The sequence below is a fragment of the Siphateles boraxobius genome, unplaced genomic scaffold (genome assembly GCF_051911475.1).
Source record: "Siphateles boraxobius isolate OS27281-9 unplaced genomic scaffold, OSU_SipBor_1 65, whole genome shotgun sequence".
Lineage (NCBI taxonomy): Eukaryota > Metazoa > Chordata > Actinopteri > Cypriniformes > Leuciscidae > Siphateles > Siphateles boraxobius.
This window is the reverse complement of record NW_027509192.1, coordinates 11158989-11266084: the sequence shown is the minus strand read 5'-3', so window position 1 is coordinate 11266084 and position 107096 is coordinate 11158989. Positions and strand designations below refer to the sequence as shown.

The 107096-nt window shown below is 39.6% G+C and overlaps 5 protein-coding genes, 1 long non-coding RNA gene and 1 pseudogene across 15 annotated transcripts; 2 read left to right on the top strand and 5 right to left on the bottom strand.

Annotated features, from left to right (window-relative positions):
- Window positions 1–3171: 3171 nt before the first annotated feature.
- On the bottom strand, window positions 3172–29186 carry nptna (neuroplastin a). Of its 3 annotated transcripts, none has more exons than XR_013196660.1 (9): window positions 28887–29177; window positions 24358–24705; window positions 22659–22833; window positions 21397–21491; window positions 15762–15895; window positions 14559–14846; window positions 5535–5556; window positions 5258–5333; window positions 3172–4098 (listed from the first exon to the last, which is right to left on the bottom strand). XR_013196660.1 is itself a non-coding variant. In XM_077210958.1 (9 exons), exons 1-8 carry the CDS (start codon window positions 28957–28959, stop codon window positions 5273–5275), a joined length of 1182 nt encoding a protein of 393 aa, XP_077067073.1. In that variant the 5' UTR covers window positions 28960–29177; the 3' UTR covers window positions 3172–4098; window positions 5258–5272. The 3 variants fall into 3 exon arrangements, 2 of the variants coding, with proteins under 2 accessions (XP_077067073.1, XP_077067074.1); XM_077210958.1 differs by having other exon boundaries at window positions 14573–14846; XM_077210959.1 differs by lacking the exon at window positions 24358–24705 and having other exon boundaries at window positions 14573–14846; window positions 28887–29186.
- A 2707-nt stretch (window positions 29187–31893) lies between these two features.
- Window positions 31894–45339, bottom strand: ugt5a5 (UDP glucuronosyltransferase 5 family, polypeptide A5). Of its 2 annotated transcripts, XM_077210957.1 has the most exons (3): window positions 45282–45339; window positions 38563–38660; window positions 31950–34108 (listed from the first exon to the last, which is right to left on the bottom strand). In XM_077210957.1, exons 2-3 carry the CDS (start codon window positions 38651–38653, stop codon window positions 32613–32615), a joined length of 1587 nt encoding a protein of 528 aa, XP_077067072.1. In that variant the 5' UTR covers window positions 38654–38660; window positions 45282–45339; the 3' UTR covers window positions 31950–32612. The 2 variants fall into 2 exon arrangements, with proteins under 2 accessions (XP_077067071.1, XP_077067072.1); XM_077210956.1 differs by lacking the exons at window positions 38563–38660; window positions 45282–45339 and adding an exon at window positions 34292–34398 and having other exon boundaries at window positions 31894–34203.
- LOC143720961 (uncharacterized) lies at window positions 33628–38897 on the top strand. Its single transcript, XR_013196659.1, has 3 exons — window positions 33628–34181; window positions 35915–36046; window positions 36143–38897. It is a non-coding gene; the product is annotated as an uncharacterized LOC143720961 (long non-coding RNA).
- Window positions 39616–45360, bottom strand: LOC143720959 (UDP-glucuronosyltransferase 2C1 pseudogene; annotated as a pseudogene). Its single transcript, XR_013196658.1, has 2 exons — window positions 45282–45360; window positions 39616–41312 (listed from the first exon to the last, which is right to left on the bottom strand). The product of XR_013196658.1 is annotated as a UDP-glucuronosyltransferase 2C1 pseudogene (transcript).
- ugt5a1 (UDP glucuronosyltransferase 5 family, polypeptide A1) lies at window positions 41550–45361 on the bottom strand. The gene is made up of 2 exons (XM_077210955.1): window positions 45282–45361; window positions 41550–43446 (listed from the first exon to the last, which is right to left on the bottom strand). Exon 2 carries the CDS (start codon window positions 43431–43433, stop codon window positions 41856–41858), a length of 1578 nt encoding a protein of 525 aa, XP_077067070.1. The 5' UTR covers window positions 43434–43446; window positions 45282–45361; the 3' UTR covers window positions 41550–41855.
- Window positions 45362–50855: 5494 nt separating this feature from the next.
- On the bottom strand, window positions 50856–64878 carry ube2q2 (ubiquitin-conjugating enzyme E2Q family member 2). 4 transcript variants are annotated; one of them, XM_077210950.1, is made up of 13 exons: window positions 64720–64878; window positions 63262–63366; window positions 58264–58386; window positions 58098–58154; window positions 57842–57997; window positions 54993–55077; window positions 54616–54676; window positions 54443–54533; window positions 54272–54330; window positions 53954–54002; window positions 53781–53876; window positions 53632–53698; window positions 50856–53542 (listed from the first exon to the last, which is right to left on the bottom strand). In XM_077210950.1, exons 1-13 carry the CDS (start codon window positions 64876–64878, stop codon window positions 53511–53513), a joined length of 1140 nt encoding a protein of 379 aa, XP_077067065.1. In that variant the 3' UTR covers window positions 50856–53510. The 4 variants fall into 4 exon arrangements, with proteins under 4 accessions (XP_077067065.1, XP_077067067.1, XP_077067066.1 ...); XM_077210952.1 differs by having other exon boundaries at window positions 57857–57997; XM_077210951.1 differs by having other exon boundaries at window positions 57842–57994.
- On the top strand, window positions 63438–77165 carry il17rel (interleukin 17 receptor E-like). 3 transcript variants are annotated; one of them, XM_077210947.1, is made up of 19 exons: window positions 63438–63610; window positions 66523–66585; window positions 67353–67380; window positions 67548–67688; window positions 68315–68421; window positions 68554–68668; window positions 68805–68849; window positions 69032–69174; window positions 69263–69334; window positions 69416–69470; window positions 71883–72043; window positions 72153–72197; window positions 72788–72845; window positions 73087–73238; window positions 73543–73608; window positions 73709–73766; window positions 74902–75024; window positions 75394–75443; window positions 75617–77165. In XM_077210947.1, exons 1-19 carry the CDS (start codon window positions 63506–63508, stop codon window positions 75623–75625), a joined length of 1596 nt encoding a protein of 531 aa, XP_077067062.1. In that variant the 5' UTR covers window positions 63438–63505; the 3' UTR covers window positions 75626–77165. The 3 variants fall into 3 exon arrangements, with proteins under 3 accessions (XP_077067062.1, XP_077067064.1, XP_077067063.1); XM_077210949.1 differs by lacking the exon at window positions 63438–63610 and adding an exon at window positions 64672–65099; XM_077210948.1 differs by lacking the exon at window positions 63438–63610 and having other exon boundaries at window positions 66380–66585; window positions 75391–75443; window positions 75617–75811.
- Window positions 77166–107096: the final 29931 nt, after the last annotated feature.

The following is a 107096-nucleotide window of genomic DNA, read 5'->3' as shown; positions in this document are numbered from 1 at the left end:
CTTGAGGATAATCTATTACGTTGCCATAGAAGCGCAGACAGCAAATAAGCACGCACCACCGAAACAGACTGTTAGGGGTGTTGCAAAAAAAAAAAAAAAAAAAAAAAAAAACATGGCATTACATTGCCTGTCTTCAGCAAATGATTTGCTGATGTGTATTTTCGCCAAACAATAACATAAAAAAATATGAATGGTAAAAGTAACGTTTTACGTCTTTCAGTGTAATACATCATGAAGCCTTTTGGAAAAGAATTAGGTATTGTTCCTTGCTAACAGTAGGTATTGTTTATCAGATTTCTTAAAGAGTACAAAAAAAGTATGTATTCGTTTTACATAATTATTCACGCAATTCAGCAGCTTTTTCAAACGTTTAAGTGTGTAGATTATTCACACAACACAGCAATATCATAAAATTGTTTTTTAATTGAATATTGCACTAGCCTATTTATTATAAAAAAAATATTCATGCACTGATGCACATAATTATTTTTTTGAATTCCCATGCCCTTGTAACCATTAATCAGAATAACTTCCTCTCCCTCTTGCAACATCTGTTCTCTGATGACGTGTTTACTGGCACGAGGGCGGGACAATTCAACAATTCTGTCATTCAACTAGTAGCAAACAACAACCATCAATTTCCGATGAGGACTATCTCAGACTCCGTTTCAAGCCGACTTAAAGGTAGGCTAGTTGATGGTTACTTGGGATGCCAGAATACAATTCTGGGTTGCACGACAAACCTGAAACGATTGCACCCTGTAAATTACTAACAGAAATTCCTCTGAAGGTCACTGAATAATTCGCACACTGTTTATTTATTATTCAGGTACTTAGTTTGTAGAGTTTTATGAAGAAGATGCGATGAGACAGTATTGCGCTCATCAGGTTAGGCCATATAGGGTGTAGCATTTGCTGTCAAATCGATTAATAAAAGTTTTATATTGATTAAAGTTGTATTAATAAAACCATCGAACATAAAAGTTTTTGTTTATATAATAGCCTATATGTGACACACACACATTTATTATATAAACAAAAACTTTTCGATGCGATTAATCGCGATTAATCGTTTTTACAGCAGTTATGTATGTGTGTGTGTATGTATATATATATATATATATATGAAAATGAAGGAAAACATTTTTTTTTTTTCAAAAAAACTTTCAGGTTTCGTTTATTCAGGTTTGGTGTAGCTGATGGACAAGTAAAGTAAAGCTGCCTGAATAGTTGCTGATTATACTAATGAAGCTATATACTATTATGTTATATAATATATAGGCCTAGTTGTTATACTAACAGCAGTTATATTATTTGATGGGTCTTGTTTAGATGTATATGACACATCAGTGTAATGAATAAACAATGAGGACAAGGCCATCACAGCCACGACATGTAACAGTCAATACATATAATTATTCTTATGAGTAATACAATTATCTGAACTGACATATTCAAGCCATTGATTATGTTAAATATATCCATGTTATGGCATGTTCCATGTTCAAAAATGACAGCAGAAAGCCCTTGTTTCAAAACAGCTGTGCTTCAGCCAATGTCCTTGTTTTTCCTGTGCACTCCAGATACAACATAACATGTCAGATGGTGAAGTCAGGGCACCAAGTGATATGATGAAACTAGATACTGAGAGAATAATGGCACTATAATCTGTAAGCGCCTGGGCAAAGAGAGCTTTCTGCCTTTTGAGCAGAAAATGCATTGTGACAAACACTGCCTTTCCAGGAATCATCCGTCCTTATGGCTATGGCGGAGAAACGGCTGTGAGATTATTCTGTTTGGATGTGATTTGTGTGTGTGTGTGTGTCATATGGTAGCCTGCTGTGAATATAACCCAGTCAACTAATTTCCCTGTATAGATTTATAATGTATAGGTCACATTTATTAGCTATTTAATGAGATTTTAAAAAGTGCCTCTCACATTTCAGTGTTGTATTTTATACACTGTAAACATTATTATTGGTTTAACTTAAAAGAGTAAGTTACTTGGTTGCCTTAATTTTAAGTTCATTGAAATATTTTTTTTTTAATGTATGTGTTAATACAATGTAGGAGATTGGTTTAATCAACAGAAACACAAAATGTTATGTTATCTGAACCACATGAATTATCTAAGTTGTGATGACAAATAGAGAAAATATTTTTAGTGTAGTAATGTGCTAAATAAAACGCATATGCAAATAAAATGCATATTTACACCATGCACAGGCATATGGTTTGAATTGAAAAGCTAATAATGAGAGTAGATGATAAAACTTATGTAAATGGTATCTCCAAATACAGTTGCACAGCTCATTGTTAAGTGGAAACACACATTCGTTTGAAGGGTCTGAAGTTTCAGCCTTGGTCAGCAATGCCCCCCTCTGGTGCACAGACATATTTGTTTTAGGACTGTAGGCGTAACAGTGTCAGGGCTATGCTAGGGTGATTCAAAAATTAATTAAATAGCAAAAACGTCTGTTACAAAAACTTGAAATACATAAACACCCACACAAAGATGTTAATATTGAAGCAGATGGTATCTAAACAATGCAGTATTCTGCACTTATAAATTTTTAGCTTGCACTCAAAAAATTCTATACACACTGAACCATAGACTGTAAAAATACGCATGGAACATTTTTTTTTTACTCAGATATTGCTAGTAAATTTAAAATAAATTACAAAAAAGGGGAGGCAACAATTTGAATTAAACTTGAAATTTTGAGGTAGCAAAACTGAAATAGTATTTTCTTGTAAATCTTTGTTTTATTTACAACTTTTGTTTTGCATAGAACCCCGGGGTTCTTGACTCAAATTTAAAGAAACCTTATGTCAAAAACGTTCTACATAAGGAAAAATGTCTTATGATTGCATAATACTTTAATGTTAATGAGGCTATTTTGAATTTTTCTAGTGATAAAGTATGTTTACGGCCTGCTTATTTTTGTAAAAATGTTATTTAAAATGAAAAGGGAATTAAAACTAAATTGATCCCATAATGAGAATGATTCTATATATGAAGAGACTGACAGAACACTTTTAGATTCTATATATAACCTTTTCTTCAAATGTCCTTGTTTGCTAGTTTATCATGTAGGATTTAAATAATCAAATTTAAATAAACCTGTGTTAAAATAAACAAGGCATCATGTTATAAAAGAGGACAACGCATTTGACTTTGGATATTTTAATTGTTAAAAATTACGTTATATGCCTTGGTCAATTGAGATGATATTAATTTCTCTTCACATTCTGAATTAGTAGACCTTTTATATGCGCAAGGAGCTCATGCAGTGACGTATTAAAATGTGGATTGTTTTTCATGGTCTAAACAGTGCACTCTGCTAACTTATAATATTAAAGCTTAATTATACACAACCAAAAGCTAAAAATGTATAGATATTGCATAGAATAAAAGCCATGCTGTATACTATGCATACATAAAAAGCAATCAGAGAAGATAAGGTACATAAGTATAAAATGAAGTCACTGGTTTGCGAGAATATTATTTGAAGAGATAAGTGCATCAGTATGAAGAACATTCAGATATCTATAGATATTTCAAGTGATTTCATACATCGATGTATAATACATGTACAAATTAAACATTGCAGGAGACTTTGCAAAGCCCTTAATTGATACGATTGATTGATAGAATCGTATGCCACCATACCGTAACATGATAATCTGTACAAAAACGGTCATACCAGAATCATGGTGGCATATTTGCGATAAGATAAAGGCTTGCTTGAACAGAAGTCATTCTTCATAAATACACAAATGGAGAAAAAAAACGCCTGTATCAAACAGTAGAATATCTTGCATGCAATTATTATTTTTGAACTTTTGCCTGACATGGAAAAAAGTTGACTCGAATGAAAGAGATTCTAAAGAAAACGCAACACAATCATGCAAGAAAATGTTCAGAATCAGGTTCCGTTCTGTTCACACGTCCTCCTCACACCAGATTTATAAGGCATGCCTCGGGTGCTCATTCATTCCAGTCTTCCATTTAACTCCTCCACCTTTCATTTGTTTACCAATGCGCTGAACCGTTCGTGAGTAATGTTCATATGGTCATGATGTGAATGTCTTTATCTGTAATCAAGAAACAGAAGTGAAAAAGTTTGGTTAATAATGTGGGGTTTTCAGAAGAGTTACTGTCACGGGTGGTTGCTGGAAGGCAGACGAAGATGAAGAATAAAGTTCCAATATGAAGTTTTAATGAGGATTATACAAATAATACTCAGACAGGTAGGCAGGGCAACACACACTAAATGTAACGTAGACCGAACACTGAATGACTGTGAGGGAAGAAACTTTTAGTGACTCAAACAAGATCATCAATGACTTGCACCTGAACAGAATGAACTAATAACTGTAGTCATAGAAACAAAGGAGTGGTGGGTAAATCAAACAAAAGAACACATGATGTGAATGAAAACAAACTAAAAGTCCATGATAAGTAAAGCATTTACTTGATTCTGATTGGTCAGTCGCTGGATTTGGTGGATATATATATATATATACATTAAAAAAACTTTTATGTTATATACCGGTATATATATATATATATATATATATATATATATATATATATATATATATATATATATATACACATACAATTAATCTAAAATAAAAGCTTTTATTTATATAAAATGTATATATGTATATATATATATGTGTGTGTGTGTGTGTACCATTTATGTTTGCATATATATATATATATATATATATATACATACATACAATTAATCTAAAATAAAAGCTTTTATTTATATAAAATGTATATATGTGTATATATATATATATATATATATATATATATGTATATGTGTACCATATATGTTTGCATATATATATATATACATACAATTAATCGCATCTAAAATAAAAGCTTTTATTTATATAAAATGTATATATGTATATATATATATATGTGTGTGTGTGTACCATATATGTTTGCATATATATATATATATATATATCCTATGTGTATATGTATATATACACACACACAAAAATAGGCTATATATATATATATACTGTATATACACACGTTATATAAACAAAAACGTTTAAGTTAGATGCTATTAATAGCGATTAATCGATTTGACAGCACTAATATATATATATATATATATATATATACATATGAAAATCAAGCAAACTCTTTTTACTACTATAACCACAGTTTCTAACATTGTTTAGAGTTCAGCTGATATGAAAATGCTCAGTGTAACTGAATACTGACCTTGTAATGATCAAATCAATTTGTATTTCTCTGACGTAGGTTTTTATCTTTGTGGTTGTTGGTGGAATTAGTTTTCCTTGAAGGTGAGATCATAAAGATGAGTCAGTGTGAGTGCCATATGACAATCCAAAATGAAGTTACACCAGTATATAATTACATTTCCTTAATTCGATGTTTCTTTATACACTTCACATTCTGTGTAAATTACACATATGCTGTCATCACTTATCCAGGACAGTAGCATCAATTTTTATTTAAATGTTAATCTGATACTTACATTGGCCCTGCTGGTTCGTCATCTGAATGGGAAGCAAAACAAAGACAATTTTAGTTTGAGGCAGCAATGCTTCCAGCTGGCACAGTATTCACAATATTGAATGAATTCCATAAACCGGCTGAAGTAAGTAGTTACAAACTACAACTCAACGCTATATTGTCTTTCAATATTTAAGTTATTGTTGCGCAGTAGAATTTCACAGAACAAAACTGCACTTCTAAAGCACTGGTGTGAGTAATTAACTGCCTCGCAGTACAAGAGAAGATATACAACCATGCAAACAAACCTATATTCCACTACTTCCATATCACTTAAATAGCTCTAAAATGAATAAAACTTGATGTTACATTCATGCATCATATTTCTTTAATTTATGTAATATTATATATACAATGTTATATCGTATAATATATATATATATGTATAATAGCTTTTCTAAAAGATGATAATTGAAAGGTGAAAATGAAGTAAAATCTCATGCACATGTCAACATGAATACATTTGAAGAGACTTCAGTGAAGAGGATGTACAGATAAACGAAGGTCATTTGAAGGTTAAACAGTAACATACATCATTCTCATAATGAAGGCAAAATAAAAACCCATTTCAGTCTAATTCAAACAAGACATATACAAACCAAAGTATAGAGCGACAGTGAATATGTGCAATGCTGGTATAGGTTCACTCAAGCTGCATGCAGGTCTGTCACTTACCAGTGTTTTAGGTTGAGCCATTCAGGGAGAAAGAAATGAGTTAACGTTGTAAATTCTTGATGACAGGTATGTTCTCTCATATTAAACTCCAAAAGTGTGATTTAATTTGCTAAATTAAAGCTGCAGTGATTCACAAATGACTACAACACTTGCACAAAACATGACCAAATAAGGAACTGAATACTGAATTTATACACCTTATATTGTATTTGTAGCCTACATATGTGCCCACCCACATCCACGAACAATTTAATAACAATATTAAACACACTTTTATCAAACGAAAGAACGCATAAATTGGTTGTTTCTGGGCTATTTGTCCATGGCGATGAAATCAATACACCACTAGGAAACCACTAGGTGGCGATGCTGGACAGGCAAAATCCCATTCAACGTCACTTACAATATCTGAAGACGTTAGCTGTCCAGTTTGTTTGAAAATATCGACTGATACTTATTAAATAACGAATAAAATTAGACCCGAAAGCTAAATCATTTGCTTTAAGCAGGCTTTAAACGTAAAAGTTGGCCGTTTTATATAAAGTTTAATAATTTACTGGCTTGAAGCAAAACTTGACGGTTTTTTCCCCCCTCGCAATGCACTGTAGGTGATCACTAAAGTGGCGTGGGACTACACTTCCACGCGCATCAATAATTCACTGCCCACTACCTACCGATACACCGCAGAGTCACATTTCTCTTGAATATCAGATTAGTGTCCAGATGACCTAACATCGCGGTGCCCTACAGGAAAAGAATGAAGAGTATGTGTGTGTGTGTGTGTGTGTTTGGGCTGAATGGCATCAGACTGAATTATTAAGAGTCCAGGTCAGGATCAGATAACAAAGTGAGTTCTCTTTCATCATCTCGTGTTCGAGATCCACCTATGGGAAGGGCATCCGTACCTGACCTCTGCAGAAGCATCCAATTGCACCAAGTCTGGCTAGACAGACAGAAGCGCGCAGCCAATGCCAGGTGAGGCCACACCCCCTCACCTAAGGGCATATAACATCTGGGCGCGCTGCTATTCCTCAGTTGACATTCGCTTCTCGCGATCTCTGCATCTCACAGCTCGGTTGGATTTTTACACTGCTCACCTCGTGTCTTCAGGAGGACATATCGACCAGATCAGCCTCCGCCGGACGTGACAGTTGTTTATTTTTCAACTACTGCTGCTTTGCATTCGGAGCCGCCCACGCTCTCGCTATTTTCACCGTTTCTCCTCACGGCTGCCCGCCACGGATTTCTCCGTTTTCTTCGCTGGTATGTCACTGTCTAAGCCTGCAGCCTCTCCAGGGGATAGCATGTCACGGGCCTGCCCGGCCGCGTGTGGTGCCCTCATCGCAGCTAAGGATCTTCATCAGCTTTGCGTGGTCTGTTTGGGTCTTAAGCACGCTCGGGAAGCCCTTGAAAACCCGGAGAATTGCAGTTTCTGCCTCTTGCTGCCTAGGAAGCTGCTAAAACGCCGTCTTAAGGTGGCAGTGACACAGTGCACCGGGCTCAGCCCTTCTGACTCGGACGGGGGACACGGTGATGACGACGCGCTACCGGGGGCCTCCCGGGGCGCAACGTCTCTCGTCTGGGCTGACCAGCCCAATCCCGCCTTCCCCGAGGAGGACATCTTCGGGGACAACCTCACTCTCGTCCACGACCTGCCCGGTTCTGGCGAAGAGGAGGATGCGGCCATTCTTGGGGTTTCAGAGGACGAGGAGGCCATCCCGCCCTCTGGTGTTCCCCAGGCTACGGCCCACGCGGTTCTGCCTCAAGCCATCCTCCTGGAAGTGTGTGAGCGAGCGGCCGCTCGTCTCAACATCGAATGGCCGGCACCGCAGAGCGCCACCGACCAGGAGAGGGATATTTATGATGGGAAAGTGCTGGGACCCCCTCCCGGCCCGAGGAAACAACTCTTCCCCATCCTCCCGGCGTGCGCGAAGCACATGAGAAATTATTGGAGCGACCCGCTCGACTTCAAACACGGTCTCACGGGACTCGAGGTTAAGGACATGGCGGCGCACGGTATGGGCGAACCTCCCACCGTCGAACCTTCCATCGCCAGGCACCTTAACCCCGCTCAGGGCGGGCTGCTCGCTCCCCCCAAGCCGGTCTTGCCCAACAAGATGGACCGTTTTGCTGCCTCCGTTCACCAGGCAGCTTATAAGTCCTCGGCCGTGGCTGTCAGGGCCCTTAACGTTTCTTCGCTCCTCTCCGCCTACCAGGCGGAGATCCTTGAAGAGTTAGGGCAACAATTGGAAAAGGGAAATCCTTCTGAAACCCTGTGGAAGGAGATCCTAACGGTGAACGACCTCGTCCTCCGTAACGCTCGGCAGGCCGTCCAAGCTTGCGGGCGCTCCATGGCGCTTTCCGTGGTCGGAGAGCGCGCGCTCTGGCTGAACCTGTCGGGACTCCCTGACAGTGAGAAACGGCGCATCGCGGGCGCGCCGGTGGAGCCCGGCCGGGCTCTCTTCGGCCCCGCCGTCGCACTGATGCAACAACGGTGTGACGATAAGAAAAAGGAGGATGAGGCCTTCAAACTTTGCCTTCCTAGGAAGTCAGTCCCACGCCAGGCGCCCCCTGTGCGTTTGCCTAACCCACCGGCCACGGGACGACAGTTTCATCAGGGCAGAGAAAAGCCCCGCAACAAACCACCCCCTCGGCAACATAACCCAGCACCTACACACAAGCACTGGGGTAAGCCCGCTCCCGCCGCGGCCGCGGCCGGGAGACCTGCGAATTCCAACCCCACCGACTCGAAACGCAAGCGGCCTGCCTGATGTTCAGCCGATGGGGGCTTCGAGTCCATGTTCACGGGCCGCAAGCCCTTCGGACTCCCCTCCTCTTCTAGGACCCCCGTCCAAAAAACCCAGGGGGTCCCGCGGATGGGTCAGCTCTCCGTGTGTAAACGAGACTGCCCAGCTCGTGTGTTCGAGAGATGTGTGTTTTCCCCCCACGTTCAGGGGGCCCTTTGTAAGGGAAAGTTTAAGCTCAGTGACACCACACTGCCCACACTCTGTTCCCCTCACTCTCTCAATAAAGGCTTCGGCCCCAGTGTTTGCCCAACACAAAACACACAAAACACAAAAAAATACGAATCAAATGAATTCGTTTCGGCGGGAAAACCTCTCTCCGCAGAGAGAATTCATCTCACTGCAGAGAGAGGAAATCCCTCCGAACCCCTGCATGTCGCCTCTAGTGTACCCACTAGATGGCGCCATTGCATCACAAATAAACCTGTCGGTCTCACACAGCTCCGCTCTGGCCCGAGCGGGAGCTCTCGCGAGTCACGAAGCGGCTTGGCGAACCGTTTCAGCTCCCGAGTGGGTGATGCGTACAGTAATGCAGGGTTACAGATTGCAATTCGCAGTAAAACCCCCGCATTTCAACGGCATTCTCTTTTCTCACACGGAAGAGAACGCCTCTCACATTCTGAAAGAGGAAATTTCATCTCTCTTAAACAAGGGAGCGATTCTGGTGGTACCTCCCAATCTGATGAACCAGGGTTTTTATTCCCGTTATTTTCTGGTCCCGAAAAAAGGCGGCTCTCTCCGCCCTATCTTGGACCTTCGAGTGTTGAACAAACATTTGAGGAAATACAATTTCAGAATGCTGACACAAGGCGCACTCGCCCGTGCCATAAAACAGAACGACTGGTTCACATCAGTCGATCTGAAAGATGCTTTCTTTCACATAAACATCTATCCTCCGCACAGGAAGTTTCTTCGTTTCGCCTACCAGGGCATATGTTACGAATTCACAGTTCTTCCGTTTGGACTCAGTTTGAGTCCCCGGTCTTTCTGTCTGTGCGCGGAGGCGGGCTTAGCACCTCTGAGAATATCAGGTCTGAGAATCCTGACTTATATAGACGATTGGCTCATCATAGCCGAATCAAAGGAGAAGGTGTTGCAGGACACCGACCGTGTGCTCGCGCACATCACATCGCTCGGGTTTCAAGTGAATGTGAGCAAGAGCAATTTCACGCCCAGTCAGAATGTCATTTTCTTGGGCTTGGAGTTGAATTCGGTCTCCATGCGAGCGCGCCTCTCTCAAGAGCGCGTTCGCTCTCTGATGAACTGTCTGACGCAGTTCAGAGAAGGGGCGAAAGTGCAATATCGCACATGTCTCAGGCTACAGGGTCTCATGGCTTCATCCACCCAAGTTGTGCCATTGGGACTTCTGAGGATGAGGGCGTTCATGAAATGGGTCTTGTCACTACATTTCAGCCCGATTCGCGACCTTTGCCGCTCGGTAACAGTGACACGCGCCTGCTCGGCGACCTTGCGCCACTGGGAGAGCGAGAACTTTTACGCACGGGGAACCCCTCTGGGGGCGGTTACGATGCGGAAAGTTGTGACGACAGATGCGTCCTTGACAGGCTGGGGTGCCACCCAGGAGGGCAGAACGGTGAACGGTCTGTGGCCAAACAGACTACGTTCAGCGCACATAAACTATTTAGAGCTTTTAACCATTTGGAAAGCTCTGAATCATTTTCTGCCTCGCCTGCAGGGACATCACGTTCTAGTACGGTGCGACAATACCACGGCTGTGGCTTATATCAACCGTCAGGGCGGCATGCGCTCGTCGAAACTCCACGCTCTAGCTTACAAGCTTTTGGTGTGGAGCAGACGGGTTTTCCTGTCGTTACGCGCAACTCACGTTCCGGGCATTCTGAACAGAGGTGCGGATCTGCTATCAAGGGGAAACCCAATCTACGGAGATTGGCGTCTTCACCCTCAGATAGTGGAAATGCTATGGATGAGATTCGGACGGGCGAGCGTAGATCTATTCGCCTCGCGCGAAAACTACCATTGTCCTATGTTCTTCTCTCTAAGGGACATGGACGCGCCCCTCGGGGTAGACGCACTGGCCCACCCATGGCCCAGAGTGCTCCTGTATGCTTTTCCTCCCCTGTGCCTGATAATTCCCTCATTGGCCAGGGTGAGAGAGCAGGGCCTGTCTCTCATTCTGATAGCACCCAGGTGGCCCAAGGCACCATGGCTGGCGGAGATAATTCCTCTGTTATACGCCGAGCCGTGGCGCCTTCCCGTTCGCACGGATCTATTGTCCCAAGCCAACGGGGAGATTTACCACCCCCACCCGGACAGGGTGGCTCTCTGGGCCTGGCCCGTGAGAGGACGAACCTGAACGCACTTGGGCTTTCGCCGCGTGTGGTCGCCACTATTCAGAATGCCAGGGCCGTCTCTACACGGTCCTTATATGGCTGTAAGTGGCACGTGTTCGAAGGGTGGTGCGATGGGCGCGGTCTCACATCTTATCAGTGCTCAGTTCCTGATATTTTGTGTTTCCTTCAGGACCTCATGGAAAAAGGGAGGTCTTTTTCCACCATTAAGGTCTATTTGGCTGCGATTTCAGCCTGTCATGTGGGTTTTGAGGGCTCTACTGTCGGGCAGCACCCTCTAATCCGCAGATTCATGAAGGGTGCACGCCGCTCGTTGCCAGTCATCAGGAGAACTGTTCCGGAATGGGACCTCTCCATGGTGCTGGAAGCACTGTCTCAACATCCTTTTGAGCCCCTGGGGAGTATTTCCCTTAAGCTGCTGTCCTTCAAGACAGCTTTGCTCTTGGCCTTGGCATCTGCCAAACGTGTCAGTGAGCTACATGCACTCTCGGTTCACCCCTCGTGCACTAAGTTCTCCCTCAGTGGAGATAAGGTTTCCCTTAAGCCTAACCCGGCCTTCATGCCGAAGTGCTTCCCTGCGTTCACTTCGGAGGTGTTGGAGCTGTCCGCTTTTCACCCTCCACCTTTTACCTCTCTGGAGGATCAGAGGCTGAATGCTCTGTGTCCAGTCCGTGCTTTACAGGCTTATATGACCAGGACCAGCGCTTTCCGGAAGAGCGACCAGCTCTTTGTTTCATGGGCCCCTCCGCACAGAGGGAGTCCCATATCGAAGCAACGCCTCTCACATTGGGTTGTGGGCGCTATAACTATGGCTTATGAAGCAAAGGGAGTGCAGCCCCCAAGGGGCATCAGAGCTCATTCCACAAGGGGCTTAGCCGCCTCTTGGGCTTTGTTTAGGGGAGTGTCACTGCAGGACATCTGCTCCGCTGCCAGTTGGGCTTCTCCTCATACCTTTGTGCGTTACTACCGGCTGGATGTCACCAGAACCTCGGTAGCACATTCGGTTTTAGGGGTTGGGTCTTCTTAGCTCTTCCCTGTACCCTGTTGAAACCAATAAGAGTGAATGGCCCGGCTGGTCATGTTCATTCTTGCCACCAAACATTTACTTCCCGTTATGGGTTTAGTTTATGTGCCTTGGTGGGTTGGGGGTACTTTCATGTATGTGTCTCATGCATGCTTCATGTCCTGCGTGTCCACAGCAGTCGGTGTGGCGTCACCTTTGCAGGTTCATGATTAATGGACGTGTCAGGCACCGCCTCCCCGGGGTGACCGTCTTTCTCTGGCTTTCAGAACCTCACTGTGAGTGTATTGGGCAATCGGGGAGCTGTCCATGTCTCTCCCATAGGTGGATCTCGAACACGAGATGATGAAAGAGAACAATAGGTTACTATCGTAACCCCGGTTCTCTGAAACATCGAGTGGAGAGATCCACCAGCTTTGCCCCGCTTGCTGCACGAGAAGCGAATATACTTACTGAGGAATAGCAGCGCGCCCAGATGTTATATGCCCTTAGGTGAGGGGGTGTGGCCTCACCTGGCATTGGCTGCGCGCTTCTGTCTGTCTAGCCAGACTTGGTGCAATTGGATGCTTCTGCAGAGGTCAGGTACGGATGCCCTTCCCATAGGTGGATCTCTCCACTCGATGTTTCAGAGAACCGGGGTTACGATAGTAACCTATTGTTAGGCCTAAAGGTCTTGTGACGCAGTGTGAGAAAATTAGGTAAGAACTGTAGGCCTATACGATGTAAAGGATGCTTATCTTCCTTTAAAAAAAATATAATTAGTAAATAAATATAATTTGTAAATAAATATTACCTAGACTACTGTTATAAGGGGTTGGTATGATGTTTCAACTTTTTTGAAACAAGTACTTTATGCTCAACAAGGCTGCATTTATTTGCTCTAAAATATAAATATATTTTAAAATGTAATTTATTCTTGTGATGGCAAAGCTGAATTTTCAGCATAATAACTTCAGTCTTCAGTGTCGCATTGCCCTTAAGAAATCATTGTAATATGATGATTTGGTGCTAAAAAACATTTATTATTATTATTAATGTTGAAAACAGTTGTGCTGCTTCATATTTTTGTGGAAAACGTGTAATTTTTGTGGAAAATTCTCTAATTATGTAGTACATTAAAATGAATTAATGATATCTGCAATACATTCATGTTGGTTCTGTTCTGTTTGCTGCTCGCATTCTTGCCCAGAACAGAACCATACCGCCAATCCTAACTGTACGATAATTGTCAATCGTATTTGACGATAGTGGTCCTGACAGAAATGTATTTACTGACAACTTTGATATTTAATGTGACTTTGCTGAATTAAAGTATTAATTTCTTTAAAAAAAAAACAAAAAAAACAAACACTGACCCCAAACTTTTGGACAGCAATTTAAGTTTATCTCCAGTGGCATCCTTTTTTTAACTTGATATTATACAGAAATGTGACAATATTTCTTAGTCAATATCTACAGTATTTACAATGTAATATGTATACCGGTATCTATATTCTTCTGACGGACCTATACATAAATATACATTTTCTGTTTTTAAACATTGTAGCAACCCCAAAGTGCATAACAGTAGTCTATTTAATATTTATTTACAAATTATATTTATTTAAAGGAAGATAAGCATCCTTTACAATACATCGTATACAGTTCTTTCTTAGTTTTCTCTCATTGCGTCAAAAGACCTTTAACTCAAGTTTATGGAACACTGTTATCTGTTCCTGACCTGGACTCTTAATAATTCAGTCTGATGCCATGCAGACCAAACACACACACACACATACTCGTCATTCTTTTCCTGTTTGTGTGGTATATAGTGGCCTCAAAAAATATTTGAGCACTTAAATCACACTTAAAAATGATTAAAGGTCACTGGATTAGATATAAAATACCAAACCAAGTGGCATCTGCAAACAAATTCTGCTCTATCTTTTCTCAGAAATAACTTTCAGAACCATTTTTGGGGATGGAAATTTTCCAATTTTTTTTTCTCTTAAATTTGAACATATCTTGATTTGATGTTTTGTTCATCCCATTTCTGCATATCTTAAGTGTTCAAATACTTTTTTGCACACTATATTAGGCAAACTGTAGTTGGGACAGTAATGTTTCAAATCAGTATCAGCCTAGCATCAGTAGTTCATATTGAGACAGTAACCCACCCTTTTAAACTCACCGTCAGGCATATCATCGGGCTTCTTGCGCTTCTCGTAGATGACGATGATCAGCACCAGGATGATAATCTCGGCGAGGACGCCCAGGAGGGGCCACAGGGGGGCCAGGTAGCTCCTGACCCGCAGGACTGATGTCATGGAGGTGGAGCCGATGGTGTTGGTCGCGTTGCACTCGTACTCTCCGGGGTCAGACGTGAGGTCGAGGTTAATGATGGACAGCTCGGTGTAGCCATCCCTGCTGCTGATGAAGAAGCGGCGAGAGGAGTTGTCGATATCCTGAGTGATTGGCGGAGTGACAGATGAGGAGAGGTAAAAAAAGACGGGTGAAGGAATGCTACTGATTATTCGCTCAAAAAGTATTTCTGATTGGAAAAATACTTTTTCATCAAATGATAACTGCTTAAAAATAAAGTAACAGAAACTACATTTAAAGGGATAGTTCATACAGGTATCTGTATCATATTCAAATTTTGAGGGCCTCAAAATGATCAACATAGTATTTTGCTGTGAAATCTTTACTGATTTTTGTAAAGTCTATTGTTAGTCTTTTTCTTGTTTGCTGAAAAGTCATGTTTAAATGTGAGTATCAAATATGATACATCTGGCTTTTGTTTTATTTGTAAAAATGTCTCAATCGTCATTATATTGCATTCGCCCGCACAATACAAATGACACAGATTTGATCATAAAACTAAGCAATTAAATATCTTACTAAAACATATTATTGGACATATTATATAGAGTGACATCTGATATGTATATGCATTTTATGTAAGTATCTCATTGATTTACATTACATCAGAATTTCATCTTACTTATATAGGGCATACAAATATCAGCATCTGCACCAAATTGCATATTTTTTCTCAGTTTGGGCCTCTGAATAAAATCGATGTGTTTGTTCCTCCTCAAGTATGAGCTCCACATTCTCACTATATCATACTATATGAGCCATAAAATCCTAATGCATTAAATATGATACTCAACAAAAATCACATGCAAACATTTTATTTAGATTTTGCCTAAAGATTCATCTTTTTTTTAAATCGATTTGTCCGATTTGTATTTTATTATATGTCAGGTTTTACAGAGTTAAAATGACATGAGGGTAATTAAATGTCTTTTTTTTTAACTACCCTTTTAAATCTATCAAACAGTTTTAGATTCACTCTAGTGTCAAAATGACCATACCATATTGGCTCCGCTATCGAGTTTACGCCAGGTCCACAGGGGATAAGGATAACCCACAGATTTGCAGTAGAGGACGGCTGTCTCACCCTCATTCTTATTCTCGCTGCGCTTGTGCCCCGTGATGTCTGGTGCAGCTATGAGAGGAGAGCAGAAGGACAGTGAGTCCTTCAGTATCGAAACAGATTTCATTGCAGAAACCTTATTAAGCATTGTGATCTTCAATCACTGTGTGGATGTTCATTCTTGCGTCATTTGCAATGTCATTTTGTGTGGTAAATATAGCACAAGGAGGGCAGGAGTGTCCAATCCTGCTCCTGGAGGGTCACTGTCCTGCAGAGTTCAGCTGCAACCCCAATTAAACACACCTGAACCAGCGAATCGAGGTCTTACTAGGCATACTAGAATCTTCCTGGCTGGAGTGTTGAGGCAAGTTCGAGCTAAACTCTTCAGGACAGTGGCCCTCCAGGAGTAGGATTGGACACCCCTGGCCTAAAGCTAGTGGCAGATCAGGAAATGTTAAGAAAATATACCCCGATTACCCGAACAAATGGGAATCAACCAAAAACTTAAGTTCACAGCGATTTGATATGCTGCCACACAAGCGGATCTGGATGTTAGGTTAGGGTTATGCGTCAGGGTTCGGGTTTGTAGTAGTTGACATGAGCAGGGATGCATGGCCACCATATCGGTATCGGACAATATATGTTCATTTTTAATGTTATCATTATTGGCCTGATATGAAAATTTGGCCGATATATTAAATCCGATAATATTTTCCTTAAGCTGAGACACTTCAAATGCACATTGTTCGCCATGATGGTTTTGAATTGCTTGAAATATGATTGGAATCCCTTCAAAAAAGAAAAATACAGTTAATGAAACATGCAGTGCAATTCTGGCTATACAATTTTAATGAGAACATTATAATTGTGTGCTTGGGACATGGCTTTTAATGGTGAAACTTTGGGTTTAGATTTATTGGCCAATATTTCGGTTATTGGCTTTCAAATATAAAGAGTTATCGGTATCGACCAAAATGATCATATTGGTGCATCCCTAGACATCAGGTTGCAAAGTTACCCAGTAGAATGTCTGTTGAAGAGCATCACAATAAAGAGATCGTGGATATTAAGCAGACAGTCTTTTAATACTCTAATGAGAGTGAAATGTACAGTAGTTGCAAAGTTACTTGCAGTTAGTAGGATTTCTAAACCATCGAAACAAAGTGTTACCATTTATTTTGCAGACAATTATTTTCCCCAAATAATTTACAATGCACTCAAGCTGACATTTATCCTGTGACTTTGGTGTTGCAAGCGTGGGCCAAGCTTGACCAGTCGAGCTGCAGTGAACTTATCGAAGCATTCATTCCCAATTACAATTCTAGAATTGTTAAGTTAAACGTGAAGTGCTGGCTCAAGATCTCATTGATTTATTTAAAAAGCACAAAAGACAAATGAATAAGCCTATAGGGATGCACTGATATTCTTCCAAGAAACAATGTTGTGACCAAAAACCATTAACTGTCAGACAAAAATTCTATACTATATTGTTTAAACAAATTAAAAATAAAACACACAAAAAAAACAATTTTAAATGTTACAAATAACATTATAACTTACAGCTGAAGAATGAAAAATTTATATTAATTTCAATTATTAGTGTTTTTTAAATATGAACTTTAAATGGCGAGAAATCTAAATGTAAGCAAATCAACTGAGCATGAACAATTAAATATCCAAAATTGACCTATATCTAATCAATATTATCAGACAAATGAATGATTACTGATATACTACCAATATACTGTGCATTCCAAATTTAATTAATAATATAATATAATTTTGAGATGTTTAAAATAAAGATAATATTGTACTAACATTTAAAAGATTGCTTGGTGTCATTAAGACATTTTTTGAAAGAAATTAATACTTTTACATAATAAATCACATTTTAAAATTGATTTAAATAGAAAACAGTTATTTCAACTGTAATAATGTCACAATATTACTGTTTTGACTGTATTTTTGATTAAATAAAAGAATGTCAAAAACATTAAAAAAAACTTACTGACCGCAAACTTTTGAATGATACATGCTCTTGTCACTGACATATTAAATCTAATGTGATAATATCTCAAAAAAACACCTGTATTTTACAAATGTAAAAATATATACTGTGAATATATGGGGCCATAATAAGATGACTCACAATATCAATGGATTAATCACTGAAACCAACAGAGTATTGAAGCATTAGCATCAAAAGAAGGCTATATAATTTATAACATGCCAAGTACCCCCACAAATACGCAAACCATCTACATGTAAATCAAAAGTCAGATGGAGATTTTTTAAAGGTTAATTCAGTCTTAATGACACCAAATGCCTCCGTTAAGAGACAAACAGAGAGAGAAAGAGTGACAGATTTACATCTCCACCCCCTCAGACATGCAGGCCACCATCTGGTGCCCGTGAGCTGACCGCAGGATAACCAGAGAGAGGTGACCAGGCCACGCTTAAACCGCATGGCACTTTACCAGCTGCTGATCTCTAACACACAAACCAAACAGCCTGTTAGATTTAAAGGCCATTATTAAACACATGATCACAAGGAGATCTGGGCTGACTGGTATTTTGCTTTACACCCACTGCTGATTAGAAATTAGAAATTACCCAGTAACAAAACAAAAATGCTCTATATATTATGATGGGGCCAAACATGAAATATTGTATATAATCTGAATATATAAACCCTGAATATAAATTTAAAATTCAGGATTTATATTTATATATTCAGGAATTATAAATATAAGACTCAGACATAAAACTATAGGATTATATATATATATATATATATATATCAGATTTGTATCTATAAACCCTGCTGTGAAATTTGGCATAAATTAGAATGAATTCCATGTTTGTCCAGGCTGGGTTATTCTAGTATAGTGCTGGTCTAGCTGGTGGATCAGCAAGTCATGCTGTTCCTAAATATAAATTCAGATTTCATATAATTATTTCCTCTTTGGCCCTTTATAATATACAAAAATGAGCTGAAACATTATGACCTACTGCCTAATATGCCGTTGGTCCTCCACGTGCTGCCAAAACAGTGGCGACCAGCTGGAGAATGGACTCTACAAGACCCCTGGAGGTGTCCTGTGGTTTCTGATGTCAGCAGCAAATCCTTACAGTCCTGTAGGTTGTGATGTGGAGATCCTCGATTGGATTGGAGGCTTGTCCAATCCAATCCAGCTGGAGTCATCCTCAATCACCCCATCAAGGTCGGTCAGAAATCTTGGAGTAATATTTTATGACCAGCTGACCTTCATAGACCACATTACAAAGACAGCTCGATCATGCAGGTTTGCAATTTATAACATCAGGAAGATCAGGCCTTTCCTAACTGAGCATGCAACACAACTTCTCGTCCAGGCCCTGGTTATTTCTAGGCTTGATTACTGCAATGCTGTTCTAGCTGGACTTCCATCATGTGTTACTAAACCTCTACAAATGATCCAGAATGCTACAGCCCGCCTTGTCTTCAACGAGCCCAAAAGGGCTCACGTCACTCCTCTGTTCATCTCACTGCATTGGCTACCACTCGCTGCTCGCATCAAATTCAAAGCTTTGACGCTTACTTACAGATCTACCACAGACTCAGCTCCGTCCTACTTTCACTCCCTACTACAAGTCTACGTCCCTACCAGAAGCGTACGATCGGCCAAGGAGCGACGGCTCGTGGTGCCATCACAGCGAGGCACTAAAACACTCTCCAGAACATTCTCATTCACGGTTCCATGCTGGTGGAATGATCTCCCCACCCTCGTCCGTAATGCAGAATCCCTGACAGCATTCAAAAGACAACTGAAAACTCATCTCTTCCGTGAGTACTTAACAATAAAAAATAAAATAAAAAAAATTAAAAAAAATCTTCTCTTTTAAATCTTCTTTCCTTCCCTTTTAAATCTTCCCTTGTCTGGCTTTTGCTACTCTGAGCAATGCCTGAACTTTGTATTTTGAGCACTTCTTGCGTCGTTCTTCCCTCTTCACGATGACTCGCTTGCTTTAGTCCTCAGATGTAAGTCACTTTGGATAAAAGCGTCTGCTAAATGACTAAATGCAAATGTAAATGTTGTCCTTCCACCGGCTTGTCGTCCTCCCACAGTGCATCCTGGTACCATCAGATCCCCAGGTAAACGGCGCACACGTACACGGCCGTCCAAGTGATGTAAAAGAAAACGACACTCATCTGACCAGGCGTTCTTCTTCCTCTGCTTCAAGGTCCAGTTCTGACGCTCGCGTGCCCATTGTAGCCGCTGTCGATGGTGGACAGGGGTCATCATAGGCACTCTGATTGGTCTGTGTCTTCGCAGCAGAGTGTGATGCACTGTGTTGTGACACATTCATCCCATAATCATCATTAACATTTACAAAGTAGATCTTCTGTTGGCTCGGACCAGACGGGATAGCCTCCGTTTCCCTCGTGCATCGATGAGGCTTTGGCACCCAACACCCTGTCGTCGGTTTGTGGTTTGTCCCTCTTTGGAAACTGTTGGTAAATTCTCATCACTGCTGACCGGGAGAAACCCACAAGCCTTGCCGTTTCAGAGATACTCTGACCCAGTCGACTTGCCATAACAATTCGGCCCTTGTCAAAGTCACTCAGATCTTTATTCCTGCTCATTTCTCCTGCATCCAACACATTGATTATGAGAACTGATTGTTTGTCACATCTTATCTACCCAGACCTTAATATGTGTCCGCCTTAGGAGATGATCAACAATACACTTCACCTGTGACTTCTCATAATAATAAAACTAAAACCATTAAAAAAAATTGAAATAAAATAAGCATTAACAGTGATAAAATTAAATTTTATTTCAGCTAGTTGCCAAGGGAAAATTTCTTATTTTAGTTTAACTTGATGTACTAAAATAACAAAAAATTAATAAAAACTATCTAGACATATTAAAAGACAGAACCTATTAAAATGCACAACAAAAGTACTAATACTTCAACTCATATTAGAATACAAACAAAATACAAAAATAAAAACTGATTGAAAATATTAATAAAAACTATAATATTATCACATTCACTTAAATAACACTGTATACAACTAAAATGCTTCTATTTGGTATTTCTCATTAAATTAGTATAATTTCTCATTATATTAGTATAACATGTTCAGCCAAAAGTTTGACATTATAATTGTATTTTTATTATTATTATTACAAAATACTACTAAATATGTTGTTGTTTTTATTATTATCCAAATATTAAAAATGATTTACTTATTTGTATTATTATCATTGTTAATAATACTATTCAGATATTGCTAATTATACAATCAAATAATACTTATTATTAAGATTGCAAACAATGTATTCACATTCACCTGCCTAGTGAACAAAAACCTGGATGTCTTTCCCACTCAACTAACCAAGCTCACAATCATGCTGTCATGGCCTTTGTTAGTGTGTGGAGGAGATGGAAACACAAGTTCAAAATGTTGACAAACCATCTGAAAATCAAACTCGCTGTGATACTAGAAAGAAACCGCTGACCATTCAATTTCTATATTTCTTTTGACATTTCGAGAAATGTGGGGTATTTTGAGCGCATCTTACCTTTTACCTCAATGGTGGCATTAGCTTGGGGGGCCAAATCAAATGTGTACACGCACATATACTCGCCCGCATCATCTGGCCTTGGTTTATTAATTCTGTGTAAAAGATAAAACACTTTTCACTTATAAAATATACTGTTTTAGTACCATTCAAATAGTGCAGTATTCAGCACGTTGGAGTAATAATAAGCAATCAGAATAAATAACACACCCACATGTAGAGAAAACACAAATGCAGATTAACTGTTAGCTGTACTAGTGTGCCTATACGGTTAGTCTGATTAGATTAGGAGTCAGGCAGAGAGATTAGCAACACGTGTTGGAAGAGAGAAAGGCCTTGCTCAGGATTTAGACCATTGCAGAGCAGTGCAGGCTGCAGCATCAACAGACAGTGAGCCAAGGCTTGAGAGTCACTGAGATAATGCATTTACAAAACAAAGGCCAACTCGGGTAATGCAAATGACTACGTTTTTAACACCTAGAAACCTATATTGCTATATTTTGATCTGATAGTGGCATAGAATGATATTAAAGTCAACGTTTCTGCACTAAATGAACTGCATTGATTAAATAATCTGTTATTAAATAATGTAGATTTTTCGGTTTATCTAGTATTAAATTAAATCATATTTTTTAAATAAAAAAGGTTTCAAAATCACCTCTATTTTAAAATTCTGAAATCTTCAGAGGTTTAATTAAAAGTATTATTATTTTTAAATTAAAAGTATTATTATATTTTTTAATAATATTATTTTAATATACATAATTAAAAAAGTAGCACCATTTAATTGAACTCAAACTCAAAAAATATTTTATTAAGCATTAAAATAGTTAGCGTCCATATGAAACTACTTGGAAAAATTATAATCCCACACTTTTGATTAAAATATGCCAATATGCACACAGTGTGTGTGTGTGTGTGTTTGTGTATAGATGTATGTACATACACTTAAGAAATATATAATTACATTATTTATAATATATAAAACTTGTATACATTATATATATATACTTATATTTTTTTTTAAATATTTTGAATAAGATTTATATATATATATATATATATATATATATACACATAAATAAACATTAAATATATAATTACATTATTTATAATATATAAAACTTGTTTACATACACACAAAATCTCATTCAAAATATGAACAAAAACTATAATAGTATATTAATGAAATTAATTGAATTAATTATTATTTTATAAATTTCATATCATAATGCTCACAAATGTCCAATAACAGCACCTACCTGTACTCTGTGTTCTTGGCTCCGCCCCTTGTGTCTAAGATCTCCTCCCCATTTTTCATCCAGAAGCTCTCGAGGATAGTGTTTTGGGAAACTGTAAGGTTGCACTGAAGCGTGATTGGTGGGATGTGGTAACTCACGGGTAGAATCATGTGATCCGATGAATCGATTGATGGTTCTGAAAATGCAGATGTGTCGGTCAAGGCCAGAGAAATACTACATCACATTGATTGAAGGCGATGGGGATCTATATATATGTGTGTGTGTCTGGAAGAGTGGGAGAGGAAAATAAATATGGGGGATGGAGCTGTATATACAGTATAGCATCAAGCAAAGGAATCACTAAGCTTTTCCAAGCAGCTCTTTTTTATGCTACTTTGTGTAAATGGGTTAATACAGTCTCAGATGTGAATCAGACTCTTATAGAATATCATATCCAAAGCTCACTTTGAAAATTATGAATTTCATGCAATAAAAAATAAATTATAAAAAACTCTCATACTATAAGAGGTTATATAATAAGCGGTTATGGACATTATGATATGATTTTTAATCATACAAAATCATTTTCCTTTATTTCAATCACTTTATCCAGTGGAGTCCAAAATTCTGAGACCACAGTTGTGTCACATACGTTTACACAACAACAATGTATTAAAAACGGAAAAAGATTTCTTTCACGTTTTCCGTGTACAGAGGACAACATTGTCAAAACGATCCCGTTCACACGGATCTTTGAAAACGACTAAAAACGCTGTATTATTCATGCCAGGCCAGTAGGTGGCAATGCCACCATGTAAAGAAACACTAGGTGCCTGTAGACTGAACATTTATACACACGTGCATGATGTCAGCGTTTTCACAGATTTTAGTTTTTGTAGTTTACACAGAGATGATAATAGTATCGTTTTCAAAAACTTGCACTTTGAAACTAATTTTTTCTGGCTCCAAAACCACTGTTGTCGTGAAAATTAACTTTTTTTCTCGCAATTGCGAGTTGTAAAGTCAGAATTGCAAGATGTAAACTCGCAATTAAGAAAACAAATCTGAATTGTGAGATAAAATGTTGTAATTACCTTTTAATTTTTTTTTATTCCGTGGCTGAAACAATCTTCCATAATTTATGATTAAGACATTCAAATAATATGGTAAGAAATACCAGTTTGCAATTTAAGCAACATTACAAGCTGTTTTGTACAGCTAAAAAAAACTGGAAGTGAATGACACCAGAAGCCAGACATATTAAATTTATATATATATAGCAATAAGGTGGATAAATAAGTATAGTGGTCTCAGACTTTTGGAATCTGTATATCATATATGATCCAGGCCTATAGTAAAGTAAGTATTGCCATCGGTCATTGAAAAATCACCTATCGGTTAAATACTATTGTACCTTACCAGATTCCATGGATTCCTTGATTGTCATAATCAACACAAAGAAAGCAACCTTGAAGTATCTCAATAAGGAGGACAAGGACATTTGACTACAAAAATAGGTCACTGCCTGTATGTAGCAGCTACAAGCTACTAGTGATCTAATAAGATAGTGCTCTAACCGTTTTGTAGTCCGGATGAGTAAGGAGGAGGAAAAGGGAAGATCTAAAGCAAATGCTAACTATGGCACTACGCTAAATGTAGGTAAAATCAAGGGGCGGATGATTTATTTCGGCCACACCACTAGCGGGGACAGTTAACTCACTCTGCAACACCGTAACTGTTGCCTGGGCTCGAATCCAGGTAGTGAACGGATTCTGGCGCAAATCGTTACGCCGCGGGTCGTTACTGGCTCTGCACTCATAAATCCCAGAATCCTCGATGGTGACGTGAGTGACAGCTAACACGCTTACACCATTGAGGCCGTACGCGGTGTTGATGGACATGCGTTGCCTACGCGCGCCATCCCACAACTGGAAGAAGTTGTCGGCCCTGTTCACCTCGGCGTACCACCACTGGATCTCAGGTGTGGGCTTCCCCACAACATCACAGTACAGCTCAAAGGTGTCGCCCGTCAGCTTAGTCTCAGAGAGGGGGGACTTTACAAACCCCGCTGAGGGGCGGCACAGAGACGGGAAGACAGGAAAAACGTGACAAATAAAGAGATTGGAGGGGGGAGGTAAAGCACAGTGAAAGGGCAGTGGGTGGAAAAAAGAAAACATAAAAGATTAAACTCAAATTACAAACCAAAAGTGCAATGAGAAATTAATCATTTAACAATTGATCCATGAGAAAATGCAAAAAAGTCACCATGTGCAAAGATCCTGCAGTGTTATTTACTCGTGTATCTTTATAGGAAATTAAACTGGGTCAGGGGCCTGATCTATATTTTATCTTTTTTTCCATGTCAAAGTACTGATTTTAAAAGAGTACTTCACCCAAAAATGAAAATGATCCCATAATTTACTCAACCATCAAGCCATCCTAGGTGTATATGACTTTTTTCCCCATCCAAACACAATCAGAGTTATATTAAATAATATCCTGGCTCTTCCCAGCTTTGTATTGCCATTGAATAGTGTTTGAGATTTTGAAGCACTAAAAAGCACAAAAACCACATAAGTGAAGCCAGAAGCCAGTGATTATAGTTTATAAAGTTAAAAATATGTATATTTTTCTTACAAAAACCCATCGCCTCACTTCAGAAGGCCCTTGGAGCCGTATGAATTACTTTTATGATGGATGGATGGATGCGCTTTTTGGAGCTTCAAAAACTCAGATATTATTCAATGCCATTACAAAGCTTGGAAGAGCCAGAATATTTTTCAATATAACGCCAATTGTGTTTGGCTGAAAGAAGAAATATACACATAGGATGGTTTGAGGGTGAGTAAATTATGGGATAATGTTCATTTTTGGGTGAACTATTCCTTTAATTTCTGGTCGATGCTGAAAAGCCAATAAGTAATTTTCATTGTATGGCTGACATCTAAATAAATGGCATAAATAATTCTATATTATTTTGTCTAAAAAAACAAATATATATATATATATACACAGTATCCCGTTCAAAAGTTTGGGGTCAGTAAGACTTTTAATCTTTTTAAAATAAGTCACTTCTGCTCACCAAGGCTGCATTTATTTGATCAAAAATACAGTAAAACAGTAATATTGTGAAATAGTATTACAATTTAAAATTGTAAATTGTATGTCAAATTGTGAAAATCAATTTTCTATTTGAATATATTATAAAATGCAATGTATTCCTGTGATGCAAAGCTGAATTTTCAGCATCATCACTCCAGTCTTCAGTGTCATCCTTCAGAAATCATTCTAATATGCTGATTTGCTGCTCAATAAACATTTCTTCTTCTTATTATTATTATTAATAATGTTGAAATCAGTTGTGCAGCTTCATATTTTTGTGGAAATCTTAATCCATTTTTTTCTGGATTCTTTGATGATTGGAAAATTCAAAAGAACAGCATTTATTTAATGCAGATAAAGCAGATTTTCTTCCACAGAAAGACACAAAGTGCACAGCCGTGAACGGTGCCGTTTGCAATTTCTGTGTAAACTCACTCTTCATGTGTGGGTGTGCTGATGGACAGGCGGTTTCCATAGAAGCGTACTACAGTAGATGAGCAGATAGGCCTTTAAGCCCAACATCCCCTCATTAACTGCTGTCTAAACTGATTGCATTCAAAGATATGAAGACTCGCAAAGTGTTATCAGTCATTTAGTGTAGTAAGTGTTTTTTGTGTGCAATTTAGGAGCAAAACTGACAGAGATCAATCAACAATGCTTTCTGCTTTTCATTATAAACAGCAAAAAAAAAGAAATCTGTCAGTTTGTGCTAGGAAGAACATATCAATAGCACACATTTTTAAAAAAGTAATAGAAAGTTTTCCTTTGAGGTTATGTATGCAGAGAGGCTGCTTGATTGTTGCATTTTATCATGTTAATCTGAACATTAATTTTACCCTGCTGGTTCTGTTTAAAGTGATTGTGATATAAAACAATCGTATACTGAGAAATAAAGCAGGGCCAGATATGATTTTTACATCTAAACCAAGTCCTTTAAAGGAATGAAAACTGTTACAGACTTTATAAATGTAAGTGCATCTGAGCTTGAGGAGCAAATGGACTTGTAGTTACTGTATATGTGGACAGGGCTTGTATGCTTGTATTGCATACAAAAAACAAGCACACTAAAAATAGAAGCAAAAACCTTGTTAGCCTGAAGGCATCAAGCGCTGTTGTGCTCTTATGCCTGTAATGGAAAAAAAAACATCCATGCCAAAATGATCCATTTGATCAAATGTGTCTGTGTGTGTGTGTGCTCACATTTGTACCGAGAGATAAAAAGCGTGTGAGCGAGACGAAAGGAAAAGTGTCAGGTTTGAGCTTATGGCTCCTCACAAATAGGCAATGGGCTACAACCAAAAATGGGCCCCAGATCTCTCCAGATTCTGAGAAGCTCGCCGACAGCAACAATGCTAATGGCAAATTCTAAATCGCAACTATATACTTGTGATAAATAGGCTTATCTACCTTTAAAAATTAAGAATGGGTGGTGATGGTGCAGTAGATGAGACACATGCCTTTGGTGTGAGAGACCCGGGTTCGAATCCACTACGAGACACCAATGTGTTCCTGAGCAGGACACTTAACCCCTAGTTGCTCCAGAGGCGTGCGACCTCTGACATATATAGCAATTGTAAGTCGCTTTGGATAAAAGCGTCAGCTAAATGAATAAATGTAAGAAAACATTCGTAGTTGTTGACATACAGTATAGCAAGGATTTTGGCACACATTCATTTGTCGTATGTTAGGATCTAGTCGAATTTGGCAGAGGTCAACTAAAAGTTGTGCGACAACATGAAAAGAAAAAAAAGAACACACGCAAGGTCGAAAGAAAATATGATCCAGACTAAAAACTTAAAAGGTTCACTTGAATAATGTTGGGCCTATACGCTGTAAAAAAAATATTGTTGGTTTAACTTAAAAAAGTAAGTAACATGGTTGCCCTAGAATCTTGAGTTTGTTGAAATTAAAAATTTGAGTCAATTCAATGAAGGAGATTGGTTTAATCAACAGAAACTCAAAATATTATGTTATCTGAACCACATAAATGATCCAAGTTGATTTGTCAAAAGAAAAAATGTTGTGATAATAAATCATGACAGTATGTTTTATACAGTTATACGATGAGTTGCAAATGAATATCAAACTTAAGCAAATCCAGTTGAGAATCACCGAGACCAAGCAATGATACAGATAACCTATAACATCAACTCAGCTTAATTAACACATTTTTCCTACAGGATGTCTGTTATCAGGTATTAATTCATAACATTTATATGTTAAAGGTGCAGGCATTATTTTAACGGCTATAGGCTAATGCATGACCAGGAGACGAAAGGAGATCGGAGGGCTCATGTGATGTGTTACCGCTCATTAACTGAGCGCGACCATGACGTCATAATGCACCGCGGTGCTCCTCCGTTAAGACTGTAACGGGTCCGCGCGCCCGGGGAGGACGGGCATTAAAGCCATGCATACCGCTACTGCATCGGTTCTATAAATAGAAACATGCAGCAGAATGGATTGCTGCTATTTACGGCGCTGCAGAGGACCGGTGCTAAAAGAGGGGGTACCTGCCTCTACCGTTTTATATATTTGACAAGCTAACTCGCGTGCAAAAGGATCGGTTTGCGATGGAACATGAGAATAATTCCTGAGTCATTAGATTGGCCGCATGCAAATCAAGCACAAGTGCGAAACAGAGTTCTGCATTCTGATCGGTTCGCGTTTGGGTTAGTGACAAGCAGCCGATGACCCATAAGCACATCCAAATCTGGAGAGGGAATCTTTTCTAAGACAGTCATAATCACAGTCACAAATAGACGCTCCCTATGGGACAAGTCACCAAAATATTAAAATGTCAACCTATTTGTTAGCATGAAGTAGAATGGCGAGCCGCTTTCAAGCATGTGAGTCATAAACTGCTCTTTTAATGCGGAATGCAGTGAGCTTTGCCATTTAAACGCACAAGGACGCATTTTCTTTAGTATATAATAGGCTACACAGTAATGTCACCTTTCTCAACCTGAGTGGCTATTTAGTTTTGAGTATTCCCAAAAGCAATGCGGAGGATTGGTGAGACTCGAGCGTATCCCGTGCGCGCGAGGCAAATTGCACCTGCACGTGCCGCAAACGTTTCCCTATCACGAAAGCCTTCAAAATCTGCGATGAAACGGTTCTTTAAACGGAGCACATGAAAGTCCTTACCGTTCTCAGCGGAGCCCGAATGCAGCATCAAGACCCCGAATAATATCACCAACGGATTCCCCTCGTAAGACATTTTGTGGGTCGCCTGGCTACCTGGGATATGTGTGGAGGGATGCAGAGGAGAGGGAGAAGAGGGCTGTCGAGGAGGATGTGAGTGAGTGAGTGAGTGTGTGTGTGGAGAGGGAGCTGCTACAATGACGAGGCGACCCTGGATGGAGCTCGAATCGGGTCACGTAAAAAGCCCGTCGCCTAGCAATAGCGAGCGCGCCAGCTCGTTAAGTAGATGCCGCCGCTACACTTACATCCGGTTTAAAAACGAGGCTCGTGAAGACGATGGCGCTGTCCTCTTAAATTCCTGCGATAGCAGACCTGTCCTGTCCTCCTGCCTACATAACTGACCCAGATAGATGGACACAATCTTCAGGTGATCATCAAATTCACATAAACACCCTTAAAGGTTCTTTATGGTTCCATTAAGAACCTTATATCCATGGAACATTATCAACGGACAAAAGGGGTCTTTAGATTATTCTTAGCTCTTTCACTAAGGAAAAAGGGTTCTTGTAACCAACGGTTAAGTGAAAGATTCTTTGGGGAACCCAAAATGCATCACTGCAAAACCCCCCTTTTGAAACCATTATGGAGGTATTCAGGGGGTTTGTTGAGAAAATTGTCTTGTTTGTATAGGCCTATTTTAGTATTAAAGATTAATTTGCTCAATTTGTAAGAAAATTGTTAATTCATGTAAGTTATGCAACTTAATGTACGTACATTGTTGAAGTTAGGCCTACCTGGTTGCCTTAACATTTTGAGTTCATTGAAATAAAATAAATTGAGTTAGCCTACTACAATGACGGACATTGGTTTAATAAATAGGAACTCCAAATATTATGTTATCTGAACTACATTAATTATCTAAGTTGATTTGACAAAAGATAAAAAGTTAAATCATGAAAATAATTTTTTACAGTGTGGTGGTGACAACTGGCAACTGTTGCCCGAGATTTACCGTAAGAATAGAGTGCTGGCAACGCATATAATATATTACAGTTTCTAACTGGACTATAAATGTACATAATATACCAACCTGAGTTTTAATCTGAATCTCTCTGGCACTGTAAAATGTATTGGAAATAACACAAGAGTGGAAGGGTACAAGATGAATCAAAGTTTAAAATAGGCCTCCATTAAACGCAACAAAAAACACTCACATGTAATAGACTACAAGAATAAAAAGTAAAGAAATGTGATGGTTTGTGGAAGGAATAGTGATATATAGTGAAGTATATTATAGATTATAGATATAATAGTGAAGGAATAGCAATGGTCCTCTGTCCATAAACAGGCTAAGCTTTTCATGCATTTATTTATTCATTATTTTCAACAGTATTGTACAGCAAATGTGTACATTGCTTTTTTAAATATAATATAAATGTTCTGTCCTTAAATTATGAAGTAATTCTTCACCTTAAAAAGCATTTTTACAATATTATATACAGATGTTGTATTTTAAAATACAATATATTTTAAAACTAATGTTAGGCAGCACACCAGTTAACAGCTTTTATGCAAGTATTTATTCAGTAAAATTTAATTCACTATACAGTATTGAATAGTTTGTGAATGATGAATGTATGAAAATAAAGTGGCTCATCTGTTTTGTGAGATTAACTTCTCGCACTCTATAGCCGATGTGGTCGTTTAAAAAAACAGACATTGATGGCATCACTGAGTTTCACAACACCCTTCCTGCAACAAACCATCTTTTAGGAAAACATGAATTTAAATATTTCTAAATTATTCTTAATAGGAAACCTGCCACAAAAATAAAATAATCTTATAACAGTAAGAGTTTATTAATCTTTTTTAATCAACACTAGTCTATCATTGCCTGACATTGACATTCCCTGCCAAAACAAACCGGTCTCATGTTGAACAGTTTACTGTCATCTACTGGACAATGCACGTATATCACGTCATATACAACGCATTTCCTTCATTCCCTGGGGATTAATGTTAATGTTAACAGAATATGAATGTAAAAAATGCTATAGTAAAACATGTTTATTGTTTAACTGTAAGTTATAATTTGCAAAGGTGAAAAACATTTAATTATGTAATTTTAATATTAATAATATGTTTTTTTTGGTGCAAAAACAATAACTTATTTTATTTATATTAACCAATCTGAATTTTGCAGAAAGTATTTTGTAAACTATGGCATAGCAAAAATAGACAATTGTAAGACCAATCCACCTACATTATAAACAAAAGCATCAAGAAACAACTTTCTTCAAAACTTAAATAAACATCAGCATTCTATCATTCACATTGTCTCTCACATTGCACTCTAGTTTGTGATTGTTTGCACTTGTACTGTACTGAGTGGGCAAACACTTCATGTCATGCACAAGCTGTTCACACAGGCTCTAAATAGATAGTTTGATATCTATGTATACATAAACGTCAAGTTTTCACCAGTTTATATGGATGCATGAAAACTGATTCCCAAAACTGACATATCCCATGCAGGCGATCGTAAACAAGTGTTGGAAATGCCCAGAAATGCCAACATATAAGTTTCAGTTACATACTTCAATTTTGTTTTGCTTTTCTCATCTGTCCCACAACAGATGAAGTGCATGTGCTCAGAAATACACACGAAGGAAAATGCAAAGTTGCAAATTATGTTTTTAAGCTTACGCTTATATGCAATATATAGCCTATCCTTTAAATAATTATTCATTCATTAACTCATTCATTTGTTATATTTTTATTGGCATTTTTGGGCTTGATTGCATTTAAACTGATCAACTTAATGTCTGTTTTCAGCAATACTTGAATGTATGTGATAAAAAATGTCTAGAGGAAATTGATCAAGTACCAGTTCAGTGATGCTGATGATGCCTGGTGTTCTTCCAGCATATTATTACTGTTGTTATTAAAACAGCAATGTGTCAATTGCATATCATTTGCACTCTCAGATATGAGCACATCTCTGACAAGGTTGAGCAACAGGAAGCATGTTCGATTTATTTTTTAAACAGTTTGACAAAACAACAATAATACTTATTTATTTATTAAATGAACATAGTAAAAAAAAGTTACTGCCTTACATTTTTCAACAATCAAGTATCAACTTGGATATTTAAGTAATTTCAACTTAAATCACATTAAACTGACTTTAAAAAATGAGTTGAATCTTTGTATAACATTAAAAGCTGAAAATTGCTTAAATCAATAAAACTTAAATTGAGTTAAAGCAATGTAAAACATATGTTCCCATAACTTATTGATCATAACATTTTACAGTGAATGAATAAATGAATGAGGGAGTGAGTAAATAAATAAAGTGACACATTTATGTATGCTAATGTACAGGCCATACAGATACGATTTACATTTTTTATATATAAAATTCCAGAGAATTAAAATAATGATAAAAAATAGCATTCAATATATTTTTAGCTCTCATTAAAATGTATACTTAGAAATATTAGATTTAAGATTTAAAAATTGCTGTCTTAAAAACACTGGTTTACACCAGGAAATGGAAATGAAGTACAACAAGAAAAAAATTTAAACCACAAAGAACAGTTTATTTCATATTGTTTCATCATTCAAGTTTATATATATTCAAGATATATAAGATTCAATCATTTTATAGTGATAAATTATATAGTAAGTTATTTCCCATTTTTAGTCAGAATAGTTTTCACTCAAGTATCAATCAAATTTAATTTTCTTTTTAAATACTACTTTAAAACAAAGATATTTTATGATAGAGTAAATCACAAAACAAAACAGCACAAATATCATCAAAAGAGTCCAAAAAACATCCATAGAGTAGTACTCAATCCAGGACATTCTGAAAGACTGTGTTCGTAAATGAGGGGCTCCTCTATTCCTCATGACAAACTCAATCCAGAAGACGGCACGATCGAGAGGTTTCATTGGCTGGTCGTGATGCAGTCTGGACAGTCTCTGCATGTTCTCCCTGTAAGATGTGTTATGCAAAACCTCCTTTAATGCCTCTAGAAACACATCCATGTCCAGAGTCGCAATATCTACAATCTTTGCTGTTCCCTTTGCTTGCATCCTGGAGAGATTGTCAGGTTGGTCAAATACTATGGGTAGACCCAAAATGGGAATCCCATGATAGATGGCTTCCTGAATTCCATTGGTGCCTCCATGTGTTATAAACACTTTAGTTTGAGGATGTCCAAGCAGGTCGTTTTGGGGGAGCCAGTCAATAAGTAATGTATTATCACCAATGTTGACGGGTCGAGGTCCGGTGTGTCTCCAAATTATTTTTTGAGGCAGTCCGGCAAAAGCGGCAGCAATTTCCTCTGTGATGTCTTGTGGAAGCTGACTAAAAAGAGTTCCTAGGGACATGACGATGACTCCATGATCTCCAGAGCTCCGCACAAACTCCTCAAGATCATCTGGAAGTGGCTTAGCTGGTTTGCACTGGAAGCCACCCATATAGACGATATTTGGCATTGTGGGTCGTGGAAATTCAAACGTAAAGTCATTTCTCATGAGCCAGATGTCGGCATCCCGAAGAAGGTTTTTGTAGTTGATTTCTGATCCAAAGTATTTGTTGCAGAAGGACTGGTAGTGTGAGGAGCAGGTTTTGCTTTTGTGATAAAGCAAAAACAAGTATCCCATCACGTTCTGCACTCGCTGAGCAAACGTCATCTTATCAGTCAGCTCTACTCCGGGTACAGGAACATACGACAGAGGTGAAGGAGCTATTTCGTAATGTGCTTCTCCATGTATCGTCCAACGGACATTTAGCACAAGAGGGAGGACAAGACGATGGGCCAGGAAAAATCCACCTCCAAAAGCCGGATCTGTCAGAACCAGGTCATACTTTGCGGTATGAAGTGAATCCATTAAGTCTTTGTTTTCAAATATTTTTCCCATGAAGGCAAGTTGATTGCAATGCATCTCTTCAAATACCATTCCTACCTCAGAAACTAATGTGAGGTGAGTCCAGATGGACAACTTTTCTCTTCTGATGACCAGAATATGTCTTGCAAATGCATCAAGCATCTCTTTTTCAATGCCACCGCTATTAGAAACAGTGATGGAGGTGTAGAAAGGAGACTCTTCTTTGATATACCAGCTGTTGGAGGCTCTGAGCACCGTCACGTTGTGACCTCGTGAGTGTAATTCCTCGATCAGGACCTTCATGTTCACCCAGTGACTTCCATCCAGTGGAAATACTAACACTTTACCTCCGAACACTTGAGGTAGTATACTCAAGAATGTTAGCAAAGTGACAGGAAGGTAATGCATCTTTGTTTTTAACCTTTGATGAAAGAAAGTTACTATACATTTAATATTCCAACACTTATTATAATTGTTTAGTATAAATAAAGGTAATCTGCTTCACTTACCACACAAGCATGTGACTGATCGGGTAGATTTCTCACTGCATTCCACAACTAAAACGGTGTGAAACAAGCCCTGACCAGCTAATATGTGCAAAAAGCAATGGGAGTGCACATGCATGTGAAAGTTAACACCACTCCTCTCTGCACACAAAACATGTCTAAACTTGATATTATTCTGAGTAGTGCATTGATTTAGAAGTTTCTAAATCCTCTACCGACCAAATAAAATAGCTTATTAATCCACAACAACAAACTTTTTGACCCCAATACAGTTTTTCCTAATCTTAGTGTTTACCAATGAGACAAAAGCGTCAGTGAACAACTTAAGATGAAATATATGCGTCATATGAAAACACACATCATAATTGAGATTTGATGGAATTAAATGACACTGATCTTTTAGTGGAAAAATGACAAAAATTATTTATTGTAACGTGTTACACAAAGTAAACTAGTGAGAGAATGATGGCTTGTTGGAGCCATCTTGATTTTCTTTGAAAATATTTGTGAAACATCCTTATATTTAATCTATTTATCTCAAGAATCACAATATGTTAAGAAACTCACTTATCCTCATTGAAATGTACTTGCTGTTTTCAACATTTACTTGCTGTATTTCTTGCCAACACTAGATGGCGATTAGGAGTAGCAGAGGCACTACTTACTCATTTGGGCCCAATGTATCATTTAAACTTTTTCCAATTCATTATTTCCCGAAAAATAATGTAAAAATGTAACACAAATTATAATAATAATAATAATAATTGTATCACAATAAGTGTATTGCTATTGTCAAAACATTGGTAACTAAACAGAATTTCATTAAGTTACAATCAATTTTTACATGGGTTGCTGTTTTATTAGTGCTTGATTCAAATTTCACGATTTCAATTTGATTCTGGTCTTGATTCAATATCGATTCATTTAGAAATATCAGGTACAGTATAGCTACATGTTAATTTTTCTCAGGAAAAAATCTCTCAAATAGCCTAATGCTGTTAACAGTCATATTATATGGACAGCTGGTATTATTATTAAATGTTAAAATTAACAAATCAAATGAATGTGGTTTATTATTATTCACAATAATAACGTTATAGCCAATAGGCCTACTAACATGCTATGGTAATTAGATGGCTTTCCTGAGGTAAATGTAATGTTACATGACAATGTTTACAAGCTATGACGTTTTTCCGCGGTTGAAACCGTGTTTGAGCGATTAGGCTACATGAGACATGATAGGACACATTTCGGTAAGTTGTAGTTTGTTTTTTTGTTTTTCCTCCACCATACATACAGTAGATGAACCAATTAAACTCTATAACCAAAAGTTATTGCTAATAACAAATTAGGTCTATACATATACTGTATATAGCTACAAAGTCCACTTTCATAAAATAAAAACACTTAAAAAAAAAGAAAATAAAAGTTAGATCTATAAAGGTCCCTTCTTTGCTGTGTTGTGGAGCCTTAAATAGGTTAATATAAACTGTAAAGCTCATAGCCACAATGAAATTGACCTCCTTTGCCTGGAATAATTTTAAGAAACGTAAGATTTCTGCAAAATAAATAAATAAATAATTTTGAGGAGGTTTTCATTAAAACCAGGGTCTGTTTTGAATACAGAAAAGCAGGCGTTCACGGAAAGGGTGTTCAGGGAAACCTGGCTTCATCCAGACATGGCCAGCTCTCAGTTTGAGGTGGATTGATTCTCTCTGGTTTGGGCCGATCATTCTGCAACATCGGGCAGGAACTGAGGTGCGTGTTTATGAATGAAGGCTCACAGTGAGAGCCACGGTATGTGATACCAATGTTGAACTGCTTTGCTTAAGTTTAAGGCCTTTTTATTCACAGAGAGAATATGGGAATATCAACATCTGTGGGGTTTATGTTCCACCCTCTGGTTATTCATTAATTTAATGCAAATTAATGACTATGTACAACAACAACTTCAACGTACACCCATGTTTTTATACTGGGAGACTTCAACAACTGCGAACTGGAACTATATTTGGTTTTGAACAATATGTTAAGAGAAAATGGAATTTTAGACAAATGCAATGGGTATGTAAATGGGCTTGTAAAGCAGAATCAAGGCCCCATTGGCAAGTTCTGATCATAAGAGTGATTATCATATTCCAACATACAGGACAGTCTTGAAGAGCTCTAAACCTGTGACTAAAGATCTGTCAGTGTGGTTGGAAAACAGCATTGAGTCTCTGAAAGGCTGGTTCTTATCCATTGAGTGGGGTATTTTTTATGGCGCTGACATGCATGAAACCAGAGAAGTAATAACTGACTGTAAATATCTGTACAGATAATGTGGTTATAAAAACAGGTAACTATTTACCCAAATAACAAACTTTATATCACAAAGGAGATAAAACATTACATTAACAGGAAAACCACAACCATGTAGCACTAAAATCGGTTCAGAAAGCATTGAATCAGTTGCATAAAGTAGCAAGGAAAAGACACACAAAAAACTTTGTAGAATACAACTTTTTCAAGTCAAGGATGAGGAATTCAATAAAAAATATAACAAATATGCAACCAGCAATGAAGAGGCTCTTTGCATCAAAAAGGCAAATGACTTGAACTGTTTTTGTTTGATACTCATAACTTTGATTATAATTGTAAAAGTGAATTGAACTCTATGATTATTCTGACCTTGGGGAGAACAGGTTGATGATTGACCCTGACCTTGTTCAGTTGTTTTTCAAACAGAAGTCTTCTGGCCTTCTGTCTTTACAAACCTCAAATAGCGCACTTACAGAAAAATTGGCTAATCGGCAATTAGATAACCGTGCTGAGAATCCCGGGGCGAGAACATTTTGTAATCGCACAGTACAGAACCAGGCTCAAGTGGAAATATAATTGGAACCGTTCTTAGAACCTTTAGGCCCGATGGTGGAAAAGATGACAGATTTTAGAGTCAGGGAGTGATAACATATCATCATGAACTCATGACCAGATGCCTCTTTAATTACAGGGTGTTCAGAAAACTTTGTCAGATAAGAGTTCAGCAAAAGCTTTACAGAAAAGTCATTCACAATTCTGTTGGCTCAATCATAAACACAAAAACGAAATGAATTATAATGTAGGGGATTCATTTGAGCCCTTGTACTGTCAATTACTTGTACATTAAAAAAATGCAGCTTAAAACAACTCATGCATTGGACTAAAACATTGTTTCTTAAATCCAGTTAAATGTTTCAAATAATTTAAGATTCACAAAAGCACATGCTGTCAGGATACAATCTGGAAACTTTTTAAATGAACTGATATATTTTCAGCCACTATTATTCATGTTACACCTTCTTTTTGAATACAACTAGACAAAAAATATCTAATTGTATAAACAGTCACGAATGCAAATATTGAGCATCGCATTAGTTCAGGCAGGCCACGTCAGTCAGCTGTTTCTGATGTGTACTGATCCAGTTGTGACACTCATCACAGCGGTTCATTTAAATCCCGATTCATTCAGCCTCTCTCTATTGCTTATCTGCACGCTGCATCTAACTCCCCCCTCCATCCCCATCTCCACAGCTGAATCTGTAATCTAATCAATTCTGTTCATGACTGTCCATTTCATTGTATTGTCTTTCATGTATTTTGGCTTGTTTACAATACTCATGTAAAAATGTGATTGTAATTATGTATGCAACATTACTGGATCATGACAAACTCAATCCAGAAGAGAGGTTTCATTGGCTGGTCGTGATGCAGTCTGGACAGTCTCTGCATGTTCTCCCTGTAAGATTGGTTATGCAGAACCTACAGAAATCAACATCAGGGCCAAAATATTTCTGGGAGAACTCTTGGTAATGATAACCAAAGAATTTTGGATTTTGATAAAGATCACATAAACCATCCCATTCATGACTCTTTGACTAAACGTCATCTTGTCGGTTAGCTGTAACCCTGTAACAGGTATATATATGAGAGAGGAGATGGTGCTACAACAAAGTGACCTTTTCCATGCATGGTCCAACAAACATTTAGTACAAGAGGAAGGAGAAGACGGTGTGCCAATAACACTCCACCTTCAAATGCAGGATCCGTCAGAACAACATTATATTTACCATTTTCCAGTGATTTCATCTAGATCATTTTCGAATATCATAGCTGTCATATTGCACACTTGCTGATACACTTCTGAGAACCTGCTGTAAATCTCCTGAGCAATTTCCATTTTGGACCAAAATTATCTTCCGTGTCTCTTGATCTGCAGTAACTGGGAAAGCAACATTATCCAGAAAATCTATCCACAGGGACAACCAGAATTTTTCCATCATAAGATTTTGACAGAGCAGATAACAGGATGAACAAACCGAGAAGGATGGAGTGATGCATCTTCATTGATTACCTTCAGTGAAAAAGAATAAAATCTGAATTGATAAATCTAAATAATAAATAATACTTAACAAATTACAATGGTCAAGAGAAAATGCATGACTGTCCAGAAATATAATGGAATTGAGTGTGAAATCTATAATGTTTCAACTTGATCTGTAGCCTACTACTTTATGATTTGAATCTGTACAATTGGACAGTTATTCAGGTATATAAAATAATATTAACTCTTAAATGCATACCTCTGGTCTTTAGTGATTCGGGACATGATTCACTATCCTCCTCCTCATACATTTTTTTTAAGTTAGACATCAACCTTCTTATTATTCCTCAGTCATTTCAATATAAAATATATGATTCTGTAATTGTTACTCTAATATCAGGAGAGGTTTTATATTATAGCGACAGGTAGAGATCCATCCGTGTTAGATATAGACCCGGGTCGCTAAAGACCCAAATATGTGATAATGATTGGCGAAACATTAATACATTTAAGGGTTAACTTATCCCTTGCCATCAAGAAATGCCACTTCAGTAATAAGGTTGGATGTTACATCTGTAAGTCACTGTAGTTTGCTTCAATGACCAATTTTACACAGTCTCACTGTGTATAAGAGTCAGGGGGTGATAACATATCATGTACACATGATCAGGTGCCTCTTTATTGCAGGGTGTTTATTTTCATGAAACTGTCATATAAGAGTTCGGCCAAAGCTTGTACAGAGAAGTCATTCACAATTATGTTGGCTCAATCATAAACACAAAAACAAACTTAATTATAATGATTGGGATTAATTTGAGCCCTTGTACTATCACTGATAGATGTGAATGATATTTGTCTGTAGCAAGTCCTAATAATATAGATTGTTGTTGTACAAGAGCAAAAATGTTTCTTGAAACAAACAGTATAGAGAATTTTGAATTAGTTCTAAATTATTATTTATAAAATGCATTGGACTAAAGCATTGTTTCTTTAATTTATTTAAATGTTTAAAAAAATGTAAGACTCACAAAAGCACATACTATCAGGAAACAATCTGGAAACAATTTCAAATGAACTGATATTTCCAGCCATTATTATTCTCGTTTCACCTTCTTTCTGAATACAACTAGACACAAATATCTAATTGTATAAACAGTCACAAATGCAAATATAAAAACTGTTGCCATTAAAGTCAAAATAACATCTATAGAGTAGTACTCAATCCAGGACATTCTGAAAGACTGTGTTCGTAAATGAGGGGCTCCTCTATTCCTCATGACAAACTCAATCCAGAAGACGGCACGATCGAGAGGTTTCATTGGCTGGTCGTGATGCAGTCTGGACAGTCTCTGCATGTTCTCCCTGTAAGATGTGTTATGCAAAACCTCCTTTAATGCCTCTAGAAACACATTCCTGTCCAGAGTCGCAATATCTACAATCTTTGCTGTTCCCTTTGCTTGCATCCTGGAGAGATTGTCAGGTTGGTCAAAAGCTAAAGGAATGCCCACAATAGGCACCCCGTGATAGATGGCTTCCTGAACTCCATTGGTGCCTCCATGTGCCACAAACACTTTAATTTGAGGATGTCCAAGCAGATCATTCTGAGGGAGCCAGTTCACAATCATTGTGTTATTACCTAGATTGGCAGGCTGTGGTCCTGTGTGTCTCCAAATAACTTTTTGAGGCAGTTGGGCAAAAGCTGCAGCAATATCATCATTGATTTCACTCAGAAGCTGACCAAAAACAGTTCCTAAAGTCATGATGATGACCCCATGCTCTCCTGAGCTCTGTACAAATTTCTCCAAATCATCTGGAAGTGGCTTAGCTGGTTTGCACTGGAAGCCACCCATGTAGACGACATTTGGCATTGTGGGTCGTGGAAACTCAAACGTGAAGTCGTTTCTCATTAGCCAGATGTCGGCATTCTGGAGGAGGGAGAAGAAATTGACATTGGGGCCAAAATATTTCTGGGTAAACTCTTGGTAAGGAGAACTAAAGTATTTGGAATTTTTATAAAGAATCATTATATATGTCATCACGTTCATTACTCTCTGACTGAAAGTCATCTTGTCGGTTAGCTGTAACCCTGTAACAGGTATATATGAGAGAGGAGATGGAGCTATATCAAAATGGGCTTCTCCGTACATGGTCCAGCGGACATTAAACACAAGAGGGAGGTCAAGACGGTGTGCCAGTAACACTCCACCTCCAAAAGCAGGATCCGTCAGAACAATGTCATACGCAGCATCTTTCAGTGAATTCATCAAGGTCTCGTTTTCAAACATTGTAGCTGTCATATTACATATTAGCTGATGAATTTCTGTAAACCTCCTATAAGTTTCATCAGCAAGTGCCATTTCATTCCAAAATGATCTTCCTTGTCTCTGCATTTTCAGTAAGTGAGGGAGAAACTTCTCCATGAAGTCATCGTCAAATTCGCCATTATCCACAGTAATGGAAGTGTAGAGAGGAGACTTTTCCTCAATGTACCAGCTGCTAGACCCTCGGACCACCGTGATATTGTGACCTTTTGAATGCAACTCCACAATAAGGACCTTCATATTAATCCAATGACTTCCATCCACAGGGACGACCAGAACTTTACCAGCATAAGATCTTGAGAGGGCAGATAACAGGACGAACAAACCAAGAATGGTGGAGTGATGCATCTTAATTGACAACCTTTGATAAGAAAGAATATAACCGAATTAAAAGAGTACTGAAGATTTCACAAATACAATGATAAATACAATACCTATAATTGTCCTGAAATAATCTGTAAAACTGCAAGGTAGTAGGGCAGAAGATATAAAGTCATACAGATTTGGAACGACATTAGGGTTAGTAAATGATGAAACAAATTAAAATTTTAGGTTAACTCATTTTAAACAATCAAAAAAGTCTCAGAGATACAGTCTTCATCTGTCTGTCCAAGTATGTGTGATCTAACGTGTAATCAATATAATTTCTGTTTAAAGCCTTTACATGACATTCTAATTAGACAAATTAGTCTGACTGAAGTCAAACTTTTAAACTGCATGTTAACACAAAAAAATAATGCCAGGGAAAACTTTTTTTAGTCCTTGCATTAATCACAGTTATGAAATTTGCATCTATTGAGGCTCAAGATTCTACCGACAATAAATGCAGCTTTAAATAGTCCGTACAAAATTAGTAGTAAATGCTTTATTTTTTTCTACAACACACTCATACAGTAGTTATACATCATGCACATTTTACTTTCTTTTTGAACAGAACTCTAAAAAGATATCGAATCACGTATACAATCAAAAATGCAAATATTAAAAGTGTCGCCGTTAGAGTCCAAAAAACATCTATAGAGTAGTACTCAATCCAGGACATTCTGAAAGACTGTGTTCGTAAATGAGGGGCTCCTCTATTCCTCATGACAAACTCAATCCAGAAGACGGCACGATCGAGAGGTTTCATTGGCTGGTCGTGATGCAGTCTGGACAGTCTCTGCATGTTCTCCTTGTAAGATGTGTTATGCAAAACCTCCTTTAATGCCTCTAGAAACACATCCATGTCCAGAGTCGCAATATCTACAATCTTTGCTGTTCCCTTCGATTTCATTCTGAAGAGATTGTCTGGCTGATCAAACACTAATGGTATACCCAAAATGGGAATGCCATGATAGATGGCTTCCTGAACTCCATTGGTGCCGCCATGTGCCACAAACACTTTAGTTTTAGGATGTCCAAGCAGGTCATTCTGGGGGAGCCAGTCCACCAATAAGGTATTGTTACCAAGGGTCACAGGTCGAGGTCCTGTATATCTCCAGATCACTTTTTGAGGAAGCTGAGCAAAAGCGGTTGCTATGTCATTGGTGACGTCTTGTGGAAGCTGAGCAATAAGGGTGCCTAGAGACATGACAATGACTCCATAATCTCCTGAGCTCTGCACAAACTCCTCAAGATCGGCGGGAAGAGGCTTGGCAGGTTTACACTGGAAGCCACCCATATAGACGATATTTGGCATTGTGGGTCGTGGAAATTCAAAGGTAAAGTCATTTCTCATGAGCCAGATATCTGCATTCTGGAAAAGGGAGAAATAATTAACATTGGGGCCAAAATGTTTGCGACAAAAAGAAGAATAGGTAGGTTCAGCGATGATTGCAATCTGGAACTGGGTGAAAAAGTAGGTCAAAACATTCTTGGCACGTTGAAGGAATGACATCTTGTCTGTTAGCTCTACTCCTGGGACAGGGACATAAGACAGGGGGGAAGGAGCAATGGCGAAATGTCCCTCTCCATGAATGGTCCACCGAACGTTGAAAACTAAAGGAATATTAAACTTGTAAGCTAGGATTGCACCACCTCCAGCGGCTGGGTCTGCTAGCACCACGTCGAATTTAGCATCTTGGATTGAGTTTATCATTTTTTCATCTTCTAATATTCTCTCCATCATCTGCAACATATCTTCATGCATGCTTTTAAACTTCATGATGATTTCATACTCCAGCTGAATGCGGTTCCAAATGGAATGTCCTTCTCTTTTAATCTTCAAGAGACGGCTGATCAATAAACCAAAAAATTCCTCATCAAATCCTCCTGTGTTTGGAATGGTGATGGAATTGTAGAAAGGAGACTCCTCCTTGATATACCAGCTGTTGGAGGCTCTGAGCACCGTCACGTTGTGACCTCGTGAGTGTAATTCCTCGATCAGGACCTTCATGTTCACCCAGTGACTTCCATCCAGTGGAAACACCAGCACTTTACCGCCATCTATTCCAAATAATACGCATAAGAGCGACAACAAAACGAGAGGTGCTGAATGACGCATCTTCTTACACAACCTTTAAAAACAAAAGAGAAGAAAGAATGAAGGGAAACAGAAGAGAAAGGACCAGGAAAAACAAAAGCCAGCTTATTTTACACTGTGATTTACACATCCAGAATAATCATTTAAAAATACAGTAAAATATTTACAAAGAAAAAAATTTACAGAACAACCTGAACATGTTACAATTTAAACTATATTAAAAAATTTACAAAACAAAACCATTTTAAACCAGTAAATCCAACAGCCCTTTCTGCTGAATTAGCAAGGCCATGTTGTTACTGTTTTGTACTTTTTACATACTGACATCCGCCATAATAACACTGGTCATAAAGAGAAAACCACATGATAAATCAGTGTTTATCACAAGTAGTTTTTCAACAAGCTGATGCACATATTAATATATAGAAGGTGCACCAGAGTCATGTACACAAATACAAAACGCCATCATGGTAACAAACATGACACTCAAAAAATGTAATAAACAATCATTTAACAACATAATATGTGATATAAAAGCCTAATGTACATAACTGACCAAAAAAATTATAAGAGGAAACATAATTATTAAAATAAAATAAAAACATCAAATGTGAGCTGTCACACAGTGAATTGTAATATACAATAAATTATAAGTTGATTTGTTCTTTTTGCTTTTAAAAGCGGCTTTTACAGTATATTACAGTTTTTCTCCATGTAAACCAATTAACAGGTTTTTACGGTCACATTTTTACAGTCTTTTACAGTTAAAAATACAATATTTTTTCTCAGTGTACATTACGGTTGGATACCAGTGATACCAATGATTAGTGATACAAATTCATTCTGCTCTACAAGTCTAATATTTGCTGTTATTGATCTGTTAGACTTTTGACTTACAGAATAACATCTAGGCCATTGTGCAGAAGAATGTACATTTGTCCAGCAAAAAACACAAGAATTTCCCATTTTTTCCACATAGGAACTGTTCCTAAACCATGTTTCCCATTCATGTGCAAAGTATGTGTTTCACATGTGCACGTGTTTTTGCACATTGAAATTCACATGTTTATAAAAATAATTCATAATATTTCACATTGAAAACAAAGTGGAATACACAGTTCTGCTTGGATATCCATTTTATTTGCCACACTAAATACAGTACATCAAACAAAATTTTGAATATATACCACCAAACGAAAAAACTTTGGTAATTCCAATGATTTGGTTCTCTTGGCATCAATGTTGTACGTTGTAAAAAAACACTTTGTTTGCAACAACATTTAAATGCAAAGCAGGTTTGCTGAAGTAAAGTATAATTGTGGCATGGGTCACAGTGTTTGCAGGAAAAAAGTAATCTAAATTGGCTATTTGTTTAGTAGTGTTATATGCTGAGAGCTTCATAAGAATCAAAGTTATGCAATCGTTCACTACACATGCTGCAACATATGGAAAAAAAGCTCCCTCAATAGAGTACATGCTAAAACAATACCTTGCAATATGTGCATTCAGATTTCATAGTAAAAACGGTGTTCGTTTAACATTTTCTGAAACCAACAACATGTAATTTGATTTTGTAACTTTTTTTTTAAGTTAAAAAGTTTTTTTTTTTAAATCACAAAACAGCTTGATACTTAGCTTTTTTTACAAATTTCACTTCTGATGGAAAAGTTCTGTGAAGCTGAATTTGGTTTAACAAAGTCAAAAATAAATACTATTCACACAATAAAAGGCCAAGATATTACATAATGAACTCAGAGCAGAATGGAAATCTAAAATATGATATATGGACTGACCAAGATAGAATTTGTACTTTGTCAGAGCAGATTCTATTTTGAGATAATTATATTTTAGGAATATTTCAATCCTCACCTGACAACCTGCAACTACTCCTTGAAGTTCACCTTGGCACAGTGTAGCATCCAAAACCGTAAACACATTTACCCTGCAACGCTTGAGCTTATCAAGTGCATTTAGGTGAAAGGTATCTGAATGAGTGAGCACAGCAAAAGCCTATCATGTGCCTTAATGCAGGGCAGCTAAACAATGCCAGTCATTAAGGGTCAAAGATCTCTGGACCTTGGTTTTAAACCATAATTTGCTACAACCGGAGCAAATTATCTGTTACTTGCAATGAAATTATAAAAAAGAAAATTCTTTGATTTTACACTACACACACCAAAGTTCACATGACACTTCAGATTAAATGTCTGGCTTTGTAAAGACTAAAGATCAAGCTACACTCCCACCATTAAGAACATTCCAGGCGAGAACTGAACTGAACTGAACAGGTGGTATTGTTCGTGTCAGCTGTGTTAAAGGCAGAAGAATAAAAGGTAATCTGAGAATCTTTTAGCACAACGTATATACAGAGATTTTTTGGATACTTCAGCAGTGTCAGCAGATCATCAGGTGTGAAAAACTGTCACTTTATTAAACAGTCACTAAAAACATATCCAAACATGGTCAGAAAGCCCTTTAGTCCCTTAGACCCAATAAAACACTGAATTTCACAAGATTTATGGCAGTGAAGTTCTATTTTCTGTCAACAAATTACAGTACAATGTCATTGCGATATATACAGTATAAAAGAAAAAGACAAGAATATATAGACATACATTGTATATATACAGGGGTGCACATAACCTTTTTGGTCTGGTTCTCAAGGGAGCACCTGGAGACGCTGCTTGATATACTCACTTTACACAGCACACTTGTCATACAAGCTGTCGTCATCACTTTCCTCCTGAATGCTCTCCTCACTATGTTCTTTTCTCTCCAACATGGTAGATGATGATGATGATGATGATGATTTTTTATTTTATTAACATTGTAGGATTGAAAATAATCCAAAAATATTTGAAAATGAACAAAGTAATTTGCTTTTACTGAAATGGACAAATACATTTGCTTTTACTGTTTTCCAACCGCTCTTTCAACCACAAGGACCATTTGGAGTTCCTAAAGGCTTAGTCATTGCTAGTTTTGATTTGCTATTGACTTTGAAGTGTTACCATTGCAATACAATATCGTTCGTTACTCTATATAGCAACGCTCTCCCACATATTTAGCTATTATAACTGCGCTTATTTCCGTCGTTGGTATAAGTAGCAGTGGGTGGTAATAGACAAGAAATGTAGTTTTCTACCATCTTGCTGACGTTTCTTTAGTCATTCGGCAGTCTTGCAGCCTGAACCCCAGCAGGAAATCCACCCTTACAACATTAATGGCACGTACAACAGCAGGAATATTAGGCTGCTGTCACTTTAAGACTGCATGCACGGACTGAATATACTAATACAAATCCGGTTTCTTTCTCAACTCTTCAATAATGACATAACCGAGACCCAGTCCCAATTCACCTACTTATACTACGACCTAAAAGTATGTATTATGTCTACTGCACTTCGGATTCTGACCGGAAATAGTAGACCATCCGGGTATCTTTGGAACACTCATTTCAACATACTACAATTTGGGACGTACTAATTCTATTTTCGAATACCATTTAGGACGGATAGTATGCGAATTGGGACTGGGCTCGAGAAAATACTAGCCAAGACAGGTGACATAATTTTGAATGTATGTGTCCGTTCGAGCGCAAGTAAACGCAAAAGACGAATCAATTCGGTGTTCAAGCGTAGTCTGTTATGCACCCCTCTCTTTGCGTGCCCGCGCTTCGGGTATGTGAGGGTGTGCACGCAGATAACAGTGCGCGAGACCTGATTATTGCCTCTTTTTCCGTGTTTAAAATCATTTGAATGTGTAAATTGGCAAGACAAACCACGTAAAAATGCTAAACTTTCACTCTATGATGGTTAAACTGAGCAGTTAATCCGTGAATCACATGCGTGCCGAACCGTGGAGCCTGGCCCGTATACGGATCACATTAACTGCGATGTGTTGCACCCTTCATAATTAATAAACACATTTATCATCATGATTGCTATCTTACCAGAGATGGAGAAAAATCCTACTCCAGTAAATAAATGTGTCCCTGTCCCCAAAAACGTTGGTACTCAAAAGCGCTTCCCTCCACGTTTTCTGCTGCGCATCGTTTCTTTTAACTAATTTCAGTTGTGATCTGAGAAATGTACCGAAGCGACTGAAAAACTAAAAGCAAAGGCTCTGTTCTTTCTTTTGATATATTGCACGTTCAAATATTCATACAACAAAATATTCTGGGCGCCATGAAATTGTGAAAACTAAAATGTTGTCACTGGCTGGCAACTTTATAAAAACTTTTTTTTAAAAGGTGGCGGGGAAAGAGTTAAAGTCCCCTTGTAGTCAATACTTTTAACCCTTAAAACTCATCTTTGATCACCAAAATGGCATATTTAAATGTTTTTTCCTGTGATTTTTTTTGAATGCCTTGAATGTAGCTTGAATGTAACTCTACACACTTGCTTCATTTAGTAATATGCAAATGAGCCGTGAAGATACCAGAATGTTAATGTGTTTTATGTATCGCTCTCTACAACGTTAGACACATGACGGTAATTAATATGATTAGCCTTTGCCTTGACTACATTATCAACCAGCTAATAATGTGTCGCCATCTCAAGAGTCAGACAGCTGCTTTCTAAAACTCAGTATCCTTAGAAACGCTTTGAACAACTAAGAACGTCAGTGGAGAAAAGGCATATAGTTCATCATAACATCGTAATATGTCATATACAGTTACAGAATCCACCCGCGCTATCATGATATATAATAAATATAACCTGATTTCTCTTAAGGACTCCCCTGCTTTACAGCAGTTGATGTGCTAAAGCCTGCCGGCCCGACACATTGATCTAATTGGTTACAATGTAGTTTGTGACGTATGAAACACCAGCGATTTCAAACCGCGTTTTTAAGACTCTCTTCAGATCACTGCAGTTTTAAAGAGAGAATACTCCGCAATGGTGTTGCTGAGTATTTTCAACAACCATTGAAAACAACCCATTTTCTTTTTCTTTCCTGGACACAACATTTTCTAAACCGTGAGTTATACAATAAATGGATATATTCATTGACTTTTTTATTGATGTATGAGTACCAGTGTTCTAAAGTTCATTGCCAATGACTTAAGTTTAAGCAATAGTTACAACTCCAGTGACCTCACCCAAGCAAACATAAATAGTGAATTGCAATACAAATACAATACAAACGTCATTATCAATTCAGCTTAAGTTATAATAGGCCTAGAGAAAGCAAACGTTTTGGTCTCTTTGTTAATATTAGAGGAGAAACCATAAGTGTGCAAAATGGAAACAGCTACCCCGTGTGGCAAGGTAGAATTATTATTCAATTCATATAATCTTCCATTTTAACAAGGCGCTTACAACTTCCCTAGTTTTGAGTCACAGTTTAAACTTGCAATTGTAATTTCATAGCTCACAGATTACTAGAAAAACACCTGGCATCTTGTGATTTAAAAAAACATGCCAAGCAATAGCAGGATTTATGGATTTACATTGAAAGACTGGATACGATTTAAAGTCATCAAGAGCGTTAAAATTTTCAGTGGTCATAGGCAATTCTCAAATATGTGCATGCATCAAAAATCACAGCTGTATAACTTTTAGAATCACTGAATTCTCATTAATAATGCATTCATTTTTGTAGCCGATAATGTGTTTAAAGCAAATGTCTGACTTGCAGTAACTGTAAAATGTATTAAATCCGTATAACCAAAATATACCCATCAGCTGACAAGTTATGAAAGTCCTAAGCCAGACACTGTTGACAATGTTCATGAAATATTTTTTTTAAAGACTGATCATTTCATAACATGTTGCAACAGCCCCTGACCCCACAGCTGTGATGACATTTTTTGTGGTAAACTACAAAGTCATTCCTGTTAACGTTTAACCAGCAACCTATAGAGTTAAAATACAGTAGTCAATATCAAAAAAAGTTAATCAAAGTTGTCCTAAGACTAGAACGGGTATTGTTCAAAATTCATGTATATCTTTGATGAAAGGTTTTGATTAACTTCAAATATTGACTACTGTAGTTAAGTGTACATTCAACAGCATCATAAAATTAGACAAAAGAAAATAAATCATTTTACATTTTTACACTTGAAAAATAAATTTTTCGAGTTGAAACCATCACACTTTTAAATCAGGCAGAGAGTGTTAGTATTTATATTCTGGCGTCCCTGATGTTTTCTTAAAGGCACAGTATGCAAGTTTCTCCACTAGAGGTCTCTTATTCGAATTCGTCATTCACACCATGTCGTAATTACAGTAAATAAAGCTCTGTACGCTTTTGAGTCGCTCTCGCCGTACTTTGATGTCATACATTGATCGGTTGAACACCTTAAATCTGATGTGGTCAGGTGGTACAAGTCGTAGCTCTCGAAGTTTACATGTTGTAATTACAAGTTCTACAATCATAAAGGGTTTTTAAAGTTCAGGGACATTTTACGTAGCTGTTTTTATTATGCTTCTATGCCACAGTCAGCCGCTGACACTCCTCTCGTTTTGGCGTTTAGGCATATTTTGCGATTAAAGTAACATTTAACGTTTTCCTCCTTCCCTGAACAAAATTTGTTACAGTTACGTTTAATTTAATTTCATTCTAATGAAACAGCCGAATTACTACTGAAGTGCTGAATTACTACGCATAGAGGCCACTTTATTTGCCTAATTAAAATATGGGGTAACGCAGCGATGTTTTACCTGGTAAAAACAATCATACTAAAATACATTTGTTTGTATTGAAAGTTATAACGTTACTCTGTGCATTCGCTGACGAGACACTTGTTGCACACTGCAGTATGATAGATCGATATTAGAATTTTTTAATAAAAGCTTGTGTTGCTAAATGGCATTTAATTTATGTTAAAACATTGCATTGTGGAGAAAATGCTATACTACTGTTCCTACAAATAAAGCTCTTTCAGATTATGCCACCTAAAATTTGTTGAGAACTTAAAATATTAAGTTAAGTTGGATATTTAAGTCAAGCACTTGTGCTAAATAATCAAGCAATCCTTTTTAACAGTGCATGTTATCCACGTGACAAAATAGTGTTGTCTGATCTACTTTTTGGGTACAAATGTGTTACTCGCTGTAAATCAAGAAATGAGATTCAAATAAGATCGTGTTGAGCTATAAAACAATGATTATTTTACTGTTGATAAATGTATCCAAACAGTTGTTCACCTGTCTAATAAAACATTATAGAGCAATTTTGATGTTTTTTCATGGATAGAGGGTAACGCGAATATGATGTAATTAACAGATGACGCAATGGCACGGGACATTACACTGTTTAAAATAGCAAATTTCTCTAGATTTAACATTTTTTTAGAAACATTTGGGATAATGCAAGTACACGTCAAAAAAAATGAAAACATTTTGGATTATTTTAATTTTACATATTGTGCCTTTAATGAAAATTTAAGTTCTTGAAATACATCAACCAGATCACTCACAGATTCCCCAACAAGGCTCCTCGTAAAATTCTTTATTCATAAACTTGATGCAAGTTTACAAATATACTGTACATGGTCAAAATTCTCTTATAATGGAAAAAAAAAACACACAAAAAAAAAAACACCCCAGAAAGCATGCCAACAGTGTGAGCTTTAGAACCATTCCGTGAAATGGCACCAGAGACGAGCTTTGTTATTAGTAAATGTGAGGTTCACGTTCGGTGTGAAAACAAAAAACAAACAAGTCATTACTGTTCGGACAAGGAAACAAGAAAGACTAATCAGTCGAAGAAATCTTGGTCAATGCAGACAAGCCCAAGTCAACAACTCAGAGAACGCTGATGTACTTCTGAGATGAATAACCCCCTAAAAGGAACATCAGTCGGAAAGGTCTGCCTTTCTAAATCTCACCGATGAAAACCCAAGACCGAGCTCATCTCTGAAACAAGACAGCAGCAATTACTCGCAAAGCAGACACTTGAGTTACTCAAGACATTCCTGCTGTAATGGCTCTCTTGAATTACATTTACATGTGATTGGAGTAAAAGATTACATTTGCATCCAATGTTAAAGATAATACGCATCCAAGAGCTTGTCTGTTATGGAAGTTCAAACTCAGGACTGATCCAAGAGGCACAATCACAACATTCTGTGCAAATACTAAACCCAAATGCCCCAAAATATTTACAACCGGAAAAAAGTTGAAGTCAGAGGGGTCAGGCAAAAACATACGTTACATTTGATAGAGCACTCAAATTTAGTAAACATAATGGAAATCTGATGCATTTTTATAGCCAGAGTCGTCCAATCACAAATGGCCTTAAACACTTCTTACGATGGAACCATGGCCCCATCATAAAATACTAAACAGAGGCCACAGGAAGCTGTTGAAACAATCCCTTTCTTTGCTTTCGGGAACTAAAGAAAGTCCTTGAAGTGGATAGGTAGAGCAAACGGACCGAAAAAGCATTTTCTAACAAAATGGATTTTCCTGAGTTTTTAATGGAAACTGCAAGACGCCTTCACATGCGCGAGCCTTCGACAGCCAGTTTTATAATACAGTTCAAAACAAGACAAAAAAAATAGGGAGGTATGGTGTATTTTGACCAGTTCTCTTTCGCCCGTTAACGTTAAGACTTTATACTGGACGTTGAAATCCGAGAGGTAAAATAAACAATGCCTTGAGTTTTGTATGAATTGTCCATCGGGCATGGAAAGAAACAGTGCTCTTTTAGTGTTGTGCTATGACAAAAGTATTATTTGCGCTTTTGAATCCATCGATGCTCACAAAATAAAACTGACAGTATCGAAAAGGTTTTAAGGACTGCTGATCATGAGAGGTCCATTAGTAATGTAAACCTCAAATGTCTCAATCTGTAACAGCTGTTTTAATGGAGCAGAAATTATGAACATCTTTCAAAACAGGAAATAACAATTAAGGGTGGGAACAGGAAAAAAAAAAAGAGTTATGTTCATATCACTTATATAAATACAATTTAAGATATTACCCCAGTTATTTTGAGAAACATCAACCTTTTCCCCCCATTTTGAGTCCAAAAGTCCTCATGTGAAAACAACTCTGGTAATTCCCCCACTTCACATAAAACACCACATTTAAGACGCCTCAAATCCATTTACAAGTATACAAGTGGAGCTCTGTTCAACTATGGAGCCACGGCAAGATCCACTTCGCTTTTTTCAAAGCCAAAGCTTGCATTTGTCCATTATTGTTCAGATCAGCCACATGCTAAAAGCGAGCGCAAGGAAACTGAGTGGAGTTCATCCAAACGAGATCTGGAGCTAGAGTCGTATAAACGCCCCTTCTTCTCGTCCTCGACGTTATCATTAATATTAGGGGTTGCTTAAGAAGCTTGCGCATATAACTGTGGCAAATAATGATTCTTCAACAACATCAGCATTTAAACATCAGCATACATGTTAACTCAAAATGTATGGGGCGGGGGGGGGGGGGGGGGGGGGGGGGGGTCTCTATAGATACAAGAGCAGTGGCACATTGTCTTCACATTGTCTCTAGTTGCATCCATATCCTGTTTTAAGTTCAGTAAACCATCATTTAAAGTCCATGGCCCTAAGAACGTCCTTTAAAAGCAGACAGAGAGGATCAGATCCAGCATCTTCATCGAGCATCTCCATCTATGTAATAATCCTGAACAGAGCCATGCTCCAGTAAAAGTGATGAGGAAGCAACAAAAAGTAGAGAAAGAAAAGAAAAACACATCTTTCTCTCATCAGACCATTTTGAAACGCCATGTTAGATGCCTTATTAGTACCAAGGCTCTCAAAGTCCCATCAGTATAGAAAGAATGAATGAATATGAGAGAGAGAAAGAATGAATATGAGAGAGAGAGAGAGAGAGAGAGAGAGAGAGAGAGAGAGAGAGAGAGAGAGAGAGAGAGAGAGAGAGAGAGAGAGAGAGAGAGAGAGAGACAGAAATCCAGATGTCACGGGATATGGTCAAAGAGTCCAGCCTTGCAGGAGATAAAGGACGATGCAAATTTCCGAGCATTCCAGACAGCGAGCGAGAGGGTGAACGTGTCCCCTTGATGGTTTCAACTTACACGACATCTCAAGCTGAAGAGGTGAAAAACATTAGTAAAATAAAGCAAAGGTTTGACCAGACATCCCATGTTTGCAGTGGATCAATTCTTCTACTAGCCATCTTCTTTAGGAGGTGTGTACCAGCCTAGAGGAAAAACATCAGAAAACACATCTGACTGAGAACAGTTCAAAGCGCATCATTTCTGTACCTCATTTTGTAGTTTCTCCACCTACCATTCTTTTCATGAATCTGAACCAATGATTTGTATGACTGTTGTGCTCTGGCAAGATTGTATTGATTCTACACAAAAACAAAAGGGAAAGGGTCAACATTTCTGCAAGCAGATATTTTTGGTCTCTGTTCATGAGGCGGCCAGACAAACCTTATTTGCTCCAAATTGCACTCTGGCTTTCCCTTTGACTAAGGTGGCATTGATTTGCATGATGACTGACTCTATTGAGTAGGCACTGCTCCAGCCCTATGATCAATGCCACAGATTAGATTGATTTTATTTCAGTTTTATTTCAATAGTTAAACCTTAAAAAGGATCCAAACCTGTTTTGTAAGTAGCTCCATACACAAGGCTCCTCCTCCAAGAACATAGCTGGATGAGAAGGAAAAAAAATTAACAGGACAAAGCAAATTACAATTCATTCCTAACAAACCTTGCTTCTGAAAATTAACATTATTTGTATAAATGATATATTATATTTTAAAAAAATTAAAAGCTTCATGAAAAACAACATGAATTTATAATTAAAAACTTTACGACTGTGCATTCTAACATGCATAAGTGTTCTATATAAATCTATACAAGCGTAAGTGCAAGTCTTTAAATGTAAATATTAATACTGGCAATACACAGGTGCTCACCCTCCAGACAGAACAGGAGACACAACCCGTACAAAGGGAGGATCAAAAGGAAAGTTATCCTGCCATCCGAAAGAAAGAAAACAAAACTTCAGTTGGGTAATCTTGCATTTCAATCAAATTATCTTCAATCTGTATTTTTTTTGTACAAAAACGAAACAAAACAACACTAACTTTATAAGAGAAATTGAGCAGAATGTAGTCCATGCCTTCTTTTTCCTTCAAAACCTGCAAGTCGCTGTGTAACGGACTGTCTGGGTCAACCCTTAAAACACGAAAGAATGATTTTCAGTTAAATTATCATCAGCCTACATGTTATTTCATGTTTCATATTACACCATACTTACGTCCTTAACTTGACATGCCACTCATACAGGCTATCATTGACTAACTCCACTGAATAGATACCTGGAAATGACAGAATGGAAGAGTAAACAAACAGATCATACAGATCTGTAACAGTCTTTTCACTAGAACAAGATAAAACTAATTTTTATCTTTACCAGATTCCAAGATCAGATCACATACTTTGTGGAGAAGGCAAACTCAGAAATGTGTTGTGATGGCGGACAAAGCAAAAAAAAAAAAATAAAAAAATAAAAAAAAACCTGGGCAGGGGAACTGTTCTAAAATACAGGTAAGTTGTTCACTTAGAAGGTAACAGCCTACGTAGGCAGTATGAAGGTTTGGAACAGACACATGGAAAGCTCAAAACTGAAATTACCTGTCTTATAACTCTGTGATCTATAGATCTCCCTGAGTTCCTTCATGAGGCGGTCAGAGGCCTGAACTGAACCGGACACTGCACCCTAAGAGACCAACAAAACAGCATTTAGGGAACATATACAACACTACAAGGCGCAATCTTTCAAAGTATTCTCCAGTGGATAAATGACAGAATTTTTTAATAGAAAAAGCTGACCCAACTTGTAAATAAACCAAATCATTTTCTTTATTGCATTATATTACACATTACAAGGAGAGGATAGAGTAGCAGGGCTCTGGCTCAAAGTCTCTTCCTGAATTGACGGAACTGTCACTTGCGGATGAGACAATACTGTGTATATTGATATACTGTAGTTTAATACGAGCGCATCTGAAAAACAGCAGTGGACAGGAACGTGCATTATCCAATTTGTCCTAAACATGAGTCTAGCTTTATATCAAGGGGCTTAAAATAACTGGTAGGATATAACACATAGTTTATAGCGGCTTGCTCCGTCAGACGTGCTGACAGATAGATACTTGTGCTGTTTAATGTGTTTGAGATGTAGTGCTTTCCTCAGTGCATAACTTACATTTCACAGGTATATTCTTCATCTGTAAATGTTAGAAACGCGCGCAAATATTTCCACTTTGCTGTCAGGAGTGAATCTCCGCTAAATTTTACAGATTCCCGTGAAAGAGCTGCCGGGCGCATGCGCGACAATCAGACGGAGAGCATGAGAATAGGAGCGCAATGATTTTCACTAAAATATACATATTGCTAAAATATTTGTTGGATAATAAATTTGCCACATGTAGAATTTTAAACCTACAAGTAAGTTTATTTTTATGATAGCAGTAACTGTAAAGTGACTATTGAATTGTGGTTATCAAATGTAGGTTAATCAGTCTGTCCTCTTATTTTTTTTATTGTTTTAGTTTAGTGAATTTAAAGTCATTATTTATGTTTTTAGATTGTAATGTTACATTGTTAGAATGTAATGTGATTTTAACCCATTTTTGCACATTATATATATATATATATATATATATATATACACACAGGTCCTTCTCAAAAAATTAGCATATTGTGATAAAGTTCATTATTTTCCATAATGTAATGATAAAAATTAAACTTCCATATATTTTAGATTCATTGCACACCAACTGAAATATTCCAGGTGTTTTATTGTTTTAATACTGATGATTTTGGCATACAGCTCATGAAAACCCAACATTCCTATCTCAAAAAATTAGCATATTTCATCCGAGCAATAAAATAAGTGTTTTTAATAATAAAAAAGTCAACCTTCAAATAATTATGTTCAGTTATGCACTCAATACTTGGTCAAGAATCCTTTTGCAGAAACGACTGCTTCAATGCGGCGTGGCATGGAGGCAATCAGCCTGTGGCACTGCTGAGGTGTTATGGAAGCCCAGGATGCTTCGATAGCGGCCTTAAGCTCATCCAGAGTGTTGGGTCTTGCGTCTCCCAACTTTCTCTTCACAATATCCCACAGATTCTCTATGGGGTTCAGGTCAGGAGAGTTGGCAGGCCAATTGAGCACAGTAATACCATGGTCAGTAAACCATTTACCAATGGTTTTGGCACTGTGAGCAGGTGCCAGGTCGTGCTGAAAAATGAAATCTTCATCTCCATAAAGCTTTTCAGCAGATGGAAGCATGAAGTGCTCCAAAATCTCCTGATAGCTAGCTGCATTGACCCTGCCCTTGATAAAACACAGTGGACCAACACCAGCAGCTGACATGGCACCCCAGACCATCACTGACTGTGGGTACTTGACACTGGACTTCAGGCATTTTGGCATTTCCTTCTCCCCAGTCTTCCTCCAGACTCTGGCACCTTGATTTCCGAATTACATGCAAAATTTGCTTTCATCCGAAAAAAGTACTTTGGACCACTGAGCAACAGTCCAGTGCTGCTTCTCTGTAGCCCAGGTCATGCGCTTCTGCCGCTGTTTCTGGTTCAAAAGTGGCTTGACCTGGGGAATGTGGCACCTGTAGCCCATTTCCTGCACACGCCTGTGCACGGTGGCTCTGGATGTTTCTACTCCAGACTCAGTCCACTGCTTCCGCAGGTCCCCCAAGGTCTGGAATCGGTCCTTCTCCACAATCTTCCTCAGGGTCCGCTCACCTCTTCTCGTTGTGCAGCGTTTTTTGCCACACTTTTTCCTTCCCACAGACTTCCCACTGAGGTGCCTTGATACAGCACTCTGGGAACAGCCTATTTGTTCAGAAATTTCTTTCTGTCTTACCCTCTTGCTTGAGGGTGTCAATGATGGCCTTCTGGACAGCAGTCAGGTCGGCAGTCTTACCCATGATTGCGGTTTTGAGTAATGAAACATGCTGGGAGTTTTTAAAAGCCTGAGGAATCTTTTGCAGGTGTTTAGAGTTAATTAGTTGATTCAGATGATTAGGTTAATAGCTCGTTTAGAGACTATTTTCATGATATGCTAATTTTTTGAGATAGGAATTTTGGGTTTTCATGAGCTGTATGCCAAAATCATCAGTATTAAAACAATAAAAGACCTGAAATATTTCAGTTGGTGTGCAATGAATCTAAAATATATGAAAGTTAAATTTATCATTACATTATGGAAAATAATGAACTTTATCACAATATGCTAATTTTTTGAGAAGGACCTGTATTTATTACTTTTTTGTGTGGGTGCCAGTGAAAGTTTAGGCAGGGCAAGTAAAAACTTCAACCACTGTCCTGACTGGGCCAGTAGAAAAAAACCTTAGCGTTGGACCCTGGGTGTCAGTGCTATTTTGCATCAATCAAAAAAGCTGCTTTTTTAAAAGTGCTCCACCCAACCCCAAAGTTAAATAAAAAGGGTACCTTACCGAATGGACACTTACGTTCAAGTGGTCCTGTCTCTGGTTCTTTCGGATTTTCTCCAGAATTGCCAGATTCTCCTTCTCGATGCCATCGTCCTCCGACTTTTTCCCATCGACCGGTTCCTCTTTCATATCATAGTGGTCTAGATCTTCAATATCCTGCTGCCACAGCAACAAACAAAAGAACGTGTTAGGTATCAACTAGTCTTTTCATCATAACTGGAATCATAAAGAAGCCTTCGCACCCCCCAAAGCTTAATACCTCTGCCATTTCCTCTTCCTCCTCCTCTTCTGATGTCACTTCATCAGTTGTTCCATGCTGGGAACAACAAGAACATGAAACAATGTTTACGTCAGCTCAAACACACCTTAAAAACAGGGGAAAAGGAAGGAGTGCAAGAAAGCTATGTAGGTCTGATTTGGGCTACCTTCTTGTCCTGACTGATGGGTCCAGCAGGAAGAGGCTGATCCAGCATCTCCACATCAGGATGCTGGGGCAGGTTATAGAGTCGGCATAGATCACAGATCAGCCTTTTCAGCTGCTGTAGGAGCTGCATAAGAAAAAAAGGTAACAAACGGTGAGGAACTTTATTAGAGAAAAACTAACTAATATAAAACAGCTAATCTACTATAAAGCATTGGGTCACATATAAAAAAAAAAAAAGCTAGATAAAGTGCGTTCAGAAAAAGTCTCATCTTGACCGACCAATGTGTGGATTTAGGATCATTATGGAAAAGGGCTGCACGATTATAGAACAATCATATTTGGGTCAATGCATTATAAGGGCTCCACAATAAGGACTGTCCAATAGCCCGGCGCCAGCGTGATCAACGCTCGGGACAGTTGACGGAACTGCATCAAGCATTGCTTCATTGTTACAAAAGTTGGTAACACTAGGGCTGTGACGGTGGCAGTTTTTTACCACCGCAGTGGTAATGGACTAACCACTGGCGGTGGCGCGGTGGTTGGGGGTTGTTATATATATATATATATATATATATATATATATATATATATACATACATATACACACACCTCAATTAAATACATTTTTAAATAAAAGGCTCAAACATCCATTTCGTAACAGACATGCGTGTTTATTTCAGCACTTTCATCAATGAAACATCACACTGAAGCCTTAAAGCATTGAAATAAATATCAGTAAATAATATTAACTTAAATAATATAATAAAGTTAAATAATTAAAAAACATTTGCTTAATATTTCCACACAAAGACGCGTGATATAGCCTATGCCTACCGCTCTGTGCTTTGAGAGGGATCAGGGATGTGGGACACAAGCAGAAAAAACATCTCTCTCTCTCTTTTTTTTTTTAATATCTTCAATGTTTCCTACTTGTAAAAGGTCTGAAGATCGGATTTTATCTTCCACAAGGGCAAGACATTTAAGCTATGTTTGATTTTGCGCTGCCAGAGAAAGTTTAACTAAAATCACCCGCGCGTGTGAGACGCGCTTTACAAACAATCTTGATGCGCCATACCAAGTCTAATAACAAGCACAAACTGTGTTAAAAAGAATTTGATGTGTAAGTAAAAAGGTAGGCTATCTTTCCTACAGTATTTTTCTACTTTACCACAATAAAGAATGCAAATATAATAGGCCTAATTCAAAGCAAACCAAAGGAAGACACGTTTATAGCCCCCTGCGAAAATGGGTGAGACGTGAGTGAAGATTTGGGGAAAAGAAACAAGAGATTCCATGTCCAGTGGAATAACTAATGGAATATTGTTAAATTTGCTGATAATCCGGAGACCCGATCGCAAAACAGAATACAAAGCAGACAAAGCTTAAATTTATGGGCTTATACACAACTCTCTCATTTGTCACGAATCCAAATGTTTGGCTGTGATGTAACATTTAATTGCTAACTTATTATTTATTTTTTGTAAACGAAGCTTTGTGCTTCACTCCTGTCATAATATTCATGTAAAACAGCATTCACATACCAAAAAATAGGTTTTGGCGGACCACTGCGGTGGCGCTTTACAACTGCGGTGGTGCGGCTGTCAAGTTTACCCTAGGTAACACTTTACAATAAGGTTAATGTATTAACTGACATGTACTAACAATGAGCAATGCACTTGTTACTGTATTTATTAATCTTTGTTAATATTAGTTAATAAAAATACAGCTGTTCATTGTTTGCTCATGTTAGTTGACAGTACATTAACTAATGTTAACAAATACAACCTTTTATTTTAATAACATTAGTAAATGTTGAAATTAATAATAACTAAGATTAATAAATGCTAAAGTAGTATTGTTCATTCTTAGTTCATGTTGACTAAGGTTAACTAATGAACCTTATTGTAAAGTGTTACCCAAAAGTTCCTCATTTAATCATTTGCACACGTTTTTAAGCCTTGCCAATTGAAATATGGAAGCGCAAGACACAAAAGAGAACTCAATTCAGTACTTGCGCACTGTTTGAGAAGTTTTGTGTGCGCATACACCCAGAGCGCACACCCGGACGCTGTGTTGCAGACAGTGTGCGAATCCTAAATTGAGTTCCCTTTTAAATCTTCTTGCTCTTGAATGGACAAATTCACACAAAATTGTGTCTTAGTGATATTCCATATAAACATAGTTTGATATAACTTAAGTGAATGTAAACAGTTGAAAAATAAAACGCATGCGTAACAGTATATTGGATTGGTGCATTTGCTCAAAGTGATGGCAGCCTAATAAGCCTGCTGTGGTCTGCTTTAATAACAATCAAACACCAAAGGACAAAGTACATGACTTTAATAATACTTAATTTATATTAGTTATACTAGTAGTTTTTGGTGTCATAACCTTTATTTATTAAGGTTTATTTGAAAAAAATTACTTTGGTTGGGAACTTACAATGTCAAGTTCTTAGAAATGAACTCTATTCTTTGAAATAAATAAAATAAATGTGACAAACTATGATACCATTTAACAAAAGCTTGAATTCAATGATTATAATAATTAGGGCTGGGTAAAAAAAATATAGATTTCTCGATTTTAATCGATTCTCATTTTTACGAACCGATATCGATTCTTAAATCCCAAGAATCGATTAGGCTAGTCATCCTGTTTTCAGTTGATGAATGGATGGTCCATTGTGGCGCGCATCCCATTCAATAAACGCAATAATCTTTGTGCTTTGTTACTATTGATATGAAACAAAGTCTCAGATTTCAAATTACGTCCATTTTCTTACGAAATTCAAAAACATAAATACCGTTTTGGCACTGTGGCGTGAGATCGCTCTGGCGCAGCTCAGCTCAAGATAAGCAGCAGCGCGGAGCGCAAATGATCTTCTCTTCCGCCTTAATAATACCAGTTACAGCATGAAATAAACAAGAATGAGCATCTGAATGTGTTAAAAGATAGAGTACAACTTATCGAAATCTTTATTGTCACATGGAATCGCTGTTTCAACCGTGGAAAGACGTCAGTAAAACAGCTTGTAAATGTCATGTAACGTCGCATTTACCTCAGAAAAAACATATCCAGTGACCATGAACTCGTTAGTCAGCTAGAAAAATTAACTCTAGAGAAGAGCATTTTGCTAAATATATGCACCATATTACATATTCATTTTTTTTATGTTCAATATTTAATGCATGTTTGAATAAATCTGGCAAGTTTTAATGACAGCCACCATTTAATTGTTTATAATTCATATAACTTTATTATTAGAAAAATAAATAAAAGTGTAATTTAAGAGTTTGTATACAAATCAGTAAATCTTCACCTTCAATATTAGGCTAATGAAACAATTTTAATGATACAAACTGACTCCCATAGTTTACAGCATTGGTTAAGAGATTTGTTTTCCTTGAGAAAATTTGCCATGTATTGTACCTGATATCCAAAATAATCAATATTGAATCGAAATCGAATTGCAAGCTTGTGAATCGAAATCGAATCGAATTGTGAAATTTGGGACAAGATCCAGCCCTAGTAATAATGTCATTTCTCTTTCACCTGTGTACACATTTTAATCATTAGTATTTTCAAAAATGTTTCATACCAATGTTTTTTATTTCTATGATATCAAATCAGTTGCCTCAACCTGACAGTTTTGACTTCCTGAACTCCACAGAAATATCGAAATGGGTTTTAATTTAAAAACATTTTTAGGGAGGTTTCCAGGTCACTGTGTGTATGAATTGCATGTTTCATTTATTTTGAATAAATTGATAGATCTGGACAAAGATGTGAAAATAATAGTTCAATAGAATAGAAAATAATCAATTTTAATAGATATAAGATTTATTTTAATGTTTTTTTTTAAGGAAGACTCACATGCTGCATTTATTTGATTAACAATAATATTGTGAAATATTATTAGAATTTAAAACTTTTTTTTAGTTTCATATAATTTAAAATTACATTTATTCCTGTTTATTCCCATCATTACTCCAGTCTTTAGAGTCACATGATCCTTCAGAAATCATTTTAATATGCTGATTTGGTGAAACCTTTCTTATTATTATAAATGTTGAAATCAGCTGTGCTACTTAAAGGCCCACAGAAGTGCCTTGAAATGCACAGTGTAACTTATGTTGGCATTGGTGTTATCTCTTCTACTCGTCAATGCTGTTTCTAATGCAGAGTCTAACTGTTTCTCCACCATGTAGCTTTAAAATATAGCATTCTGTGCAGAATTCAAATGGGTCTGATGTACGTTTTCTGGTCTGCAGTAACTTGCGTATATGATCTGCTCTGTGCTATCGTCACTATGGACCAGAGACGACTGTGTCAGCGCTGCGGCGGTTCATGTGCTACTAACGCAAAACCAGACTTCATTCGCCCCGATGGAAACCATATTTGGACTGTCTGGATAATTTCCTATCCACTATAGTGCATTATGTGCTATTCACCATATAGAAAATAGCAATTGTGTAAACAAGTGACAAATTTCAGCCACAGCTTCAGCGTCTATTTATGGTGCAGGGGGCGGGACTCTTCAGATTCTAGAAAGCATTTGATTGGACAGAAAATCTAAACAGAAGCTGAAGTGCAGAGTGATGTCATCAAAATTGTTGATCCATATTGGCGGAAGTGAGAGACTCAGTTTTGAAAGCTTATATCTTATAAATGTGAATTTTGTCATTGTTTCGGAGGACACTAGCTTACAGATAACATTAAGGAAAACACATTGATACTAAAGCAACAAAAAAAAAAAAATCATGGGGACATTTTTGTAGAAACTTGATACATTTGTCTTTCAGGATTCAAATATATGTAGAAGTCTAACTGTCACATTACTGATCAATTTAAAGCATCTTTACATAATCATTTATAAAATAAAATAAAACTACTGACCACCAACTTTTGAACAGTAATGTACATTAAAATACTTATTTTGTGTTGCATTTTGATGATCACATCTCATTGAAATCTCATGATAGCGGAAACACCTCCTTACCAAAGTATTGCCTCTTCTGACATCCTCTAGCCGTTCAAGGACTTCGGTCAGACTTGGGTCATCGGAATCAACAAACCATATTGGTGGCGTTGAAGGGTAAGACTCCTACAAAAATATCAAGAGTTACAACATCAGCATCTTCCTAATTGCATCCAAAACCTTTGTCCTTTCACAAGGTTACTGAAGTCTGATCGGATCCATTCAGCCACTTGCATAAGAAGCCACATCAACAGCTGCCAAACCAATGAATCAAACTCATCTAAATGAACACCTAGAAGAGACCGCAGCAGGCCTGTGCAGTGGAGTGCGAGTCAGAGCTGATGTTGATGTTCCTGTTTCTGTGATCCATGTAAAATCATGTGAACATTATGTTCCCATCCACTACTTAGAAATCTCCTCCCATCATTGGAGGGTCAAGCTGATGGCGACGTGATTTGCTTCTGCTTGTCAGGATCACACACACTGACCTTACAGCATTGAACACATCAAAATATAAACTCTGCGAACTGACTGAACTCAATAACACCAAAACGGCAGGCAGTTGCACTGCAGTGGCGTTGCAGCGCGTTTTCATGGATAGTGAACGTTATGACAACACCTCTCGATAATCTAGTAGACTTAATATTCACTCAACATACGTGCGGATCGTGTCCTCTAAAAAGCTGTGAAAATGTCAGGAATCCCTCAAATTATTACGTTTGGAAATGCGCTAATATCGCTAGCACACACCGTTAGTAATCATGATAGCAATGAGGAATTACGATAACAATTATAATGCGACAGAATTAATGGATACAGAGTTGGATCATTTTAAATCTAACGTTACGCATTTCTTAAAAGGCCTCGCTAAATGAAGAACTTCGACAGAACAGCTAACGTTAATTAATTGCTAAATTAGGTAGCCAACATTATAACTAACTATTTACACAAAAGATGTGGTTTCATTACACCACGTATATTCAAAAATAGCATCTCAAAGTCGGTCTAGAAAGACAGCAACGACAAAAAACATTTTGTCCAAAACGTCGTTTAGCTAGCTAATGTATCATTTTGCTAAATTAGCACACAAGCGAATAACCTGCTAACTAACTTAATTGCAACATCCACGCGGAATAAAACTATCCGTTTTATTTAACTATCTCGTGTTATATATGATCAAATAAGCCTGAATATTAGCTAGCGAGTTTGTTTAGCTAACACAGTTAAAGCGAGAGCCAACGCAGTTAACTTTGTTAGCTAATCAACTAGCAGGCGAAATGTAGCTCGGGCTAGGAGTGTGTACTTGTTTATCTGCTATTTTGACATCCGTTTGAGGATATGTAATCGATTCTGATCGGTCTAAATGCTTTTATTCGCATTATCATGGCTTTAATCGAGTCAAAGGGGGGTTGTGGTGATGTTATTTCACTCGGCCTTGTCTTGTTCGCATGTAAGCTACACACGGCTGATGAATCTTACCGTGATGTTGCAGTGAATAATCAGCAGCTTTTCTCCTGTCACATTAAATTGGCAACTCAGTTCATCGGGCTTCCAGTCGATTATTCTGAATCGCTCATGGTTTGGATCAAAGATTGACTCCAGGAACTTTAATTCGGCCTTGAGCCCCGACACCGACATCTTCCACTCATCTCATCAGCAGCCAGGCCGCGGGGGGAAGGGACGCGCACGGATACTGCGAGCGCGCAGCTGATCCTAGGGAGAGTGTGTGTGTGTGTGTGTGTGTGTGTGCGCGCGCACAGCGGAGGCTGGAGGAGAGAAACAACAAAGAGGGGGTGGGGAGGAGAGGAGCACTAAAGACACGGGAGAGACCAGCAAACAACGCCCGCCAAACAAATAATGTGAGAGGGGCCACGGGGATGATGATGATGATGATGATGATCAGTATTTACATGGAGGCTGATGTTTTTTTCTTACTCGCATGAATGTCTTTTTTTTCTGGTCGACCATCCTGAATTAATAATAACATATTATCATTATCATTATCATTATCATTATCATTATCATTATCATTATCATTATCATTATTATTATTATTATTTATTAACCAACAGTAACCCGTTTGATCATCATATAAAATAATTCGGCTATATTATAATATCGTAGTAAGTGTTAATAATAATAATAATATATACAAACATATATACGCCCATGAGATCTTAGTAAGTGTCAATAATAATAATAATTATAATATTAATAATAGGTTAATAATAAAAAAATAAACAATATCCCATTTGATCATCACCTTTCACTAAAATAATTCAAGAAATAAGTCAATAATAATACATTAAACATATATTATGATATTGTAGCAAGTGTTACTGATAATAATCATATCATAAGATCTAAATAAATGTTAATTATATATATATATATGTGTGTGTGTGTGTGTGTGTGTGTGTGTGTGTGTGTGTGTGTGTGTGTGTGTGTGTGTGTGTGTGTGTGTGTTAAAATCATCATTATGTCATCATTATTGTTTGGTCAACTAGAAATTATTTGAGTAGGAACATCAGCATTTGCACCAGAATATAAAATAATTTAAATAATAATAATAATAAAAAATAATAATTGTTATTATTGTTATTATTATTATTATCATTATTACTATTATTACTAAAATGTTTTACACCTATACAAATGCTGTAATCAAAACCTGCTGCATATTTGGACTGATTTTGTAATAACTTTAGTAAGTGGTATGTTTGTGGGGGTCTGCTGTTGCTGTTTGTCTCCATCTAGCGGCGCACATAGTTTCCGCACAACTGGACAATTGTACAGATTCTACAGAACGTTACTTTATTTCCGACACATAGGTCCATATCAGTAAAAATATATATATATTATGCGCCTGTCTAAAATTGTTACTGAGCGAAATGAATACTACATGCTAAAGAGAGCGATTTTATAGATCATTGCGTTTATAGAAATGTTTCCTAATTGGCATTATGACCGAAAGTGTCAGAGAGAGAGAGAGAGAGAGAGAGAGAGAGAGAGAGAGAGAGAGAGAGAGAGAGAGAGAGCGCTCTGTTACAGTGATATGTAAGGATGAGCTTTTGAAGCTGCACTACTTTTTTTGGTAAATAGGTTTTTAGTGGGCGGGAGCAATTTCCCTCTATAGGTCAATGCCTTTTGATATTTAAAGCATACTTTGACTACAAGTCATTCAAAGCAACAAAGCAAGTTTGTAGAGGAGCGTCTGCGCGCCAACACTGACCAAACATGAAATATCTTCAGCTTCTTCCTCTTCTGCTCCTTATCCTTCAGAGCCACGAGGTCCATATGAACACAATTGAGAAGAACCAGGACTGTGCTTGGAGTTGTTCTGAGGTTTGTCAGTTACATATAGGCTATATATATGGAATAACGTTACAATGTTTTGTTTATTTGTTTGTTTTGTATAATATTAATTTAGTAATTTTGTTTTACTTTATATTACTTTGAAATTACTTGAGTAGAGCATAGCTGCGGTAATAACTTGATTTTTACAAGTTTAACATCAATATGCTGGAATTATGTATTTTCCTTGTGAAACATTTAACTAAGATAGACAGTGCTATTTCAGGATCAATTGCATATATTAATATTTCAAGTATGCCAGTTCATATTTATTTGAGCTATTGCTGTTTTATGTCACAAAAGAGTAGTGGCAGGTTAAATGGCTTTTAATTATGAGTCATAAAAGTATGATCTCATCTACAATAATAAAGCCTTGTGTTTGTAATAAAGAAGCATTAGTCGCAGTCTGAAGCAGACTTTGCGAATGTTTGCTTTGTAAGACTGAGACAAAAACATCCCAGGTCATTGGGTAGGCCAAGTTAATATTTTCGTATTCTTTTGATTACTGTAACTGGATACGAGGATACACTACACTAGACTCATTTGGCTGATAGCCATGGTATATTTGCTCTAGTAACCAGGAACTTCCTGAGGTGTTAGGAGTGAGTGGGAAACCCCTTGTTTTACAATTCTTACAGTACGTTCACATTTCCTGTTAAATGCATTTTTGGACCCATGAATGGGAAAGTAGTTTACATTATTATTACTCAATTTACTATTTTAAAAAAAAGTCAAATAATTTGGATCTCTTCAAACAGGGTCTACAGTGTAAACCCAGAGTTTACTGTGAGTATCTATCTATCTATCTATCTATCTATCTATCTATCTATCTATCTATCTATCTATCTATCTATCTATCTATCTATCTATCTATCTATCTGTCTATCTGTCCATGTCTGTCTATGTCTATCTATCTATCTGTCTGTGGCACTAACATATTCTGTAACTTATAGCTCCACTGTCAGACTTTCACTGCAGAGATCAGCCTTCTGTCAGCGGCGTGTTCAGTAATGTGATGTTGTCTACCGCGTTGTCGTGTGAGGAGAGGAAATGTTCACTCCAGCTCAGAATTGCAACATCCGTGAATGTCACTGGTGTGTATGATTCAGCTCACAATAATATTATATTAATAAAATGCCTTTGATATGGTACATGTTTCAAATGGAATAAATATACAATTTATTAATTGCTATATTTGTTGCCTAAAACAATGGTTTAATATTACTCTAAGATATACCTCTTATTTTTGAATGATATTTTTATATTTTATATTTTCGTATTTGTGTGTTACACAAATCGTTCAGCGTTTCATTATTGTTTTACTGATTCAGTTTAGCTGACATGTAGCATTATGATAACTTACCCTACTATGTTCAATGAACTGCATCCTTTTGTCAGCTGAAAAAGTTCAGCTGTTTAATTACTCAGGCCTAATGAGTCATGCTGTATTAAAAACAAAGACTGCGGTAACTCATCGACACAATAAATGCTTCTTAGTACAACTATCTTTCAAAACAACTTTCACAAAAAGAAGTTATTAATTAAACACTTCATAATCGGAAAGGTCGAACATTAACCAACCACATAGTGCCTTAATAGTTACTACCTTGTTGATTTAGCCTCAAATGTTATTTAAAGGAAAAACTGTGCAAATGTCACCACTTTGCTCCACCCATAAATAAATAAATAGGTTCTTATAAAGTTTTGGCCTGCTTTCCAGGTAATATCCGTGGAGTTTTAGTGTGTGCTGATTCTGCAGGGATGATAGGACATTGCCAGATTTATACATTTGGCAGAGTTGGCAGAGGAAACGCCACAGGAAAACAGGTATGAACATATTAAGCTACAGTTATACATCTAGCATAACCACTGAGCATTTATTCAAGGACATAAATCTGTCATTGTAATCTCCTGCCGTGTATGATTATCATATATTGTATAATCTGTTTCTACTTCTAGGTTGATGTGCAGTTTAAGTGTGTTCCTGTTAGACCTGGACAGCATATGTTTGTGACTCTCAAAACGATTCCCAACTACTGTACAGCCATGCAGTCACAACAACACATTGTTCCCGGTATCAGTATTGTGTTTTTTCTGTTTCTACCCAGCTGTACGTCCTCCTTATTCTGTTTTTCAGCAGTCTAAATGCTCAGACACGTGAGTCATGACATGAATAACAATATCTATTGCCCTTTTCCTTTAAATGACAGAATGCAGTCATGAAGGAATCAGAGACTCAGTTGCAGAGTGCATCAGTAAGTTTCGTTATTATGATGTCAGTACAATGATAGATAGATAGATAGATGGATAGATAGATAGATAGATAGATAGATAGATAGATAGATAGATAGATAGATAGATAGATAGATGGGGGGCTAGACAGACAGACAGATATGTCAGCATGTAAAGCCTTAACTGTTTTGTCATTTTGTTGCAGCTGGGAAACTGGCATACACTGTAGATAAAGACAGGAATACATTAATAGTGAAAGTGACTAATGCTCCAGAGCACACAGATTTCAATCTCAGGCTCTGCCACAAACGCAGTGTTATCTGTGCAGGAGAAGGACCACACAGAACGGTAAGAAGAGCGAGCACACTTTCCTTTTAAAGTTCCTCAAAGACTTTGCCATTGATATTTTACCCTTTTGTTTTGCATTATGTTTTAGATAAAACCACAACATCTGCAGAAAAGTATAACGCTTCAGTATTCCAAAGCATTACCCTGTTTGTGCATTGAGGTATGAAAGCTTTATTTAATAGAAAATTATGTTCTGAATGTGCAATCTGACTGTTAGAGAATGAACCGATGATTCCCACAGGGTTGGCCTGCCAGAGTAGATGCACGGAGAGTTCAAGTGTGTCCGTTCAAAAACAGTGAGTAAAATGTACAATATTCAAAACAAAAGCCATTTGACTTTTAGATGTTTTCGATTTTTCAATTTACACGACAAAAAATGTTTTGTGAGGTAACCTACAACTTCATAGCCAGTGGCAACATCTAAGTTAATCTTCAGACCCGCCTCAAGACTGAATTTAAAAAAAATCTAGCATTGGCTTGCTTATTTGCACTTGGTTGTGTTGTATCTGTATCGGATTTCATATATAGTTTGCACTTGCTCATATTTGTAAATGGAGTACTTATTTCTTATTCAAATTGACAGGTTGCCAGGGGTAAACCCTTAAATTGATAATTTCATTTCCTCACCCTCATTTCAATTTAAACCATTTCAGTTTCTTTATTCTGCGGAACAAAAAAGAAGATAATTTGAAGAAAGTTTCAGCTGTGTATGTCCTTACAGTGAAACTCAATGGGGTCCAAAAAAGGACTTCTCTTTCATTGTGTGGACAAAAAAACCCCACTTATATTATTCTGACTAGTGTGTCATCAGAGGCCTGTTGCATGAAGCTAGTTAAACAAACTAAGTTTCAGAGTAGGTTTACAGTTGACAAATCCAGATAAATCCAACCTGGTTCAGTATAAACGTTCTTTGTCATCTCAGGTTTAATCCAAGAGTTTATGATTAACTCTGAAGCATGTGCACCTGAAAGTGTGACACGTGCCACAAACAGCCAATCAGTTTGATTCACTTCTCGCGAGTGAGCCGGTGGAATTCACTTCTCTGCTGAAGATTAAGAGATCATTATTAAAAAATACAATGAAAATAAATGCATTTATTACTTGTTGGGACCAGACTAGCCACTTCCCAGGTAGTGGCTAATGGGGATCCAAATAAACAAATAAATAAACATGCTTGGCATTCGCTTGTGGCATTATGTCACCCATAACGAACTTCGGTGCAAGCTATCATCATCCCTTTGGAATATGCTCTTCGGTCATTTTTGACCAAACATTTTTATATTCGTTTTTTTTTCCCGCATTTATTCTTCATCGGAGTTGTACAGAATGGGACTTGCTATGTAAACACAAAAACAAATGATTCGAACAGGTTAAATAGTCCTGAAAAAAATAGTCACACTTGTGCTCCTCACGGTCAAAAAAGACTGCATTGGAAATGAATGAGGGACGAATTTCATCTAGTGAAAACTTTTGGTACTGCGCCCAAACAAAATCTTACTGAAAGCTAATTTTTTGAGATATCAGGCTCAAATTTTGAACAAAACTTGTTTAGATTTATGGCTTTGATTTTCTCATAGTTTTAGAGTAAAAGATGTTTTTGAAAATATATATTTCATATAAAAATTGAAAATAGTATTTGTGCACATTTTTCATAACGATAAACGTAAAATTCTTAAAAAAAACTTTTTTTTATGTTTACATTTTTACAACTATTTTCACTTCAGTAATAATCTGCCAAGTGTCGTTTTTGAAAAGAGATCAAATTTAAGTCTGTGCTCTAAAGCATTCAAGATTTACGTCAGTTTAAGCTGGACATTAAATTTTCAGGTCGATGCTCAAAATACAGCGAAAATATAATTTAGTACCATAAAATCCCCTAAAAATACAAAATATGAAATAAAAAACATAATCGAACTAAAATATAGTACATTAATTTCATTGAAATAAAAAAATTTACTTAACACGCGAATAGCACCAGAGGGTTTATACATCCAACTGCGCTGGGTCGGTAATGTTATCAGATTGTCTTCTTACCGGATGCCACTGTTGCTTTATTATTTGGTGAGCTCCCGCAAGGACAGCAAACTGTGGACCGCCCTAAAAAACACATTATATAGATGATCTGAAAGTTATACCGAAGGCCTATGTAACATCCATCGAAGGTCTGGCGGCTCACAGAGTCCACCTGTAAGACCGGTCTTGATGTCTAGGAAGCGGCCATGTCCCAGGCGGCAGTGGAAAGCCGCAGCACAGGCATGCATGCTGTACTTTCCACCCCAAAAGGGTCCGAAGTGTCACACGCATCTGCACCTCAGAGTTCGGTCTCTGCAGTCACTTACGTGTTCACTCTAAGACTGATCAATAGCAATGCATCGTCTCAAACTTACCTGGGTAGCAATTAAAACCAGCTTTATGCAACAGGCCACAGTTTTGCTACATAATGTTCGAACATGGATAAATGTGTGTTATTTGAGTTCACGTTGTGACACTTGAGCTCTTTATAATCTGTACTTGTGTCTTCTGAATGAGAACATGTTTAAACCTGAGCAGAATTAGGGAAGTTTTGTTGAGAGGTAGATTGAGAACTGAATTAATGGTTTGGGAAACGGTGAGAGTGTGTTACTAATCAAGAAAAACTGTAAATCACTATGGACAAGAGAGATTTTGATTATAATTGGGATTTTAACATATTTTTGTTTAAAATGCAGATTTAGAAGAACTGTGGTCTGGGATAACCTATGACTTCAATAAGGAGGAGCTGATATGGGAGCCGCTGTGTCCTGTCAAAGTGTCAGTTTCTCTATGCCACGTTGATGGAGGAAAAAGCTGCCGTGACCTCGGAAGTGTTTTTCATTCAAAGGGGGAAAAAGTATGTTCTTGTCCTCTCTGATCCTTTGTTCCTTTTCATTACATCTGCAGTTAAAGCTGCTGCTGATTGTCAGGAACCCTTTAATCATTTCTTACTGTTTTTACCTCAGGTGATATTCTCCTCTGTGGATCCACACCCTACTCTTTGCACGAAGGTAGAATGTTTTTTTATTGCTTTTCTTTCACCCAAAAATAAAACTTTTGTCAGAATTTACTCAACCTCATGATCCTAAACGTGTGGCTTTTATTTTTCCCTGTAACACAAAAGGAGAAATGTAGCAGTATATCCCTGCTGCTCTATACTAAACAATGAAAGTGGTGGGACTAGAGTTGTCATGTTACAAAAATGACAAAACTTTAAAACATTATAGAAGTTGTCCATGACTATCCTGCGCTATATCCATATTTACTTTGCGGTATATTACAATTAGCTTTAAAGATAATGGTAATCGTATCTATAGTTATCTAGCTACATAGCTATACCGGCGGAGAAGGTTTTCTGTGATTTTCAATGAAAAACATCTTATAATTTAAATTATGGTTTATTCCAGAAAACTAAAACTATCAAATGGCTTGGAACTTACCACATAAGTTGTGAAGACATGAAGATAGAACTTTCATTTTTGGGTGAACTGTTACTTTAAATTAATGGTCATTGACAAATAATGATGTCATTGAAAATGTATTATTGTGTTGGGTCAGAATTTACAGTAATGACGTTATTTATGTTTATATTTTTTTATAGTTTACTACTGAAGTGGGGACTTGGATTAAGTGTCCTTTTGCCAAAGGGAATTTCTCAGGTATACAAAGCGCTACCCCAGCAAACTTTTAAAAAAATGGTAGATAAACGTCCAATTAAAATGTTTTTAAAAAAAAAAGTCCCATGAACATTCTTTAAATGTTACTGGAAGAATGTTTACTCATAACTCACTGCCAGAACGCCCTGAGAATGTTCTCTGTTAGCTAAGACATGTTTAACAAGTAGTTTGTTTGTTACACACTGTATGATGGCTAAATGACTTTAATGTTTTATCCGAAAAGTCTGGACAGCAAAGATGACATCAAAAAATGGTCAGCAGTGGGCAGAGATATCAACATGGGTCAAAGCCAACTTCTCAGTGTCAGTCTGTGAGATGAAACCATCTTCTAAGTGCAAACAAATCGAGGGTAACAAGTCCCAAACCCTTTCTGTGGTAAGGAGACATTAGCAGGATTATCAGCATGTAGGATTAGTTCTAACATCTTCCGAGCAATTGTACATGATGTCATACAGATGTTTTTTTTTTCATCATTTAGTTTTTCGGTACTCTCCCATTCATCTTAGTAAACCTTGAGGCTTTCATTCAGGGCAATTCCCCTGTCAAAGTAAAACTTTTCACCTGGTTTGTACCTGATGACATGAAAAAGAAAAGGGTCTGTTCTAAGGAAAACTCTTGGCACAAGGGCAGTCTTGTTTAAGCTTGTTTGATTTCACGGCGGTTCTTATTTGTTTTCTAGGACAAAATGAAGCGCACAGTTTTCAACTTGTCTAAAAATGCATGTGAAGTGTGTGTTTGCATCCAGGTAAGACAACAAAGAGAGTGACAGTGCTGATAAAACCTGTTGGATTTATGTAGTTTATGATTTATTGATGTTAATTGTTTCATGTTTTCCTGTGCAAAAGGTCCAGAGGGTAGATGTGCACTTCTCAGTCCCTGTACTTCAATGCGACTTGCAGTGTTGTAAGTACATATAGCCTATAATGGTGATACACCTAATCATAATGTCAAGTAGTTCAACTACAGACAAGCTAATCTTAAAAAAAATATATTTTCATGTAGCTACAGTGCACTACAAGTTTCAAAATAGTAGATGACTTCCTTGTGGCGGAATACAATGTGGGGAAAAACATAGCAATGCAGCGTTTATTAGTGTAGCATCTTACTGCTATAGCTTTTTGAAAACAGTTAAGCTAGTGTCATGCTAATGAAACTCTGAGTTAAGTGCGTCGTCTGCAATACATTTACAGCTACTCATACTTTCAAATAGTTCAGCTACAGTCAAGCTAATATTTTATTGTGGTAGCTGCTAACAGAAAATAGCTAAATTATTGGTATAAAACAATGGTGTGAATAATCAGACAATGTAAAGATTTTCCTTACTGGGATTTTCCTAATTGCGAAACAATTTTGACAGCTAAATAAGTGTCATGCTAATAAAATTGTAGTTATAAGTACCGTCATCTGCGATACAGCTACAGCTACTCACAAACCGCTGTGCAAATTACAGTAAAGTTAATCTTTTAAAAAATAGTAACATGTAGCTACACTCAAGCTGCTAAAAAAGTAGCTATAACTACATTATAGTTGTGGCTACGATAAAATTGGATGAAAAATAAAGCAATGTAGCATTTTGCAGTGTAGCTCCTTACAGAAAAAGCTATACGCAGTGGGAAAACTCCTTTTCTCGAGAATATTGAAGCCATTATTTTAAAACGTAGTGCAGCTGCACAGCGAGCACAGAGCAGAGCATCTAGCTCGCTCATTGGCTGTGCTGCAGCAACTACACGAACCTATGTTCTGACGCGCCCTGGGCGTGAAGCGACCCAATTGGTTCGCGTGTCTCAGCCGCCTCGCGTTCGTGCAGTTGCTGCAGCACAGCCAATGAGCGAGCTAGACGCAATACTAATAGATGCAATAGTTCTCTACTCTCTCTCAGGGAACCGAGGTTACGTTAGTAACCGAGTACGTTTCATTTCAATGAAAATGTAGTTAGTTGTGCCACTTGTGATGTTTTACTTTTAGTTTTTACTGTATTGCCACTGTTTACGCAAGACCACAAGCTATTAAGGATGTGCATTTTGTTGTTTAATCACAGTAAATTGGTGTCGTGACCAGGAGAGAAGTCACTTTCAGGACATTGAGAAGATCTTACTGTCTGCTGTCATTTTTCTGACAGCGATCCTGGCAGCTGCCTTGTTTGGTAGATTGACAATCAAAGGTAAACTGACAGTGGTTTGACACACCTGTTGCCGCTGGCTTGAAGGAAATGGTGAGATTGTTGTTGGTAACAGTACACATTTGGTGTGAGATGAAAGAATCTACGACAAAAGAATTCTAAATATAAGTTCTAATTTAACGACCATTTCCAGTCAAAATGCCAGATGGAAGGCTTCAACTCAAGTCAAATAATAGTAGACCTACCAGTTCCAAACCTGCATTTATGCGAGAACGAATTGGGTGTGGACTTGTTGCAACAAAAAAGATGATAATCTCTGATATACTGGTTGCTAGACTCCCGTTGCTACTGTTAGTTTTTCTTGGAAATATCTTGTGGTTTATTTTTGTGTGTTTGTTTCTGGTTCAATAGATGGGGACAAGAAAAGAAAAGCATGGATGAAACTGACATGTCAGGGGACGGTAGGTTAACCAAGAAGATATGATGGATAATGAGTCATCAGTATGCTATTTACTATCTATGATTACAATCATATGATTCATGGCATCCCCTGTGTGAACAGACACGATGAAGCCAGTGTTTACATATGACATCCTTTCAACTTTTACCTAATGTCTTATGTTCCTTTTGACAGAATCATTGACATGTCTGCGCAGCGAGGATGTGGATTATGGGACAGTTCTCGATGAAGCATATCTTAAAGTTTTGTTTTGTTTTTTACTGTAAGGACTGAAACTTTAGCATAATTTGCATGTCTTGTCTGATGCACACACGGAAGTTGTAACATCTGAGTCATGCATTTAAATACATTTTTTTCAATAATGCAAAAGATGTTTTTAGAGTTCATAACATGCAATGTATTAGAATGCCAAAAAATAACTTTACACACAGATTTTAAAGCATTTCTATATAAAATGTACGTTAGACTAATATAAGACTGAACTTGTGTGACTAATTGTTTCCTGTTACTTCTTGCTTTGCATAATCAAATTGGTTTGCTACCTGTGAGCTACTACTTGTGTACAGCAGAGGGCAGAGTCGTTCACAAATGAATGTAGGTGTCAGCAGTGTGAATTAGCTTTTGCTTCTCATGTTGATATTTCTCTCACGTCAGGCTTGTAACTAGGTCACAAATGGGTGGTCAGCCTACAGACGCTTGTGTAACCCTGTCTGTTGGTTCATTTCCATAGAAACTTTTGCGACTGCATATGTTCCTGTGTTGCCTTTGCCGTCGTCATTGTTTATAAATGGCACACTCTTCTCTGATCCTGAGGATGCAGGGATTCTGGATGAAATTCTTGGATGGTGCGGCTCTTTGCCGATGGGAGGGGCCTGGTGAAATCAGCTCTGGGGTTTACTAATGAAAACATTCTTGAAGGATAGAGTAATGCCCAAACTGTAGAGCTCAATCCCAGATATAGGACAAATTCAGTTTTGGGGAGATGCCACCATCATCCATCTCAGTCAGAGATTCTATTGTGTTTTTATGAGCATAAATGGGGCGTTTTTTTTTATCATACCTAGAGTTCACAGGGTTTAGCTCACCGCGTGGTATGCGGGCGTTAACGCAAGGGAGTTTTGACTGATGTAAACACTGTAAAACAAACCCATGTGAAAATTGTTGGCCCCAATGACCTCATTGCTGCCTCCAGACTCCACCTGCTGTCTGCGAGGCTTTAGCTGGGAGTGAAGCATTTTGATACTTTCCATACGGACCAGACTCCTACCTTTTCTGTACCTCCCTTACAGAATGTTCGACTGATTGTGCTGCTGCCGAAATGTGTTTGGGATAAAGGGATAAAGCACTGAAAAAAAGAAACAGAGACAAAAGCATTTGCTGAGTTGTTGTATGTTTAGCTACTTCCACTAGTGACCGCCTGTGACCTTTTTGGTTGAGGTCAACAGCCACCAGCCCTGTCCTCTAACCTTTGGGTTGGTCAGTTTTATTACCATGGACTCAAACCATCTGTTGGTGTTTGAACCTATAAATCCCAAAGCAGAGAGTATAATTCCATTCTCACTTCAGAAAATGCTCACTTTGTAGTATTCAAAAATCAATACATTTCAGTATTTGATGTGGAACTTCCTTTGTGACTGATACAATTGTATGTTTGAAAATTGTATATACTGTATTGTATCGTATGAATGTGTTATATGAATGAAATCCGGACTTATCACATCCACCATGTTGTCATTGCATTGTGACTTACGCCATCACTTAACATGCCATTCACAACTCCTCTCCCATGGCCTCATGGAATAGTAAAGTGCAGCAGATGTGCACTTCAGAATCTCGATGGAAGTAGGTAATCTAGGTACTTTCCATGTATTGTTTTATGAATAGGCCAACTATGAAGAGTGCACATGTCCTAATTTGTAGTATTCATGAAACAGAAGTTATGTGCAACTACAATACTTTGCTATTTCATGAAGGAATTTTTGCTTCAGCAATACAAGGTGATGTTTGATATGTAATTTAAAAGACACCATGAACATGTTTTCTAAACAGTTTACAGTGTAAACCAATTTTCTATCATTTCTAATCAGGCACCGCATGGAGGAACCATAAAAAGTTGACTCAATTGCTTCTCCAATCGACTGAATCACCTCACACAACGAGTCACGTTACGAGTCAAATCTGTCTGGTTAAAGCCTTATTAGAAAATGCAAGTGTTTTGGATTTATTGACATACAAAAGTCTACTCAAATCGAAATCAGTGATAATTATACATGTAATGATGGTTCACAGATATTTCATCTGAGATCAACACCTGATTCGGTCAGCTTGATAAAAGCTCCGAAGCATTGATTCAAAATAAAAGATTCATTAAGTGAATAGCGGAGCATTGTCTGAATTTGACCATAGAGAAGTAAGTGAATTTGTATATTTAATTTAGTACTTAATAATCTGATAGTACTCGATTTTGGACGCGCCACATTTACATCGTACGCGAATGACTTAATTGCGGCCGATTAAAACTATATTGCGTCCGTTTAAACTGGAAATTCTGTTGCAGCGTTGTTGTTGTATTTTTACCTCCAGTTTACTAATTAGAATAATCTTTTGTGTCTAACCAAATACAGTTTATATACTACGCGGTACGAATGACAGATCAACACACTTTCAGTGTAGCCTACACAGACTCAAACCTGTGTCTCAAACAAAAAAGTGTCATCGGTTATTTTCCAGTCAGTGGTTTAAGAAAAGGCAACTTCTATTGTGGATGTGGAAAAGGAAACCATTTCAAACATTTAGGACGTGGTATTCCTGACTCTGGTATATTTTTTGTCTACTTGCAGCGAGTTAATGAGTTCAATGTTTCTATTTGAAGTTTTTGGAACAGACACTTTTTAGCTTCATCTAAACACCATAGAATAACATCATGGAACACTGGGAAGAGGAGAGGAAGGAAAATAGCTCTTAAATTCATGGTCCGTTGGCTCCAAGGACATCATAATGGTCCATTGGGCACAAACCCCTGTGGGGGTGGTAGTGGGGTCAGGTTTTTTATTCAGTACCCTGGGACCATCCATAATGAATCTTCCTCTGAGGGGAGTCCAGCCAGCTAAAGTACAAACCAATACACCAAGGCCCTTGTCTAATGGTGATAATGGTCTGCTGGCACTGGGCATGGAATCCATTGCAGAAACAGCCAGACTCACAATGGCATTGCCTGGCAGAGATGGTCTTGCAAAACAGACACAAAGAGATAGGTGGAGTCAACTTTAACCTTTGGGACTTAATGTGCATGTATACTAACTATGGAGCGGTTTGTGGTCCATGTCCAACATGACATTCTATACAGCTATTTTGTTTAAATGCTCTGCTTTATGCCAGTATGCTTTATGACTACACTTTTGCAATAAATTAATCAAAAAGTTGATTGTATAAGCAAGTTTAGGGCTCAAGAAAGGAAAAAGAAACATTTAGGGGCTTCATCCGAAATCGCATATTTCACGACTATGTAGATGAAAATTTAAATTTTTAACAGTCGCAAAGTAATTACCCAGTAAGTATGTGATTTCAGAATTCAGACACAGCCAGTCACTTGATAAAGAGTGATGTTTAAAAGCGCTTCAGTTCACTAAGTGCATATCTATGTTGTTCTAGCTATATTTGCTGACAGTGTAGTGATCCTGAATGTATTTGTGCCATATGAAGTTTACTTTTTTTACATAATTCATTCAGCAGTTAGTTCTGATTGGTCGAGCAGCATTCCAAATATGCTGATAAAACAGTTTGACACCACTGTTTCTTTTGTCATTATCGAGTGCACTCATTCTATCTCATAATGTATTTCCATCATGAATGTACAACTGCTGTACATTTCCATGCAATGTATGTGAGATTTCCCGCATCTCAATTCTCGCTAGAACATGCCGTCCACAGGCCGCGCGAATTACGGCGCACTCAGTGTCTGGCTGCTCACTTATTTTTATTTACTCAATCAGTGACCTATATTAGTGGAGTAATGTAGGGAATAGTGAATGAAGGTGTCCATCTTATTGTTAATGTTAGAGCGGGCGCAGCCATTTGTAAATTGAATGTGTCTGGCTTCCGGTGTCATTTGCTTCTAGTTATTTTTAGCTGTACAAAACGTCTTGTTATGCTGCTTGATATTGCAGACTGGTATTTCTTACCCTATTATTATTATTTACCTATTGGCTAATGAATTGGAAGTCTCGCAAATTCACAGAATATAGCTAACTTTGCGAAATAAGTAGGATGGGGTGACTTTGGATACAGCATTTGAATTCACTTTTGATGAGTGAGTCATTTAATCATTATTTAAAAATGATTCGTTAAAAAAGCTGATTCGTTCAGGAAGGAAACAAGTACCTTTGTGAATGAAGCTAAGTTCCCATTAACAGGGTCTGTACTTAGGGGCAGTTTTCACTGTTTTCTACTCTCTGAGGATGGGATATTTGTTGAAGTTCACTTCACTTGACAAAATGCATTAATTCAGAACACCCTTGCAACGTCATCATCATATTAGAGGAGTGTAAAATCACCATATCTATGTCTATCGCAAAAAAGTCTATCGCAACTTCCGTTTAATGCCAACTTTAAGTCATTTCATGATTTGTAAGTATAATATAAATGGTCATACATTTGTGTAGGTATACATTTGTATGTAATACATCCATCTATATTTACATAGTAATGCATTTATTATTAATTAAATGAATATACATAATTTAAATAATATCATTAATATAAATCATTGTGTCAAAGTGCTAGATCAAGTGATAATTGTCTATTGGGATGTTCAATATGTAAAAAAACGTGTATTTTGTCTTATTTAACCGTAACAATGATGGCTGATGGGTACATTTCCCCAGTGATTTTTATTCCCTATCCACCTTTTTTTGCGGAAGTAAGCTATTTTTACGGCAGCAATATCAATAACACTTATCAGCCTCATCCACTCGAGCACAACAGCCACTATACATTCAGGTCGTGTATATACACACAGGATCATTAGGATTACTAAGTCACTGCTTGTTAGTACATGATGGTCCTTCTCCACCAGTGATCATACATTCCAGGAAATTGCCTCCCTTGACAAAGGATCTTTCCTAACACGGTGTTCCTCACAAGCTCTTTGAATTACAGTCCCTTGAGGGGTTTTAGAGGTGGTAGTTGATATCACTGAACAATTGAATTGTTCCTAGACTTGCTGAGACAACTGTACTTTTTCGTATAATTCACTCCTTTTGGTAATTAGTTTGCTACATGTTTAATTACATTCCTCAGTGGTGCCTCCAAGCCATACGGGAGAATATGTAATAATGCACTTTTCAAATTGGCTACGGTTAAATTTTTTTTTTTTTTTTTATCATAACAGACACGCCAATGAAAACATTTCAAAGTTGTTTCAGACAAAACATAGCCTTTTTGGGGCGTCTGCATATCTTGACCCAGTGTTATCTGGCTGTGATTTATGGTCCCGCATATGTTAAACTCAATGTTAACCAAGTCTCTTAACCAAACCCACCGTCCCACATGCATAAATAGATCAGTAAATGATCAATGATGAATGACTCCAAGGCATATGGAAATAGATTTGAAATAAATACACTTCCCCGCCCCCCACTGACCACATTCAAACTCACTTCTCAGATATTCATGAGTCCACCGCCACCTTATTGTCTGGCCATTCTGAGACGTTGTCTCAATTTTGGACAAAGAGGACAATGGGATAGACACCTGTTACCAGTCTATGGGCGTAACAGAGACATCATCCGGCTGCAATGTTCCATCCACTCTGGGCTGAAAAGTGTCCCATGCTGAATTTTAAAGTCTTCACTAATGATTTTTAATGCTCAGATGTCATGCCTTCTGTGACATTATCTGTTTGGCCGTGTAGATTTTTCAGAAGTTCCTTCTGTTTGTTTGTATAGGGCCTGTGGACACACTCATTACCCCACCACCCAATGTCATTGGAAGGCCCCTGTAGAGTTCATAGAACGGGGTCTGAACAGATGGTCCATGCTGAACCCCCCACATCGGAAACTCTCTTCACACTGCATCACTGTCATTTAAGTAAGTTGCGGCTTTGAGGGGGGAAATTGAGGATATCTTATGTTAATTATATTAAACAACCAAGTTACTACAAGAATTCATAGAGTGCAACAACATAAATCATGTATTCAATAATATTATATTATAAATATTATTTAAAATATTTTATTAAAGTAACACCAGGTAACTTTTCAACCTTCATAATATATTTCCAAGTCTCTTGTGATGGTACATCGACTTACAATAGGTTGAATGACACGTCTGCCATAGCTTGACGGGGTCTGTAGCGCTTTTAATCGTATTTTTAAACTTCGGGTTTCGGGTAGTAACCGGCGAACAAAGAGAACTACAAAACTCGACTGCTTTACGGCATATACGTCACTTCCACCACCGCCCCCACTTCCTTAAAATCGCAGGGCTGTCAAGTGTCACGCATTGAGCGTGACAGTCACTCATTTCGGTCTTTTGTCACGCTCTCCCGCCACACATTGTATTTCTCACTCTGAAAAACTATTTGTAATATATTTAATATGCCGCAGCGCCCAAAACTCTGGCCGCGTCGCTCTCACTGTGGAACAGGCATGAATTCAAGCGCGTCTCCTCTGGTGTTGTTCGTCTGGTGTTGTACGCCAATCAGAAAATAGCACTATTGTATCTGGGTAACATTTAACGCAACAACCAATGACTCCCTGTAGTCTGGGGTGTTTTTTTGTCTGCCTGACTATGTTACGGAAGCTATCTTATCCTCCGTTTATCTTCATGAATCATTTTAATGATTATTTGTCTTGCCTCAAGCTATAATGCAAATCGATTTGTAAAATTTGCAGATTTATTTATGGTAGCTTGATATTATAATATTGACGATATATGGTTATTATCTACCACTCAAACATTGCATTGAAGTATCATATAGATTCAGTAAAACGGTAACCAATAGACTAGGCTACTATAATGACACTGGCTTGTAAACGTGATCATCGCGATCATTTGTCGTTAGAAAAAAAATAAAACCCATGAAATTATATTCATATGACATGCTGAAATATATGCCACTGTACCTGGGATGAAGACATTTCACACGCGACGCAAGCCTGTGACCTCCTCCTACAGTGTTCAGGGCTATCATGGTGGTCAACAAATGCACGATCACAGAGTTTACGACAGTAGTAGAGAACAATACTGAGAACAATACTGGGGGACCCAGAGAGCAAAAGTTACCTGGTGTTACTTTAATTCAAAGTATACTTATACAAAATATAACATAAAAAATAACGTGCCCCCATTAAACAAGCCCCTTTCATTTGCAAGGGACAAATATTGCATGAAAAAAGGCAAGTCTTGCTGTCACGGTAGACACATTCTCTGTTCCTTCTCGTCTCGTGTTTATGTTGTGGTTTGAATGCACGTGTGTAGTGGGCGTGAATGTATGACATCACCTGATCCACTTCAGCTGATCCTCATTCACTTCACCAGCTGCAGTCAATCTCACCACTCTATTTATACTTACCGCTGTTCTATCATCCTTGTCAGATCGTTGTTTGATGTCGTTCGTGTTGGTGTTCCAGTGTCCAGTTCCTGCCTTGTGTTCCAGTTCCTGTTCTCCGTCTTCGTCTTTGGGTTTCGTCTGCTGTTTCACCGTCACCGCACCATCGTCTCTTCACCACCGGATCCTGACCACCGAAGTCCCTGTGTCACCCGTTCTACATCTGCCTGTACTGCATCATCATCATCATCATCTTTATTAAATCTACTGTTTACTTGCATTTGCTTCTCGTCTATTATTTCATGATGACAGAACGATCTGACCAGGAAAGAGAAGCAGCGAGTGCATCACAGAGATCGATGGAGGAATTCATTCACCATAGCATCAGGAGGATGGATTCGCAGCAGCGAGAGATCGGCGACACGGGACGCGCAGTACAGGCCTTGGTGACACAGGTGTCCGAGCTCACCCAGCAGATCCAACGCCTACAGGGTCCCACTGCGCCGCCCACACCGACCGTTCCTCCCATACCACCAGAAGGACCCTCCCAGCCAGAGCCCCGTCTTCCAGTGCCAGAGCATTATGCCGGTGAGACTACCTTTTGCAGAGCATTTTTGACCCGCTGTACGATGCATTTCGCTTTACAGCCCCGCACGTTCAACACGGAACAAGCGAAGGTGGCGTTCGTTCTCACTCTGCTGACGGGGAAGGCTGCGCTTTGGGGAACGGCGGTGTGGGAGAACCAACACCCATGCTGCGCCTCGTTCCAGACCCTCGCCGCCGAAATGAGGAAAGTTTTCGACAGGGCTGTCTCTGGCAGAGAGGCAGCCCGAAGACTGGCGGAACTACAGCAGGGAGAAAGGTCGGTTTCGGACTACTCTATTGAATTTCGGACCCTGGCGGCGGAGTGCGGCTGGAACGAGGAGGCGCAGTGGGATATGTTCCTGCATGGGTTGGCTGACCACGTCCAGAGGGAGATCTACGCCCTGGATCTACCCACCACTCTCAACGGGTTGGTCGACTTGGCTCTACGGGTGGACGCTCGGCTGTCTAGGGTCGAGCGCCGAGTCCCGTCCACCCGTACCTTCGCAGGGACCGACCCTCCACGATCCAGCGGCAGGGACGTGGTCAGCCCCGTCTACGATCCCGAGCCCATGCAGGCGGGTCGAGCTCGGCTTTCCCGGGAGGAGAGGGAGAGGCGGAGATCCCAGGGCCTTTGCCTGTATTGTGGAGGAGCGGGACATTACGCATACAACTGTCCGGTAAAAGGCCAAGCCCGATAGTAAAACTGAGGCTACTATCGGGTGGGATCTCCGCTAGGAAGACCTCATCATCGATTACATCTACCTCCACACTCCTTCCGGTAAGACTAAGGTGGTCAGTCCAACAGCACGACTGCCATGCACTTCTGGACTCTGGGGCTGAAGGTAATTTTATGGACCACACTTTTGCACAGAAAATTCAGATTCCCCTCAGACCCCTCACTCACAGAATTGCCGTTCACGCACTCAATGGACAAGAACTCCCCACCATTTCCCTTTGCACTGAAGACATCACCCTCACCACTTCCGGCAACCATTCTGAGACTATTTCATTCTTCATCATGGACTCACCCCTTGCACCCGTCGTCCTCGGACACCCCTGGCTCATCCGTCACAACCCCCGAGTGGACTGGCACCATAGATCAGTACTGGCGTGGAGCAAGGAATGTCATAAGTCTTGTCTCGTGTCTGCCTGTTCGTCTGTGCCTGTTTCTGTGTTTCAGGAGGAAGCAGGGGATCTGTCTAACGTGCCCGCGGAGTACCTGGACCTGAAGGAGGTGTTCAGTAAGTCTCGTGCTGCTTCTCTCCCTCCGCATCGTCCCTATGACTGTGCTATAGATTTACTGCCAGGTAAGTCTCCGCCTAAAGGCAAGTTATATTCACTTTCTATTCCAGAAAGGGAGGCTATGGAGAAATATATTTCTGATTCTCTAGCAACCAAGTTCATTCGCCCTTCCTCTTCTCCAGCGGGGGCGGGGTTCTTTTTTGTGGGGAAGAAGGACGGTTCTCTGCGACCTTGTATTGATTACCGAGGGCTGAATAACATCACGGTAAAGAATACTTATCCTTTGCCGTTGATGTCTTCAGCCTTCGAGAGGTTGCAGGGAGCGTCCATCTTCACAAAACTGGATTTACGTAACGCTTATCATTTGGTTCGCATCAGGGAGGGGGATGAATGGAAAACTGCGTTTAACACCCCCAGGGGGCACTTTGAATATTTGGTCATGCCTTTCGGGCTGTCCAACTCCCCAGCAGTTTTCCAGGCACTGGTCAACGACGTGTTGCGAGATATGATCGATCAGTTCATATATGTCTACCTGGATGACATATTGATTTTTTCTTCTTCTCTCCAGGAACACGTGCAACACGTCAGACGAGTGCTTCAGAGGTTGCTAGAGAATGGGCTTTTTGTCAAGGCGGAGAAATGCGATTTCCATGCACAGTCGGCCCCGTTTCTAGGGTACATCGTCTCGTCTGAGGGAGTGCGGATGGACCCTGAGAAGATCAAGGCTGTGGTAGATTGGCCAAGCCCAGATTCCCGCAAGGCCCTGCAGAGGTTTCTGGGATTCGCCAATTTCTACCGGCGTTTTATTCGCAATTTTAGCCAACTAGTCGCACCTCTGACTGCCTTGACCTCCCCCAGAACTATGTTCAGGTGGTCAGACACAGCCGAAGCTGTGTTCTCCAAACTAAAGGGCCGCTTTGTTTCAGCCCCCATCCTTGTCGCCCCTGATTCTTCACGTCAGTTCGTGGTGGAGGTCGACGCATCAGAGGTGGGAGTAGGCGCAGTGTTGTCCCAACGCTCTTCCACAGACGACAGGATGCATCCCTGCGCGTTTTTGTCTCATCGTTTATCTCCAGCCGAACGCAATTACGACATTGGTAACAGAGAGTTGTTGGCAGTTAAGTTAGCGTTGGAGGAATGGCGCCACTGGTTAGAAGGGTCGGGGGTACCTTTTATTGTCTGGACTGATCACAAGAACCTAGAGTACATCAGAACCGCCAAAAGATTGAACTCCAGGCAGGCTCGATGGGCATTATTTTTCGGTCGCTTCGATTTTACTCTTTCATACCGCCCGGGTTCCAAGAACGTCAAACCCGATTCACTATCCCGTATATTTGATTTTTCCGAACGCCCGTCTACTCCCGAGTGTATTTTGCCCGAAACTCTATTCGTTTCCACACTCACATGGGAGGTCGAATCGAAGGTCAAGAAGGCCTTAGAAGGGGTAACGCCTCCGCCCGGTTGCCCACCGAACCGATTGTTTGTGCCGGAGGGATTACGGTCCGACGTTATTCAGTGGGGTCATAACTCCAACGTGGCTTGCCATCCAGGAGTTAATCGTACTAGCTTTTTGGTCAAGCAACGGTTCTGGTGGCCACTTATGGCTCGCGACATTCACGATTTTGTTTTGGCTTGCTCGGTTTGTGCCACTGGTAAGACTTCCAATCGACCTCCAGATGGGTTACTCCAACCGCTGTCGGTTCCTTCGAGACCCTGGTCCCACATCGCACTAGATTTTATTACCGCCCTCCCGCCCTCTCAGGGGAACACAGTCGTTTTGACTGTAGTGGACCGATTCTCGAAGGCAGCCCATTTTGTCCCCTTACCCAAATTACCCTCAGCTAAGGAGACAGCGGTTACAGTCGTAGATCACGTTTTTCGTTTACATGGCCTTCCGATTGACGTGGTGTCCGACAGGGGACCCCAGTTCGTGTCCAAATTTTGGCGAGAGTTTTGCAGATTACTGGGGGCGACGGTTAGTTTGTCCTCAGGGTTTCATCCCCAGAGCAATGGACAAACCGAGAGAGCCAACCAGGATTTGGAGAGAGTGTTGCGATGTTTGGTTTCCAAGAATCCTTCCTCTTGGAGTCAACAACTCTCCATGGTGGAGTACGCCCACAACACGTTGCCAGTGTCGGCTACGGGCCTATCTCCGTTTGAGTGTAGTGTAGGTTACCAGCCACCAATTTTTCCCAGTCTGGAATCCGAGGTCGCGGTCCCCTCCGCTCACGCCTTTGTTCAGAGGTGTCACCGTACCTGGACTAGAGCCCGTGAGACTCTACTCCAGGTGGGGGCGCGCACTAAGGCTAAGGCCGATCGCCACAGGTCGAAGCCTCCCGTATACGTCGTTGGTCAAAAGGTGTGGCTTTCAACCAAGAACATTCCTCTTCGCTCCGTATCTAACAAACTTGCTCCCAAATTTATTGGCCCGTTTGCTGTCACCAAGATCATTAGCCCGGTGGCAGTCCGCCTCAAATTGCCTCCCGCGTACAGGAGGATCCATCCCGCCTTCCATGTATCTAAAATCAAACCCGTGTTTCATTCTCATATTAATCCGCCTGTCCCGGTTCCTCCCCCACCGCGACTCGTAGATGGGGAGACCACGTATTCGGTTAATCGTATACTGAACTCCAGGCGGAGAGGACGCGGATTCCAGTACTTGGTGGACTGGGAGGGTTACGGTCCGGAGGAGAGAAGTTGGGTGCCTGCTAGAGACATACTGGATCACTCCCTCATCGATGATTACAATCGACAGGGTATGGAGTCTGGGAACGCCAGGAGGCGTTCTTAGGAGGAGGGGTACTGTCACGGTAGACACATTCTCTGTTCCTTCTCGTCTCGTGTTTATGTTGTGGTTTGAATGCACGTGTGTAGTGGGCGTGAATGTATGACATCACCTGATCCACTTCAGCTGATCCTCATTCACTTCACCAGCTGCAGTCAATCTCACCACTCTATTTATACTTACCGCTGTTCTATCATCCTTGTCAGATCGTTGTTTGATGTCGTTCGTGTTGGTGTTCCAGTGTCCAGTTCCTGCCTTGTGTTCCAGTTCCTGTTCTCCGTCTTCGTCTTTGGGTTTCGTCTGCTGTTTCACCGTCACCGCACCATCGTCTCTTCACCACCGGATCCTGACCACCGAAGTCCCTGTGTCACCCGTTCTACATCTGCCTGTACTGCATCATCATCATCATCATCTTTATTAAATCTACTGTTTACTTGCATTTGCTTCTCGTCTATTATTTCATGATGACAGAACGATCTGACCAGGAAAGAGAAGCAGCGAGTGCATCACAGAGATCGATGGAGGAATTCATTCACCATAGCATCAGGAGGATGGATTCGCAGCAGCGAGAGATCGGCGACACGGGACGCGCAGTACAGGCCTTGGTGACACAGGTGTCCGAGCTCACCCAGCAGATCCAACGCCTACAGGGTCCCACTGCGCCGCCCACACCGACCGTTCCTCCCATACCACCAGAAGGACCCTCCCAGCCAGAGCCCCGTCTTCCAGTGCCAGAGCATTATGCCGGTGAGACTACCTTTTGCAGAGCATTTTTGACCCGCTGTACGATGCATTTCGCTTTACAGCCCCGCACGTTCAACACGGAACAAGCGAAGGTGGCGTTCGTTCTCACTCTGCTGACGGGGAAGGCTGCGCTTTGGGGAACGGCGGTGTGGGAGAACCAACACCCATGCTGCGCCTCGTTCCAGACCCTCGCCGCCGAAATGAGGAAAGTTTTCGACAGGGCTGTCTCTGGCAGAGAGGCAGCCCGAAGACTGGCGGAACTACAGCAGGGAGAAAGGTCGGTTTCGGACTACTCTATTGAATTTCGGACCCTGGCGGCGGAGTGCGGCTGGAACGAGGAGGCGCAGTGGGATATGTTCCTGCATGGGTTGGCTGACCACGTCCAGAGGGAGATCTACGCCCTGGATCTACCCACCACTCTCAACGGGTTGGTCGACTTGGCTCTACGGGTGGACGCTCGGCTGTCTAGGGTCGAGCGCCGAGTCCCGTCCACCCGTACCTTCGCAGGGACCGACCCTCCACGATCCAGCGGCAGGGACGTGGTCAGCCCCGTCTACGATCCCGAGCCCATGCAGGCGGGTCGAGCTCGGCTTTCCCGGGAGGAGAGGGAGAGGCGGAGATCCCAGGGCCTTTGCCTGTATTGTGGAGGAGCGGGACATTACGCATACAACTGTCCGGTAAAAGGCCAAGCCCGATAGTAAAACTGAGGCTACTATCGGGTGGGATCTCCGCTAGGAAGACCTCATCATCGATTACATCTACCTCCACACTCCTTCCGGTAAGACTAAGGTGGTCAGTCCAACAGCACGACTGCCATGCACTTCTGGACTCTGGGGCTGAAGGTAATTTTATGGACCACACTTTTGCACAGAAAATTCAGATTCCCCTCAGACCCCTCACTCACAGAATTGCCGTTCACGCACTCAATGGACAAGAACTCCCCACCATTTCCCTTTGCACTGAAGACATCACCCTCACCACTTCCGGCAACCATTCTGAGACTATTTCATTCTTCATCATGGACTCACCCCTTGCACCCGTCGTCCTCGGACACCCCTGGCTCATCCGTCACAACCCCCGAGTGGACTGGCACCATAGATCAGTACTGGAGTGGAGCAAGGAATGTCATAAGTCTTGTCTCGTGTCTGCCTGTTCGTCTGTGCCTGTTTCTGTGTTTCAGGAGGAAGCAGGGGATCTGTCTAACGTGCCCGCGGAGTACCTGGACCTGAAGGAGGTGTTCAGTAAGTCTCGTGCTGCTTCTCTCCCTCCGCATCGTCCCTATGACTGTGCTATAGATTTACTGCCAGGTAAGTCTCCGCCTAAAGGCAAGTTATATTCACTTTCTATTCCAGAAAGGGAGGCTATGGAGAAATATATTTCTGATTCTCTAGCAACCAAGTTCATTCGTCCTTCCTCTTCTCCAGCGGGGGCGGGGTTCTTTTTTGTGGGGAAGAAGGACGGTTCTCTGCGACCTTGTATTGATTACCGAGGGCTGAATAACATCACGGTAAAGAATACTTATCCTTTGCCGTTGATGTCTTCAGCCTTCGAGAGGTTGCAGGGAGCGTCCATCTTCACAAAACTGGATTTACGTAACGCTTATCATTTGGTTCGCATCAGGGAGGGGGATGAATGGAAAACTGCGTTTAACACCCCCAGGGGGCACTTTGAATATTTGGTCATGCCTTTCGGGCTGTCCAACTCCCCAGCAGTTTTCCAGGCACTGGTCAACGACGTGTTGCGAGATATGATCGATCAGTTCATATATGTCTACCTGGATGACATATTGATTTTTTCTTCTTCTCTCCAGGAACACGTGCAACACGTCAGACGAGTGCTTCAGAGGTTGCTAGAGAATGGGCTTTTTGTCAAGGCGGAGAAATGCGATTTCCATGCACAGTCGGTCCCGTTTCTAGGGTACATCGTCTCGTCTGAGGGAGTGCGGATGGACCCTGAGAAGATCAAGGCTGTGGTAGATTGGCCAAGCCCAGATTCCCGCAAGGCCCTGCAGAGGTTTCTGGGATTCGCCAATTTCTACCGGCGTTTTATTCGCAATTTTAGCCAACTAGTCGCACCTCTGACTGCCTTGACCTCCCCCAGAACTATGTTCAGGTGGTCAGACACAGCCGAAGCTGTGTTCTCCAAACTAAAGGGCCGCTTTGTTTCAGCCCCCATCCTTGTCGCCCCTGATTCTTCACGTCAGTTCGTGGTGGAGGTCGACGCATCAGAGGTGGGAGTAGGCGCAGTGTTGTCCCAACGCTCTTCCACAGACGACAGGATGCATCCCTGCGCGTTTTTGTCTCATCGTTTATCTCCAGCCGAACGCAATTACGACATTGGTAACAGAGAGTTGTTGGCAGTTAAGTTAGCGTTGGAGGAATGGCGCCACTGGTTAGAAGGGTCGGGGGTACCTTTTATTGTCTGGACTGATCACAAGAACCTAGAGTACATCAGAACCGCCAAAAGATTGAACTCCAGGCAGGCTCGATGGGCATTATTTTTCGGTCGCTTCGATTTTACTCTTTCATACCGCCCGGGTTCCAAGAACGTCAAACCCGATTCACTATCCCGTATATTTGATTTTTCCGAACGCCCGTCTACTCCCGAGTGTATTTTGCCCGAAACTCTATTCGTTTCCACACTCACATGGGAGGTCGAATCGAAGGTCAAGAAGGCCTTAGAAGGGGTAACGCCTCCGCCCGGTTGCCCACCGAACCGATTGTTTGTGCCGGAGGGATTACGGTCCGACGTTATTCAGTGGGGTCATAACTCCAACGTGGCTTGCCATCCAGGAGTTAATCGTACTAGCTTTTTGGTCAAGCAACGGTTCTGGTGGCCACTTATGGCTCGCGACATTCACGATTTTGTTTTGGCTTGCTCGGTTTGTGCCACTGGTAAGACTTCCAATCGACCTCCAGATGGGTTACTCCAACCGCTGTCGGTTCCTTCGAGACCCTGGTCCCACATCGCACTAGATTTTATTACCGCCCTCCCGCCCTCTCAGGGGAACACAGTCGTTTTGACTGTAGTGGACCGATTCTCGAAGGCAGCCCATTTTGTCCCCTTACCCAAATTACCCTCAGCTAAGGAGACAGCGGTTACAGTCGTAGATCACGTTTTTCGTTTACATGGCCTTCCGATTGACGTGGTGTCCGACAGGGGACCCCAGTTCGTGTCCAAATTTTGGCGAGAGTTTTGCAGATTACTGGGGGCGACGGTTAGTTTGTCCTCAGGGTTTCATCCCCAGAGCAATGGACAAACCGAGAGAGCCAACCAGGATTTGGAGAGAGTGTTGCGATGTTTGGTTTCCAAGAATCCTTCCTCTTGGAGTCAACAACTCTCCATGGTGGAGTACGCCCACAACACGTTGCCAGTGTCGGCTACGGGCCTATCTCCGTTTGAGTGTAGTGTAGGTTACCAGCCACCAATTTTTCCCAGTCTGGAATCCGAGGTCGCGGTCCCCTCCGCTCACGCCTTTGTTCAGAGGTGTCACCGTACCTGGACTAGAGCCCGTGAGACTCTACTCCAGGTGGGGGCGCGCACTAAGGCTAAGGCCGATCGCCACAGGTCGAAGCCTCCCGTATACGTCGTTGGTCAAAAGGTGTGGCTTTCAACCAAGAACATTCCTCTTCGCTCCGTATCTAACAAACTTGCTCCCAAATTTATTGGCCCGTTTGCTGTCACCAAGATCATTAGCCCGGTGGCAGTCCGCCTCAAATTGCCTCCCGCGTACAGGAGGATCCATCCCGCCTTCCATGTATCTAAAATCAAACCCGTGTTTCATTCTCATATTAATCCGCCTGTCCCGGTTCCTCCCCCACCGCGACTCGTAGATGGGGAGACCACGTATTCGGTTAATCGTATACTGAACTCCAGGCGGAGAGGACGCGGATTCCAGTACTTGGTGGACTGGGAGGGTTACGGTCCGGAGGAGAGAAGTTGGGTGCCTGCTAGAGACATACTGGATCACTCCCTCATCGATGATTACAATCGACAGGGTATGGAGTCTGGGAACGCCAGGAGGCGTTCTTAGGAGGAGGGGTACTGTCACGGTAGACACATTCTCTGTTCCTTCTCGTCTCGTGTTTATGTTGTGGTTTGAATGCACGTGTGTAGTGGGCGTGAATGTATGACATCACCTGATCCACTTCAGCTGATCCTCATTCACTTCACCAGCTGCAGTCAATCTCACCACTCTATTTATACTTACCGCTGTTCTATCATCCTTGTCAGATCGTTGTTTGATGTCGTTCGTGTTGGTGTTCCAGTGTCCAGTTCCTGCCTTGTGTTCCAGTTCCTGTTCTCCGTCTTCGTCTTTGGGTTTCGTCTGCTGTTTCACCGTCACCGCACCATCGTCTCTTCACCACCGGATCCTGACCACCGAAGTCCCTGTGTCACCCGTTCTACATCTGCCTGTACTGCATCATCATCATCATCATCTTTATTAAATCTACTGTTTACTTGCATTTGCTTCTCGTCTATTATTTCATGATGACAGAACGATCTGACCAGGAAAGAGAAGCAGCGAGTGCATCACAGAGATCGATGGAGGAATTCATTCACCATAGCATCAGGAGGATGGATTCGCAGCAGCGAGAGATCGGCGACACGGGACGCGCAGTACAGGCCTTGGTGACACAGGTGTCCGAGCTCACCCAGCAGATCCAACGCCTACAGGGTCCCACTGCGCCGCCCACACCGACCGTTCCTCCCATACCACCAGAAGGACCCTCCCAGCCAGAGCCCCGTCTTCCAGTGCCAGAGCATTATGCCGGTGAGACTACCTTTTGCAGAGCATTTTTGACCCGCTGTACGATGCATTTCGCTTTACAGCCCCGCACGTTCAACACGGAACAAGCGAAGGTGGCGTTCGTTCTCACTCTGCTGACGGGGAAGGCTGCGCTTTGGGGAACGGCGGTGTGGGAGAACCAACACCCATGCTGCGCCTCGTTCCAGACCCTCGCCGCCGAAATGAGGAAAGTTTTCGACAGGGCTGTCTCTGGCAGAGAGGCAGCCCGAAGACTGGCGGAACTACAGCAGGGAGAAAGGTCGGTTTCGGACTACTCTATTGAATTTCGGACCCTGGCGGCGGAGTGCGGCTGGAACGAGGAGGCGCAGTGGGATATGTTCCTGCATGGGTTGGCTGACCACGTCCAGAGGGAGATCTACGCCCTGGATCTACCCACCACTCTCAACGGGTTGGTCGACTTGGCTCTACGGGTGGACGCTCGGCTGTCTAGGGTCGAGCGCCGAGTCCCGTCCACCCGTACCTTCGCAGGGACCGACCCTCCACGATCCAGCGGCAGGGACGTGGTCAGCCCCGTCTACGATCCCGAGCCCATGCAGGCGGGTCGAGCTCGGCTTTCCCGGGAGGAGAGGGAGAGGCGGAGATCCCAGGGCCTTTGCCTGTATTGTGGAGGAGCGGGACATTACGCATACAACTGTCCGGTAAAAGGCCAAGCCCGATAGTAAAACTGAGGCTACTATCGGGTGGGATCTCCGCTAGGAAGACCTCATCATCGATTACATCTACCTCCACACTCCTTCCGGTAAGACTAAGGTGGTCAGTCCAACAGCACGACTGCCATGCACTTCTGGACTCTGGGGCTGAAGGTAATTTTATGGACCACACTTTTGCACAGAAAATTCAGATTCCCCTCAGACCCCTCACTCACAGAATTGCCGTTCACGCACTCAATGGACAAGAACTCCCCACCATTTCCCTTTGCACTGAAGACATCACCCTCACCACTTCCGGCAACCATTCTGAGACTATTTCATTCTTCATCATGGACTCACCCCTTGCACCCGTCGTCCTCGGACACCCCTGGCTCATCCGTCACAACCCCCGAGTGGACTGGCACCATAGATCAGTACTGGAGTGGAGCAAGGAATGTCATAAGTCTTGTCTCGTGTCTGCCTGTTCGTCTGTGCCTGTTTCTGTGTTTCAGGAGGAAGCAGGGGATCTGTCTAACGTGCCCGCGGAGTACCTGGACCTGAAGGAGGTGTTCAGTAAGTCTCGTGCTGCTTCTCTCCCTCCGCATCGTCCCTATGACTGTGCTATAGATTTACTGCCAGGTAAGTCTCCGCCTAAAGGCAAGTTATATTCACTTTCTATTCCAGAAAGGGAGGCTATGGAGAAATATATTTCTGATTCTCTAGCAACCAAGTTCATTCGCCCTTCCTCTTCTCCAGCGGGGGCGGGGTTCTTTTTTGTGGGGAAGAAGGACGGTTCTCTGCGACCTTGTATTGATTACCGAGGGCTGAATAACATCACGGTAAAGAATACTTATCCTTTGCCGTTGATGTCTTCAGCCTTCGAGAGGTTGCAGGGAGCGTCCATCTTCACAAAACTGGATTTACGTAACGCTTATCATTTGGTTCGCATCAGGGAGGGGGATGAATGGAAAACTGCGTTTAACACCCCCAGGGGGCACTTTGAATATTTGGTCATGCCTTTCGGGCTGTCCAACTCCCCAGCAGTTTTCCAGGCACTGGTCAACGACGTGTTGCGAGATATGATCGATCAGTTCATATATGTCTACCTGGATGACATATTGATTTTTTCTTCTTCTCTCCAGGAACACGTGCAACACGTCAGACGAGTGCTTCAGAGGTTGCTAGAGAATGGGCTTTTTGTCAAGGCGGAGAAATGCGATTTCCATGCACAGTCGGTCCCGTTTCTAGGGTACATCGTCTCGTCTGAGGGAGTGCGGATGGACCCTGAGAAGATCAAGGCTGTGGTAGATTGGCCAAGCCCAGATTCCCGCAAGGCCCTGCAGAGGTTTCTGGGATTCGCCAATTTCTACCGGCGTTTTATTCGCAATTTTAGCCAACTAGTCGCACCTCTGACTGCCTTGACCTCCCCCAGAACTATGTTCAGGTGGTCAGACACAGCCGAAGCTGTGTTCTCCAAACTAAAGGGCCGCTTTGTTTCAGCCCCCATCCTTGTCGCCCCTGATTCTTCACGTCAGTTCGTGGTGGAGGTCGACGCATCAGAGGTGGGAGTAGGCGCAGTGTTGTCCCAACGCTCTTCCACAGACGACAGGATGCATCCCTGCGCGTTTTTGTCTCATCGTTTATCTCCAGCCGAACGCAATTACGACATTGGTAACAGAGAGTTGTTGGCAGTTAAGTTAGCGTTGGAGGAATGGCGCCACTGGTTAGAAGGGTCGGGGGTACCTTTTATTGTCTGGACTGATCACAAGAACCTAGAGTACATCAGAACCGCCAAAAGATTGAACTCCAGGCAGGCTCGATGGGCATTATTTTTCGGTCGCTTCGATTTTACTCTTTCATACCGCCCGGGTTCCAAGAACGTCAAACCCGATTCACTATCCCGTATATTTGATTTTTCCGAACGCCCGTCTACTCCCGAGTGTATTTTGCCCGAAACTCTATTCGTTTCCACACTCACATGGGAGGTCGAATCGAAGGTCAAGAAGGCCTTAGAAGGGGTAACGCCTCCGCCCGGTTGCCCACCGAACCGATTGTTTGTGCCGGAGGGATTACGGTCCGACGTTATTCAGTGGGGTCATAACTCCAACGTGGCTTGCCATCCAGGAGTTAATCGTACTAGCTTTTTGGTCAAGCAACGGTTCTGGTGGCCACTTATGGCTCGCGACATTCACGATTTTGTTTTGGCTTGCTCGGTTTGTGCCACTGGTAAGACTTCCAATCGACCTCCAGATGGGTTACTCCAACCGCTGTCGGTTCCTTCGAGACCCTGGTCCCACATCGCACTAGATTTTATTACCGCCCTCCCGCCCTCTCAGGGGAACACAGTCGTTTTGACTGTAGTGGACCGATTCTCGAAGGCAGCCCATTTTGTCCCCTTACCCAAATTACCCTCAGCTAAGGAGACAGCGGTTACAGTCGTAGATCACGTTTTTCGTTTACATGGCCTTCCGATTGACGTGGTGTCCGACAGGGGACCCCAGTTCGTGTCCAAATTTTGGCGAGAGTTTTGCAGATTACTGGGGGCGACGGTTAGTTTGTCCTCAGGGTTTCATCCCCAGAGCAATGGACAAACCGAGAGAGCCAACCAGGATTTGGAGAGAGTGTTGCGATGTTTGGTTTCCAAGAATCCTTCCTCTTGGAGTCAACAACTCTCCATGGTGGAGTACGCCCACAACACGTTGCCAGTGTCGGCTACGGGCCTATCTCCGTTTGAGTGTAGTGTAGGTTACCAGCCACCAATTTTTCCCAGTCTGGAATCCGAGGTCGCGGTCCCCTCCGCTCACGCCTTTGTTCAGAGGTGTCACCGTACCTGGACTAGAGCCCGTGAGACTCTACTCCAGGTGGGGGCGCGCACTAAGGCTAAGGCCGATCGCCACAGGTCGAAGCCTCCCGTATACGTCGTTGGTCAAAAGGTGTGGCTTTCAACCAAGAACATTCCTCTTCGCTCCGTATCTAACAAACTTGCTCCCAAATTTATTGGCCCGTTTGCTGTCACCAAGATCATTAGCCCGGTGGCAGTCCGCCTCAAATTGCCTCCCGCGTACAGGAGGATCCATCCCGCCTTCCATGTATCTAAAATCAAACCCGTGTTTCATTCTCATATTAATCCGCCTGTCCCGGTTCCTCCCCCACCGCGACTCGTAGATGGGGAGACCACGTATTCGGTTAATCGTATACTGAACTCCAGGCGGAGAGGACGCGGATTCCAGTACTTGGTGGACTGGGAGGGTTACGGTCCGGAGGAGAGAAGTTGGGTGCCTGCTAGAGACATACTGGATCACTCCCTCATCGATGATTACAATCGACAGGGTATGGAGTCTGGGAACGCCAGGAGGCGTTCTTAGGAGGAGGGGTACTGTCACGGTAGACACATTCTCTGTTCCTTCTCGTCTCGTGTTTATGTTGTGGTTTGAATGCACGTGTGTAGTGGGCGTGAATGTATGACATCACCTGATCCACTTCAGCTGATCCTCATTCACTTCACCAGCTGCAGTCAATCTCACCACTCTATTTATACTTACCGCTGTTCTATCATCCTTGTCAGATCGTTGTTTGATGTCGTTCGTGTTGGTGTTCCAGTGTCCAGTTCCTGCCTTGTGTTCCAGTTCCTGTTCTCCGTCTTCGTCTTTGGGTTTCGTCTGCTGTTTCACCGTCACCGCACCATCGTCTCTTCACCACCGGATCCTGACCACCGAAGTCCCTGTGTCACCCGTTCTACATCTGCCTGTACTGCATCATCATCATCATCATCTTTATTAAATCTACTGTTTACTTGCATTTGCTTCTCGTCTATTATTTCATGATGACACTTGCTATGTCAAAGAGACGTAGCGATTTTTTTTTCACAACACAAGGCTGACAAAATTAGAGTGGCTAACTTATTTTTGCCAAATTGATGCCATCGTCAATATCTACACTAGAGAAGAACTCACAGTTATGAGGGGCGTGACATTTCCCGAATACAACCTAAGGGTTGCCAATCACAACACACCGAGCCAGCTAACCAATCACAGCACATTTCGTATTTCAGAAAGAGGGGCTTCATCGAAATCGGTGTGTTCAAGCCAGACTGGGGAGAGAGAAGCTGTAATAATGTAAAATATGCGAAAAATAATGCTTTTTTTGAATAATCAAGCATGAAAATATATGCTATACACCCCAAAAACAAAATCAAGACTTCGTAAAAGTGCATAATAGGACCCCTTTAATGCGAATTAATTTCTTTAAAAATCTTACTGACCCCAAACTTTTAAACAAGTGTATATTTGGTATTATCATAAAGAATATGCAAAACTATATTACTTACATAGTGTTGAATGTGTACAAGGTTTCAAAAAGTGCTAAAATATAATATTTGAAAGGAAAAAAAACCTAAATAATAAAAAGGGGAGAATGCACTTTTCCCATGCCATATTCCATGTTTGTGTGAATCCTTTAATAAATTTTTCTGCTTTCCCTTCTTTTTTACATGTGAGCCCTACTCATTGCTCTGGTGTATTGACACCTAGTCGGGGTAATTAGTGAGCAACAGGGACGAGGGGGGATTGACAGCACCACTCCTACTACTTAATTATCTCACCGGAGAGAAGCCTGATGTCCCCAGCTGTTTCTCCCCCCACCGAACACATGTAAATCCACACACACACATACATTTATGCAGACACACACTCTTAAAAGGGCACATTACTGTGTTATTGCACACCTATGACATCATAACTCCATAACAGTGTTACAGGGAAATAAGGCTTCTGCATACAGTCATAATGATGTAAGTTCGGATTAATGGTAGTGCCCCATATGTCTTTGAAATAATCATCATTACATCAGCAAGGAATATCATGTTTCCAACAAGGTCAAATCTGTTTGTGCACAGATTTATATCACAAAACAACAATGTTTTCCCCCAAGCACCTCCAAACATTACTATATCTTTACAAAAACTGACATATTTCATATTTTGACTAAGTTAGAAAATAAATCAAAAATATAATTAGAAAATAAACAAATAAGCCTGATATAGTGCAATCAAAAAATATTTTTTAGGAAAATGAAGTTCCGGACCCACCTTTCAGCCAACTTTAATGCTGATAAAGCACTGAAATAGTTAAGTACATTTTTAATATACAATTGTAAGTAGCTTATATATATTTGTGCTATGTTGTACTGAATTTGATTTATATGATTTAATTTTTAAAAAATGTCAATTTTTTTAAAATACTGTCAAGACATTGTATTGTGTAGTAATTTCTTTGCATTACAATAATGATAATTTGGATGGGAAAGTACTTAATTGTCACAAAAATGATATCACCATACACACATATAGGCCCAAAAAATGAATTAGATTATAAAAATTAAAATAAAACGTATTAAAAGTAAGGGAAATACTATTTAAAAATTACACTTCAAATATTTAAATAATATGTCAGGTTTAGTGCAGGATGCCGAAGACGAGGACACGGGTACTTGAATGCAGTTAGTTTATTAACTAAATAAACTTTCAGGAACATACAGGAACAAAGGAAAGCACTCCAGGACTTCAAAGCACACTACCATACAGAGACGACGACCAACAAACACTGAGGGAAATATATATATATATATATATATATATATATATTCTCATGGCAAAAATCTAACCTTTTATTGAAGTAAAAGAATGGAAAATGGGGGAGAAATCATTTTATGAAATAAATGTTTTTCTCCAAAACATGATGGCCACAATTATTGGCACCCCTAGAATTTTTTTGCTAGTAAAATATCCTTAAAAGTGTAATTCCCATTAATATTTAACTTTTTTAAGCACACCAGGTTGACTAGGAACATGAAATTGTCTAGCTATGACTTCTTGTTGCAGAGGAGTTTAAATATGAGGAAACGCAAAGGCCAAATTCCCCTTATCATCCATCACAATGAGTAAAACGAATATAGAATATAGTTCTGATGTGCATCAAAAGATTGTTGAGTATCACAAAATAGAAAGTGGCTGTAAGAAAATAGCTCAAGAATTGAGAGAAGGAAATGAATAGTCAAAATAAAGTCGTTATTTTTGTTGTTTTTTTGCGCACAAAAAGTGTTTTCATCGTTTGATAAACTTAATATTGAGCCACTGTAGTCACTTGGACTATTTTAACGATGTCTTTAATAACTTTTCGAGGCCGGCAAGTTCAATCCCTCAAGAAGCCTATGGACTAGTATGGAGGAGTGATCCAGCTCTCAGATTTCATCAAAAATATCTTAATTCGTGTTCCGAAGATCAATGAAGGTCTTACGGGGTTGGAACAACATGAGGGTGAGTAAATACTGACAGAATTTTCATTTTTGGGTGAACTATCCCTTTAAGCTCAATAGTTGAAAATGATAGTACATTAAAATATGTAGTGAGCTATTGAGAATATATAATGTGTCTCATATGTGTATTTGAATATTTCCTTGAATGCCTGTCTCTGCAGTGTGTATTGGGCCTTTCATATTTTTCACACCTCAAATTCAGCCATGATAGAAAGAGTAATGTCAAGATCAGAACAACCGGGCGTTCTCAAGTAACAGCAAATTACTGAGTAACACTGAACAAATATTCATTATGTAAAATCCCACACTATCTACATTCTCAACCTTTCCAACAAACCGCACTCACTTAAGACGAGAGGAAACTGATAAAATGGGAAAACACAGCAATTCGAGAAGGATTCCTCACCGTGGGGCTCATATGTAGTCTGTCAAAAGTAAATATTTACCTCCGATAGCTGAGAAGGACTCGTGCCAGGACAAACTGACCCATTTTCTGAACAATATGGATGTACTGACTCACTCTCTGCTCACTATTAGTCACTTAGTGTGAACTATATGTGCTGTTCCATAACTTAATGCAGTGAAATTTACTACACTCACATAAAAGTACCATGATATTACCATGTTTTACCATATTTTGCCAAGATACATTGGGATCCAGAAGGGCTTGATCATTGAAATAATCAGTTTAAATTATTTTCAATGGCTTTCTTGCTGCAGTAAGAAGCTGATTTGAGCCTGTGTGTGTTTCAGGAGTCAGAACACGACGCACTTTTCTATAGCAACCCCCAAAACTCAGCCATGAGTAAGCATCTGTCAGATTTGAATACAGCTGCTTTTGTTCCTTAGAAAAGAGTCCATAACATCTTAATCATTACAAAAGGCAGGTGTGGCCAAGGCAATATTTTTTGATTGCAGCATGTCAACAAAACCTCTGGCACGTACATGTTCTCTCCAGCTGGGCATGAGAAAATGGTCTCCCTATGTTCTCTGTCATAGCTGAAGCATACAGGGATTGATTTATGATTTGATATAAGTATTTAAACTGATTCTCCATCTCTAAGAATGCAATGATTTCACATTATGCAGTGAAAGATTTTATTTGTTCATTTGAGATCGCTGAAAAATATCTACTGTAATCATTATATATATATATATATATATATATATATATATATATATATATATATATATGTACACACTACACACACACACACACATGATATTATATAAATATACACATTATATATTTTAAAAATAAGGGAAACATGAAATATTTATATATTTTAAATGACTTTGAAGAAATATATTTAAGTTATTTTTTGTTACATATGTGGGTGATTCTAAAATTGCAGGTACATTTGGTATCCAAAAACATAATTTATTTCTGCTTTTTTCAAATGGTTATATTTTAATTATTTTAATTATTTGTTACTCATTGTCATGGATCACAAGATGTTACAGGCCATAACAATATCATATTTTGTTGTAAAAAGTATCTTATATAGCTGAAAATCATGATTTGTTTGTTGTCCGAATTAGTCAGTGTATTTTCCATCATGTATAATTGGTTATGTTTAAATCATTTTATTTATAAAAGCCCTAAATAGTCATTTTCCTAATTCTACAACATTAAATTGTTTAAAAATAACTTATCTTATAAAAATGTGTTCATAAATCTTGCGTCAATTCTCTTACCATACCATACTTTGCCTTTACATTGGTGGAATTATCTCCCACAACTATGTAAGATATAGGAAATTATGTCACTTTCCCTTACTGATAAGATCCGAAGCACTAAAGATATGTGTGCTCCCTCTAAGAAAATATTTTAATCTAAAAAGTTCTTGCACCAAGAGTTATTTTGTAAAACGTCAAAATTGTTACCACAATATCAAAAGGAAAACAGAATTTATCACTGATCACACAGTGGGTTGTTTAAAAGTCTTTTAATCATGATTTCATTAGTGCCATGTGCTCTTAGCATTTATGCTAGCAAGTGGAGTTTTTGGATAAAAAGTTTAAAATTGTCAATTCTGTTACCGTTAAACTATACTAAACCAAGGTAAAGTAACAATGTTGCCTAATTTTTCCGTAACAGAGTTGACAAACAATACTTTAAAGAAATCAGTTTTTTCGTTAAAAGTAAAAAAAGAAAGTAGCCTGTGCTCGGCAAGCACTGGGTTAAAATTGAAGTTTTCAATAAGATACTGGAAAGAATTTCTGTTAGGGAACAGTTTTTCTCCTTAACTTTTTGAAATGCAAAATGTATCTCCAATTATAGAACCACCCATATATTTTATTCCCCTCACATAACAAAACAATTTAAACTAAAATAGAATATAAGAAGCTAGACAATTCTGCTGTAGCTCAGACTGATTTACCAGATATGAGCTGATCCTTTCACTGTGGTTAAGACTTAGTTTAAAGCAAACATTAGCGCCCAGCTGTTTGTGACTCACTGCTGCCTGCCTTTCAGGGACATTTCACTGAACGTATGTATATGAACACGCTTCCCTGCAGCCAGCTAAAAGAGCCCTGTATAATTTACAGAGCTTATGAAGTCACATCTGTTGCCGCTGGCAGTGGGTGGGCACCCTTGTCAGACCGTCTCTATACTTGGTCAGCTGTTGAGCTTGATTGGTCTGTTTGTGTGTGAGGCATAGATAGGCCAATCATTCCCTTTTTAGGGCCGAGAGGGGATCCGTGACCCCAGATCGGAGCTAAATGTCACACAACCTGCTGCAGAGCTCTCAGAGAATGTCCAGGCCCGATTACTCAGTTGTTTGTTATGCTCGAAGAAGAAGAAATAATGATATGAGAGAGAATGATGGATGGAGACTGGCTTTGTTCCAATACCAAGTGAGCTTCATTGCTGTTTTTATAGGTAGCTGCCTTTTAGAATGTGTTAACACTTGGCATGTTTGGTTCGATTAGAACAAACTCTGGTGGGATCGCTGTTGTTTCATTTTGAATAAGAGTGAATGCTGCCATTCGAACCCTGGTGCGCACCAAACAAAGATGATTCTCAGTCCACTTCCAAACGAACTCTGGTGCTGTTCAACTGAAATATGAATGCAACACGGACCAAAGACATCCAAACGAACCAAAAAATGACATGATGCCACAAGATGCGACCCTAAAAAGGACAGAATGATCAAGCATACCTGTTTTTTTTCGTCATAGTCGCAAAGTTGTCCATCATAGTTTGGGACAGGCGTAAGAACCGCGTCTCCTCGCAGCAGATCTTTGTTTGTATGTGGGACGGAGGGATTTCTGCTTCTGCTTTGTGTCCTTCACACATTTTACAAGCTCTTCATAAACCCCAAGCTGGTAAAAATGCCATCATATGTATGCACATACAACGAGTGTTGTTTTGGATGTTCGATGAATGTTCTGTCACAAAATATATCCCTTAAAAGCTGTTTTTCTTGTTTGATCAAAACTGTTTAAATCTTAGATTCGATCTTTAAAATGACAGCGGGAATGCTAAGCGAACCAGGACTAAAAGTATCCTTTTCTTTTTTGGTCAGAACCAAGAGAACCAATGATATACAAGTTTGAACACACCCAAATTAGCATGCTAACTAAAAGGAGACCTCATAAGTGACTAATTATCACTTAATTGTCACCTAATTACTGTAGGTGGCAAAACTGCAAAGTACAAGAGAGACTGTAGAATTGATTTGAGTAACTTGTAGTTAGCATGTTGCTAAGCTAACAATGCAATCAACGTCCCTTTAAGTTACACTCTAAAGCCATCTTGGTAACATCTACAGGTATTATCTAGGCTACATAAACTGCACATATTTCAAATTAGTAATAAAATCAAAATCTGACAACAATGATAACAGTAATGTAGCTCAGAACATGCTAACAACCTGTATTTTACAGTCTAGCAGCAAACGTGCATTCAAGTAAACAAACATGCAATGTTGCTATAAAAAAGAGAGCTCTTTTAACTAAAAGTCTCATAGCCTCCATATTAAGATTTTTTTTTAAATTACAAACTAAAAAAGCGATAATAGAATATCACTGGACACTGTGTAAAATAACACCGGCCTATCTGCTCCCCATATGCTGTTTCTGGTGCGATATTCCAATAAGCATAAAAAACGAGTGATTCAATACATAGAAAATGTGTGATATTTAGATACGGTGGTAGTTATGCAAACATAAACGAGGGTTAAACTTGCAACTTTCCATTTTGAACAACTGATTTCCTCTCTAGCTGGATGTCACCCACAGCATGTTTGTGAAAGAGGCATTCCTCGGCATATAGCGTGGGAACAACCTGGACCATCCGTCCGGAATTCCGACGGAGCATTGTCACACTAGAGCCAGCTGTTGCCATGGAGACCGCCACAAGTGCTCTAGTGCGTGTCCCTTTTTAGAAATGAGTTCTGAGGTGGGAAGTGCCTCAGGAGAGCCAATCGGTAGCTATCGCGGTGCGTTAATAGCTCGCGCTGCTCTTTGAAGCCCTGAATTAATGAGGTTGCACAACGTTTTATCCCAAACCACCTGCTGGACGGCCACATATGCGTGAGGCTGTCACTTCACCTACAGTATAACAGCCGTTGCTTTAGTTTAAATGTCACAATGGGAACTCGGCATACCAGAATCCAAGGGATGCGGGCAAAGGTTGACAGATGGCTTAAATAACAGTTTGCTACAGAACAAACCGTGAGAATAAGTGCACTTGCTGCAACTTTAAACACACAGGCAAGCTTATACATTCAAATACACACACACATATAACCTCCAGGCTTGCACAATGTCAGCGGCTCACAGCAAAGCGCTTCGCCCCCTCCACGCATCTGCTTTGAAGACAGGGAACACTGTGTACCCGACTTGTGCACTGGCATCAGGGCAATGAAGCTCCAGCCTGAGGATATCACATGCATTCACACTTTCACACAGCACAGATCTGACTGCGGCAAATTAATGTTTTATCAGACTCCATTTCAATGTTTTCAAGTATTCTGTCATATGCAGTATGCATTTCAACATAAACTATGTTCTTAAACACGTGCAGATATTGCAAATAGGCTATACATACTATAGATTTTTAGGGTTTGCTTACAGTGGTGTAGCATCTGGGTATGAAGGGTACATGCATATTGGGGAGCCCAGTTGAATGCAACTAGGCGCTCACATGCATACGATGCAGGGGTGTTGTGGAGGGTTTCCAGGGCATTGCTATGTGGTTGCTTGGGTGTTTTTGGTTGTGTCCAAGGAAGAGTGACCTCTGACACGACGCATCACGTATTGACGAACGCGGAAGCGCAGAGGATAGAGTAGATTAAAACACCGGTCACGAATTAGAAGACTAAAATTAGAATTTTGTTAATTTAGTTTGTTACCCAGCTCTATTTTTTGAACTGCGAGAGGCTTCTACTCTCAACTAAGCTCACGCTACTCCTACATCCTACGTCATACGTCGTGTCAGAGGTCACTCATGGAGACATTTAATTTTACATTTAACAATATTATTACAACATTATTTTCCTGTTATCTCTGTAAAGCTGCTTCGAAACAATCTTTATTGTAAAAAGCACTATATAAATAAAGCTGACTTGACTTGACTCACTCTTCTTCCCGGATCTAGACTCATGTACTGCTGTTACTGGAAACCAGTGATTATAGTTTATAAAGTTATAAATATGGATATTTTTCTAACAAAAATGCATCGCTTTAATTAAGAAGGCCTTTATCAACCTCCTGGAGTCGTATGGATTACTTTTATGATGGAAGGATGTGCTTTTTTGGGCTTCAAAAACTCCCATTATAAAGCTTGGAAGAGCCAGGATATTTTTTAATATAACTCAGATTGTGTTTGGGTGAAAGAGGAAAGTCATATTCACCTACAGTATGATGGTTTGAGGGTAAGTAAATTATCGGTTAATTTTCATTTTTGGGTGAACTATCCCTTTAAGGTGCGGTCATATTAGCAACATTTCACTGGCAAAAATGTCAATAGAGTCCATTCTCAATAGTGTAGCGATGAATGAAGAACTGCTCACACAGAAGTGAATCAGCTTTTTGTTGTTCAGCGAGGTGAATTCACATGATCAACTTGAATAGAGCAAAATCTACATGGGGAACTTTATCACCCCTGTACGAAACGCACAGATTCCTGTTGGAATGACTGGAATGCAACCACAATATTTCGCAGAGCAATGTTAAATGTGAGCGCACATTTAGTATGAAGCTTCTTGGTTGTTATGAGTTGCTGCCAGGGCATTTCTATGCTGTCATTTCATTTCTTAGTGGGTTTTAGAGTGTTGTGCGGTTGCTAGGGTGTCATCGCCATCGCCAATCAGACATTGATATTTGGTTGCTTAGGTGTTGCTATGTGGCTGCTAGGTGTTTTGGGGTTGCCAGGATGTATGCTGTTGCTAAGGTGATCTGGATGGTTGCTAGGATGTTGCTACGTGGTTGTTAGGGTGTTCTAAGTGGCTCCAGGGCATTACTATCTGGTTGAAGCGAGGAGAATAATTTTTGTGCGCAATGCCCCCCAAAAATAACAACTTTATTCAACAATTTTTTTCTTTTCCACGTCAGTCTCTGATGCTGTTCACAATGTAAACACAGTGCAGCGCTTCTGGGTTCTATGTCAGAACCCCGGCTCAGTATGGCCTCGTTTACACTCGTTGAAATGTGACCCAATTCCAATTTTTTGCTCATGTGTCACAGATCGGATGTGTTCTATGACAGTGTAAACAGTAAAAAAAACGCATGCATTCGGATATTTCGAATTCGGTTTCAGGCCTCATTCATATGTAGAAATAAATCAGATATAAATCAGATATGTGTCAATCCGACTCTCATGTAAACAGGCAGATCACATTTTCTGAGACATTGTGCTACGTCTCGGCGGTTTAATGACGAGAGAAACCCCGACGCGCATCTGTGAAACGTCGTGTCGTCGTAGAAGAGGAGTGTGGACACACGGTGACACAACATATCAAAGGTTGGCTTACTCATTATGCCATAGA

Excerpts from the sequence above, each read along its gene's own strand:
- ube2q2 (XM_077210950.1), bottom strand. The coding sequence starts at position 64,878 with ATGTCGGTGTCGGGGCTCAAGGCCGAATTAAAGTTCCTGGAGTCAATC. Across the intron at positions 58,155-58,263 it reads CCATCAGTCAGGACAAGAAG|CATGGAACAACTGATGAAGT; the intron begins GTAGCCCAAATC and ends TGTTGTTCCCAG. Across the intron at positions 55,078-57,841 it reads TGAACGTAAGTGTCCATTCG|GGTGCAGTGTCCGGTTCAGT; the intron begins GTAAGGTACCCT and ends TTGGTCTCTTAG.
- il17rel (XM_077210947.1), top strand. The coding sequence starts at position 63,506 with ATGAATCAAACTCATCTAAATGAACACCTAGAAGAGACCGCAGCAGGC. Across the intron at positions 68,669-68,804 it reads ACAACAACACATTGTTCCCG|AATGCAGTCATGAAGGAATC; the intron begins GTATCAGTATTG and ends TTTAAATGACAG. Across the intron at positions 73,767-74,901 it reads TCAATGCGACTTGCAGTGTT|TAAATTGGTGTCGTGACCAG; the intron begins GTAAGTACATAT and ends GTTTAATCACAG.
- nptna (XM_077210958.1), bottom strand. The coding sequence starts at position 28,959 with ATGTCTTACGAGGGGAATCCGTTGGTGATATTATTCGGGGTCTTGATG. Across the intron at positions 15,896-21,396 it reads TGCCACCATTGAGGTAAAAG|CTGCACCAGACATCACGGGG; the intron begins GTAAGATGCGCT and ends CTCCTCTCATAG. Across the intron at positions 5,334-5,534 it reads GACGAACCAGCAGGGCCAAT|GAAAACTAATTCCACCAACA; the intron begins GTAAGTATCAGA and ends CTCACCTTCAAG.
- ugt5a1 (XM_077210955.1), bottom strand. The coding sequence starts at position 43,433 with ATGCGTCATTCAGCACCTCTCGTTTTGTTGTCGCTCTTATGCGTATTA.